Genomic DNA, 144,179 nt, shown 5'->3' on the forward strand with positions numbered 1-144,179 from the left:
GGCTCCCAGATGAAAAACACCATATGGGGCACTCCACGAGCGGAAGTAGCACCCCAAATGCTCCGAGCTATCAAAGGTCTATCCGAGCGGATTACCTGAGAGGCCACCACTGCCAGCTTCCGCACCCTCTCTACTGCCACCCCGGGTGGGGGACTCCTCTCGTCAAAGATCCATGCATTCCTCGCTAAACAGATCTGATAGGCAGTATAGGTCGCCCGCATTGCCTCAGGTCTGGACTGCAAGGACGCATCCAAGAATTGGAGTACCTGGAGAAAGGACGCTGCATGACTCCACAAGTTCATGGAGAAGCCTACCTGCTGCCAGATCCTCATGGCCCGATGGCACTGGAAGATAGCATGGTCCAGCGACTCATCCGTCTGACACTCTGGGCACTGAGGGTGGATACCCATCTCCCTCCCGCTCAGCAGCAATCTCGTCGGTAACCTACCCCAGGCGACCTTTCAGAGGAATAAAGCCACTCTGGGGTGCAGCCCAAACCGCCAGATCCAGCCGAGCTCCATCCCCAACTGCCCTCCGCCTTGGACAACACAGTAGATGTCAGCCACCCTGACTCTAGCCATGCAGGATGAGCTCCACACCCTGACATCGGGGCAAAAGTGCCCCAAAATTGGGAGCGACCGAATCCGCTCCGTAAGTGGCTCCCCAAATAGCTGATCGATCTGGTCGGTATCCCACCCAACCACCTAGGAGAAGAAGGTCGCACATCCGGAGTCCCTCCTCGACCTCAACACTGACTAGGGTCGGCCATCGCCGCAATGGGAGCTCCTCCACCTAAGCGTCCCCTACCACATCCACACTCTGACCATCACCGATTAGCCACCTACACCACGATAGGACCAACGGCAAGTACCTGCATACACTGAAAATACAAGGAGATCCAATTGAAAGTTTAATCGGGCAAAGACAAAATATTAGCAACTTTGTTAAATTAAAGGAGGCTTGCATCAAATGTGGGAATTTAAATTTTAATAAAGTAATTTTATGAGTAGGGCTGCAAATGGGTTGGTTTCCGACCTAACCCAACTTTGTATTTTGGTTATGATTTTGGAACTGGAGCAAAACCATTAGCTAATTGGTCGGTTGGGTAGGATCCATGAAGAGGATTTTAGATCCAATGATTCATTCAGGTTGGATCAGGGTTAAATATTACTAGACCCAATTCAAAATTTTCATATTAGAGTCAAAATCGAGGTAGGTTGGATTTGCATTTTAACCAAACATCTAGCTATTCACTTATAATATTTTATAACTAAAATATAATGATTGATAATTAAATATAAAATCACAAAAAAATAAATAAAATTAAAAAGAGCCAACTTAAAAACTTGAATTTTTATCCAAACTCTTAATCTGATCCATGTAATTGATCATTCTGAAGTTTACAAGTTATGATTTTTATAAAAACTATTTATTGATATACTTGATAGCATTATATTTAAGAATCTACCAAAATAAATAATGAAATATGAATGTTAAAAATAAGGATGAATTAGTTTAAATGAGAATTCGTCCAATGAATTTAGAGAGATATTTAGAATGAAGGAGAAAAAGATTTATATGATTTGAGTTTTTCGACCAAGCTGAGTTAGGTTGACTTGGGTTGGGTCTATTTTTTGTTGATCTAAATTAGATCCGAATGATATGTGCACTCAGTCGGGTCGAATCAAATTGAAAATTATAAAATCCAAACTTGACCAAAAATTTCGATCATGTCCAATTTTTGAATCAAACCCCACTATGATTTTTAAATTGTCAGACCTAATTGAGCCAGAACCGAATTAGGTCATGGATCGACCTAGTCTATTTGCATCCCTCTTTACACGGTTCTCATTGCACTTAATGCTTTCTTGGTAATGTGACAAAAAGAGGTCGATAATTTGTAGTAAAAAATGAGAGGTCGATTAATTATAATATTACCAAATTAGTAATCATGGGCTTAATTAACTTTTTCATAATAAGTAGTTAGAATATTTTTAATGGGGACATTAGAGCTCCTCATTTAGATGATGGAGTCAATTAGTTGCTTTTATTATTGATCGAGTCAATTTGGTTAGTTGTTTTTGTTATTGATCAAGTTAGTTTGGTCAGTTATTTTTGTTTTAGTCAAATCAATTGGGTTAGCTGTTAAGTCGTGTAATTAGATCGAGTGATTGGATCGATTTTGGTATGTAATCAATCGGTTGACTTAATCAATTGATTGAGGGTCCAATTTTGGTATGTCGTCAATTAATTGATTTGATATAAGACTTATATAAAAGCCACCCCTCTCATGAATTAGGAAACAAAATGATTGAATAAAAAAATTCTAGCCTTCTTTCTGCTTCTTCTTCCTCCTTTTCTTTACTTCCTGTATCCCTATAACCTCTTCTTTCTCCTTCTTTTATTGTTCTTTCTTTTTCTCTCTTCCTTCTGCAGTGGTCTGCCTCAGCTTGGTATCAGAGGCACAGCTTTGCCTCGGTCGCTAAAGCACCTCGATCTTGCAGCCCTACGGTTCGCACTGTTATGCTAGTCACCGGATCTTCACCACCCCCTGGGCTGTGCCCACGCATCCATCCCCGTCCCCGCCAACTTCCACCCTCTGTTCCCTCTCTCTCTCTCAGGGGAAAAGCCCCTCCTCTGTTGCCAAAGGAGAAGGTCGCTGCTCGTTCCCTCCCTCCTGTGCCAGCACCCCACCGCCACTGAGGCCTTCCCTCTCACCTCATTCCTCCCTCCTTCCGGTTTTCACCACAAAAAAAAGAGAGAGAGAGAGAGAAGAAAAATACCTCTTCGTCTTCCTCCGTCGCCGCCGCCCCCTGCGCTGTGCCTGCCTCCTCGCCGCGTCGTCGCCGTTGCCGAACTTCGCCGTCGAGCACCCCGCCCGAGCGCCGCCTCCTCTGCTTCTTCATCCGCAGAGCGCCACCGCAAGCCGCCGCTCCTCTCTTCCTTCTGCCCCACCGGCCGACGCCACCGCCCCGCCGTGTTCCGCCCCTCCAAGTTCCTTCCCGACGGCCGACCACAGCGTCGCCGGATCTCCGCCGCGAGCCGCCCCACAACCGCCACCTCACGCCGCGGAACCTCCCTCCTTCCTTATGGCCACCCGACGACGAGGACGAGCACCCACGCCGCCCGCCACCGATGCCCACCGGCCGAGCCCCATTGCCTCCGCCCGTGCCTCTTCCCTTTCTCGGCCTCCATCTCCAGCGTAGGACGGCGGACACAACCACCCGAGCTCCGCTCGTGTCGGCGCTGATTTTACCCGAGCCGGTTCCACACGTGCAGCACCCTTCCTCACCGCCAGCCGCCCTCCCCAACCCCCTTTCACACCACCCATCTTCCCTCTTTCACACGACACTCCCAAGACCCCAAACCCATTTCACCACTTCTAGCCCAAGCCGATGCGCCCACTCCTAGCCCAAGCCCACACGCCCACTCCCAACCCAAGGCCCACCTCCACTCCAGCCCATCAGGCCCCTTTCCCACAGCGTTCCTTTCCCTCTCTAAGACCATGTGTCTGCAGAAATTTTTCTAGCCAGATCTGCACTCGATGGGGTTAAATTTTTTCCCACCTAGGAGGAGTTGATGGGGACATCAGAGCCTCTCATTTAGATAATGGAGTCAATTAGTTGTTTTTATTATTGATCGAGTCAATTTGGTTAGTTGCTTTTATTATTGGTTGAGTCAGTTTGGTCAATTGCTTTTATTTTAGTCAATTGGGTTAGCTATTAAGTCATATAATTGGGTCGAGTGATTGGATCGATTTTGGTATGCAATCAATCGGTTGACTTAGTCAATTGATTGAGGATCTAATTAGGGAACTAAATGATTGAATAAAAACTCCTAGCCTCCTTTCTACTTCTTCTTCCTCCTCCTCTTTCTGCGTCTCTATAACTTCTTCTTCCTCCTCCTTTCCTTCTTCTTCCTCTTTCTCTCTTCCTCCTACAGTGGTCTGCCATCAATTTTCTTGATAGTAGACTTGATTCATACTAGCCAAAATCATAAATAACAAGACATGCCAACATGATTATCACTTTTAGCATATTTTAAAATTGAATTTGAATTTCGAACATCAGCTCGCAAAATTAACATTTCTATTATATTTTAAATTTAATTTTAAATTTAAATTAATTAAATCATAATTTTTATATGTTTTCTTATGTAAGTATGTATCTATAAATACAATACAATACAACAGTAGCGCCGATGATTAAAATTTTTATTCTCATTTTTTTTAATTTTTATCCAAAATTTTCCTTTCTTTATTTTCTGTCTTAAAATATTATTAATCAAACAAACGGTGAACAAAGAAATCATGGAAAAGACTAGTGTAACCGTGGCAGTGGCCGTTATCTAGCTTGATAAATTAGCAGCTCACGGCGCGGCGGGCCGGCCGGCCGCCACCGTGACGTTTCTCATTTCAATCCATTCCATTGCCTTCGTTCGTGATACGCGGTCCGCGAGATCGGCGGGAGGAGATTGCGGTAGGGCCGGATAACTGGATAAGGCATCCCTTCGCGGCGAAAACGCGATCCCCTTATCCTGTATCTTCTTTTCATTAAAATTGGCAATATCGAGTCCGAAAAGATCGGACCAAAAATCCGATAAATCCATTAAAATAATTTACTTTTTCAAGGGAAAAAGATTTGGATGTAACTGAGATCGCCGCCACTTCTCAGCTCTTGTCGTACTTTCTTTCTTTCTTCTTTGCTTAAGATTGTCGTACTCTCTTTCTCTGGCCTTGTTTCCTTCCCATCGGCCTCTTCGCCTAGGGATTGACATCCTTGGAGATTATAGGATTCTGGTTGGGAAGTCGAAAGACTCTCTAACGAGGAGGGAAGAGACGCATAGATATAGAAAGGCTTCGGGTAAGTTTTAGAGACCATTTTTTCCCCTTTTCCTCTCTTTTTGGTTTTTTTGATTATTTTAAAGAGATCGGAATGTGAGATTTGGGTTCGCCTTCGTTTTATAGTGTTTCTTGGAATAGAACGAGAAGATGCGACATGCTTATTCATTTTTTTATTCAATTTTTTAATAATCGTTGCATGTGAGAACGTATGGGTTGGATTATTCTACTCTTTTTACATTATTTTTTTGGTTGAAAAAGGAATTTTTGGTTTGTAAGACATGACTTTTCCCCCATATTCCGCTTTCTTCCTTTAGATTTTTTTTCCTGAGGCGCGGAACAAGGCTAGATTCATGTAATATTCCATGTTTTGCTCCAAAAAAAATGATTCGGGCAGTTGTTAATGTTAATCATTTGCGCCATTCTCATTTATGCTTTGATTTGTTTCCCATTTTATTGGGGAAGGCAGAAAAGGGACAATAATCTAGGCTGTAAGGGACATTGAAAAGGACATTTTGTGCTTAAAGTTTGGATCTTGATGTTATCTGGAATATGTGTGCCCTTGACGAAAAGGAAAAGCTGAACATTTCTCTCATCTGTCTCTGTCTTTGTCTTTGTTTGGTGGGCCTCTTCGATGTTCGTTTTTAACTATGAGAAAGCATCTTTCTTTCTTTTTTAACTTTGAGAACACATCAACTTTTCTTAAAATTCATTTTTTAGTGATCCTGAATTTACTGCTCAGGGCTTAAATACTTTGTTATTTGTGGTGCCATCTTCAGGGAACAAGTCGTTATTTATTATTCGATCCCTTTCTTTTCTAGAACTCTTGGGTTTCTTGCATGTTTGGTACAATAATTTATTTAGAGGAGTCAAGGAAATCAAACCATTTCATTTGAGAGGTTCCAAAAGTGCTTTTGCTTGTGCGGCAGTCATAACAATGACCACAAGCAACAAGCTTTATTCCGTGTACCTGGATTGGTGTCTACGAATCTTTTTTCACCATCACTGGTTGGTACTTAGCAAGATAAATGTTCTGTTTGTCCTTGCCTTTTCTCAACATGCTTGTTTACTGGCATTTTCATATCATGGTAATTTATTTTTTTCCCCCTTATTATAGCCACGAAGAAATATATTTTTTACTGTCTTCTCTTGGTGTGCTCTTAATTCTTGCCAATGTTTTGTTGAAATAGCTTTCTTAGTTATAGACCTATCTCATTAATTTCTCTTGTTTGATATGGTCTTTTATCATCAAGAATTGCAGTTTCAGCTAGTTGGCATTTCATATTCTTATGACTGCATTGCATGTTTTACTGCTATATGTCTTTTAACTGGCTACTTGATGTGTTTCATGTATTGCATTGTCATTTTTACGACGAAAGCATGATTATGACCAACAGCCATAATCATTCTAACTGGTCTCACTTGAGGATTAACCTTGATTCACATTCCATGGTCATGTTGCTTGCGAATAATCTTTTGCTCATGCAGAATGTATCAATGCTTCTTTTTCATGCCAGTGTAGGACAGGATTTTAGCAAGCTAGCGTTTAAGTATTCGGAGTTAGGGATCTTCTGGGCTATTTTCTTCTATAGTTAATGCAATGGAAGGAGGTGTTCATAAAGCGGACAAAACGGAATTTAAGGAATGTTTTAGTTTGACATGGAAGCACCCGTACATTCTTCGCCTTGCATTCTCTGCCGGCATTGGTGGTCTTCTATTTGGCTACGATACAGGTACACAATTCAACTTTAGTTGTCTGTTCAGTGTCATATTGAAAGCATAGCACTTCTTTGTTTTCTCGGTGAGGTTTGTTATAAGCTACACATTGCAAAGTTTAATTGTTCATATAATATGATCTGATATGCATATTATGGTTGAGAGATGGTGAAGGCACTTTAGGACATAGTGGTCCAAAACATTGATCTTTCTTTAAACAATTTCTTCAAGGGGATAACGGATCGGGCTTTTCCCATTGGTCATACCACTTTGTAGCAACTGGATGGTCTGGGTTCAAATCTTGGACAGTGCATCCCCTAGTATTGGGACCTAGGTAATTACACTGTGGATGAGCCTTCCTTTCTCAATTTTCTTTAAAAAAAAGAGGTCCGGTTGTCAATGACCTCTTCTTTTTCCCTAAGTTCCAATGTATGGATAATTTTTTGGTAATGCTATCCCCAAGGATTTGCAAATAGATTATACTTCTGCTTTGATGTCTAGGTTGAAAGAGCCCATTAAGGCACAAATAAAAAATTTCATTGTGTGCACAGGATCTACTGCCCCATTTACTCAGGTGGAGCCTTCTTCTCTGCTTATACATGTTGTTGTGCTTAAGGAAAGGTAATGCTCAGTCATTGACACCACTATGGACTGACAGGTTGGGTTTAAGAAGTGAAGGTTATAACAAAGCTGCTGGCCACAAAGGAAATTTTATGCACACTTCTGGAAGTTATGAGTTCTACACTTTTTTTGGATATTTTATTAGGAAAACTGTATGACTTGCTTTATCCAAGAAAAGTCCTAATTCTTACTTAAATTCTTTCTGGAAGCTGCCAATTCTTGCTGTTAGGACTATTTGCATATGAATGTAAGAAAAAAATGAAAGAAAAGAAGAGACTATAAAAGATAGCAAGTGGATCTTCAACATGTTTATGATTTCTCAAAAATGAGTGAATTCGCTTTATGGAATTAAACGCTTTATTCTAATAAACACCAGATAGGAGAATGTTAAGTATCAGACTTTTTTTCAATTTAAAGTGGGACATGGCCCAGAGCTGAAGAGGTGGCCATTGTGGTGCCTTAGAATAGAATCTACACCATAATGGAGCAGTCCTTTCTTTAAATATCTAGACATCTTTCATTGCTAAATGACTACCATGATGTTTTGGCAGATAAAAGTTTATCATTATCTCTTCATCTCTTTGTATGCTTTTTAAAGCAGCATGATATGTTTTCACTCTGGAATTGTACAATTTTTTTGAATTTTATGTTCGGATGCCAGACTATCCTCTGGCCAAAGACATATAACAGTTTGAGTAAAAAATGTATGTACTTTTACCCTTTTAGCTGTAAATTTGTTTTCAGGCTTTTTGCGTGATTTCTCTTCCAAATGTGCATGATAATATGCATATTATAACGGTAAATCAGTTTTGATAACTGTCATGAAATAAAACCTATCTTCTGAATTTAGGCATATAAATCTCTATACGGGCTCCCAAAACTGCCATCTATGCTGTCCTTTAGAAGAAATCCTGTCCTACCAAACAAGATGTCATGCCCATGTCACCAAATATTGGTGGATAGAATGTGGTTCAGAGGTGATGAGAATGCTAGATCTGGTGCCTTAGTAGAAACTTCTTTATGCATGTCTGAAAGATAGCCTTTTCATATTGTTGGTCTAAAACATTCTGCAAATGTTTTTTGGAGTAGAGGAGGTAGTTGTCCATTTAAAAAAAAATGTTCACATCAAAGTTATCAGGTGATTCTAATATTTCACTGCATTAGGGATGTCCTTAACTTTTCTTGTGTTGGTGGGCTCTCTGTTATTTAAGCATTCTGCCGCCAGATGAACCTAGTTTGATACTGCACGCTCATATTCAATCTGGTATCTTTTTGTTGATCTTTCTAATGTACAAACTTATTTCATGGGCCTCTAAATTTGTACAGGCCTAATGACTGCATTATATTGTACACAATGTACACATTTATTGTTGGACTATTTAATGCATGTCAGAGAACATGTAGTGTTCACTTTTTTTGCTGTATTTCTGCGATGCAATCTGGTATCATTCCTGTGTGTCCAAATAACTCATGGATTATTGGTGCATGGATTCAAAATTTTCGCTGATTATTGTTTTAGGTGTCATATCTGGAGCACTTCTATACATTCGTGATGACTTCCAACAAGTCGATAGGAGTACTGTACTGCAGGTTTGCTCCCTTATGTTCATGATAATTAATAATATGATTTTACAGAATTTGTTATAGTAGATCTTTCCCAACCTATGCCTCCTCCCAGCTTACGTGTTTGACCCATTACTTTGTCAATAGGAAACCATTGTGAGCATGGCTGTAGCTGGAGCTATAGTGGGTGCTGCTTTTGGTGGATGGATGAATGACAGATTTGGAAGGAGACCTTCAATATTGCTTGCTGATGCGCTCTTCTTTGTTGGTGCTATTGTAATGGCTGTGGCACCAATTCCTGCAATTATAATCCTAGGGAGAATCTTTGTTGGCTTAGGAGTCGGGATGGCTTCTATGACTTCTCCTCTTTACATTTCTGAAGCTTCTCCTGCCAAAATTAGAGGTGCCCTTGTTAGCACTAATGGGCTACTTATTACAGGAGGGCAATTTCTGTCCTACCTCATAAATCTGGCTTTCACGCGGGTAATTAGACAAATTTCTCCCTTTCTGTTGAAGTGTTGTTCCCAGATGGTAATAATAGTACTGACATTTCAACTCCTTTTTTCCATTTTTTGGTGCAGACAGCAGGAACTTGGCGCTGGATGCTCGGTGTGGCTGGACTTCCTGCTTTAGTTCAGTTTATATTGATGCTGATGCTTCCCGAGTCACCTAGGTGGCTGTATAGAAAGGTAATAATATATTTCCTCTCATATCCGGATGTGGTTTTTACTGACATTTTTACATACATTTTTGTACAGCTTTCTACTTTCTGCTGTTTTAATCTAATCCTTATAGAACTTTTCATTTGTTCTGTCCAGTATTTTGCTGCATGATAGTGATCATGGATTTTCTCTTTATTTTTATTTTTTATTAAACAGGAGAGAAAAGAAGAAGCTGCAGAAATCTTGAGGAAGATATACCCTTCTCATGAGCTTGATAAAGAAATGGAAGCTTTACGGTTATCGGTTGAAGCTGAAATAGCTGAGGAAGGTTCTGTTGATGGACATGGCATGTTCAATAAATTAAAGAAGGGAATGGGTAGTACTGTTGTTCGCAGAGGGCTTGTGGCAGGCATTCTCGTCCAGGTAGCTCAGCAGTTTGTGGGTATCAACACAGTTATGTATTATAGTCCCACGATAGTTCAATTGGCTGGTTATGCTTCCAACAGTACTGCATTGGCACTTTCTCTGATAACCTCTGGTCTCAATGCCTTGGGCTCTATTGTCAGTATCTTCTTTGTTGACAGAGCAGGAAGGAGAAAGCTGCTACTTCTCAGTTTGATTGGAATCATTACATGCTTGGCCTTGCTAGGTGGTGTGTTCTTTGGAGTTGCTTCACATTCCCCAGCAGTTGAGTTGACGAATCAGGTCAGTGGAAACTTAACTTGCCCTGATTTCAAGCCAGCTTCAGGCACAACATGGACATGTATGAATTGCGTGAAAGCCGCTGCTGGGTGTGGATTTTGTGCTCATGATGGGAATAAAGTAAGTACCTCAGCTATTTAAATTGTTAAGAACCTTCGTTGAATGATCATCAATAAGCTTTAGTATGTGATTTGTTCAATTGGATGTTTTTAATAAGAAAGCGTTACTATCATCAGTTAAATAACGCAAACGTGGAATGCTTTTTCTCCAACCGGACTCTGGTCCAGTTGTTGGCATTCCTCATAGCGCATGGGCCAGGGAGAAGCCCCATGTGAAATCCCAGATGGTGTCAATGCCTTGGGGTGAATTTTCATTGCCTTTAACACACACATCTTGACATTGGATAAATTTAACTACTGCAACTAAATTTGATCATAAAAAAGATGTAATGGCACCACCAGTATCTCTGTAGAATATAACAGGCATATGCTCTTAGAGAGTGATGCTCAAAATGTTGCACTCCAGTCTTCTTTTTACTAAATTGGCTTTATCTATGTTGCATGAATGTCCATGTCGATAGAAGAAGGAAGTATTATTTAACTTCATTTTAGATGCGCATATATCTAGAGTTGTTAGCATCAAAGTTTCAAATTATCTTATCCTGATCATGCCTTATTTGTTGAACAGCTTCTTCCTGGCACCTGCTTGACATCTGAATCTGCTGGAAAACAATTCTGCGAAGCAGCAAGCCGTGAGTGGTACACTCGAGGGTGCCCTAGCAACTTTGGCTGGTTGGCTCTCATCAGCCTTGGAGCGTATATCATCTCCTACTCTCCGGGCATGGGCACTGTTCCTTGGATTGTCAACTCTGAGATCTACCCACTGAGATACCGAGGAGTCTGTGGTGGGGTGGCTGCGGTGGCGAATTGGATCTCTAACCTGATTGTCACACAGACATTCTTGAGCTTGACTGAGGCTTTAGGCACTGCACCAACATTCCTCTTGTTCTGCTGTATTTCTGTGGTTGCATTTGTTCTCATTTTCTTGTTTGTGCCTGAGACCAAAGGGTTGCCATTCGAAGAGGTGGAGAGGATGCTGGAGAGTAAAAGCTACAAGGCTTGGAAGAAGAGCTCTGTCCGAGCTCAATCTTAGATATCCATGTTATTATTGAAAGTCTGTTCTATGTTGATAGTATAATAATGACCGCTTTATGACCTTATGATTTTCCTCCCTGAAATGAATATTTCAAACGCTGATGACTTGTTCGGGAAATATGGAGTTCAGAGGAATTTGGTACTGATAAGTTGTTTCTGCTGGATGGCATTCCATTGAATAATATACCTGATACAATATCATGGTCTCAATATTATTAGAGAAGTTTAAAGGAGGAGAAACAACAGAGCTAAATACAGTGTTTCAGGGCTGCTTTACCATGTATCTATACTAAGATATGCCAGATCGGTAACGAAGATCATACCGGCTAACGTCTAGTTCGGCATGACTCAGAACGAGTTCTAAATATAACAACAATTGCTCCCTCTCACAGGCCGCAGCCAGGTAGTCTCTTTCTCCCCCTCAACGATAAACAAATTTGATAAAACAGCTAACTATTTAAGGACAGAAGAGAGTGTATTTTTAGATAATAAGGATTGGCAGGGGGAGAGAGTTTCTTCTAGAATAAGAAAAAAATAAGATAATAAGGAAGTCCTTAGACTATATAAACAAATTTATTTTTAGAAAAAATACCTGTGTATTCTTCTAGGTTGTGCTTGGATACCAAATAGCTAACTACCCTCTAAATGGATTTAATCATATGTATCCACTCTCTAACTAACTAATCAACAAAAATGTTATTCCTTACTTATTTGGTCCTCCCATATTTAGTAGAATAAAGTTGTAGAGAAAGTGAGAAGAGGGGGAGAGAGAGAGAGAGAGCACTGGATGATTAACTATATTTTACCATCTTTCCTGAAATATAGTTGTCTAGGTTAGGTATCTTTCTGAACATTTGACCTAATAAATCTATCCACCAATTTTTGAATGGTGCTAAGTTAGTCTTCAAGTGTTCTTAATTATATATACATACTAAAACTATCATGTTACAAAGTTAAGTAAAATGGTGTCTATTACTCATTAATTTTTAAATTTTGAGTCAGATAATATTTCTTTTTTTTTTTCTTACATACAAAAGTGCAATTGGACGCGAATATGGATATTGGTACCAAATTTTTTTTTATTTTTTTTAAAATCTCTATCATCCATCTTCATTTACTTCGCCCCACTAACCAGATTATATTAGCCCCGATGCTACATTACAGGGACGGATTTTTTTCACTCCTTTATCGAATTAAACAATTATTTATAGTAGCATTTTTGTAATTTAAGAAAGATATAAGCTTTCATGGTAATGGCAAGTTTAAAATTTGAAGAACAAGCATATAGTTTATTTTGAAGGGAAAAGAGAGAAGGGGTTAATGATTAATAATCCATCCCCTCTCTTTCCTGTCCCTGTCTCGCTTGCCTCCTCCCTCGGCCCTCCCGACCGCTGTTCGCAGCGATATCACCAAGTTTTAGCTTAATGCCTGGGGAAACATAGACCCTAGGGACAGCCACATCTCTTGCTTTCGGGCCTTCTCCCTTGGAATCACCAAACCGGGCTTTCGCTACCTCCGCCGTTACTTCCATCTCTCTCCGCATACTAAAAAGGCCATTGCTCATTAACCTCCCTCTCTCGAGTTAAAACATCTTGAACCTGGGAATCCGCATGGAGTAAAGCATTTATTGATCAGAAGTATTTTTTTTTTAAAAAAAAAAATTCTATGTTCTGGTGAGTCCAACGAACCCTTAATATAAAGTTGGTAAAAACTAAATTAAACGTGCAAAGATTCAACTTCGTGCAGCAAAAGAAGAGGAATGTCCCACCATCACAGGCTTTCACATGTACCTACCGTGCAAGAGTAATAGCCTCTCCTTAAGGATAGAAATTTATGATCAATCTGACATGCAAATGCACCGCTGTTAGCGGTTCTTGGTTTGGCATAAATAAATTTAGGCAATAAACTTGTTAACCCTTCTAGTATTGTCTATTTAACAAATCAAATTCATGCTTAAATCTTTGATTTATTTAACCCGTTTTGACTTATTTAATAATTGAATTGGGTCATGACCTAGCTTATTTAACCTATTTAAGGGTTGTTTAACCCATTTAAAACCTACTGAACCTGTTGCTATCCTATTTAAACTGGCCAACCTAACCTGTTTAACACATGATGATATGTACTCAGTGATTGTACATACATGATGACATGTGCTCGATGATTGGACACTTTTTGGCAAAAATTTTTATTATAGCACGTGCTATGTGCCACATCATCACCCATATAATACTACGTCATATATATTCCACATCATCATCTATATACCATATCATTAAAATAAAAATTTCTATTTGTTATGCCACATCATTACCCATATGCTGATAATGATGCCAGCAAGGAAAAGAATGCCACACCATCACCAACCAGCCATGCAGTCACCGATCTAAGTGATTTATGCCACGTAATTGGCCATGTGATCATCGGTTAATGCCAACAGGGATTTCAGTAAGAAAAAGAGTCTAGAATCGGAGGGAAGAACGACATTAAAATAGTGGCAAAATAATAGGGACCAAATTTGAGCTTTTGGAGTTTAGAAACTTATTGAAAATCCAACCTAAATTTGGAGGACTAAAAGCATAATTTACCCTATTATTTTTCTACTTTGATAAAACATTGGCTATTGTTAGGAGAGAACATAGGGTAAAAAGCATGAGAAAAACTCAATTTCTAAAGAAGGCTTTTAGAAAGCTCATCATGTTTCTTCCAAAAATTGTTGGCTTCAAACATTCAAAGCCAATGAATATATGCCTTTGAAGCCCACTTAGTCATAACTGAGGACCTCATTCAAAAAAACTAGTCTGAAGGTATTATTTAGATTATTTGACTCTGTATAATACCAAGATCTACCCAATACATAGCTGATATGGGACTAAACACATGTTTGCACATATCCTCAAATACTCATCCAGTTTAAGCCCTAGCATTCTCACCAAACTAGGGATTCAACTTCATCCAAATCTCATCACATGTATCACAAACATCATAAGTAGCTCATGGTCAATTCAAATAAGCCCATGCTGCAGTGTTTGCTAGTTGGCATGAATCATGAACCAGGTCTGCTCTGATACCATTTATAACAATCCAAGACCTCATCTAAGAAGGCTAGCCAAAAATTGTTATTTGGATTCCTTAGTCCTGTATAAATACCTAGGATCTACTTAGTGCATAGCCAATATAGAACTAAACACACCTCTTGAGTCCTCACATGCTTTCCAAGTTTAAGCCTCAGCATCCTCACTAGGCTTAGAATCCAAATCCATTCAAATCTATTAACTAGTACCGCAAATCCAATCATTAATATTCGAAACAGCTCATGGTCAATCTTAATTGAATTATGCTAGAGGATCCTCAAGTACATATAGGACATAGCTCGGATATGCTTTGATATCATTTTTTACATTCTAGGACCTCTAAAAAAACTAGTAAAATGTGTTTTTTGAAGTCCCAACACTGCATAAATACCCAATATCCATTTAGTACACAGCTAATCTGGGACTAAATACATGTAAGAACTATGTCTTGTGACATATTTTCATTGTGCGCCTTGCAACATGCCCCGAAACTAGAGACTCTTAACCACAATAACCGTCAAAACCGATCACATCTTTCCGTAACCTTCTTCCTACCCACCGTGAAGCAAGAAAGAATAGTTATATAAAGGTAGAGTATCTATTTTACAATCAGTTGGCCTCGGTCTGAGTCCCCTCATAGAGACCTCTAAATCAGCCAACAGGTTCGAGGGTGGAAGCTGGTCGACCTATTCTCCGTTAGGGACCGATGCTAGCCTAGTCAGACCTTGCACAGCCTTGCAAAGCCAGTTCAACCGACGGGCAATGTGAATGAAACAAAGGCCTCTCAGTTCCTCAAGCGAACAAGGCTCACATCATCATTGAAAGTAAAAGAGTTTTAATATGCTCAGAGGAAAGACCACTGCACTGCACTCTCCCATGTGTTGTTAACATTTGTTACTGCTTGATCTCAATCTTATGCACTGATTTTGATCAGAAGACCAATAACTTCGAGGAGATATGATTGCAGGGTCTTGCAAGTCAATAGGTGATGTCGGAAAACAAAGGCAAGGACTGATTCACTTGGCAAAGAGGAACGAGGAAAGACATGGATTCCTAGCTTCACGATAAGATGGCATTCTTAATTTGTAGATTTAAAGAGAATAAATGTTTTATAAGGTTTATTATGTTCGTAGCTAGGCCTGACCCAGTAACCGATATGCAGAAGCAGTAAAAACCGGTACAGGCCGATTCTGTGAGCACGAAGAAGCAAGAGAGAAAAAAACCTATAGCCGCCATCGAAGTGCCGGGAGGGGCAGCAGAGGCCGGAAGAATGGTAGAGCCTGCAGGAGGGCGGGGGAACCTGCGGGGGTGCGACAAAAGCCAAAACTGCAACTTTTTAATTTGGAGATTGTAAGTGAAGTCCGCAAATTCGTTCACTTAAAAATTTCTAAATTTTTTAATTCAAAATTTTTTTAATTAGTTCTCTTCTTCTTCCCCGACTCCGACGGAGAAGAGCTGGCCAGTTCGTTTTGGCCAATTTCAATATAAAGCGGAACCGTACCGATAGACAACCGGTATGCCTATTAGATCCAGTACGGCAAGCCTTGATTTGTAGGATTTTAGATTATTATTATTATTATTATTATTATTATTATTATTATTATTATTATTATTGAGAGAGAGAGAGAGAGCTAACTCCACAAGTGAAGCAGCTTATGCTCTATACAGAAAGAGTACTGCTACCGTGTATTTACCAAAAAAAAAAAAATCACCTCTCACATCACTGGGAATGAAGCAGTTGGAGATTCGCACCAAACACCGGAAAGTCGATGGCGTCGGTCAGGCCCCCACCTGCACCCAGCCTTGAACTGAGCAATGATCTTTTGTGAAGGTCATATGAAACTTTTTGAGGAGAGACTTCATTTTGAAGCTGCGAAACCTTCTTGTTCGCGTTGATCATTTGTATCTCTTGCCAGAGATCATGCAGGGTCATGACAGCCTAATAGCAGTTTATGACCTTCATGGTCATAAGCCTGGACCCCTAGTTATTACCAAAGCAGTTTTACGCGACACAACTTTTGTAGTCGTCCATCAAACAAAGCATGCTGCTTCCATCAATGCTCGTTGCATTTACATTCACAAAAAATCTAACGTCAACAAAGCCAAAACAATCAGAAAGAGGGTGGACGGGCACTAATGGACTCTTGAGTGCTACTCCGACGCTAATCAACGTGCAATCTGCACATTTTAGATATGTCCCTAATTCCACTAGTTAATCCAGAACTGCCAGAAGAAAATAAATGGAAATACAGGTAAGTCAAAACTAGAAATATCATAAAGTTGTAGACGACTTTTGTTTGGGATCCATAGCACATACAATATCCGGATACAGAAAACAGGTTGTTCTTCAGTAGGATTCAAACCCCTCTCTCGAAAGAGTAAGTACCTGCATAACTCCCAAAAAATGGGAGTTGATAAGTCATCTGCAGCAATCACACACTGTACCGACCACCTCTGCTTGATTTTTCTCTTCTTGAGTCGTCCTGTAAAAAGCCAAGAACCGAGAATGTAACATACGATCTGAAACATACTAACCAGAATCAAACAATGACAATGGTTATAGAAACTTAATCATATTTTCAGCTCATTTTGAGATATTTTATGAATAAAATGATGAAAAGAAAAGAAATACATTGACTAGCTGGCATCGATGAATCGAACATGAACAATATTCTCCAATATTAGGAATGATGCATAAATTTCTAGGTTCTGAGACATACGTGGAAGCTGTACACAATCTTATCATTGCAGTCAATGACTTCCTTCCATTTCTTCCCAATGCTCATCTGCATGGTATCAAGAGAGAGTAAATTTACAGAAAAACTAGATGGTACAATTTCAAAGAGAGCTATATGCTTCAGTAAGAATAGTAATACCAAAAGTTTTTAAACAAGAGAATCAATAAAACACATTCATTTACATGTTTGAAAAACAATCACAAAATCTCATTGTGAAAAAAAAAATCTCATCCTTTTTCCCTGTATTTTTCTTGCTTACCTAAAGCAAGAAACCACAAGGACAACTAACAACAGAATACGACGACGTAAATCCACTTGCATCAATTTGCGTGAGCAAACATGGAATAAGAACTCATGAGAATTCACACTTTGGCAATGATGATTATGCAAATTATCGCTTCCCAATTGGTAAACCAGTTTAACGTGTTTCATTCTCTGAAAACTAAAAATATCCTCAAGATTTTTTATTATTTTTCAAACTTGGAGAACACAATCTATGAAGAATATGAAAGGTTGTATTAGTTAAGCACTGAATCAAATGTTGAAACTTCAGAAAAATTGCATTAAAAGAATGCTTCACATAGCTGTCAGCATAAGGAACATGCACCAAAAGAACTAGCAATGCTTGATAATTTGATCAACAGCATCCTCACCAGTAATCGTAATAGTAATGTAGTGGTAGAAATAATAACAATTCTACCAGAACAACGACAACCTCAACAGCAGCTGGCGGTAATTGTTACATATAGGTGAGGAATCCACCACAGGATCATGATTTTGTAATACATAGTTTTTGCACTTGAAAAACAAGATGGCTTTAAGCCCCCTAAACCTTGGTGATTGTTGATGTATAGTCAAATCTCAGGATTTTGATGAAGAATCACAAGATCATGATTTTTGTAATACATTTACTGCAAGAAAAGATCTTGAAAAATGAACTAGAATTTTGTTAATAAAGTCTTAGCAGGTTGACATTTTAATCCTCCAATCCTTAGTAATGGTTGACCTATAGGTAAATCCAATGGATTTTGATGAATCCCAAAGGTCATGATTTTGTAAGATATTTACTGTAAGAACAAGTCGCTATAACTAATCAATTGCTTGATAGGAACTAAGGAGCAAAACTTTGCTTTATACACAATTTGGTAACATAAAAACATAGAAGAAGAAAGTGTTGCTATGATTGCAGCATTATAATAATGATGACAGTAAATATTTCCAAGAATGACCAAAGCCATTGATGCAAGGTCCGCTGAACTGATACCGAGGCTCATAGCCGTCGGCCACTGGTACGGTACGGTATGGATCCGTACCATTCCGTACTGGGACATACCGAAACAGGGAGAGGGAGGGAGAGAAAGCACCTTCCATCCAAGTTCCAAGCACCTCCGGAGCGAGGAGTTCGAGATGTGTGACGGGACTTGGGAGCCTTTAAAATTCTGAACATGGTCTTGAGAATGTTTAAAAGACCGAACAAGGGCCTTGGGGACTTTTAAAAGACTGAACAAGGCTGAACCAACTCCACCACCTAAGCCATTCCAATTCTTGATTGGTTCAGCCTGAACCGTCCGATTAGGGTCGTTACAGCCTGAACCGCCCGTTTCGAGTTGGCACAGCCTTCTCTTGCATTGATGTGATTATAATAAAGAGATATACAAGAGATGATTATTACATGCTCTCTGACTCCTAATGGACTCTTGTACCAAAGTTGATCGAACCATCCCATGCCTAGCAGGCATACCAACCCAAATCAGCAGCAGGTTACCGAGATGGTTCGCTGATTCAGCTTAAAAAGAGGCCCGAACTGGTCTGAACTGAGCAAAATCAACTAGTTTCACTCAGTTCAGAGTAGTTCAAACCCCTTACCCTTTTTCCCTTTCCCTTTTTCCTTCTTTCTTTCCCTTTTTCCTTCTTTCCTTTCTTTCATTTTCTTCTTCTTTCTTTCCTTTCTTCCTTTCTTTTTCTTCTCCCTTCCTTTCTTTCTTTCCTTTTTCTTCTTCTTCCTTTTTTTCTATTAACATACCTATTCGAGTGGCTGCAACTCGACCTAAAGCCATTTTGACCATGAGTCAAACTATCTCAAGACAACCTCAAGTTACAACCCAATAAACAACTCAACCTATTGTACAATTTAAGTTGCAGGCATCCGAAGAAATGGGCTGGCACACACCTATAACTTGAGTTGCATATCGCATCACTTACAAAACTTTAAATAGCCCCCAAGTTCAGATAAAACAAGTCAATTTTTGAATGGAACATCCGGACAAATGGGCTGGCACACACCCATAACATGAGCTGCATGACACGCCACTTACAACTCTAAATAACCCCCAAGTTCGGATAAAACAAGTCCACCACTTACAATCAATCTCAACTAAAACCACCAATATTTTCAAACAAATCTATGTAAACAGTTAACAACAAGGGCTCCATTCCCCAAACTTGTAGATGGAATTTCAGTCTAATGCCTATCAGGGCCTCTGCATAGGCCTCCGTCCTTGGGGACTTCGACACCCTGATGGCACTAGGATATCTTCCCCTTCCATTTACCTAAGTACCTCCATATGATAAAAACGGATATGATACTTGGAAATGGCTCCACAAGAAAGCAATTTTGAGATTTTGAAAGGATCCAACACACTGGATACATCGAACCCCAATGTAACATGGGATGGGCTGAAGCTTTTAGAGAAGTCCCATTACATTAATTTATAAAAGCTAATGTGAACAAACAAACTACAAGACACCATCATTCACAACAAATAACAACTTGTTTTTTCATAAAATAGATTAATTTTTCCTTAATACTTGCATTATTCAATAGTCATCTAACCTCAAACTATGAGTAGGAAAAGCATAAATTCAACATGCTCATTGGTTGTACTGACAAATGATGAAGAAAAGACAGAATTTTTGAATAGTTGAAACTCAATAAGTAATGTATATGTCTGTTCTATAATATATCAATATACTATGGCCTACCTATATAAACAGGTTTCAGCTAAGAACTAACAAAACTACACAAAGAACCTATATCACACAAACTCTCTACAATGCCCTGTAATAACTTTTCTTGGCTTCTTTATTTTGCTTCCATTTTTTCTCTTTTGTGGATTTTTCCTAATTCTTTTTAGCAGACCTTGAAAATTTGAGCAAACTGTAGAAACCGAACTCAGACCAGTTTTAGACCCTTGCTAGTGACCGTGCTCTCTATATAATGGAAAGCCTTACAAATCAAAGAGAAAAGTTAGGCCACAGCTAACTAAGCTAGAGAATCCAACAATAGTTGTCAAATAACCTAGGAGACTCTAAGTGATTGACCCTCCATAGCCTTGGTGATTAGACGACCGCCCAGATAGCAGATATTTTAAAACATTGAATAAATGATTTATACATTCACATATATTTCAGTTATTGATTAAAACTTGCATCTTTCTCAATAAATTATTTATATCAAATGATTGAAAGATACTTCAAAAACAATTAATGCATGACTTCTACTTAAAATATAATACTTCAATATAAACTTAGTTTACATTATTCTTGTTTTATATAAACTTAAAGAGCACAAGTATACGAGCACTAAAGATTATTGTTAACAAGATGATGTTGCTAGTATGGCAACAGTAGTAACACTAGTATGTTGGTACTATCGAAGATAAGATGAATAAAAGTAAAGCAAACTTTCTTCTTTCTGCAGCATATTACAGCAACAAAAATCAAGAATAAATATCAAAGGATTTCAAATCCAATTTTTTTTAAAAAAATCGAATTTTTTTCTAAAAAACACAAAGATCCAAACTTCCCACAGAGGTGTCACAGTTTTTGTCAGCACATTAGCAGAACTAATTACCAAAGTATGTGCCAATTATCTCCAGGGCCATGACTGTTGCATCACTCACCTCCAATCATCCTGAACTATGCATCTGACTGTAATCACCACTGTTTTTGCACTGGAACTTTCAAGTGCCAAGAACTTTGCATTGACAACATCTAATTGCTCCACTCTACACATCAACCAACTTCACGTTTCAAAATCTATGCATTAGTCACCTCTAATCACCCTAAATTACAAAGTGTGCATCATTCACTGAAAGTGGATTGGACAGCTTTGTTACAAGACCTTCAACCAATCACCTCAACCTTCCCTAGCTGCCTATAGGGGATGGTAGCAATTGATTCCGCTACCACTTAGACCTTCCCTTCTTGCCTTGCACCCTCCATCTTTCACAGCCATCAAAAAATATTTGGCAATAGCACAGACCTAAATTGTGCTGCCCATTTGCTACAACTATCCTCACCTCCTGCTATCTGCCTTCATTTCCCAACTCATCTTCATTATAAAGAAGCGCAAATGTTGTCTTCTTAGTTCTCATGCATAAGATAAGTAATTGCCATCTCAAAAATTACCATGAACTGAACTGAAGAGATGGTAGGTGAGCCATATTTTTGATGAAACCTGGTAACTACATATGTGCGACAAAGTGCTATTAGAGGATAAAATTCTGTAAGCTTATCAGCAGGACATCCAGTGTCAGAGGCCTGAAATTATTCCAGGAATCCCTTTATAGAGTTGAAAAGGTTGAGCCACATTAATACATGCATTTCAATCTAAAATTACAGACGGTTAGCCAGGTAGTCCATTGTGGAGGCTAGAGCAAGAGCTAGTAAAATTATCAGAGTCTCCTCAAGAAGATTCTTCCAATACTCAGATGAACTATGCCTCATTATATGACATGCAATTTTATAACAACCACGACCAGTGTGATCTCAAAATAAGGTTTGGAAGACTAACTTTTGAAGTAGAAGTTTACAAGGGTAACATTCTAACATAAACCTTGCTACTAATATGTTCATAATTAATCCAGAAAGTTGATCTTTTATGTTAATTTGGTTATCAATAGCAAGAATTGAAGTTTACAAGCTAGTTTATAGTTGACTCAGTAACAGTTAATAGTTTTCAATGGACCCTAACACACATCACACCCTTGGCATCAAATTTTCATGGACATCAAAATTGAGCTTCAAAACTTTTTCACACCTTTTATATGTTAGATCATGTTCAAGAATTACCATAAAAGAATCTATATTTTTTTCAAACAAAAATAAACTTAAACGTTTTTCTCACTTATCGCCTTTTCCATATTTTTCTGACATTTTAAAAACCTTTATGCAATTGTGCAAACCATTTCATGTCACCTTGGACTGAGCTTAGTTTCAAACCTTGGTAACAGCCCTGTCATCCCTCCCAATTTTAAGCTCCCTCGTACAGCTTTTTTTATTTCTTGAGCGCTCCATCTTTCTTATAAACTCTCTCAATTACACAGGTGGAAATATTCTCTTCTTTTCTTTTAAACTCTGAACATATTAAACACTTTTCAGCTTAATACTGCAACTGCATAAGCCTAAGATTTCAACACAATGCAAACAAGGCTATATCACATTTCTTTGTTTTCCATAGGTAAAGTTTGCTATGAACATTTACGACAAGAGTTAATCAGACCATTGAAATATACTAAAACCTTGCTAAAAAGATCAATTTATGGCTTGTCCAGTCAATCCATCTTTGTTAAAAATTTCATTCTAGCTAAAAATACCAAAGAAAACCCCGATCAACACTCAAATACCTTTCTTAGGTCAACCCTACAAAAAATAAAAATAGGCAACACTCCACCAGATGGGGATTATCGCATTCATCGACTGCTAGAATTAAAAGTGGAGCTTAAATAAATAAAAACACATTGACTAGATGCAAGCAAACTTCTAAAATTCACCTTCTCCTTTAAAGAAGTCCAATGATAATATTGAGCAAGCCAGCAAACCAAGTGAGTCTCATTACTCTCTCTCATTTACTCAAGTTCAAATAAAAAGGAGTCATTTGAACGAACATCTTTTCCATGAGGCTAAAAGGGGATATCAAACTCCATGCTCTTAATGTTCATTTATAAGTATAGACATCTTTTTTATCAATATTTCAGGGGCAAATACAACTTCTTTCTCTGTGAAGGTGCGAGCAAAGTAATCCACTGATCGTTAGCAAACTTCTACCATTCTTCTTTGTCCTACATCAGTCACATTAATTTGATTACCATTACCATTACCATCAGCCATATTTTTTAACTTTAAGTCTTTTCCCTTTCTATTGCATATTACTCAACCGTTGTTTTCTTGCCGGATGTTACTTAGTCAATTCCCCTCTATAATCAACATCTTAATACCAAACTCCAATAAAATTTTTAAAGATCAACTAGGTTGTTTACATAAGAAAGCTAAATCTTCTGCACTTCAACATCCCCTAAGAGAAAAAATCAAGCCTTCTATGATTCGTTGTCATTCCACATGTTGCTCTACCCAATCTAAATAGCAATCATCGATACTCTAAACCATCTCAATCTACGAGGTCTGATATAGACACTTTTATATACTCTAATTTGTCATGCATGTTGATCTCAAAATCATCACAAAAGACCACTAAGACCACATAGATGCATTAATGACTCATCCCATTCTTCTTTGCCAATAACCATAACCATCCAGCATTGTCCCATCTATTTGGTCTTGGTTTTATGAATCCTCATTCCACGCTCCCTTGCCCAACATCAGCACAATACTTCTCTCTTTTAAAAAAAGAGACCTTAAAACTAAACATGTAAAAAGCATCAATATGAAGTGCTGAAGTTCAAATAAAAGAAGAGCAAAAATAAAAAAAACTATAAACAACCTTATACATTACATCTTCAATACTTGGGCTTATAATAACAGTCATAATTCATAATTTACAGAATATAACACAAAATGTTATGTTCAACAGAACAATATCCAAAAGCTAGAGCACAGATTAGGTGTTTCACATTTTTCAGAAAAGATGCAATGTAATGATAGAATATTATTAATTGAAGCCCATTAAACTTCCTAAGCCGATTAAATAAAGAAAATAAGAACCTGAACAGCTTCATTGGTTGCTGTCTTAGTCCATAGTGCAAGCTTGTCCTGCCTCTGGCGCACACTAGCTACAACACCACAGATTTCCTCACTCTCATCAAACTGCTCTCCAATTAAAGCCATCAACTGCATGAATACATTATTCGTGCACCATGAATCAGTTGGAAAAAAAGGAGTGTGTGAAAACCATAAAGATTAAAAGCCAGTAAATTACAAAAGGGTATAGCCATTAATTGCAAGGTCAGTGAACATAGTTTGATACCTCGATAGCGCCCATATGAAACAGAAGAAAACCATTATAAAGAAGGGGAATAAAAAACAAGGCCTTACCGTGTCTAACCACATGTTGTCAAGAGTGCCCTTTCTCCCACATGTTACAGACCACTTGCCCCCATTTGCACATTCAGGATCTTCCCACTTGGGTTCTATCCCGGTTTTGAAACAATGGAAATCAGCATTTGCTGGCAACTTGCTGGGACGAAATATCTGATCATACAAGCTAAGAAAGAAAAAAGACAAACACACATCAACTAGATTATCAATATACAAAGAATGGAGCCACCGGATTATATGGAGTATAAGCAGGTTTTCAAGCAAATTCAAGAAGGGGAGACTGATACACACCAACAAGATATAATATAAGTTCCACTACACGATAAATGAATTTAACAAAGCTAGGTGTTATTTGTTGGATAAATGGCACTCTTTCAGCAACTTTTCAGGTGTAATTTTCTGGTGGCTGGATGTTACCCAGACAAGTATATAATTTTTAATTCTTTCCAGAGGCTGGTACCTTGTCTTTGGACTAGTAAATAGCAATTTTTAAAGAGTTGCTGACTAAATCCAACCATACCACCACAGTTTACAGAATCCAAAAATGTTTCCAATAAACATTTATATCAAACAAAAAGCTAAACGTGATACTGAGTTCATTTCTCCATTGCCAGTGTAAAATAAAAAACAAGTGATAGCACTAAACAATTATGGTAGTTTAGTCGTCAATGCAAGTTTTCCAAATCCTCTCACAACCTGCACGACATGTTTAACTTTCATCCATCTGTAGAACCTTCAATCACCTCTGGGCTAAGATGCTAGCATGACTAGGTAAGAAAGTAAATGCTGGCCATGCCAACACATGAAATCAGTAATGATCTACATAGTTGAATAATAAAATATTCTCAGTTTAAAAAGCCTACTTGATCTATCCACTCTCCAGTGATGCATATTAGTATGAAGGCCCAATTTAGATACTATGTTGCTTTGAAGATAGACAGGCAGATGAAACTTGCAAATGCATTGGGATGTCAAACTAAATTTGACAATTGTGATTATGATAAATAACAAGAATGTCAGCAACCTACAAGACTGTAAGGTAAGTGCCCTTAAACAGTTAAAGCATTTCAAGACTACCATGTCATGATCAATTATATAAGAAGACTAGTCTGCTAAGATATAGTCATCAATCAAAACATCCAAATCAATAATGCCACACTCATTGAAATTTTCTCTACAAGCCAAACTAGTGGTACTTCAAAACCAATGCTTTGGGCACACTGAAAAAAAACAAATCACCAAAACAGAAACCATATCTCAAATATGGATGAAGAAAAACACAAGCTGGAGGGTGACAACATAAACCTCAGTTGTGAGAGGGTGTCACATCCAAGTCGGTCTCTTAAGGTGTTTTTGTTATTTTAAAATCAATTATGTTTGACCATTTTGAGCAAAAGCTTGCTAGCTTATACACAATGTTAGTTATTTGTTCATAATATTGTACCGTGATTAATTTTACCTAGACAAATACTGTACAATTCATAGAATCTGCATCAAACATGTATTGGTGAATCGAATAGCATCCAATACTTCGATGCTTATCAAGTTCTTCGATTACAATTTTTAGACATTGATAAGAAATTGGAGACTTTCAACAATGAGTTCCATCAACTAATAATAATATCAAAATTGGGCTTTACTTCTCTAAGATAGGTCACGGAAATAGGCATTAGACCTTGCAAAATGTCATGTTCTTTATATCTTTGAACTACTTTTGGAGTTTTGGATGAGAAATTTGTATATTGAAAGCCCTTCACTATATATAGTGTGTGCATACATAAACATAACTACTTTTTCCACGTCCCTGTAACACCTCTTTCTTCCTCTTGTAGAGTCCAATGTTGTGTTTTGAATCCAATTCTTGCTTCATGTACTCCATGCAACATTGACAACAGTATGTTGCATTCTACATATTATACATTATTATGGTATCATTGTTGATTATAGAATTTTATGTTTGCAAGAAGCAACAACAACATGTCCTTAGTGAGTAGAAAGTATGTGATCAAAAGAGACATGAAACTTCTACTCCTTAAAACATGATTTAAGTGATTGTATCACATTAAATCCACGATGAGTGCCATGCTAGCATGTTATCAGCTCAGTAACATTGTATACATATGAATTATTGATGCCAACTTGTATTGATGCATATCATATCAATTTAATAGGCACCAGTACAATGTTTTTTCTTTACTTCTTTTTTTTTGTTTTAAACTAGTAGCTGACCATCCTAAACAACCTTATTTCTATTCTAGGTTGTCTGAAACTATTCTCTCCATCTCTGTCTATGTTTGTAGCGACCAGACAAGATTATAACAGAAAATTATCATTCTAAATCAGACCAAAGGGTCAGAACCAGAAATTGTGGCGGACTTTATAAGCTTCCCACAAATGTTGTTATATGAGCTTCTTGTCTTACCAGCTAGGTGAGTAAGATATTTCAACATGTTGTCGATATGTTGCATGTCACCTATATTTTTTATCATGATTTTAGATTTTTTATGCTTTTATTATGTAAAAATAATCATGTAACATTATTTTCTACAGCAAAGTACTCAAAACTATGCAATGCATCACTAGATTGATAATTAGCACGACTACGAATTATGGAGTTAGATTTCTGCATACTTGTTATTAACCAAATTTATACAATTGAACCATGTGTAAACATTAATATGAAGCTTCTGACAAACAGCCTACGTTATCAAAAAAAATTAAAAAATGAAAAAAAAATGCCAATTGCAAGTCATTTTACGGTATCACATATTTTCTATGGTAGTGCTTGCTAAATGTCAGAACAGTATGATGACTGTGCCAGCCCTTAATTGGCACAACAAAATACAAGATAATTTAATCTCCTACCAAAGTCAAGGCCCCATCATAATTAGATGTTAAATGATGAACTCTAATTCAGATGTTGTCAAAGACATTGTTAAGTATACCGGTATGAAGAAATTGCAGTACAAGAATAGGATGAGAAATCAATAAAACAAATGAACATGAACCTCATTAATATGGAAATAGGAATCTTTTTTCAAAAAGCCAATGGCACAAGGGAAGGTGTTTAGGATTGAAATAGGCAAGTCAAAAACCTCAAATCATAAGGTGCAGGCCTTATTGATATTTCTAGAATGTTTAGACTTCAAGAAAAGCAATATGGGAATAGATAAGGTCGAATACAAGGATGATATGAGTGAACTTGCAGTCAATTTTAGTACATAATGTATCCCATATGCCAAACATACATAAAGAATAATGCCTAGCATTATTGTCTTATCTTAGCGTGCCAATATTTCCAACATGTCTCCACACAACAGCGCAATTAAAAAGTGTAACTAAGAAGATGTGCACCATACATGGACCTCTTAGCTTGATAACATTGTTCTTGTAAAGGATCACCTACGAGCCTCGGCGATTTTTCAAAGGGACACACCTTAAGGCTCGATGTGAGATAATCCTCAATTAAGTCTTTTGAAACAAAAGTAGGAACACCGATCAAGGTAATTTGATGACACAATGTTTGAGCTATCTTCAGAGGAATGACATAGCATTATACATAAAATTAGCTCTATTACAAGAATAGACTTGGATCTACTCAAACTGCTGTTCCACTGAAATGGTTCAAATAGTTTCTCATACAAAAGGCAAAACCACCAAATAAGCTAAAAGAATATGTTGCATTGTAATCAAATGATGCCAATCATAGAGGACTCTCAAGCCAGACTTACGAGGTCTTTGGTTGTTAAAAGCAGAATGTTCAAATATGTAAAAAGATAAGGAGAATGTAAGATGCTAAGGGAAGAAAACTCAATAACTGTGATGTTTAAAGGGATTATATGAATCTCACTATGCAGACACACACCCAGTGTAGAACATCATTGCATGTGATTCGAAAAACAATGTAAAATTACAAATATCTCAATTCGTAGCACATCCAGATGCAACTAATACCCTACCAAGATAACACTTTATTCCTTCTTAAAAATAGAAAACAAAAACCAAGATTGTAACTTTCCACCCAAATATATATATATATATATATATATATATATATATATATATATATATATATATATATATATATATATATATATATATATATATATATATATATATATATATATATATATATATATATATCAGACACCAATACGTTGAATACAGGAATCACTGCATTGTAAGCAATCAATACAAAGTAACAAAAATCAATATCGGAATTCATAGATTTGTAATTAGGTCAAAAAAATTAAATAAAACAAAATTAGCACAAATTATATGAATTTACATAAAGAAAAATCTCGCAGATAATATCAAGTCAAACAAGAAGCATCGCACTATAGCATGACCAATCGAATGTACCAAGAAAAGAAAGAATAAGATCATAACAAATCCTACGAAAATCACACGCTGTTCCTCTGAAAATTCAAAAATTTAAAGAAAACCTAAAATCAAGAAGCATCATCTAGTGAAGCAACCAAGATAACTCTTTACTTCTTCTTCTTCTTCTAATATCAAAAAAAAAGAAAAAAAGAAAAGATCGAGAAAATATCACATGGATTTCCCACCAAGAAATCTGGGACACGGATCGCATAGGACTCCCAAGAAGCATCGCATCGAGACCAATCAAGATCGAAGAACAAAAAAAGGAAACAAAGGATTCTTGGCATCAAAATTTGAAATTGAGAAGAGATCTAAAACTAGAGAAAGAGAGAGAAAGACGGATGGATTCGAACGAGAGATAGAGAGACCGACCACCAGAATTCCTCGACGGTGTCGAAGGTGTAGACCTTTCGGAGGGAGGTTCCCCAGGCGGCGCCCTGCTTGGGTTTGGACTGGTTGTCGAACCAGAACGTCCACTTCCGCTCCAGCCGATGCGGCACCTTCTGCCCTCCCTCGCCCTCCCCACCGCTCGCTGCCACCACTTCCTCCGCCGCCTCCACTTCCGCCGCCATCCCTCTTCGATTCCTCCGCCTCCTCCTCCTCTTCTCTTGAGAGAGCACAAAGAGAAGAAATCGGGTCGGTCGGCTAGAGAAAGAGGAGGCGCCGCAGCTAAATAAAATAGGTTTTATAGAAGGAACGAACGAGATATCGGCCTCGATTCTTTTATCGGTAACGGGCCGTCGCCCACCGATGTATCAGCCGGTATAAACTGATGTAGATGTATCCGAGAATATCCACCGTGCAATGCTTAAAACTATCTGCCGAGATATTTCTCCTTTCTAGGCTCCTGTAACTCGTATTACTCTACGTCACCTGACCAGATAAATATATGACATAAAATTTGAACAACCTTAATTCGAATTTAATTATACAATAATATTTACGTGCATTTGATGGGGGTAATTCGGCCCAGCCAACTTCATACTGCCATATACCTCCAGGACTTGGTTGTGTTGTGGTTCAAATATGGCACGAGGGTGACCACGCTGGAGGAGTCGGAGGAGACGCCGGAATGTGGAGAAAGAGGATGAGAGCCACCTCCAGCAATCGGCGGTATACCTGCACAAAGCCTCACCGGTGTTTCCGGTAAGGGCCCTCCGACGATCAAGTTAGTATGGAACTCAATTGGTCCAGCCAAAAATCTCTTAGGCGTTACCTGTTGGGGTCCTTTATAGTCCCGATAGGAGCATTTAGGTGGCGGAGGCATGGCCCATTCTCATCATGAGTAGGAGTGGCGCGCAGTTAAAGCTTGATTATGGCGCACGGTAGAGTCCGTTCTTGGGAACGGTAAAGCATTAACACCCGTGGCAAGGTATGGCCCGTCCCCATTATGAGTGAGAGTAGCGTGCAGCTAGGGCTTGATTGTGGCGCGGAGTAGAGTTCGTTCTTGGAAACGGTAAGACGTTGACAACCGCGGTAGGGTATGGTCGAAGTAGCATGTTGTGGTGATGTCGCAAGGTACAGCCACGTAGGAGGGCGAAGGCATGCACATGGGTGCGACCGTAAGCGAGGCCAAGCTCGTCGAAAGGTCGTATTAAGTATTTGGCGAGGTTGGCTAGTCAGGTGCTGAGGCTAGCCTAGCATCCCGGGTTCCGATGTATGCTCAGTGGAGCGCCCCGAGCTCAAGGATCGGGGTGTATTACTGGAGAGGGCACCCCAACTCGATCGGGGCGAGTTGACGAATACAGGAGGCGCCCCAAACTTAATCGGGCGAGTCGGTGAATACAGGAGGCGCCCCGAACTTAATCGGACGAGTCGATGATTATCTAAGGTTGAAGGAGCTTTCAGTGGAGCCTGAGGTCGGGCTGATTCTGGGCCGGACCGAGGACACGTCTGGTCGGTGTTAGTGCCTATTGGGCAGAAATTGGGTGCCCTTTTTATTGTTGGCTGGACGATCCATTTTGCCCCCCATCAGGTTGTATTTTACTTTAAAATATATGCCATATTTTACTAGCTATGGCAATATTTTACTTGCCGATTCTAGTAGGAGGAATTATATTTTAATGCACCACATCGCCATGCATGCTGCTAATCACAATCACTTGTTTTTGTACCAATATATTGAAATAAGCACAACATCATTAGGATCCTAAAAAAAAAGGGCAACATGATGTATGCTATATAGATGTAATTTCTTGACGATTAGGGCACCACCGAGCCAGCATCGATCAGTACAGAAAAAAAAAATCCCATGCCCGCATCAGTATTCTTGTGTTCGTTTTAATCTACTAATTGTTCAATTATCTAGGAAATTATTTAGCTAACCAAATTTTACTTCCCCTAATTGGCCCATGTCCAACCCCCCAAAACCGAAGGATCTATCATCATAACTGAACTCGTCTCCATCCAGCACAAACCCGACATGCTACTAGAGTTAATGAATATAGTGTAACACTCATTTCCATAAGATGACCCAATCACCCAACCATCCTGGGCAGCCATCCTGTCGGCATACTTCCACATACTGACTTGAAAACATTTTTTTTCTAAATAGTACTGCATATACAATATAGAATAATCTCGACAATTAGACTGCGATCATAGAAAGTTTATATGATCATTAGCACCTGTCTCGCATGAACAAAGTTTGAACAATACGTTGTCCAAGGAAAAGATCTTCCACCCTCAATAAAATTACCAGATCCTTGCAAACTATTAAACTTTTTTCCCCTGACAGCAGCAAGTTCGTTCGCATCTTGATGCTTTTCAAGCTTAGCACCATAGCATCATACGTGCTTTCTAGATTGCATCAAACCATTGTTCTACCTTGGCCAATTCTGAACTCTTTCAGCATTGACAGACCGCGTATCAACCAGTTAACAAGAATCTTTAGTTAACCCCGTCATCCCAGCATACAATAAAGTATACAAACAGTCGCATGTCTAACCATTTCGGCATGCGGAAAAATGCTGCTCATTCAACACTATCTTTGGTGATACAGATCATAATCAACAGTCTTTTATGTACAGAGGCCTATCAACTCAACCATTTGAAAATTGGATCCCAGTTACAAGAAGAGCTCTGTGAGACCCAGAAGGAACCAAGAAAGTTCTTCATGGATGGCAGATTTTTCACCAAGCTCCCCTAATAAAGAAAATAATTCTATAGCTTGTAAACAAACAATTAATTTAACTTCTCTCAAAACCTGCTTCTCATTACAGCAATGTACAAATACGGGTTCAATTCTTTTGATGGCACCCATGCTAGGTACAAACTGGAGAACCTCCCACTATTTGTCCAGCGAAGGAACAATATTTTTTTCCCTGGATTTCAGGTGCGTATCTGACCAGATCTTCCCTGCAGCTCTGGAAAGCTTCAGTTAATTAAACTATAAATCATGGAAGAGTCTCCTAATATGCTCGACTGTTGCAGGCATTAATGTGACAGGGCACCGTTTGTACTGTCATTTCAAAAGCCAAGCTTAGACCATCAGGATGCATGGTAAAAGGTATTCCATCTCATGACACAATTGTTAAGAAGTCTGAGGACTTGCCTGTGACACATACTTAAATATGCAAGCATAGCAGAAAACAAAGCCAGAAACGGCAATAACCGACGGATTAACCCGTTTCTGGGAGCAAAGCGCGCACAAAGTTCTGTCCGGTGGCAATGGAATTCCATCTTCAGCAACCTGTGGTTAAGCAATAGCAAACAAAAATCATGAATGAGAAAGCAGCTCCATATTCCAGCCTTCTATCTGGAGATCATTTCAGCTCAAGAAAAAAGATCTGGAAATCATTGTCAAATCTATAAAAAATGTACCAGAGTTTGGGAGATTATGGTTACCTAATTACATCATTAGGATATTACATCATCAGAATATTACTTAATAGGGCTATGGTAATGAAGAATCTAGGTTTGAGAATTCCTTCGCACTGTTTAGTTTGCCAATGTGAATAAATAATCTGGTGGCAAAAAAACTTCCAAGCCAATCTACTCAGATACTCTATTCCAATTTCCTTGCCAATTTAATAATCAGAATAATGACGATCACCATTTAAACCAGAACAGAGAAGCTTTAAACAAGATTTTAGGTGCATCTACTTGAAGGTTTTTGATAAACAACAGCACGTGATATAGTCTGACACAGACACTACTTTTACATTAGGGATGCACATGGTTCAGGCGGTCAAGGTTACAGGTTCTGGGAAAAGAAGCAATCCCAATTGGTTTCCGATTACTGGAACCAAACTGAACTGGTCAAATTTTGGAACAAAACTGAACCAACCCAACCAAAATCCACAGGTTCCCATGGTGCCAAAAAAAAGAAGCAATCCCAATTGGTTTCCGATTACTGGAACCAAACTGAACTGGTCAAATTTTGGAACAAAACTGAACCAACCCAACCAAAATCCACAGGTTCCCATGGTGCCAAAAAAATTATTAGAAAATCAGCAAAATGAAGCATTGATTTTATCAAAGGAAATCCATTGAGAAGTAAGTGAGCAACATAAACCAACAAAAATTTATTTCACAACACCATATAACAACTAACCCTAAAAACATAAAAGACTTGAAAATAACATGGCACCAAAAAAAAAAAAATTTATCAAAGGAAATGAGAAAATGAGCAAAAACTGTAAGTCTATAATACAATAAACAATGAGATAACATATCTTACATTATAAAAAAAAACTATGACAAACATTATACATGTAACATTATAAATATAGATTGGTTCAGTTTGGGTTAGATCAAGTTAACTGACCCCTTTACTTAGAACTGAAATGATCCAGTAGGGTGTTTAACAATGAGAACCAAGACCAGAGCAAGGTAGGTACAGACTTATATCTATATATGCATGTCTCCATAGTCAACAAATATCATGCATATATCCTAATATCACTATATGGATCAAGGCCCGCCGTACCGGTACCGGTCGGTGTACCGGTGGCGGCCCGGACCGGTACAAAACCGGTCCATACCGGTGGCGTACCGGTTCCATACCGGTCCGAACCGGTCCCGTATCGGTCCCGTACCGGTTCTTCAACAATAAACTACCGGTACCGGATTCCACGCTGATCCGGTACCGGTCCCAGTCCGGACCGGTACGGCATACCATTATGGATCCATATCGGACATGTTGGATGATACAAGGATATGCATGTCATGGATATATTAATTACGTAGCAAAGATACCCAGAACAGCAAGCAAAGAAGTCAAGAGAGTGAGGATAACATTATACAATAGTCAACAAAAATGCTTTACCATTTTGGGAGAAAAGTTCAAGATTGCCATGTAGGATGAAAGACCAGCTCACCTTTGGGGGAGGTGGAGGAGGAGGTGGGGGATACACAGTTGATGCTGACATTCTTTCTTCAGCAGATTGGTACCACCACTCCATCATCTGCATGAGATAACCACCAAAGGGGAATTTTGTATGTAGAAGAATAAAAAAGTATGGTACAGGAAGAAGAAGAAAATTAGAGAACGTACAGCCATAATTTCCAGGTAGATACTTATTTGAGAACAGGTATAAACATCCTGCAGCCTTTCTATTACTTTTTAACATTAAGTAGATGGAGCTAGAATAAAGTTCACCCATTAATCAATACCTAAATCCACGTAAATCTTCAGGAAGACATGCATCCCAAACAGAAAGTAGGGGAAGTGGGAAGAGAAATGACAATTAAAAAGGTGCATTTATTAACCTTTATTAAACCATGTTGGGACCAAAGTTTCATATATCATAAGTTAACGAACTGGATGTGTCTTCAATATTATGAACATGCAAAGGTGAGCAGATCAATCATACACTGTACATGAAACAACTGCATCGAAGGAAAAGACACAAAAGTAGCAGTTGCAACTTGAAGGCAAAAAGAAAAAGAACAAAGCATCACATTTCAGACATGAAAAGGCATCTCATACAGAGGGTGTCCGATGAACTCCACTACATGGCTAAGTCAAATGAGCTTCAAAACAATTATTTTTGTTTCAGAATGCATCTTTCTGCATGCAAGGCTGACATCAAATAGTAACAAAGAATACTGCATGGATATGAATAAATTAACCGCAGGAAAGGATCCATTTTGTCTAAATATTGAAGCTGATAAAAGTGGACAGTATACAAGATCATTTATGATAATGTAAATGGCAAATACTTCATCAGTATTCAGTGCAATGCTTATCTGAATAAGCAAACAAACTCCAGAAATTAATGGCGATAAAAAATGCTGAGAATGATATAAATATTTGAAAACCCACAGAAAGTAGCTTGCTTCCATTACAAAAATTTTGCTTTCAGATGCTGCCAGCCAGCCACCATAATATTTTGGGTATTTTGCATAAAAGGCCACTCAATTTTTTCAGATTTGAAGATTGCATCATAGGCCATTTTAGATTTTTCTGCCCAAAATTGCCCCTAGCCCCACACTATATGATGCATAGAAAACAAGACTTGTGCAAATATTATGCAGCGCACGCATTTAGACAAACTAGTGCACACAGTTAGACTGAGTATGTTTAACAAGTTGTTCACATCTAAAAGGACTAGTTGCACATATTTAAATTATCCGGTGCACATTGAAAAACAGGTATATAATCCATGGTACACACACTTTAGACAACCTGGTGCATTATATACGTGATAAATACATTTGGACTAACCGGTGCTCACTTTCATTCAAGATTCGTCGTCTCGGTACCAGACCCCGTATCGGTGCCACACTAGCACAATGTCAGTATAGCACGATACAGAATTTTTTTGTGCACGAGTGTCGGTACGCCACCCGTACCAGGTACCGATACCAAACCAATACGGTACGGTCCGTACCACTCGGTTCAGGCCAGTATGGCATACCTTGCTTTCATTCATAAACACCAAAAGTGGATCAATACATACATCTTAAGGGTGCACGCTTTACTAACTGATGCACGTATTTGAGAGTGCAAAATTTGATAATAGGATGAACATTGTTTACGCAAATCGGAACAGAGGCAATTAGGTCAAAGAAATGGAAAAACAGCAAATCCTGAAAAAAATGAAATTGGTCATCTTTTCAAATATGAAAATGTGAATGGCTATTAATGCAGAATGCCCAACTATTTTTTCAAAAATCAAAAGAACAAAAGAAATTTGAATAGCGCATAAAATACTCGAATATAATATTTAATCAAAGGATGCTCGAAATTCTGGAACAAAATCATTGCATGATAAGAGATAAAGCACCTACAGGCCGATTATAGAAAAATTTCCAAAATTGCTAGAACAAGAAAAGGATGTGCGTAAATTTTGGGTGAAGTAAAATGCATTCATGCAAACTGCATCTAGAATTTCAAAAGCTGGTAAAGTCTACTAACCTTGAAAAAGAAAACTGCAGCAATTAGACCAGTTTGTGCATAATCCAGTGTTGTGTATATACAGCTAAGCAGAACTCTCTGAACTGCCTGCACAGATCAGAAATGCCACATAACAAGTCTTATATCTATAGGGGAAAAGATCACAACAGTATATTGATCTCAAACACCACTATTAAATATAACTGACTACATCCATATATTTTCGAAACAGATAGTATATTGATCTCATGCAATATTGTTCCAAAGAACTGATTGTATTCATATAATTTTGAATATAGGTATGACATACCTTCAACCACGGAGGGCCCCTCAGCTTTCAAGTTCATGACTTCTGATCCTTGAAATTCTGGAAGAGGAATCCATCTACCTTGACATTCATTTTTTAAGAAAAACAAAAAAAAGCTTGAGATAACTAGATAAGGCAAAATGCTCCAATCTTAAAAGACATTGATCTTCATGCTCCGCAAGATCTAGTAACATTTTATTCTTATGAGATTAGTATATATTGAAATTATGAACAAGATGCAAGAACCAACATCTTCCGCCTAAGGGGAAAAAAAAGACGGGCCGAAGAGATTATATGATGCGGGAAGCGTGGGTTAACAATTTCCTCTGTTCCGTGGCTGATTTCAAGCAACCAATCAAAGGGAAACAGGGGAGTTCTTTGGCTCAAAAACAGAGCTTTGCAATCCTTTTCATTCACAGGAAAAAAAAAACAATGAAGGAAGGAGGACGGCGGCTCCTTTCCCCTCTTTTATATGACTCACGACACACCCTAAATCCCTAATCAAATCCTAATCAAAATAGACTCAAAGAAAGCTAAACCCAAACCAACAAGACTCCTAATCCCAACTTTAATCCAAACCCAAAACAAACTTAATTAAGCAATACACAAAGACTCAACACTTGATTCAACCAAATCATAATTCTAAAACAAAAAGAACTCCTAATCATGGCTCCACGGCTAGGTTTTAATGATGCTCATCCCCCTGGATCAACGTCTTCTCCTCTAACGCTTCCGTCTTCAACGCTACTGATTTTCTGTCCTGCATCAGTCCCCTCCACTTGAAAACAACTCGTCCTCGAGTTAACGTTTGGATATAGCTGCTTCTCGATCAGTTCATCTTTCTCCTCTGACACAATGAGAAAAGACTTCCCCTCCACTTTAGAAGCTTTAGCAGTAGTGCTTTCATTTCCGGGCACTAGTAAGATTTTCTTACCCTGCCAATGAAATAAATAACTATTATCTCGACCTCTGTATGTAACATCCGTATCATGCTGCCATGGACGCCCAAGTAGAATATGGCATGCGTCCATGTCCACTACATCACAAAAAACGTCGTCCTTGTAGTATCGCCTGATTAATAGTGGCACTCTGCAAATCTTGTCCACTCTCGTTTCCGCACCTTTTTTAATCCAACCAATCTTGTAGAGAGTTGGATGCCTCTCTGTTTTCAATCCGATCGCACGAACAAATGCGGAAGAGACAATATTCTCGCTGCTGGCGCTGTCAATAATCACATTACACACAGTTTTGTTAACGGTACAACGGGTCTTGAAGATGTTGTGGCGTAGCGACTCTTCTTCACTCTTCGGGACAAACAGGATACGCTGAACCACAAAAGAAGCTAGAGGCTCCTGATCTGGCATCGTCACCACGATGTTGTCGACGTCAGTCGGCGCTTCCTCTTGTTCTTCCTCCTCAAAAAGGCACCCCTTCTTCCGCAGCTTCGACCACGTTGACTGGTCGCCTCTTCGGACATTCGTTAGACCGATGCTCAACCTCCTGACACCTGTAACATTTTATAGGCATTGGCTTTTCATAGGGATTCCTGTTACCTTTCGGGGTTGCCGACTGCTTGCTGAAATTTTCATTTCCTCTGGTCATGGATGTTGGTGGTGATTGTCCTGAAGTAGCGGCGACATCAACGGCCTTCTGCTTTGCCATGGGGAGTCTGAGGAAACTATCCGACTCATGGGCTAGGTCACCCTCCGTGTTGCCTGTGCCTCGAGCTTTAAGGCCAAACTTGTGGCTTCCGATAAACTCCACACCAGATGTAAATCCACCTGATCTCGAATTGCCGGCTTCAATCCACCGATGTACCTTGCTACTTGCTGATTTTCTGTTTCCGACAGGTTGTTGCGGGCATTGAGATGGTTGAATTCATCAATGTATTCAGTCACCGTCCGGGGGCCCTGTCGGCAATTCTTGTACTGATGGTAGAGCGCCTGCTCATAGTCAGGCGGAAGGAAACGACCCCGCAGGTGCTGCCTCATCTTGCACCAGGTGGAAATCTGCATCTTTTGCTGTCGCAGGCGATTGTGCTGTAGTTGTTCCCACCATGCAGAGGCTCCACCCTTCAACTTGTATGCAACCAACTTCACCTTTTTCTGATCTGGGATCTCCATATAATCGAAAAATTTCTCTACTTCGGCCAACCAATCCAAAAATCCCTCAATGTGAAGATTACCGTTGAATGCAGGGAGGTCTACTTTCAATCTGAAATCGGGGTATGAAACATTGACCTGTCTTACTGAAATCTTCTTAATCAAATTCGGTCACAGAAATCTATTTTTCAATCTGATTCGAAGCAGTAAAGATAATGATAATTATGAGGTCGATAAAGAAAACAAAATTAATCTAGATAACATCATTTTCCTCTAATTTTGCCTCTCCAAGAGAGTAATTTATATCGTATCAGTCCCTTTCATAAGAGAAATATTTGAGCGAGAACTATATAGCAACGACCCAGAACCATAATATTATTTGCAATAACAGAATTCTTGAAGGGAAAAAGTTCCTCCTTTCAGTGATTTCCAGTTGAAACACCGCCAGACACAGTCGGCAATCAAGAGGAGACCGAAGTCTAAATTGATCGACAGAGAAGGATGATATTTACAAAACCCTAGCGTCAATTGGAACAAAAAGGAGAGAACCGGAATCGAAGAAAAGGGAAAGAAGGGGGGTGGGGATTACCCCGAGGGAGTAGGTGAGGGCGGCCCTGAGGCTGGCAGGGAGCTGTTGCGCGGCAGCCATCTCGAAGAAGGTCGGCCGCGTCCCCTGCCCTCCCACCTGGAACAGCATCTCCTCCTCCTCCTCCGCGACCAAAGATTAGGGTAAGGGTTTCGCTTCTTTCTTCGAATCCAGATAGAGAGAGAGAGGCGGGGAGGAGGACGATTTCTAATTTGTGGCGTTCTTCTTCCATATTGCCCGGACCGTTGTTTCTTTTCTTTTCCCCTCGTTTCTTTTTTTTCTTTTCTTTTCTTTTCTTTTCCTTTCCTTTCCTTTTGACCCACTTTTTGGAGATGGGAACCGTTTATGCCACGTGTCGGCAGTTAATGGAAGACATGATTTCGGGCCCCACCCTATTATCGTAATGGGCTTTAGCCGTTAGGGCCTGGTCCAGCGTTCCAACTCGTGCAATACCGATCAAGAGGAACTTCAAATTATGTCCCTCTTAATCTTACATAAACCAAGGGTTTACAAATGACATAGAATTTATTGTGTAGTGCACCAAATTAATATGTGTTTTTTTTTTTTTTGTCAAAAGAAATTGACTGGTTAAATCTTTTTTTATAAGTAGTTGAATGCCGTCTTGTTGCGGCTCTTTCTTTTTTTCTTTTTTCTTTTCTACCCCCCGCGGGGGGGGGGGGGGGGGGGGGTTGATGGTGGGGTTGTTAAGGAGGTTAATTTAAATTAACCTCCTTAGCCTCTGTTTTAAATTATAAGGAGGTTAATTTTTTTCATTTACTTGAAATAGACAAGACTTGCGCTGAATGATGATCCTCCCACCAATTTGTTTTCAAAAAGAAATTATAAACAAAAATAACAGTTACAACAATCTAGATCAATCGTAATTATGTTCTACAAAGTGCAATGCTAGAAATATTTTTGCTTATACATAACCTGCTTTATTTTTTTTCCCTGCCAACCATTTACTATTACCACCACCGCTGCCATCAATAATCATATTTAAGGGCATAAATAAGCAAAACACTACTTTGGCTTGTTTAAGAATCGAGCCAACCTCAAGACAGCTCAGTTAAATCCCAAACTGAGTTTAAGTTACTCGTGAATGGCTAATTTAAAAGATATAATTTAGGGCTCAAGATCTTTCAAGATTTTTATTTATATAATATGGATGACTATTTCTATCATATCTTAATTATACAATTAAAACCTCCATTCCTCATAATAATTATAAATACATTTATTTACTTATCTATAATTGAGTTAAATTGAGTCAAATTTGAGCAAGCAAAGCATGGCATTAGCTCAACTCATTAGCTGAATGAACCGAATTTGAGCCAAATTTCAAGCCGAACACAAACTAGCACATAAACAGCTTTCTCATTTGTCAGCCCTGATCGTATTTACTTGCTTCCTCTTCTTGCCTTTTTTTCTTTATTCCTGTTCTTCAGAAAATATAAAAACGAAATAAAAGAAGCACCATGAATTCAATCACTTGGCTGACAGCAAGTGCCTCTATCATGCCCAATGCTATGTTAAACACTGCTACAAGCAAATGAATAAACCAACACAATCTACAGGAACCACATTTCTATGCACAATACAAAGACATTTGGAACAAAGGGTATTACTGGAGGAAGGATCCATGACATCCATCTCATGGCACTTAGTTACAGGTGCAACTTACAGCATATAACTAGCAGACATGGATTTGATACATGAAATTTAGTACTTTTTCTTTTTTTTTGGTGATCTACAGTCAACAAACTGCAATGTATCTTTTCCCCATTGGATAACTGATGTTATCAAAACACTGTTACAGCTGACGTTTCTGAATATTTAAGCAAAAGGGTTCTCAAGAATATGTATTCTTTTTCTTTCGAGCACAGCACTTCTTTCGTGACCGTCTCCCAAAACACTTCCAACTTCATGAAAGGCGCGTTACCACATCTCTACACCCTACAACTTCATTATTGACTGAAATAAATAGAAAATGTGTTATCACCCTCCAATAGTCCAAGCGACCATGTCTGCTGCCTCCTTGAAGAGTCAGTGGCTCCTAACCTTAAAAAGCTTCCCACTTGATAATTGAGACTCATTACAAACAATGGTGCCCATTTCACCAGTCATAGTACAAGACTGAAATCTGTTAATCTAATGCAGATGTGGGAGTTGAGGACTCCCCATCAGGGCCTCGTGCGCGCTTGCAGGGTGGGGAATGAGACCCACTAACGGTATTAGATTCCCTCTCATTGCAGGATTCAGCTTCGGGCATTTTCTGCTTGTCGCCAACCTGCCTTGAGCCTTCTGCTATTTCTGTATCGGCAGGGTCATTTCCAGATTCACCTCGAACCTTCCCTGAAAGTTCTTTGTCAGCAGAATATGTTTGGTCAGAAGATACAGTCGATGGCTCTTCCTTGGTGGAAGGAGCCTGAAGCTTGTCGATGCCCGACTTGCATTGCTTCTCAAACATCATCTGAAGGTACCTCCCCTGTTCTTCAATTCGCAACTGCAGATTTCTCTGTACCTGACGAAAGAAGAGAGGACATGGAGTCAAAAACAATTATCTGCAGTTGGTTTAAACAGGTGCTCTTGATACAAACTGCCGGCAGAAACAAATTTTTAGACATGTCAGTCCAAGGTGATCAAAAGCGAGTGAATGAGAATGATATATTGCTGCATATCAAAAAGGGTTTGGTAAACTCCATAGTCCGTTTTGGTATTTATAATACCTTACTATTCATAAAAATAACCATGTTTACAGGTGATGACGCCCCAACTCCAACATATGAGCTAGAATGGATGTTGACACTTTTTAACTTATGCATCTGAGTGTGGCTCTCCATCCAGATCTATCACTGCCTGCATAGTTTCAGGATGAACCAAGTGTTCAGCAAAATCAACCAGCTTATCGACTGGTTGGCAAACAACAGGGCAAACCACATCGAGAAGCGGCTTTGGACGGAAGACTTTCCTGGCATTCTTCAAAGCGATGATCCACATACTATACATGAACAGCGGGAGTCCCCTACAACCATGACACAGGCATGACATTGGCTACATGCCAGTGGTTTCCATGCAGCATGCCAATGTGTCACTCAGTGTGCCATGCCAAGCCAGCATGACACACACACACACACACACACGATACATTGACCCACATTCACCAATCCCATGTTTTGGCCTTTTCAAAACTTGATAGGTTGCTTATACAACCATATGACACAAAGATCTGGTTTACTAGAAAAGGAGGGTTCCACTCTGAGGGTTCTCTAAAATACTTGCATGCAGATGTGGGGGCTCTTCAAGCTTAACATTACTAATAATAGTACGCCTGATGCTACTGCTAAAAATGTCGAGGTCTTCTTCAAACCTTGGTGGTGGCACCTTACCACCATATTGCTCGAAGAAAAAAGAAAAGAAATGAAAAAAGTATGCCTGAGCCTATGTTTCAATCATTTGTTTCAGAACCAACATGAAGATAGCAATGATCAGAGATGCTTGGTTTAATTTAAGTCAACCATGCAGATGTAACATCCAAGGGATGACAATTCAAGTAAAAGGTAGATGAAATTAAGAAGTTGCTTAAAAAAAAAGCAAATAAGTTGCATTGCTAAAAACAACCTAAGAACACACTAAATATATAATCGACTTATATCTCAAGTTCATGCTGATCCACCCATGACACACCAGTAACCTGTGCAACTATACGGAAAAAATAATACATCTTAGTTAAACAGCACAAACAATGCATGTGATACTGCAAAATTTGGTCATACATAATCTAAAAACTTGCCTGAGGATGCTACAGTTTGAGAAAGTCAAAGCTCTTGAGAAACCATGCACCAACAAATTGAAAATTATTCAAAGATGTTTCAGTAAAATTCAATTGACAACTTATTCTTTATAGTTAAAGTATTGCCAACATGAAGGAGATGACAACCAACAACATGTCCAGCATTCAGATGAGTAATTTCTTAGATAATTCAATGCTAGACCTGGGCACCGGCTATCAGGACTAACCATTACAACCCAAGACTAAATTAATCAAAATACTGGAAACCCCTGACTAGCCCCACATGACCTGATCGCTCATCATCCATGGCCTAAGATCATTTAACAATCCCTGACTAGACATATTTTGAAAGGGATATGGGGGGGTCTTGGGAGTGTGGGGTGCGGCAATGCTGGAGAACATGTGGTGAATGAGGTGATGATGAAGAATGACGAGGAGGTGGCGGGCACAGGGACAGCACTGGTCTAGCAACAGAGACATGCACGAGAAAGTACGGGAGATGGGAGGAGGCAGGCATGCTTCTCAGGGATGGTTTTGGTCCAGCATATAGTGGCAGCATTTTAAGAGAGAAAAAGAGGACAGATGGGAATAGCATACTTGAGTCCAGTTAGATGCCGAGAGGGGGTTAGTAGGAAAGGGGGTTCCGCTGTACTAGGGGAAGGCCAACCAAGTTAGGGCTTGGTATTGGGATTGATCAAAACTTTAATACCTGCATATTAATGTTTTAAATACATATGGCCCGACTTAGGACAGTCCTACCAAATTTGACTAAACTCAGGCCCAGCCCAATTTCTGATCAGGCTTATAAAAGTGGACCTGGGCTCACCCACTGGACCCAAATTAACTTCCTAGGCCCACCGAAAACTGCATCAGTAGGTCGAGCTAAAAGAAAAAAAAAGCATATATGCCTATTCAGTGCAGATATATAGACAGATCTTAATGAAAAAATGCCAAACACCAAGAACAGATCTTAAGAAAATATTGCCAAATACCAAGAACAAATAATAAACTATGGTCTTAGTAAAAAAGAAAGGGTTGAAACTTGTAAATTGAAACATGCAGAATATGGAAATTTTATTGCTCTGTCTTAACCAAGTCTTCCTACAATTCGTATACATAAGTTCTACGTAAAAATACTCCAGTACTCCAAGCACATATCTGATATAATCAAAATGAGGTTATAATTGGGGAAAGACACACAAACTTTATGGACATGCTAATATGTAAAAGAATCTGAAAATGCCAACACATTTCAATGCTTCAGCGAAAAGATAATATGTGAAAAAAAATACAATACTAGTATAACACAAATTAGTTGAGCCTTCACCTATAGCTATTAACCTCTATTCGTGCACAAGCAATGTAAGATGTTCATCTAGGCTTCTATATTACTCCATCATTTAATAAAAGTGCACTCCAATCATTTAATCTCTTACTTAAGGGAGATTGCAACCAACTATGCTTTCTCTCATGCAACCACAATCATCCAACACGTGCATCACAAGTGCTCGGCACTAGGATTGGATAGGTCAAGCTAATAATAGACCTTTAGTTTTGAAATGTTTTCTTCATTTCAATGAATATTAGCTTTTGGAGTCTGACATTCAAAAATTAATTTCTTATATGCATCAAAAAGAGAAATAATTTAATGTCAAAATGCAAGCAGAAAGTATACCTCAAGTTGTTCATGAAGCTGTTTCTGGACCTCCATCTGGAGCTGCAATGCTTCGGTGAGATTGATACTCCTGTCGTTGAAATGAAAAGTAAGATCACTAACTTAGAGAAGAGTAAATAAAACTTTTAAGGACCTTATACGATTGCCTGGAATGAAATATGGGGTGCTAAACTTTTGTTGCCGCTAACAACAGATATTAGCTGTTACAGAAATATAACAGGACCAAAACAGAGTAAAAAAAAAAAGAAAGAAAAAAAGGGCCAGACGGTCAAATAACAAATCTGAAAAGGGAAGAGCACCCACCTCATTGGGCTTCACACAGTGGTAGGAGGTTTATGATTCAAAGTGACCTAAACTCCATGACCAACAAACAAGAGCAAAAGCATTTGAGCTGATTATTTAATTAAAATATTCTTGAGTGCATGTTGGTGTGAGGCAGTTAGATCTCTAGATATTCATAAGAGAAACCAAAGGAGGATTCAAGCTGAATGGTGGGTGTCACTGATACTTTTCAATATTCTCAGGAAACCAGTCATAAAAGTATATCCATTAAAAAATAGTTTGCTTATTGCTTCATAAAAGATATTCTGCACTATCCCAACAGAACAACCCAAGCTGTATTCAACTTTTTCAGGTTTGCCGCTGATACAATTTAAGCATCCGGTCACAAACTCTCCAACTTCTTGGCATAAGAAACTGGTTCTCTCTAACTTTTTAGTGTTGTCATCCATAGTTTTCAAAACCCAGAAGGCCATAAGGCTCCGTTCTATTAATACACTCAATTTCAATATATGCACACCTCTTAATTCCCTTTTCCTAAATGACGTCTTAGCTAGATATTAATTTTAAAGAGAATAAATGAAAGAAAGAATTAACCGAACACGGTGGTCCATCTATAATTCATTAATCAAAAAAGATATTTACAAACAGCAGTTCACCCACAGTCAAACCACAAACCCCTTAACCTGGCACACCATTATGGGTCAGTGTCCAGCCCAAGTTTGATAAATACTAGAATACAGCAGTGCAAAATCTTCCAGAACACTGCATAGGACAAAATACATAGAGCCAGTAAAAGAAGCATAGAACTATAGAGTAACAAACAAAATATATACATATACTGCATCTCAAAATACACAGACACATGCTCGCATACTCACGAAAAACACAAATGCAAGCATGCATGCATGGAGGCATGCATACATCAAGACACATATTTGCAAGTTTATGTGCGCATCCAGGTACTGGAGTAAATAACCAAAAAAAATAGGATTATTTGACTAAATCAAACAAAATCTAACCAGCACCAGACCCTCGATAGAAATGGCTCCTTCTTGACAATAAAGAATAAACTAATAAATTTTACTTCTTTTCATAATCCAGCATTCTAACAAAGTTAAGCCATTTCTGCACATCATGAGACTGCTCTCAACTCATTAACTTTGTGACTCTGGATGGAAGTGTTTTAATATACTGATTTTTGCATCATTACAAACGACTAAACAAATAATCCTTCTGGTTCTTGAAGGCCAAAAGGTTCAGAAAGAAGAATCTCTATCGCTACGATCGTAAGAACAAAAGCATATAAATGTTTTCATATGTATTAGATGTATCAAACCCTATATCATCTATTGTTCTTAAAAGAGTTGTGCTGTTGCAGTTTGATTCCTTTTCTTTCCAATAAGGCAGTGTACATTATCTATTAATTCCTATAAGCAATATATAGTTACATGTACTCTTAATAATGGCTCACTCACGTCTTCAGGTCAAGAGATGACACTTCCTGCTGTGGAGTGACCATTTTCTCTGATGCCCCTGCATTCATCAAAGTAACCAACAGTCTCAGAAAAAGTCACACTACCGTCATTCCACATGGTGTTACCTTAGCATACAGATAAAGTTGATGCATTTTAGTAGGGCATGAATTCTATAAGATAAAGAAAGATGTGAAAATTCCAAACCGCATACATAGAGAGACAGAGGGGACAATGCGGGGTCTCTGCAAAAAATGTAGTTGTATTTCCCAAAAATGGAAGAAATGGTTTGAAAAGGAAGGCATGGAGGAGTAGCAGCAATACAAATCCACAAAATAAATTGAAGGTCAAGTAAATGCCTGACTGACCTTCTGATGAGTCTGGCCTGTAACGAGCTGTCCTGTATTTCTGTAAATAAAAAAAAAATCTTATTAAGAAAAATACAAAAGAAATGGCATGCTAGTGTTACATATAAGAAGGAAATGAAAGTAGAGACCTGCAGATGGCTTTTCACATGGTATATAGTCAAACCTTCCACTTTCATGAGTTTCAAAACACCTTTAGGGGTAGCCTCTGAAGGCATAAAAACAGTTTCAAGTCAAGAGATATGCCAAGCAAAAAAGGAATCTAAAAATAGAGCTAACCTACTTTCACTGCCGCCAAGCTGGTTCACAGCATCTACAAAACATTCATGCAGCTCTGGAGTCCAACGCATGCGCGGCTTGGTTGTGGTAGCATTAGCAGCAGAGGAGGAATTAGAGACTGTGCAAATCTCTCCAGACTGAGATGGAACAACTTGATGGATTTGCGGCTGGTGAGCTGATATACTTGGAGATGCTTGGGCTGCTGATTGCATAGCCTATATGAGAACAAAGGAACACAAAGATGATAGGCAAAGCACATGACAAAACAACTGAATTGCTACAGAATTTAAGGATGTATATTATCTCAAAGAACGTCTAACAATCTCTTCATTTGACTGCCACCAAAAATGCCATTTGAGTAACAACTTAATTTATTTAATCAGAAGATATTGGAGCACCTTATGGACGTTTAACAGCTTTGAGAATTACAGAAATTAATTATCCTTAATCATCAGAAAACAACAAATTATCATTTTCATTTAAGCATTCATATCAAAGCAAGCAAGGAGTCACATGAGTATCAATAGTCAACTAATAGCTAGTCGATAGTCAATTAACAAAGTCCGCACTCTGTGAGACTTCTAACAAATAATAAGCAACAAAGTGATAACCAGCTTGTAGCAGAACAAAAACATGAGGATGAAAATAGGTTATTAATATAACTCTTGGTCAATATATGGAAATTAGTTGCTTAAAACTTCCACCTTATTGAACATAATCCACATACCTTTGGCTGAGACACAGTGGCACTTGTTTCATTGAGAATATCCTTCCAATCTTCATTCATTAAATCTGTCCACCACTCATTTTGCTTAGCAAAGTCATCAGAGACCACATCACAACTGTTCTGGATCTCATTGTTGCCATCAGTGATATTATCTGAATAATCAATCATGCTCTGAATTGGTTCTGGACACCAGGTGACTTTAGTGGATTCTCTGGGGTGATTAACTGTTGAAGATTGGAATGCCCCTGAATGTGAAGGAGTTGAAGGAAAGGATATTCCAACATTCGATGACCGGGAAACAAAGGAAGAACCATTAGGATGCCTCACATTAGGTGAAACAGAAGAGAAATGAAGATCTGAAGAGAACCCTGAAGCTGATGAATATAAAGGTCCAACAACCCCACTGTTGGAGACGAAGGGAGTATGATGGGGGATAATTGGACTGCTTCTTAGCTCCCTCTCCACTGAAAGCTGTTGGGAATCTGGCAGTTTCGGAAACTTCTTTTCGAAGGGAGCAGGTAGCACAGGTAGAGATGATGACATAACTTCAGAATTTCCAGTACTACGAAAATGTTTCACATTAAAATTCTTCACTCGCTGTGTTTCCATTCCTTTCCATATGTAGATTATCTGCTGATCTTTCCTCTCTTAAGAAAATATACCCACTTTCCCTTTATATTTTTATTGTAACTGAGCAGCTTTTGATCCTTGAAACCGACGCCGAGAAAAAAGAAATTAAGACAAATTAGGTCTCCACTGAAAAGATGAAGTTCATAAAAAAATGATAGTGGCGATATAGATAAAATGATTGTGTTTGATTGGCACCAATATTACAAGAATAAGAAAGTAAGCATATAGATAAAATGCATAACAAGCAGATAAAGATCCAAAGTTCCACACAAACATGACCAATACTTTCAAAATCAATATTCACCACATCAGTGCATACCATCCTGTACCGGGAGTACTATACCATACCGATACTCGGTATAGGTGGCCTATGGAGTTTAGGTATGCCAAGCTGAAACCCCATACCGGATGTTACTGATAATGTATCAGCATGGTATCACTACAGGGTCCTCGTTCAAAACACTTTGTCAATTTACACAAGGACTGAATATAATGGTATTCCACCAAAAAGAAAGGTTAAGGATGTACCAAACGGTGTTCCTAGTTGCATAACTTGACAAGTTGGACTGACAAAGCAGTCTGACTACTAGCAAACTAAACAATTTGCCCCATTCAAAACATGGCACTTTACAGACCATGATAAATTAACATGATCAATCTGCCATAGTTAACTCCATGGAGTTTGCTTCATGTATCAAGGCATGATCCACTGAAGTATGAGAATGTAATCTGACAGGCCATTGACCTGACATGGACCCACTAAATTGATGTCTGATGCCTGTCCAGAAGCAACTTGGGGCAGGAAAGCAACTTGCCTGTCATGAAACCTAGAAAGATTCACTATTGGTTCTGCAGTTTAAGCTTATGCAACCAGAGAACATCAATTAAAAATAACATAAAATACAACAAAATAAAGAGGAAGATCACGAAACCAACAGTGTACGGCACTGTACTCCTAAATTTCAACACAAACGAACCAAAAGATTCCAAGAATAATTCCTTACTTCTGCTTACAAACAGACATTAAGAAGCAACTGAAACGGAGATTCTGCAACTAATACCCCCCACCCAAAAAACAAAAAAAAAACGGTACATATAACCCAAAAAACATGAAGAAGGTTACACTCCAAACCGTATCAAGTACCACTAAGCCACAGAAAAGTTATCATGCACAAAATAGATCTCCAAATCAACCAACCGATTCCAACTATCAGAGACCAAGGGAAAGAACGAGATCAAAATGCGATTTTTTACATTCTTGCCAGAAGTAAAAACTAGAGGTTTCTTCGACTACTACCGAATTCAAGCGAAAAAAAAAGAAGAGAGAGAGAGAGCCAGAGCCAGAATTGAGCTAGGTTTTACGCGGATTCTTATCCAAAAAGCTAATAGCTCCAAAAGGCCGCTCCGACCACGATCAAATCCATCCAAAGGGGAAGAAAGAATAGTCGAAAAGGCGAATCGAGAGCACAAATCGGGGAGGGATTTCGGAATTCTTACCTCGCGAGGGGAAGACGGAAGCGATTCTAATCGGCGGAGGCCGGAGGCGAAGGCGAAAAAAGAGCAGGGGAAGATCAGTAGAGGCGGCTTTTGGTGGGCCACCGCGTAGGTGAGTAGGCCGCAGCCGCCCGATGCGGGGAAATCTTTGGTTAAATTTACGAACTCCTCATTAGATACGGACCCAGGCTCTCCTATTTATATTCTGATCCAAATTATTGGCTTTAGGCGCTCTAATACAATAATCCAAAGCCCCACCCAAACCATCCAAAAGATATTATTTAAATTTTTTATCCCTATATAAATAATTAAAATCTATTTAATACATAGTCAATATAGAACTAAATATATTTTCATATGGTATCTTCCATATGATCTCTGATGACAAAAGCCTCAAAAAGTATTACACAACTGAATAGAATCCAGAAAACACAAGCCATTGGCTCAGCCGCAACAAATGTGGTAGCCATCTTAGGAAGCTTGATGACAGCCGTTTTACGAGAGAGCCTAAGAATCTAAACATTAGAGAGATCTTGCCTTGCTTAGGTCATTTTCTTTATTTAATACGTGAGTCACGATGCCTCCCTCAAAGTTGCCCAGGGTAATATTATTTTTTCATGTAAACAGGGGAGAAGTCAATGAAGTACCTCCATGATTGTCACTATTTCTTTTCCATGCATCTAGGTACAGTATATGACATGATTATTATGATTTACATTTAGAGTATAATCACTTTCAGACACAACAATGAAAAGTTATACTAGCGCTGCACGTAAAACATGAATCTGAAACTCTGTTTTTTTTTTTTTTTTGGTATAACAGCTGCCCACACAACTCTAGTGTGAGCAAAGCCAGAAGAGTTTAGAGAGGGGATGTTGCGCAAAGTAGAGGGGGAGCAATATAACATGTTCATAGGACCTTTCTCGAGTATTGAGCAGCAAAGAAGGTGACCCAGTCCGCAGCCATGTTCGCCTTCCGAGTTCATCTCCTCGAGTATGAGTAAATCTTGTTTTTGTTGTATATAGCTTCTAAAAATTTCTATCACACATAGTCTTAATGATATGCATCCGAAATAAAGCAATAAGTTATTCTACTGATATCATTGTTATTTGTTCATCCAAAATGTAGTTGTTTTTTTTATTCACCGGCACCAACATAATTTCATGGGGATTTGCTAGAAATCCAATCATAAAGAAAGCATAGCATTGTATTATAATTTGTTGGTGCTGGGCAAGTGTTTCTTTTTTTTTTCTTTTTTTTTTTTTGGGGGGGGGGGGGGGGGGGGGGGCCTTCTATTTCTCTGAGAAGACTTGAGGGATTATTATTATTTAGCTCAATTTAGAGGGTTAGTTCCAATTCCACCTTGCCCATTATTCCTTTTACTTTTCTATAAAAAAAAAAAAATTGTTGCTAGCTTCCTTGGGTTATTAGTTCGACTACATAAGAATTACTGTTGGCTCAAAGAATAACACCTTGCTCCTCTTTTTAAAAGGTCATTAGTTTGAGATGTATTATACCTGATGTGTGGCCGAACCGCTCGCAGAATCAAATTCTGTTCCACAAGATCCTCTATCAGCTATACATTCTCCTCGTATTTATGCCGGAGACGTCGCCAGTGCTATGGGCTTTGGCTTATGTAGATCAAAAATAATGAATAGGATTGTGGCACTCCACTCGCCGCCAATGCGGAAGGATGCCGCCGAAAAGAATGAAAGGCCGCCTCGCTCTGCTGGATACATCGGATCCCATATAAGAAGCTCGCTTTTTACCCGATCATTCAAATATTTTGTGGGCGGCGCACCTGCTCATATCTGCAGGCATTTAACATATCTCAGGGTAGCCAAGCATGTCTAGGTGTAATTTTTTTTATTCTACAATATCTTGGCATGATTGAGTGTTACTATGATCCATATACAGGAGATAAATTAGTAGGGGACAAGTTACCTTTCATTATGTATCCCACTGGCACATGTACATGCTAATCTTATATCTTTTCAAAAATAAAAAATAAAAATAAAATCATGATTAATAATCTTTGATCAATTCTCATATATGTTGAAAATCCTTAACCAATTCATATGTGATCATGTTGTATATGATTTTGACCCCAGGTCCGGCTAATTAGATGCAAGCTGCTCGTCCTCCTAAAATCAAAGATTCATTCCTTTGGACTCCAACTGCAATAGAATCCAATCCAAACTCAAATCATGATTTAACATATAAAGTTAAACTAAATCAAATAAATTATTAATATGAGAAATAATCTGTTTAGAGGTACAGTGCCTCTATGAAGCCCGAAATCACCTACCAAGACACTGGCAGAAAAAATAGCAGTGAAGTGCATAAGATTATCCCATCATTGTTTCAATACTCCGATTAGCACTTTCCATCCTAAGTGTTGGAATAGGACGGGATGGCGGTAGATCCCATTCTATAGATAAACTAGGACGGTCCTGATGCATGGGATCTAAAATATCGATTAAAATTAAGTGTCACTGAGCCATGAAGAGAGCGAATCAGGCTCGGCTCGGCTAAGTTTTTTTTTTTTTCTGATAAAACAACTATGCTATTGCCTTACCATAGACTGACTATTACAAGGTATCACCAGTACATAAAAGATTTAATGAAATCTAAGAGGCTAAGCAATAGTACATCAAAACAAGAGAAGAAGCTATATTAGCTGACTATTAGGCCTAAAGGTGGTCCAATATTGCAGCCACAAGACCTTAAAAGACCATTGGAACGAAGCACAAAGTAGAAGAAACCAGGAAACTGACCAGTGAGTATGTAGCTATGAAATTCCAGAATTTGAGCAATTGAAATATCTATAATTGATTTTCTGAATAGAAGCATCTGCATGCAGCTGCAGAGATAGCAATATAAAGGAGAAAGATGAAGCAAAAAAAAAAAAAAAAATCTTAAAAACATAAATATGACATGAGAATCCTGATGAATGATGAAACTAACGCTTTGCGCATCACTTTAGTGGGTTCTTCTGAGGGAACCAAGCAGATGTTTTTTATTTTCTGCGCTTGCTTTTTTTTTTTTTGATTTTGTTGGCTGCTCTCACATTTGTGTGGTGCAGGGGGCACGGTGTACCCAAAAAAAAAAAAAAAATCTAACTCTTTTACTCCTGCCACCGCCCACCTGGCCCTTGGCACCCCGAAAGAGCCCGTGAGCCGTGGGGTATATCCTTGGGATATTTTTTTTTTGATGACGGCACGCCCGCTTTCTATCAGTCGCACTCGTTTGTATATCTCCTTGTTTCTTCTCCGGGAAAATAGAGACTCGTTGAGCAGGTGAATATAACAAGGGGAGGGAAATAAAAAGACCTGGAAACCCACTTTATACTTTGATTCATTGCTTTATTTTTTTTATACTTTAATTTCTTTTGTGGTATCCTTGTTTCCATTTAGTGTTGGGCAACGGGCCGGCCGCCGGCCCGGCCCAGGCCCACCGGGCCAAAGGACTAAACGGGCCGTGCCTGGCCCAGCCCGCTTATGAAGCGGGCCGTGCCATAAGCGGGCCGGGCCAGGCACGGCCCGTCCAGCACGGAACGCCAGCCCGGCCCGGCCCCAGGCCCGTCTATTGGCGGGCCGGGCCGGGCACGGCACGCCACGGGCCGTGCCAGGCACGGCCCGTAACGGGCGCAAACGGGCCGTGCCCGGCACGGCCCGCAACGGCTTCAAACGGCTCCAGACGGGCCGTGCCTGGCACGGCCCGTCTGGAGAGGGGGAGGAAAATAGCCGTTTCCAACGGCTATTTTCGGGAAAAGTCCATTTTACCCCTCCCAACAGTCCAATAACGGCTGAATTGAGGGGTATTTTGGGGAAAAAAATTTTGGGCTTCTATAAATAGCCCATTCCTCCCTCATTCTCACCACACCAAACCTCTCATTCTCTCCTTCTCTACTGCTATTATTTCTCTCTTCTAAAGTGCTCTTCTAGTAATTTAATTTTTAGTTTGTTCAAGTGCTACACAAAAGGAGGTTCCTGTTGAGAAGAGAAGGTCGCTTCTGTTGAGAGCACAAGAGGAAGCTCGGAATCTCGGCTCTGCCTCTGCCCTCCGACCCTCTACTCAATTCCTCCTTGCGGTTAGTTTTTATTTTTTGAATTAATCATAGATATGTCATCTTTTGAGGAAAGTCAGTTTGGCATTCCTGTTTCTGAGGGAGAAGAAACTAATCCCCAACCCCATGTTCCTAGTTCCTCTAGAACTGGTGAACCGAGTGAAGATCAAACCTCTTCTCGTAAGAGGACTAGTGCTGTATGGAATAAATTTGATAGAGTTATGGTTGATGGAGTCTGGAAAGCTAGATGTAAAAAATGTGCCAAACTTTATAGTTGTAGTAGTAGTGGGGGAACAGGGCATTTAAAAAGACATCAAGAGAGTCATAGGATGCATGATTCTCATGCTCAAACTCAAAGTACCCTTAATATACAAGGGGGATTACTTGTAGGTAATTTTGCATATAATCATGAAAATCAAAGAAAAGCACTTGTAAAATGGATAGTTAAGGATGAATTACCTTTTAGTTTATGTGAATCTTTTAATTTTGAAGAATATGTTCAATTAAACCTACAACCTGCTTACAAAAGAACTAGTAGGCGTACATTTAGAAGAGTAGCTATGACCAACTTTTTAGCAATGAAACAAAATTTAATTGAAACACTTTCTACTTTAAATATAAAAAATTTTATTAACTTCTGATATTTGGTCAGCATCTGTAGGTAGTAATTGTTTTATTGCCATTACTGCTCATTATATTGATAATGATTGGCAATTAAATAAACGTATTCTTGCTTTTCGTGCTTTTGATTTTCCACATTCTGGCCAACAAATTTCAAATATTATTTATCAAACTGCATGTTCATATAATATTAATGATAAAATTATGTCTATTACTTTTGATAATGCATCTAATAATAATTCTGCTGTTGCATTATTAAAAGACTCATTGCATCCCATATTAGATGGAAATTTACTGCATATTAGATGTGCATGTCATATCTTAAATCTTTCTGTTCAAGCTGGCATGGGCATGATTCAAGATGTGATTTCAAAAATTAGAAATGCAGTTTCTTTTATTCATGCTTCAAGATCAAGACTTCAAGAATTTAAGGAATTATGCATAAATCATGGTAAACATTTTAAAAAATTTAAACTTGATGTAATTACTCGTTGGAACTCCACATATAGCATGATACATGATGCATACCCATATAAAAACTTATTAAGTGCATATATTAATGATCGTGGATTAGGCTTTACATTGTCTGAAACTGATTGGAATAAAGGAAAAATTTTGGAAGATTTTTTGCTTAGTTTTTATAATGCTACCAATGTTCTTTCTGGTATTTATTACCCTACTTCATGTTCATTTTTACAACAAGCATATATAATTAGTCAAAAATTTGCAGAACATAGATATGATGATGTTTTAATGCCTATTATTGACCTAATGGAATCTAAATGGAATGAGTATTGGGACAAGATATGTCCTATGCATAACTTAGCTGCTGTATTTGATCCTAGAGTTAAATTAAATGGCGTGCTAATTTTACTTGATGCATATTCTGAAAATATGAATCAAGATTCTGAATCTGCTAAAGATGAGGTAAAACAACTTCTTTATGATATTTATGCTATATATGATGAAAAAATTCGTGGATCTAGAACACAAATACAAACCTCTATTTCTTCTTCTAGTAGTTCTCGTTCGTCATCTATTTTTTCATTCATTGCACAGAGAAGACACACACATGCTTCAAGTTCCTCTTCATCTTCTTCATCTTTAAGTAGTGAACTAGAATTTTATTTACGAAATGATCTTCAGTCTGCATATGATGAAAATCAAATAGAGAATCTAGATGTATTATCTTGGTGGAAGAGTGTTAGAAATCAATATCCTGTTATGTCTGCAATTGCACGCGATATTTTAGCTGTGCCGATGTCCACGGTAGCATCGAAATCCGCTTTTAGTGCAGGTCGGCGTGTTCTTGACGAAAAGAGAAGTAGGATGACGGGCGAAACGGTGGAGATGCTTCTCTGCTTCAAGGATTTGTTGGATGCTGAGGCAAGACTTCAAGATAAAGGTGGACATAATACAACATCCTCTGATGATGATGATACAAACACTACTGAAGACTGAAGACTGAAGACTGAAGAGTGAATACTGATTCACTGAATCACTGATGATTAGTAAGATTTCTTAATTTTTTATAATTGTACATTTTTATTGTATTCTGGAGGTCAGACCAAGGTCCAAACCTCGGCCCTTTCTTAGTTTCTTATTGTATTCTAGAGGTCAGACCAAGGTCCAAACCTCCCTTCATGTACCATTTTGATTTAAATTAATAAACTGGTAGGGGTCTATGCCAAACCCCCCACCATTAAGGTGGCTTTATATTCATAAATCCTTAGTTTTCAATATTTATTAATTTTTTTAGAAAATTTATGAAGCATTAATTTTTATCGGGCCGGGCCGGGCCCAGGCCCGGACCGTGCCAGGCCCGCGGGCCAGCCCGGCCCAGGCCCTTATGGGCCGTGCCGGGCTGGCCCGCGGGCCTAGAGCGGGCCGTGCCGGGCTCGGCCCGCGGGCCAGTACCCTGTGACCCAGCACGGCCCTCTCAAATGGGCCGTGCCAGGCACGGCCCGGCACTGTAGCAAGCGGGCCGTGCCAGGCACGGCCCGTTTCGTGCCGGGCCGTGCCGGGCTGTGGGCGGCCCGGCCCAGTGCCCAACTCTATTTCCAGTCAAATGCTTGGGAATCGACTCACCCAAAAAATAAAAAATAAAACAAAAATAAAAATAAATATTTTAACTAAAAAAATAAAAAAAATGCTTGGGAATTGACTTCCAGGCGTTGCAGGTATGAGGTATCGCCAGCGGCAATTCTAGTGGATACTCAAAATAGAGTGGCCACCACCCGTGCTCATTCCGACTTACTGCACCATATAGAATAGAACATGAGTCATATGCCACTACGAGTATAAGTGTAGCTTCAATGGATTGGCTCGGGTTTGAGAGGTTCCAATGTCAAGTTTGGCCCAGAAAACGTTTGACCCGAAAGTAATTGGGGTTGAAGCGGGCTGGGTCAAATCCGATCCAACCACTTCAAAGCAAGGTTTAACCTGGTTTGTTTTGGAACTACATTGTGGAAAAAAAAACGTATTGATAAAGTTTGCATATGGTCAAGTTGGAGCCTCTTTAAAGAATATAGCTTGGAATGGGTCAGGTTTCCAGCAATAGGTCATACTGCTCTCACTCCGAATCTAAACTTAGCGATAAGGGTGGTAACCCGTTTGGTCGGATCAAAAATTTATCAACATGAATCCAAACTATTTATTAAACAGTTAAATCCAACCTACCCCACATAACTTGTTTAATAAACAGGTCAAATTAGGTTAAATGGGTTAATTGTATTAAGTGGGTTTTTAATGAATTAAACTTTTCAAATAAGCTAAACAGACTAGGTTAAATAGGACATAAACGGGTTAAGTAGATTTTAAACAATTAAATGGATCTTAAATATATTCAATGGATCACGACCCGACCCACTTATTAAATATGACAATCGGGTTAAACGGATCAAAAATTTAAACTTGAATGATATGTAGGTCAGGCTGACGGATCGGCTCATAAATTGCCGCCATTGCTTAGCTAGAAGTGCATGTACATAGTTTTGAGAGAAGTTTGAGCACCATTTTCTAGATAATTTTATATTTACGTTAAGAATGACTAGAAGTGATTTCAAGATATCGAGAAAATATAATTGATTGAAAAGATTTTCCATGAAGGTAATACGGAAGACAAGCGACAAATCATTGTCTTTCTGCCCGACTTGGGCCGGTCGGGCCCGGCCCAAAGGCATGACCCAGCGTCGGAGCAACCCAATGCCCCGCTTGGGATACAAGCTCTTAGAAATCAGTCTTCTGGAAACTCGCAACATGAGCACCATGATTGTGGTACATAGGAGAAAAGATAGATAAATAGATTAGTTATAAAGTAAAATAGATAGATAAGTTAACAGATTTATATCATGCATAAAATAGTAATTTTAAATGTCAATAAGCTCTTCTTTGGATCTCATCCATTTGTTTAAATAAAAAACCTTGATTCAAGGAGCAAATCCAACCCACAAACTAAGTTTACACCAAGGTCAACGACCCAGTTGTCATATATTCCTAAGCAGCCAACTTATTGTGGACGAAAATCCTACTAGATATTTTTTATTTTCCCTGATCCTTAGAGGATAAGTTTGTTTTATCTCACCAAGAAAAGTAAAAGCAAGTAAATCTTTTCATCCAAGCAAGATATTTTCGGTTCCAAAATCTGGATGTAACCATGTTTTTTCCTCTCTTTTTTGTCTTCAAGAAGAAATCATGCATTTATTTTGTGCTGTCTTTTTTTTTTTTTTTTTCAGAGTCTTGATATCAAAATTCACCGTCTCGTTACTAGCACAGTATCGATACGGTACAATGCGTAAATTTTTTGGCATACTGAAGGTCATCCATATCGGATACTAATACCGTATCATATCGGATACGGTATGATATATCCCATATCATCCGGTTCGGACTGGTATGGCATACCATGCATAGTATAAAATATCTATTTATATACACAAAAATCTGTATGCCATGGAAACAAGGAAATTAGTGCAACTCGCAAAAATTGAATTTTCAAGAAATATCTGAATGCTTAGTTGCTGAACATGTACTATGGGGATTTAAAGTTAATAAATTTTTATTATGTGCATTAACAGACAGCTAAAAGTATTTGGCTTCATGCCTCCACAAGCTATCTTTTCAAAGAATGATTATATTACATGGCTCCAGTTTTTTTGCCCCTTTGCTCCCCTGGTTTCTCGGTCCATGGTTCCACTGCTTATTGGATTGATAACAAACTTCATGGGAGAAGGCTCCCCCTCGATCTTACGCAAGGGTTTGAACATGAGAATCTAAGCAAGATGGGGATGATTGCATTATCCAGCTAGAAAAGCAATCGAATACATGAAACAAACTTTCTCATCCATATAGAATCTCTTTTCAAAAATTGATTTAAGAAGAAACAAAAGTTGATGAAGAAAAGTTTGCATTTTTACTGAACATATATATTTCTTACTTTCATCTGATATTTTCTTTCTTTTTTTCCCCCTAAAGTTTATGTTTATTAAGCATCTGATTCTGTATTTTTAATTGTGCTTCCCATCTTATTTTATTTAGTTTATATCATTTTGTTTCTATCTTTTATAAAATGTAAGCTGTGTCTATTTTTTTTTTTTAATGTAAGCTGCAGTTGATTCAGGAATAACTAAGGCAGCAAATGGATTGGGTTGACCCATGACCCAAACAAACTCGACCCACTTAGACCTGACCCGACTTGTTTTGGAGGACCCGTGGAGCCGAGTTTATCGAATTCAGACTCGATTCGACTCAATAAAAATTTAGATAATTTTGGATTTTCAATCCTACGATCCAATCTTATCCGAATTTATAAAATTTGGGTACAAACAACTTCTGAAGCTATGGATGGGTTGATTCGAACCGGACCCAAATTTTTTGGCTTGGTTCGGATTATACATGGATCCAATTCAACCCGAATGACCTGTTGGATCAAAAATTATAGCGGTAGACCAGATCCAACCCAATTTTTATTAGGTTGTATCCGGGTCCAAAATTAGGATCTGACCCGATCCATTTGCATCCCTACGAATAATCTGAAAATGAGAATAATAAATCTTAAGCCTATAGGAATACTTATACCACTAGTTAGTCTAAGTTTTGTTTGACTATAATTTCTTAAATAATTTTTGGCAACAAGTAAATGCCATGTAAATCATAATTGCTATCTCCACTTTTCTATCACTACAACATCATTCGAATGTTATTAAGAAATATGCATGTGCTTATTTGCATTAATCCAATCAATTTCATACTCATAAAAAAAAAAACACGCTCAATTAGAGAGGCCATGATTTATGGTGGGATGGTGCTTAAGGCAAAGCATGTATTTAAAAAGGTTAATGGAGCCACGGATTATGTGGTTTTTTTTATTGCCAACCACTATGGAGATCACTTCTGGATGGAAGAGGCAGAGTCACCTGGTGCTCTCCAAAATATTTTATTTTTTTTTGACTTTTTTGATTATATTTGTATAATACTTTTTGAGAAGAAAAAAGAGAGAGATCTATGCACGAGATCTATCCTATGAAAAACCCACCCATAGCCGTTTTGGTGACAATCCGAACACCAGGTGTCCGCACAGGGTGGCGTCTCTCTGGGAGCGTGACAGCCGTTGATACCGCATGCCCCCACGTCCCCCTCGTGTTCCGCTACGCGTTTCCTCTTTCTTGAACGGTTCTCTCTGCCTTCCTCTGGCTCTGTAGAAATAGTGTCCCTCTGCAGGCCTTGGTTTCCTCATAGTGGAGAGAGACCAGAGACCCGGAGAGAGTAAAAGAGATATAGAGAGAGATGACGGACGGCAAGGATGCTATGCAGATAGCGGCGGCGCAGGCGCCGGTGACGGCGGAGAGGAGGGTCAGGGAAGACCTGGAGGAGTCCCTCCCTAAGCCCTGTGAGTGCCTCATGGTTGTCTCTGCCTTTATTTTATTATTTGTTCTCTCTTGTTTTTTTTTGTTTTCTTTTTTCTTTTTTCGCTGAGCTGAAAGGGGCGATATCCGTAGAAAAATTCTATTGGATTTGTGGATTAGGGTGGTGCAACCAGCAAAATCATAAAATTATAAATTGAAATAATTTTGGAGTGGCTGGTACGAGTCCCATAATTTTTTTTTATTTATCTATAAGATTTGGGCTGGATGCGCCGATCCAAGGCACAAATCTAATAGAATTTCCAGTCTAATCATCCGAACGGATCCAACAAAGATAGATTTGTATAAGTAAAGTCCACCATTTTAGTCTCATTTGCTATTTTATATTCAAAAGTGATAGTAAATAGGTAATTCTGAAAAATTAGCCCCTCTGATATACATTCTAGTTGATATATGAAAAAAAATTCATCCTAACCGGCATAAGTTGAGTAAATTGGTAATTGTGCATCTCAATCCACCATATAGGCAGAAGCACCTAGGGGTGCAAATGGGTTGGGTCAAGTTGGATCATGAGTGACCCCGATCCTATCTGATTTCTTGTTCGGATTCTAATTTTGGACTCAGGTCGGACCCGATAAAAGATCGGGTCGAGTTCACCCCTACAATTTTTGACCCAATAGATCATGTATAACCTAGACCCAACTCAAAAAATTCAGATCCGGTTTGGGTCCTAATCGGATCCGGTTATCCTAATCAAGTCCGGTTTGGATGAACCCATCCACGGCTTCAGAACTTGTGTTTGCACCCTCGCAGGCTGCAGCTTACGACCCCAAATAATTTTATAGATTCGGGTCGGGTCGGGTTGTAGGATTGAAAACCCAAAATTATCGAAATTTTAAATGGATCGGATTGAGTCTGAATTCAGTAATCCTAGACCCGATTCGAAAAATAGAACGGATCCAATTTTAGGACCCGAACCCAATCCCATAGGTCCTCCAAAATGGGTTGGGTCTAAGCGGATCAGGTCGGGTTCGGTCACGGGTCAACCCAGCCCATTTGCAGCCTTAGAAGCAGTGAAGCACCAAGTAACAACATGAAGGAGTTATGCTGATAATTATTCTCTTTAATTTTTAGAGAGATTACTCAAAAGGTTATTGTGGCCAATATACCAAGAAATGGTGGAAAATTCATCTTTTTGTTACCAACTTATTAATATAAGCAAAATATTAGCTATCTTTTCCTGTTACGATTGCAATCTACAGACATGGCTAGAGCACTAGCAGCACCCGATGCGAATCATCCTGAAGGCACCAAGGATCATATGCATCACAATATGAGTGTACTTCAGCAACATGTTGCCTTCTTTGATCTCGATGATAATGGCATTGTGTACCCTTGGGAAACTTACTCAGGTAACGTTGATGTACTACAGCTTAAATTCCAAGTTTGTGTTAAACTCTCTCTCAATAGTTAGTATAGCCTGAAAAAAAAAAAAAAAAAAAAAAAAAACTCCTGTTGACCCGACCGAAAATTAAGGTTAGCAAAGTTTTTGAATTGGAAATGTCAGTTTCAGTCAACAGGGACTCTCTGTTGTACCAGAGTTATTAGGAGGGTGGAGAATTAATTTCTGCTAGAATATATTGCTGAAATTGATTTTTCATTAACTTTTCAAAATTCATAATCTGCTTTTTAATGACTGACATGGTATATCAGCATCAAGAGCGATTGGGTTCAATGTGATAATATCTTTACTCATGGCCATTGTTATAAATGGAGCTATGAGTTATCCAACTCTCCCAGTAAGTTTAATCTATAATCCTATAATCCAACTATTAGTTTGATGTTAAATTAATATTCTTTGATTTCGCGTTTTCTCTTCTTTGTTTGGTTACTTGCAACCACAGGGATGGATACCTTCTCCCTTCTTTCCCATTTACGTTCATAACATCCACAAGGCCAAGCATGGCAGCGACACTGGGACTTATGACCCTGAGGGCAGGTATTGAGCTAGGATTGGCCTCTTGCTCTCGTAGCAAAAATTCCATCCGAATCCAATTGCCAATCTCTTGCGAGTTTCGGATTGTTCTGATTCTTCTGTTGCTCATGTACGTTTGATCTTGAATTCAGGTTCCTTCCAGCTAATTTCGAGAACGTCTTCAGCAAATACGCGTGCACGGTCCCTGAGAAGCTCACCTTCGCAGAGATGTGGAAGATGACGGAAGGCAACCGAGTGGCTTTTGACTTCTTCGGATGGTGAGCTTTTGTGTGTGTGCTCTCTTTACAGTTTATGCCTTTACGACCGTTTGTGGTTCAACCATTAGATATCCAAGTGAAAGTAATCTATCAGTCAATTCCATGATTAAGATGATGAATGTTTCAACAAAGGGGTCTTAAGTTTTCTCTGAAATGGTTTGCAGGGCTGCAGCGAAACTGGAGTGGATAATCCTGTACATACTTGCCAGAGACGAGGATGGTTTCCTGTCCAAGGAGGCTATCAGGCGTTGCTTTGATGGGAGCTTGTTCGAGTATTGCGCCAAGCAGCGGGAATCGAATGATAAGAGATCCTAAACTTTTGACTGCTGGAATCCTTGGCTATGTGTTTTGTTGCATTTAGACAGTCAGACTTGTCAGTTCTCGTGCTATAAAGTCTGCCGTCTCTGGTGCGGTCTTGGCAGTGGAACAATGGTTGGTTTTCTTTGGCTGCAACAGAGGCCAGATATTGTGGAGTTTTTCTTCTGTTCTGTGTGTGTGTGTGTGTGTGTGTGTGTTTTGCTGGAGACCGACCATCTCTGTACTCATTGTGAATCCCATTTCATTGAAGACTGTAGTTCTGTTCTCTTCGTGGACTTCTCTGTGGTGCAGGAGACCCATCTTACTCTATGGTAATTAAGATTATCATCTGGGATTTGAATGGCGAAGGGTCAAAAAAGAGAACTTTTGAGAAAAGAAAGTAGGACAAAGAAGGGTAGTGACGGGCTGTTGCGTTTCCTCGAGGAAATCCCTGGAAAAGGTGTGAAAGATCCATGGAAATTTTTAGGTAGGAAATGATGGAAACGGTTGCTGCATTAAAAGATTATGAAACTACGTAAATATTTATGCGACATCATGATGTGTGAATCTCTTACCACTTCTCGCATCCAATTACTTGGACAGGTGGAGATTTAATTTTTTTTAAGCTTTAAGTGGAATATTTTTGAAGTCCATGTTTGTGTCTCTTACCATTTTACTCTTTTCTTAACCATTTCTCTTCTCTTGCATTAGCTTCAGTCAAAAGGCTTTGAAAATTCAAAAACTTTAAATTACTAATGCATAAAACTATAATTTTGAAATCAGAAACCTCTATACAGCTATGTGTTTCTCAAACCCAAAATCGAATCGACTACTTTTTATTCTTAATATTTCAAAAAGTAAGAAGGAAATCTTGGTGAAAAGAAGGAAAACATAACTGGCCTTCTCATTCTCAAAAATACCACCCCTGCAAATCCATTGAAGTAAATAACAGAATGTTTCCTTCAGATATTTCCCAGTTATAGCCACTAGGCAGCAACATATTCTGCCCTTCTAGGGGCAGCAAATCATAGGTAGGATGCAGAGACAGTTGGAAAAATTCGGATTAATCTACATATTATTTTATACTTTTATTAAGAACACTAATGGCCAAAAAATGGCCACTTTGATAATTCAGACAATCCTAGAGAAACTCACAGGCTACTTAAAATTTGGTGGTGCAAACTGCTGAATAAGTAAATGCCATTTGTTTCAGGAATCTAATTGTCCACTACTTTTCAGAATATAAAAAGAAAACAAATGGAAGATGGAAGAATACCAGAATATGAGCTTATACACAATAGCTAATAGCATAAAGTAGTCTTTGCCACCAAATCGTGAACGAATTGGCCAACACTTAGCTGCAAAAAGACTGGTTGGCAGGAACTAAGCTGGACATGCAACAAGATTGATCACTGAGGAAGCAAGCCATCATCAAAGTTCTGAGAGTAGCTCTCGGGGTCATATCCAAACCTCACCGAACTCCTCGACTTCAACGCCAGCCTCCACCGCAACTTCACCTTCCACAACATTTGTCTCACGGGCATAGACCGCCGCGCCTTCCCCGGAGCAACTCCACTCTCTTCTTTGGCAACTCTCTTCGTCCAGTTCATCGCATGGATTCTTGTCTTGCACCCGAGGCTTGGGAGGATCATTTTTAGGCTCTCCTTGCCTCAACCTTGATCAAATACCCATGCCTAGATGTTTGTTTAATTATAGGGAGCTCCAATGTGATGAAGACCATGAAAAATGTCTCAGAAGGCATCATCATCATATGTCCCACCACATCATAAATAATGTGCTTCAAGTCAATATTTTTTAACAGAGAGGAGAAGGCCACTGTCCATGGACCACAGGTGGCCGGCCCCCTCTTGCCTCCACTCAACATCATGCAAGTTGGTGGGAGCATAGGAGAGGATTTACTACTCTAATGCAGTTGCGTCAGTGATGGGGAGACGCATCTTTGAATTAAAAAAGATCATCACTTTTGTCCGAGCAAAACAATCTTGCAAGTGGCTCGAGTATCCCAGATATGGCTCGAGTCCAAAACAATTCAGTCCTCTTGTTGGATTTTGAGTTGAAAGACTAGCTGCCACTGCATCCTATCTAAATTAGTTCAGAAGCTTGGATCTAGCTCACACCATTCAGATTTCTGATCTGAAGGTGCTCGAGTGAACGAAGGTCCAACTTGGAGGCTGGAAACCATTTGAATTCAGGTTGCCAAACCCCTAACCAAGTTGTGATGACGCCTTGCTGAGAGCATCTAAATAGGCCAATTTAGATTGATGAGGCCTGACTCTTTTGACATTACCTTTCCAGATGCCCCTTTAATGGCTTATGAGGGGACGCTCTTGACACCAATATGCTCCATAGTTTGGAGCATAACTTTTCACTTCATAGATCTGTGTCATTTTGATTTAGGAAAGCAAAGGGGATAGATTGGAATCCACTTTTATGTGGGCAAGGAGTCATGAAGAACATAGGCCTGACAAAAAGGTTGTTAGGTCTATGATTTCCTCTGATAGCAGTTTCAGCAGTTGCCAATATATTATCTTGGAAGAGTGTTGGGTATCAGTGGTAGAGGCCAGATCAAATTGCTTTTGTAATTCATCCTTTGGCTTTTAGTAATGACTGGTGAGGCAACAACATGAACAAAGAATAGAATCACAGTCTTTAAATAGTTAAATCAAAAGGCAATCATAGGGTATTTATTAGATATAAAGCTGGTAAAGATAGTTAAATGCAGCACTTGGTGAAGACTGATTAAAAGATTAATTTCTGATTAAAACATTAATTTAGTTGTTTAAATAATTACAAATGGTAGACAAAAGGGGACCATTTTTCCACCGTCCAGTATTTTCGTTCCATTTTTTTTTTTGTAGATGTTCCATTCTTTTCAACATATCACCATCCTAATTCATTCTACAAACTTACAGATCACCAGATCCTTCATTCTCTATACCCAAATCCAATCTAAATATAATCCAATCAATTTGATATGATATAAAATTATTTCATTTCATCGACAAAATTCTCAACACATTGACATAGCAAATCCTTTCAAGAATTCATCTATCGGTAAATTGAATATATAGCAGTCACACTCAACCTAATAGATTGAGGCTGCAGATCATAGGCTCATAGCCAAACACCTGCATGAGGATTTAGGTGAAAGCTTTACCGCATGATAGATTACAAATCAGGAGCAAGCAAAAACAGGATGGCAGCATATAACCATTTAATATATCAAAAAAAAAAAACTCATCCTAATAGAATTTGGAATCACACAGTGGCATCATAGCACCATTCTACATTATAGATTAAAACTTAGCGCCTATTTGAATCCAATCAATATGCAACTTATGAGCCTGACAACAGCATTAAAAAAATAAAAAAATGCAATTTAAATGTCCACGATCGACAATATAATATATATATATATATATATATCTTATCAATTTCTTGCAGCTATTTTCACTTCAGAAATACTAGTATGCTACCTAACATACCTGAGCAGAGCAAGAATTTATAAAAGCTCTTATAAATTATAAATGTCCAAATTATGCAACTTTCAGCAAAGGCAAGATAAAAGCTCTTATACCGACCTCCCAGAATGGAGGATCAGATTTAAGGTTGGCAAGAGCAACAGAACCCTGTAGTTTGAACATGTTACTGCCACTAGGATTCTGAAATGGCTGAATCACCTCCTTGGGACCATTAAATTATTGAAGCCTCTCCAACCACCATTAATTTTACATCTTTAACCTTCTGAAAGTAATACATAGATGCATTCAGTTAGACATAGTCCAATGATTGAGAAATTAAGTTGTTATTGTGTCATGGGACAAAATCTCTGAACAGGACTTCAGGTTACCAGCCCCCTGAAAGGTTGGTCTGAAACAGTTGGAAATTTCCTAGACTCACAGTCTGCCAAACTATATATATTTATTTCTATTCGATAGATAATATGGCAGCTGGAAAACCTAGAGGATGCATTTAAAAGGTGAAATAATACAAGTGATTTGGGGACCTGCTAGGTTTGCAGGAAAACAAATGCTCCCCTGCTCTTGATGTGATAGTTCATGAAAGGATAATACTAGTTAGATGGTTAGTATCATCCCATTCAACATTCAAATCGTTTAGATCTCAAATCATGCTGTTTATGTGGTTTATATGTAAGCACTTGCACCCTTATTGGCGAATCACAGATATAGCTAAAAGCCTAAAACAATCATTTGAACATGGGTTTCATAAAGAAGAACTAACATCAGTGATCAAATTCAACTTTTATTACATAACAGAAATTTTTAAATATGACTAACTAATCAGATGAGCAAGTAGAGAAAAGAAGACATGGTGCAACCATATAGGATTCAAAGTTTAGTAACACTTGGAGGGTTTGAATTTCCATGGACAGGTTAAGCAAAACAGAAAAAATAAGGCATGAAGCACAACAGATAATTTTTTTTCCAATTATTTAAGAAAAATAAAAGTGCTGGTAAATAAATTGAGTTCTGCGAGCAAATTGTTGGATGATGTGCAAAATCATCACCCATGTCGGATCACATCATCATGCATATGTCAGTAGTTTGATGGTACAAAAATTTCCCATGTACCATAACTGAACTGAACTGATAAGCAAATAATCACACAATTTACAGCATGGTAGGCCATGTCCAGTGCCGAGACGCTGCATGTCGAAACCCTTTGTTACACCTAGCAATTTTAGAATGCTGCTATCAACATGACTATAAGAGACATAGTATCCATCAATGCCACTACCACAAACTTCATATGGAACAGCTTCTTCATGCATCTGTTTAGGCCTCACCTCATCTTGTGGCCCATATTCATCCATAGGTGTTCCAGTATCATGTGAGTCAATAAGTCATTTCACACCTTTTGCTAGAAATAATAACAATAATCATGAACATTAATAACTAATACATAAATTTATATATTTTTATTAAAAATGGCATCTATAACTGAACAAAATTCTGAACAGATTCCACTTCTAGCATGTTTGGATTATCAAAATGAAGCAAACAAGCAAAACACTAATTATAATTGGAATATAAGATGTTTAATGACCTTTCCTGAATGATTAAGGGTTATCATTTTGAGTCATCGTTCGATGTTATGTAGTCACAGATTGCCAGAAATTTCCTATGGATCACGTTGCTCATGATCCGAAACCACAAACAAATAGTTGGGTGATGCATGCCATTGAGCATGATGCACGGAGTTGGTATGTGTAAATAACATCACCATTGAGTGGACAAGAGATACCTCTGTCACAACCCAGAACCTCACCCAAAATGGCTAGCCAGAAGGTATTATTTGGGCTCCTTGATCCTGTATAAGTACCCAAGATCTACCCAGTGAATAACCAATGTGGGACTAAACACACGTCCAACCTCCAACCAAATAGTCATACAGTGCACTAAATGACCCAAATAGTGATTATAAGAATTAGTGAATGCCAAGTTCAAATCCCACTCTGTGTATTGCACAAGAGTGCAGATAGCCATGTTGTATCCCGACCCAAGCCTGGTAGAGCATGAGTGAGAGAGGATACGAGTAATATGATGCTAGTTGGATGCAATGGTTGGACATCTGGCCACATTTCAGAGCTGAATATTGCATGATATATGAAATACTGATGGTGAAAAGCACCTATAAGCAAATGTTTATGTTACACTTTTTCTCAAAACACAGCGAGACGCAGAGCATAGGAATCTCTTTTGTAGTGGGCATTCCATGATCGTGAGTTTACAACTATGTGTTTACCCCTAAGTTGTGTCAGAAACTGTGATCTCCTTGCATCCTTAGTTCCTGTGCATCATAGCAAAAAGATGGCGTCTGTTATAAATGTGGGTTATGACATCTAAAACCTAGAAAGGTCAAGCAAAATAGTAATATACAATGAATTAAAGCTCACGGAAGGTCAACTCTATCTTTATTCCCAATAAAACTATCAAAAGTTTGCTCACATTTTCAACCAAGATTCTCTACCTGACTCATGAATTGAATGGATAAGCTCTATGATCAATAAATAATGCACAATTCCAATAGAAAGGAAACATAAATAGAATAAATTGATCAAAAAAAGAATTTTAATATTTGTTAAATAAGATTTGATGTAAGATATATTCTCTCTAGGTCTAGGCTAACTTACTTTGCTTATCTTATTTTATTGAAAGAACTCTTTTATTTGTTTTCTATTGGTCATGTAAGAACTCCCGGACCTCACCCAAAAAAAACTAGCTAGGAGGTATTATTTAGGTTTTTTGACATTGTATAAGTATCCAAAACCTACATGGTAAATAGTCAACATGAAACTAAACTTATGCCCATATGGTTCCTCACATATTCCTCCAATTTTGGCTCTAGCATCGATCTTGGATAGCTATACAAGGCCAAAGAATCAAAATAATATTTCTAGCTAGCCTTTTCAAGTAAAGTCCTGGGTTGTCTCAAATAGTATCAAAGTAGATTCCGCCTATGAGATATATGGACTAAGGGACACCGTAGCGCAAATCTATTTGAATTTGATTATGGGCTGACATGGTGTTTGTAATTGGATTTATAGTACATATGATTAGATTTGAATGAGTTTGGATCCTTATTCTAGTGACGTGGAGTATGTGAGAAGTTATGCATGCATATGTTTAGTTTCACTTCGGCTGTGCATTGGGCAGGGTTTAGATTTCTTACCTACTCCTGAGTCCGAGGTAGAGGTTGAGAAGGAGATGGACTTCGGGAGAGCATTGAGTTCGAGAGACAAATCTCCAAATCAGCTCATTGTTTGTTTTATAATAACAAACTGTTTCTGTAAACAAAAGCGGCCTATAACAGCAGTTTTATATACTATATTAGAAGTGCTGAAAAGAAATACCTGTACTGATCTAAGATTCGAAGAAAAATTCTATCTCTATAAAAATTACAGATATAAGAATTGCCTGGCTTCAAATTTCTGAAAATATTGCGGCACTTACCATTTGAACAACATATTTTTTCACTTGTGATCTGTTGGCCATATTATTTTAAAAAAAATGTATATTAAAGTGGTCAGTTGTCACGGTCCGTATGTGATATATTAGTTGAAAATTAAAATTTTCCACATGGATATCTTATGGGCATAATCCCATGGTTGAGAACTATGTAAGCCTGGTCTTCAGAGTATAATTTGGCTTGGGTTAAAACCATCCAAAGTTTATAATTTATTGAGGTAGCAAATCATGAACAATATAATGTCGAAAATGACATTAGATAGCAATGTGAATCTACAATCCATGAGCATTTCTTCTTAACTAAATTATATAAAATTTAAAAATCAATAAATAAAATTCAAGTTATGGAACAAATGATATCGAAAGATAAAAAAGAAAAATAAAGAAAGAATCATTCAAAAATTTTTCTATAGTTTGTCGGTCATGCAGTCATCAACACTTGCATAACTCACACCATAGAGAGAAAGAATTGAAGAGATATATAAGATTGCTTGGTGAAAGCAGCAACTTAAAAAATGACTAGATAAATTATTCTTTCAATCACAGTCAAAAAAATAACTAACAACTATAATCCAATCACAGAGTTCCAGTTCACTCGCTCTTCTTCAACTCGAATAACTTTGGCTGAAGGAGAGAGAGAAAAGAAGAATAAGAGAAAAGCTCTATATGTTGAGAGGACGACCACCACCTGTCATCATAACCTTGAATTCTTGAAAGCTCACCATCCCGTCCCCATCCCGATCCACTCCTCTTATCATCTTCCGACATTGCGCGGTTGTCACCTCCTCTCCCAGCCCCTTCAACACGCCCCGCAACTCACTCGCCGAGATCTTTCCATCATGGTCCTCGTCGAACACCGCAAAGGCCTCCCTTAGATCTGCCTCCTGAACTCCCTCCCCAGCTCGATTAATATCCTTGAACTCCGCAAGGTTGATGAAGCCATCCCCGTCTGCATCAGCTTCCTTCATCATCATCTCCAGTTCATGATCGTCCGCCGGGGGACGCCCGAGTTTTGCCATCATGTCCCGCAGCTCCGCCGCCGATATCTTCCCGTCCCCGTTCGTGTCGTACAAGCGAAAGACCCGCTCGAGCTCGTCTTCGACCGGAGGCGTGGCAGCCGGGCTAGAGGGAGAAGGACCCTCCTCGTCCTCCTCCTCCACCTTCTTCTTCCTGAGATCACCAAACCGAGATTGAAGAAGACCCATGAGAGAGAGAGAGAGAGAGAGAGAGAGAGTATATCCGAAGCTCTTTGCTAGCCTTTCTTGGAGAGCTTTTGATTGATATATATAGAGCGAGGAGAAGAACTGGGGGCTCGGAGAGCGTACGTGGCCGAAATTATTCAGTACCATCTTAGTTTGACTCGAAGAAGGACACCGTTTAGCTTTTTTTGCCTTGCATGGCAAGGAGAGCGTACGTGGCCGAGTCGCAATCTATTAGCTTCTTGTCTTTTATATACTTCTGACCTTATCGTAATCTTTTTTAAGAATAAAATATTATATTTTAAGTTTAGTTCTAATAAAATAAGAGTTTTGAATAAGTGAAATTTCTAGTTAAATAAGGTAAATCTTATAGAACTTTTATTTAAGTAGAATTCTGAATATATATATATATATATATATATATATAATATTTATGTATATATGTATGGATACATATATAACTCAAAAACATAAAGCTCAAAAAGCATAAAATGCTGGACGTAATCCGAGTCAGCCAATGCATAATGAAAATTTTGGGTTGGATGCGGCCGGATCGATTCTCGGACTCGGAACCCAATCCGAGAAAAAGGAATTCCACATGCCCAAACCTCGAAAGAGTCGAGGTTTAAAGGTCTAGGATCTCGCATGCGAGATAACTGAGAATCCGAGCTATGGATTGCCTGCGATCACCGGACCCATAAGAAAGTAAAGTGCTGACCTGTGGCCAAGAATTGCCAGTGCGGCCGATGCAACTCCGTGATTCCTTTGCTTGGAACTCTGGTGCTCGCAAAATCTAGAATTTACATTTTTTGTGGCTACTCCAGTAACCGTCAGTATGCCATTTTATATTATGCTGTGATTATATACAATCCCGACATTCCAGGAGCTATATTCTCTTCGTTATCTCCTATATTTTCTTAATCATTTTAGATCTCTTCTGGATATGCTTATTCTTATGCTAGTTTTAAATGAGATTTGATCGGAACAGGCGGTTTTATTAGAGCTTCCTGATTTCCTCCCATGCCTCCGGCCAGGGCCGGCCCGAGCCCTAGGCGACCGAGGCGGTCGCCTAAGGCCCCGAGCCAATGGAAGGCCTCCGAGAGGCTGACCAAAAGGAAGCAAAAGCCCCATATAAAACGGGATCTGAAGCTGGCTACGAGTCTTCCCCCTTGATGGAAGGGAGGTGGAGAGTTTCCTGACCTGCAGAGGGGCAATTTGGAAAGTTGGGGACAGTAGTTTTGTTTTGGGTGGGGAGAGAGAGAGAGAGAGAGAGAGAGGAGGGATTTGGTTGGCTTGATAGACGCCTGAAGCCACTCTTATCTTTCATCCCTTCTCTTTTTTGGTTTTGGTCTTAGTTTTCCTTCCCTCACATTACTCCTGATCCAGCTGGGCCATCCGGAAGAAAGATAGGAGGATTGGAGATGGACTTCTTGGAGGGGGGAGATTCTTTTAGTTTTCTCCTCTCGGTTTCTTCTCCCTCTTGGGTGGTAGAGAGAGAAAAGGAGGGAGGGGGTTGAATGGCTGCTGTGCTGTGATGTTACAGTTGCCGCTTGGGTACTCACTTGAAGGGGAGATGGTGGGATGGGGTGAATTTCCCATAATGACCCTACTTTCTCTTATAGAGAGATTCCTTTATGGACAAATTCTTTTCTTTACCTTGACCATAAAATACCATGGGATGACCTTTTCATGATAAACAGTATTGCCAAGCATTATCTCAGTTATTTAATCAGTTTCATGGCCCTTTATTTAGAGTAATTACTTTTATATGCTTCCATTCAAGAATTATATTAAATTAAAAAGGCTTCTTGTCTATCTTTGTTGAAATAATGTACTTGATAGCTATCTATTTTTATATATATTTTTAAGTATTTTATATTTATTAAAAAAATATTATTAAAAAAGAGGCCTCGTTCATTGGATTCACCTTAGGCCCCAGAATGTATTGAGCCGCCCCTGCCTCCGGCAGAAGTCATATTTTGCACTGCTAGAATTTTTTAAGCATCTGCTAGAAAATTAAAACTTAAATATTAATATTTATCGGGAGCCTTAAAATTTTTGCTTCTTGTTTGTTTGTGTTTGTATGCCGTTTGATTGGTTTTTTTTCTTTTTTTATGGACCAAATTGAGCTTTTGCGTCAAGCTCTGATAGCTGAGAAACCCTGCATCTTCCTGTCCGGCAATCTTAAGATGCTCTGAAGGAGTTGAGAGCAGGTTATGCTTCCAAATGTAACTCGAGGCTTTCAGATTTCCAACCACACCTGTCTTGAGGCCAATCCAACACCATCAGCCATCACAATTATCCACAGTTTCTATCTGCCAATTCTGCATATGAAGGGGATGTACGTTCGCAATCATAAAATCGAAGCTGCTGCTCAACAATTCATTAAAGCATCGACAAAAATTAAACATTTCACGCAATCCGAGAAAGCAGAATTGACTGTTAAATCCTGAAAGGTATACCAACCACCCAAAAAAAACCAGCTTGTTTGCTCCACTTTACCTGTTCCCTTTTGACTATAAAACCTCGAGTCGGCAATCTCTACCTTGTAGGATGCTTTGATAGATCTCCATTGGTTCACCGCAAAACTAACGCACTTGATGTGGTTCCTGAAACAGAAAAAGAATAGCTTAGCATGGACTTTGAAAGGAACTCCGACAAATTCTTTTTTTTTAAGGGAGGAAATCCAATAAATTTCAAATGAGAGAAAACACACGTCATTAACTTCTAGAGTTTCCATGCATAATCATGATCACACCTATCGAGCCTCCTCCACATATTCAAGTTCAACTTTATGAATCCTGGTTCCCCCATTGTTCCTAAATCAGGCTAACTCTAAACTTACTGCCAGCTTTTCTATGACTATTCTCCCGACTTCAGCTTAGATTTTCTTCCCCTTTTCCTAATCCTTCAACAAAGGTTAAGAGTACCTCTCCCTAACAGAGGCTCCTAAAATTTTTAGTGTACATGTCCATACCATCAAGCAAGGTATGGTGTATCCTATTGATCAACTAGTAAGAAAATTTGAGGGAATTTTCAAATTTCAAAGATCAGATAAAAACTTAGATGACACTACATTTCGACCTGTAATTAGAAAATCAGAGAGAAGAAGAAAAGGGAAACTGAAAAACAAGTTAGTGGATTAATTGATACAATCTTCAGTCAACCATTAAAGTTATAAATAACTGAAAAAACGTCTAGTTGAAGGAATTTTGATCTATGTTTTAAAACACAGTCAAATGAGCATTTGAATGATTCAACCTAAACGGGAAGAGAGCTCAAGGGGGATTTGTATTGTTGAAAAAATGGGTTTCAGGCTTAAAGAGCTTGATATGGAAAGATGAATCATGTTCTTAGAAGTGGAGTTTGAAGCAAATATCAGGGCGAGCACAACCCCTGTATCTGAATTAAGAAAAAGAAAATATAGCTGCCACAAAGTAGTTAATAGTCTCACTTCTACAGCACAACTCACATGCTCCAGAGAGCACCATCATTACGGACCAGAATTGCACTCAAACATGCTCCCACATTCTTAAGTAGCAAAAATAACATGAAGTATCTTCTAGGAACACTTTCACATATTCTGGTAGCAATATTTAACTGATATTTAAAACATTTTGCTTTCATATTTTAAAATAAGTGGTGTACTTACTCGAAACATTTCTCATGTCTCGGCAAAATTTGCTTCCACAGCGACATTTAAATGCCTTGATTGGGTGAGTGTGATCATCAAAATCAATTCCATAGTCCTGCAATCAATATACTGTGTAAGAGAAAAACCTCATAATGCTAGTGATTGTACATATTACTTTGAATAGAAAGAAGACAACTGGGCAAAAACAAATTACGAGACTGGCCAGAATATGTATGTCTTTTGATAGAAATCACCCACTCGAAGCATTTACTAATATACCCAAAAAGCAAGAGTAGTAAATTATCAGCTCAAATTGTAGCCTCTGCCCGAGATTCAAAGGTTGGGCTTGCTCATCGAAGTAGTTTAAAAAAGATAGAATGATTCAAGGTTAATCTCAATTAAAATTTAAAATCAACACTCAACCCTGAAAATATTAAAGCTTCGAAGATTTTCAGAATATGGTGGTATAACAAGTAAAATGAGTGCTTCTTTCTGAACTGCTGGATAGTGCAGCAAACATTTTATTCACAAACAAAAATTTGTGACAACAGTATGTGAGAGGTGCAGCCAACTTGACAAAGTATATCGCTCCTTGCATGCTAAAATTTCGTAAGTTCCAAACCTTGCTTCTCGAGTTTCAGTACTAGTGCCAAGCAAGAAATATTTTACATGCAAGTAATAGGCAAGGCATTTCAGGAGGAGCCATGATCTTAGAAGAATGAATGTGTTGGATATACAGTTGCATTTTGCTCGAAAAAAAAAGGAGCTGCTTTATCTTCAAAGATACAATGGAAAGAAACAAGGTAAAGCAGCAATGGAGGGAGCATTGTAGTGAGAGTAAATGAAGATGAAATCACATGGAAAAGCCAAACATAATCAAGCACAAAGAAATCTGCCAGAAAAAGTTAATCTTGCGCATGGCTGGCTCGAGGGACCCGGCTGACAAGCAAAATCCACAGCAATGTTGTCCCAGGTGTCCGAGTGGCCAGCATGAACACTGGCAGTGATACAGCACAGTCTAATATAAATGATACTACTGCCACAATAAATCAGGAAGTTGCTTCCTAAAGGAATATCCTTCAAGTGAAAGGCAACGGCATTCAGATGTCCAACCTCATGGGCCATTTTCCTCATGAAAGACCCAAAAAATTCTGCTATAGTTTATCATAATAGGTCCAAATCAGCCAATGCATAAAGTCTGGCACACATCTAAAATTCAATTTCACCATCTAATACCACCAAGACCTTATCGACCACCAGGGTCCAGGAATGCAATATGTTATCATAATCAAAAGGACCTTGGTGAGGAGAATCTCTTGAGACCAGAGGAGTCTCCTTATTGCATATTGGTTCCCAAGTAGTTCCTCAGCAAAATGCCCATGCAAGTAACATAAGCCTCCATGAATAAGATACTACAATACCTAACCGTCCATCCAACAAACCAGCCAATGGAGAAGCTTTCTCCAACCTATATAGGTTCATCTTTATGAACTAAGGCACGATCCATCAACGTATAAGATCATTTTTCCAATGGTTGTCAATGGTCAGCCTGACATCAAACCTCAATTAGGCTGACAGACCAGCAGACATTCATAAGCAGCCTATATTTAGCTGGGAATGGGCCTGACTTTTTAGACGAGCTGAGCTTCAGAGTTGCTCAACTTGCTTGTGTTTGGCTTAATTAAGCTGGAATTATAGTAAATAAATAGACAGAATATATATTGTCTTAAAAATTAGACAATTTGTATTGAATACTAAAATATCTATAGTACATTATGAAAGAACAATTTTGAAACCCAAAAAATATTGCCTCTTGATCCTGGTTGACGGCTTTTCTGCTGAAAATGCCCTCTGAATTTTTTGGTTTTGGTAGTACCATTGACTCCACAAGTTAAAAGAACCAATCCCCAATCTTGCCATGTTTCTATCCCAATTTAAATATGTATTAAAACTAACCGTGGTCCAAATCCCCCACCCCCTCGGATAATTCCCTATGTCATCTCAAATTTGATAAACTTCCTTTTAAAAAATAGCTTTATAATTGGTATCCCTTCTCACATCTAAGTAAAAAGAAATAATAAAAAAGTCACATGAATGAAAAACAAGAAAGCTGATCCAAAATCGAAAAAAAACTCATTTGGATGCATGTCAGGTGTAAAAGGATATTGATATTAAGAGTGGGAAATTTATATTAAGGGCATGTTTGGTTTCGGGGTAGTTTGTGGAAAATAAGAAAACAAGGAAAATAGATTCAACCAAACTTACTATAAACTCAAAAAAAATGAGAGAAGACTGCACAATCTTCCATGAAATGTTTAAATTTTACAGGTTGAAAATTTAACAAGAATATGTAATACAGAAGCTGGAACTTATATATACAATAAGATCAATAGCTAAATTTTGGAGGGTGAGCCTTGCTGCAACAGGAAGGTTGTTTCATTGTGACCTAGGAGTCACAAGGAAGGACGGAAACATGTTCAATATTTTTATAACCATGCAGCAAAGGGTTTTTCAATCCTGTTTACTTTTATTTGGATGTTGATTTTTGAAGTGTAACCTCATTGATCAAATCACCCCTTCTTCCTTTCCCATTGCATCACTCCCTCACCTCTTCACCGCTCTTCCCTCTTCTTCCCCTACCCATCCTCCAAACAACAAAGATTTAACCCCCTGTAACTCAATTGCATTCACCTCAAGCCACAAGGAACCTGACGTGCAGTGCAATTTGAGTTGCAACAGCCATAGATGGCCATAGATTCTTTCTGAAATCACAATCCTAATAAAAGTTTAAAACTTCCCTAATGCAACCTAAACTTGAAGTAGGATCAGACATCTATCTTTTCTAAAATAAGAATTCAAAATCCACCAAAAAAGCCCAAAATTAAGAATAAAAAAATGCAAGAAATTAGAAAATACCAAACCAACTTTTGTTAATACTTAAAACAAAATGATTAAAAACAAATCAATTACCTAAGCCTAAACTACAGCATTTAATTTGAGAAGATGTGAAGGATCCTTCATTGAATATCTCAACTCTTTCAACCAAGGTCGGAAGAACTGATACCGAGCACCGTATCGGCTCTCCAGCAGAATAAGTCGGTACGGGCCGTGCCGGACCCATACCGAGAGAGAAAAACGCCGGAGCTAGCGAAGGAGAAGAGAAAGAGAGCAGAGGGAGGGAGAGAGAACGAGCGGCGGCAAACGCTGGCGGAGGGCCACAGGAGGCCGGCAAAGGATGGGGGTAGGCCGCGGACGCTGTCGTGGCTACAAAATTTGAAATTTTTTAACTGAAATCGGCAAGTGATTTGCCGGCTTCACTTAAAAATCCTAAAAATTTTTAATTTGAAAATTTTTAAGTGAAGTCGGCAAACGATTTGCCGACTTCATTTAAAAAATTCCAAATTTTTTAGCCACGCCCCCCTCCGCCGGCATCCGCCGGCGCTCGTTCTCCCTCCCTCCCCCGCTCTCTCTTTTTCTTCTCCGACTCTGGCAGCAAGCCGTTTTCAATGGCGGAACCATGCCGGTGAGCCACCGGCATGGTATGCTAAACCGGCCTGTACCGGACCAGTCCGGTACGGCGGTGGAAAATAGTTCCGGCCCTTTTAGGGCTGGAATCGAGCGGTACAGGCATATCAGTGCGAACCAAACCAATTCGCACCTGTACAAGTCCCGTACCACATTGTACCGGTGAAAATCGAATCAGCTTGCACCAATACGCATGCCCGCGCGCGGGGAACCGCACCAGTACGAACCGGTTCGGTAGGCCACCAATACGCCTACTGGTACCGATTCGGCAGACCATGACCACCGGTTCGGCGGACCATGGCGGGACCGAGCCCTCGGTTCCGCATTCCTTGCTTTCAACCATATCTATACACACCTTGCTTTCAACCACATATTTAACCATAGAAATTTTTCTTTCATTTACATTTTCCATTATATTCAAAGTGTAAGGTTGTTGTCCATGATTAGCTTCCTCAATGGAATAATGACAATTTGCCCCAATGAGCATGAACATTGCGCAAACAAGAAAGAAAGCAATTCCCTCTCTTCATCTAGAGCTCTTCCTTGAGGTTAAAAAAGGGGTGAAAGTAGACACAATAATATTCGTCCGGATCCGTTTCGTATTCGAATCTATCTAGATATAAATGAAAATTTGAGCATCTGACTAATATCCGTATCCGTATTCGTCAAAACAAAAATGGATATGGATAGACAACTATCCGATCCGTATCTAAATATCTGATTCTAGTCATAATCCTATTTAATTTTATATATCACTAACTTTTCATAGAAATATATATTCACATTAACATGCTATTAACTTGCTTTACAATACACTTAAGTAATATATTTGATTTTGTGATCATAAAGTTTAATTATCCAACTTATATCCATTTTTATATTCATACTTTCAGTATCCAATTTATATCGTATCCATTTAAATCAAATATGGATATGAATTTTTGCATCCGACTAATATCCATATTTGTATCTATATTCGTTAAATAAAGCAAATATAGATATGGATATACTGATATCCGATCCGATTTCAGCCCTAGATTAAAAGATCATGTAACATATGTGTTACTCATATGCTGCAATGTTCTTTCAATTTAATGAACACATGATTAGGAACGAGAAGGGATCATAGGTGCATGCATACAAAAGAATTGAACACCAGAACAAGCCCCCTCTTACCTTTTAAAGATCTTGAAAATACTTGGAACAGGCAACTGGCAAACAGAAGAAAGGATGTAAAAAAGAATGACTAGAGCAGGGTCATTGTGCAGCTCAAAAAAAAAAAAAATTGATATTTTAAACACATTCCAGGTTTGCATGAGCTCTAATAATACCATGTTACAGCTAGAGGCCACGTAAAATTGCATGCACTCAGAAATTGCTGTCAAGGGATCAAGCAATAGTAGAACAGAAAATAGAAGCATTAAAAACTAATTGAAAAGGGCGGAAACAACTGGATTGGGGAAATCAAGTTGAAAAAGAAGAAAGATGAGGAATGAATGTGTAGCTAGAACAATCCAAGCATCCCCTCCCTCTCTAATAAATAACAAGGGCTTTTTTCAGTTATCAAGATTGAAATCATCTCAAAAGGTGCCCAATACCAGGATAAACCCAGATATCATTTTATCCTGTCCGAGATAGGAAGTCGAGAAAAAAAAAGATAAGAGCCAAGATTTCCGAGATCTCAAATACTCAACCAATATTATAAGAACCGAGATTTTGGAGATCTTGATTTATATAGTAAAGCTCGATCCACTTCCATTTTAAAAGAATGATTTGAATATTTAATAATAATAACATTGGTTTAAGATTGTAAAAAGCATATTAGAAAATCACAGCAGATATTTTGATAAAATATAGGTTGATATATTAGGATATATCGGTTTGTTTTGACCAATATGATATGTGAGCATAACTAAACCTAATATAATCTTTCCTAGATAGCTGATTCATCCCAAATCAAATGAACCAGTTGCATGGGATTATGACATTTCAGTACTCAAAAGCATAATATGTTACAAATATGTAATGCTACTTACCCAATTTAATTCCTCAAGAACTTCTATTTTCCTGGTTGTGAAAAAAGCTAGCTGCAAAATAAAATGGACAGATGAAAATAAGTCCAACAAGCGCAAAATCAGGTGATATTGCTGAATCCATAAGGATCTTATTGTGGCAAAAGTATTTCGCTATGCATACATGGTAATAATGGTGGTCAGGAATCTCCACTTCAACTGGTATTCCAATAAGGTTTGCATCAAAACATCTACAACAAAAACAAGCTAAAAGCATCACAACAAGAACAAACAGATGAACACTAAGCATGGACCAAGCATGACTGAAAGTTGAAGACAATAGTAAAATGCTCTGGTTGGTCACTGATAAGAAGAAGTAGAGGAAGAAAATACACTCTAGTTGCACGACAAAAGTGTAAAAAGCAACAGGTAAAGTAAACGACCATGACATGAAAAGACCTCTCAACATCCAAAAAATTTCAAACTCAGCCCATGAAATAAAACTTGAACAAACGAAAAACTAACTTGGATCCCTTTGCCTTATGAAATAAGAACTAGATAGCAATGTACACTGACAAGATCATATACGAGGCATTAAACACCAGATATAATCCCAACTTGAAAAGACAGAACAGTAGAATGAAAAATGCTCTTCAAAATAATGAAAACATAATTGGCAAACAATTAGACCTGCCAAAGCCTTGCGCCTAAACTATCAAACTTTGGCTAAATGAGTGCCATCCTCAGCCTACAAATTTTCAAATCTTTAATATCTTATCTAGTACTTGATTTACATTCAACTCCAAGAATTTAAGAAAAAAAGATTTTCCATATATGAAACCCAAATTATGATAGAAACAACCCTAAAACCTTGAGACCAAGCATATAAAGGCACATTCTTGTTCAGCTAGTAACAGGCAGGCTTTAGATGGGCCAAAAATAAGGATGAAAACAAAGAGCCAGATAAAGATGCTTGACATACTCAATCAAAATCATCATCTCCTACCACACCCTATATTATGGCATAGTCAGTTTACTAGCAAACAGCGCTATCCAAATTATTTTCTCATGAACTACCCAAAATGCACCTCCAGCCAATAATTCCTATATCTCGAATCATGAAGTTAATGTGCAATCAGTACATCAAGTTTAGTCATTAACTTGGGTCATCCTGCATGAATTTCCATCAGCACAAGCATTTATGCTGTGATAAAGGAAAACAGATAGGTGGCTGACCTCAAAGGCAGTCATTTCAAATCACTGAGAATCTGCAGGTGTCCAAAACTTTAAAAGCGCAAAACATTAAGATCACATGCACTTCTGAAAAGGTATTATGCAATTAAAATTACGAAGGTGACAAGCTGATCCATATAGAAGCAAATGAAGGAACTTATTGTACTCTAAGATTCAACAGAAAACTTGCACACAATATGCTTGCAAATAGCAGCACGGGGTATTAAAAGAATTAGATCTTTGACATGAGTTACCTGTGATTAATAAATCTTGCCACGTTTCCATAAAATGTGGCATCCAAACAAAGGGCTTCTTCATCTTTTAGAACTCCTTCAGTGCCCCAATCTGCATCCATCAGCACTGGATATGTATGTTTTGCATTACCAGTGGTCTGAATGGTTCGATCATACAGCTCCATGTTTGTCAATATTTCCCCAACATATTCACATACAAACGTGCCTCTAGGCAGTTCATCAAGCGTACGGAGTCCCCACCCCTTCCTTTGACCAGTAAAAAACACCTGAAGTAGGGGAAATGTGTTAGACTATAAGTAACAATGACCTGTAAGGTACATTTTATGGGCAACTTATGTTGTTAATCAAAAAGTATATTGTCAAAGTGGGACAATATTTGTGGATGATTTAATGAAAACAGATTCAAACCTGAGGTTGATGACACTTTTACAGTGGCATCTCTGAAAATTGACAAAAATCAGCAGTATGAAACTTCAACTGAGGGTGAAGACTAACCTGAAGATTGCATGTTATGCCTCGCTGAACTACTCGATTTCCACATTCTTTCTTGCATCCGCACTTACTCCAGCATTCCTTAATAAACTTTCTAAGTAAATGTCCCTTACATGGATCAGGACCGACCTCATTCTTGGACCTTTCTAGGGGGCAATCTTTACAGTAAAAGTAATGGTGTTTCTGTGGAGCACAATGCATTGAGATACAGGCATCCAGAAAATCCTTTCTCAGTAGGCCATCCCTTGTGTAGGCAAACTCACCTCCAGTTTCTCCTGCACATGCACAAGGGATTCTTGCTGCCAAACAATCACCAAAACAATCCGAACAACAACTTTCATCCCCAATTCGAGCAAGTGAAAGATTTATATATGCATTTTGGTAAACAATATTATGTGGTATATAGAAAAAAGATGGCGGATATTGCTCGCTGTTGACTTCATTCACTATGGAGATTCTAACTCTTTCTTCACCTTTAGTTACATCATTTACATCATGGGCTGGTCTTAAATCACCAAGTGCAATCTCTGGCTGTGGAACCACAACCAAACTTCGTGAACTGATATTTGAGCACTCTCCAATTTGCTTCTTTGCCCTTGCATTTACATTATTTTCATGAATTTTCACATTCAGGCAGTGACCATTTGGGCCCTTTGAAGGACATGCAGGCATGTTCCCCAACATATGTTGGATACCAGATCTTTTTAGTGACTCAAGAGTAGGAACTATGTGTATGATATTTTCCTCTCTATCTTCTGAGGATTCAGAACCCAACTCCAGAAAACACCGGCACATTTCTTTCATGATATTCATAAGAGAGAAATTACGATCGAAAATCTTGTAGGATCTTAAACATTTATCCTCTACCATCTTGCATACAGCCTCCATGCTTGGCATATGGAAATCTGGGCGGTCAAGTGCACCAGTGTCACATGTAAATGAAAGCTTGACTTCACCCATAGCTGAGGAAGCTATCTCAACATTGGTGGAAGATTTTTCCTGAACACTTAGAAGGTCGGAGGGGCTTATGTTCTTGTCTGCAGCATCTGTGACAATTCTCTTTCCCCTCCTATCTGCATGTTGTGTTGCGAGTGTCTCAGATGCCTTTTTTTGTGAAGCACAGCCATTTTGCTTTGAAGAACCATCCAAGCCCCGATGCCCTCGATGATCTGAAGAAAACTAGGTTAATCCAATTAAAAATGCCGGCACCATAAAAGCTCAATCAATATGGCAAACAGAAGTGCTTGTAAAGCCTTACCATTTCTAATCTATAAGGTAAAAACTTATAAACAATAAACAACCAAACCAGGCTGACATATTGGGGAACACACTGACAATTGAAGCTAAATTACTCTGAAAATGCACTTCTCGGTGATGCTACAAAGCTCGACCAAGCAGCAAAAGATTTAGAATCTATACTAGTGAACCCTCCAGAATCACAGGTGGAGGGTTCCATTAAAATTTGTTTATCTCTTTCAATTAAAACCAAATAAAAAAGGTAATATAAGATCACAAGGATTAAATGTCAGGATGCTGTCAACTAATGTTGTCCAAATCAAATAGCTATCAATCTGTCATTAGGTACCACCCCGACAAAAGTCGTGGTATGTAGTTGTTTGACATGAAAGGTAATGTGCATTCTTGTTTCCAAAAAAGCCTTGGGTGGGAAGCAGCGCATCTCAAGGTTCAAAAAGGAAAATGGTTTAGCTCGCAGGATTTAACAAACTGCTGCATATCAAAAAAATACACAATGAGCGTTGAATGGGCCCCACGAACCATGCCCGCATCAACTCGTATGCCGATGGGAATCGCAAGGCATGGATGTGATTCGCATGGGGGAAACTGGATCTAATCCACCACATGATGATGGGGTTGTGCATTGTGTGGCAGTTTACAAGGACCTCCAAGCTGAACTTCATCCTACATGGCCTGACGATCCGCACACAATATCCCATCTGACGTGGCAGCATGAAATAGGAAGTCCCCAGGAAAAGCCCATAACTGCCTTGAATAACACAATATCCTCATGAATGTCAGGTAGGGGCTTGGTTGGGAACTGCATTGGGCTGCCTAGCAGTATTCTCCAAGATTTGCATATGCAAATACAGAGGGATAGTACCAGAGTCGAGACTTAATATATATTGTATAGCATCATCCAAAATTTATATTTCAACAGAAAGCAAAAGAACATGAAATGCCTAGATAGATAAATTCACCTTTATCTATAGCAGGAAATGAGACAGGAGGGCATATCATTGCAAGAGGAACCTCAGATGCCAGAGACTGACCACCAGTTGGCCCGTCCATCTGTCTAGCTGCAGCAGCATGACAGTTACCAGTTCCATGTGCTGGCAAGATCACCGTGCCAGATTTGACCTTAGGTTCTTTACAACACATCAAGTCTTCCATTCTCTTATTCACTGGGTGCTTATCTCTCCGATAGGTCAAATGTGAACTTGACTTTGCATTTCCCTGACCACGACTGTTATGTGCAAGCATCAAATCCCTTGACACTCTGGACATTTTCGGAGATGATGCTTGCCCAGGCCTTTCAGATCTCATAGAATGTGGAGGTGGCACAACCTCAGTCCTTTCTGCAGAACCAGGACTGTTATGTGCAAGCATCAAAGCCCTTGACACTCTGGACATTTTCTGAGATGACGCTTGTCCAGGCCTTTCAGATCTCATAGAATGTGGAGGTGGCACAACCTCACTCCTTTCTGCAGAAGAAGGCTCAGATGATGGGAGCTCAGTCCATTTACCTCTATGCTTTGTTCGATGTGAAGCTGGCTCCACCTGTTGCTGAACAGTATGTGACTCAGGTGAAATATCTTCTTTTTTTGGCCTCTCATAAGCATGTATTTCAGAATTTTGCATTAAAGTTGAAGGGCCTTGTTCCTCCTGCCTCGTTCTAAGCTTCTTCCTATAATTCTCAGTCTCATCACTTGAAGTAGCTACTTTTCTCCTACCACCAACATCCTGACCAATTTGGCAAATGGTTTCACACAAATTAGCATAAAATTAAAAAGACATGGGAACTAAATAGTCAAATTGGGAAGAATAAATGGGTTTCCATACAATATCATTTTGCTTCTCCGCTGGATCACTTTTCTTATCCTGAAAATAATTCGACAAGCCAAATCAAAATGTTAATTTGAAAAAGAAAAGACAAAAACCCACTTAATAACGGCCAACCCCAGGTAAGGCTGTACCTTGGACTCCTGCAGGTCAAGAATAGCATCTGCAAGAACCCTGTAGTTCTCAGCTTCGATATACTCCCAGTTGTTCTCATACACTTGCAAAAGCTTCTTCAAGACTGGTTTCGTTGTATGCACAGGAATGCCAATGTCCTTCATCGCATTCAGAGCTTTAGCTATTTGTGGTTTCAGTGCCATTCCGAGCTTGGTACTGCCCAAAGCTGTCTAAGCACACCAAGCCGGCACACCTAGTTGCATCAAAATACACAAAAAATCCAAAATTTCAACTAAAGAATGCAGAATAGTACTCTATCATCAAGAGAGAGAATCATCTATCAGACACCTCTATTTTATTTGATCTAAGGCTTACGTCTTTCTTTCTGTGAAAGAATGGAATGGTAAGACACCACCACCATTATTACATACATTCTTTTTTTTGTAATTCCCTACACGGGCAAAGATTTTTTTTTTCAACTTTTCTTTTACTCTATAAAGAACCACCCAACCATATTGATTGAATGTTTAAGTACTCAAAGCCTCTCGTAAGTGTGGATACAAAGTATCTTCAGACCTTTCCACAACTTTAAATTGATTTTCTATCAGCCTATTCTATTTAATCTAATTCTAGATAGAATCAGTAGACACTATTTTAGTATTTAGGATAGGTAGTGTAAGATAATTGAAAGTCTTGATAGACTTTCCTATAATCTCTTCTTCAAACCTAGGAGCAAAAAAAAAAGAGTGTCCTTTAGCAAGCTTACGATACTAAGAGTTCCGACATCTTACTTAGTTCCGAATCCTAGAATTAACTCTCGCTATTTATTTGATTCAATTGATATCATAAATCAAATAAATGTCCGAATCAATCATTAATAAGTAAGGATTACTTCATCCCTATTGGTACTAGGTTGGACCGGTAAACAGAACCTAGATTTTAAGGAAAAAAAATTACAGTTCTTTATAGAATTATGGGTTCTAAAACTCAAGTACCGGCAGGCCTAGTCATTTGCCTCTACTTCTTGAGGAGCAAGAATTTGTCGAGTTAGATCGGCAGAATTAGATATTTCAAGTCTTTTGTTGATCAGGCGACACCCGGATTTGAACTGGGGATAAAGGATTTGCAGTCCCCCGCCTTACCACTTGGCCATGCCACCAAATCTGATCCAAAAAAAATGGATAATATTTTTATCCATCTACTATTGAATTTTTTATCTTGAATCCCATTGTACTTATCCCTTTTCAAAAATTAATCCCTATTTTTTATTGGATCTAGTTTAGATTATTCTCTTCGATTGATTGTATCTCAAAAGACACACTGCTTTCCAGTCATAGACCAAAAATTCAGGGCAAATTGGAATCATTAACTATTTTTACTTTACTATTAGTGAATGGTTCTTAAATCTGTACCTCAAATTGTGTTTTTTTAATGGTATAACAAAATCAAATTGATTTACGACTAATCAGTATCAATTATTTTCAATAATCAATCCTTTTCAATTTCAATTATAACAAAATATATGTGTATATGTAAACCCCAGAACAGAAATTGTTACACAGATACCGAATTGGGTCTTTCTCTTATGTACATATCCCTATAGAGAATTATCGTGCTTAAATTTTTCATTGAATATTTTGAATAGAAAATGGGAATTATGATATAGTGCGACCTGACTTCTGTTGCCACAAGTAAAATTACGATAAAAGATGCGATATGCGGGTAGGTATATCGGCATGTACTTAATAAATATTACTCCTATTACTATTAGGCAATTCAATCATATTCTATATATAAATCCTACTACTAAAAAAAATCCGCGAATTCTTTTTTGAACATTAAAGTGTGCTAAAAAAAGGAAATTCTATACTGCTCCTGATTCAAGTTGAGATAGAAACCATGTTAGAGAAAAAAAAAAACAATCAACTGCATGCGCTCCAGGGAAAACTAAAACCTTCAACACATACATGATCAATCCTCATGTCTACTTGCATCAGCACATGGAAAAAAAAAAAACCCTCCAAGTGTCAGACGAGCACCATAATAGTTAAGACAAAACCAAAATAGTTAACACTAAACATTCAACTACATACATTTCTTAGATAGATAGAGAGAGAGAGAGAGAGAGAGAGAGATCTTTACCTGAAACATCATCCAGCATCAGAGCGAATTACACAGGAGAAAGTTCCTCAAGATTATTTTTTCAAGAAACTCTATAGATTCTTTTTTTGGAAAAAAAGAGGCCGTTAAGCTCTAATCGTACGAGAACCGGAGCCAGATGAGATACAAGAAAGCCAAAAGTGGCAAGACTATCATCTAAACCAAAGACCTTTGATCGAAACAAATAAACAAGCGCTAAAATGAACCAAGAAAAGATCCAAAAAAGGAAAAGAATAAAGCCCTAGAGAGGTAGAAAGCATACCTTTAGAAACCGCGTCTTAGACAAGCATCAAAACCCTAGTTTCCGCAGCTGTTCTCGACCACTCAGCAGCGACAACACGAACCAGAAGAAAGACGCCGATAACATGAAAGATCTCTCTCCAAAAACCCTAGGAAATGCTCGCCGTCGCTTCCCCTACCTCAGGGATCTATTTCGCTCGTAACCCAGGGATTAGCGTTTTGGAGAGCGAGGAAAAGAAGGAGCAATCTTTATCCCTCCATTTCTCCCTTCCCCCCTCTCTCTCTCTCTCACTCTCACTCTCTAAAAGTTTCCCGGCGAGGAATGCACGCACAGAGGCGAAGAGGAAGGGACGTGACACTGCGACAGGGAAACCGTCATTGTCTCCTGCTCCCGCGGACTATCTTTAAATATCTTACTTTTCCAACCCTTAGCATTTTAAGGTATTCGCTGGGCTATGGCCACCGTAGGGTAGTCTGTTCTGGCGGAGTACGGAAACGAATCGGTAGGAGCAGGGAGCAACGCTATTCTAAAAAACCTGCTCATAGAATTCTATGCGGGAACGGACAATAGATTTTGGGCGGATAGGATTTGCCCGAGCGGATAAAGGGGACGGCGGATGCGCCGCCCGCATGTAAGTCACAACTGGAGAGCACGGTGCGGTCAGCTTGGCGGGCAAGGGTCCCACCACATCAACGGTCATTCTGCAATCAGATCTCGACCGTACCGTCCGATCAAGAGGATCCACTGAAGGAAAGATTAGTGTCAAACAAGTCATTACCATCCAATATATATCTTTTTAATTACCATCCAATATTTTTTTGTTTCATAACAATTTTAAATATTCTTTTATTTTATTTTGGAGACTCTCGTTTTATTTTATGTAAAGTGTATCATCTTTTCCATAAAATGATTATGGATCGTCAATTCCCGAGATTTATTTAAAATTATAATCATTATTGAAAATTTATAGTCATTAATGCTGTATTTATTTGCTTTTGGACGCTGTCTTTTATTATTTTGTTCTTAACCATTAAACATTGTAAATAGAGTTCATTGAATATGATTACAAGATTTATTTAAAATTATAGTCATTATTGAAAATTTATAGTTATTAATGCTATATTTATTTGTTTTTGGAGGCTATCTTTTATTATTTTGTTCTTAACCATTAAACATTGTAAATGGAGTTCATGGAATATGATTACAAGTGATTGGCATTACCATGTAAAATAAATCATAGAATTCTCCATGCACGAGCATGACTGATACTCCTAAAAGCAAAATAAAATCTGGTTGGATCATCCAATGCTGAAAGGTCTAAGTGGCATCCACACATCTTGACTAAGAAATTTTTCCTTGCTTAATGATGAATATTTTTTCAGCAAGAATAATGAGCTAAATTTCTGCCATTATATCTTTAGTTGTAATTAAAACTACCATTATGATTGCTTTTAATTTTCATTTACGAAATTAATGACCACCTTCTTAACCTTATTAAAATCAAACTAAATTATATGTTAGGGACTAACAACCATCCATTTCCTAGGCTATATTGATATAACTTTTAAGAAGCTTTTTTCTTGGGAGAGCACACGTCACACTTTCCCTCTCTAGCCGTTGGAGAATCTAAGCAATCACTTATTGTTGATAATTTATCCTTCCCAATTAACTCCCTTCTAATTTTAACAACAATTAAATACACATTTATTTGATCCAATTAATTACCTCTCTAAATTGAACCACAACTTCTTAAATATTTCAACTGCTGCTATTTTATACATCTATTAAATGTATACTAAAAATATATATACTAAAATAGAGGCTATATTTGCAAAGAGCTTTCCACTAGTCATGGATACCCATATTAATTATGTTACTAATAAAACTTTTTGTTAACACAACTAAATTTAATATACAAATTAATGACATCATTAATAACCGTATTTGTTTAACATATGCTAATATTAATGAAAAATATTTTTCATTAGTACTGTATCCCACACAAGTCATTAGATATTAATATTAATGAAAAATATTAATAACCATATCTAAAATGGGTAATTATATTACACAACTATTTTAGTAATTTTAATTGCATTTTTATAATCATGATGATACTTAAGAGTGAAGGTAGAACCCCTGATGACTCCACTACATTGTATTAAAATATTTTCTAGATGTAATACTTTTCCATTTCTTATTACATGCAAATCGGATCATGGTCTTATTGTTTTATAATAATATATTATTTTACTATATAGATAGATAGGTGGATATACTACTAGAATTTTATATATTGATAATATATCATGATATTAATATCAGAAATTTATTTTAAATAGCATGAAACATGATTGAAGTTTGATGTACGATTATATTAATAATATTAATATTAATACTATTGGTAAAAACATTTATTAATATAAACGAAAAAATTATATTAAATTATCATAATCATGTCTATATTATGATATAGATTTTATGATATGTTCGATGAGCTTAGTGTGCAATCAATACGAGTCTATCGATAACAATCAGTTTAATATTCAATGAGGTTCAGCTTCTAGGTAATAGGCAGGGCTCTTATTTCATACGGTTATTTATTTCTCAAAATAATATATTTTTCTAACAGCCATTACAATGTTGTAATACCATCACGATGGTTTCGATGGACTTAAATAATACTTGAAATATAATTTGCTGCATTATTATAACACATTTCAATAATAATTTGAAAAAAGATTAAAACAAAGTATCATGCGAATTTCCTAGGTTATATGTGTTGGAGATAATTATGGAGATCATCTGGAGATAATCATAAAGGAGCAAAACATGAAAATACAAATAATGACAGAATATCATACAGCTGAAATTGTAGTATCTTTATATGGATTGTACGACAATAGAAGAATCACGAAGGAGCAAAACATGGAAATACAGAATATCATACATTATAGTGTCTTTATATGGATTATAAATAAAGTCTCCTACAATACAAGCAATTCACTGTGGTTTTTCACCAAATCATTCTTTCTTAATCTTGCCTTGGTATCAGAGCATAATTTTTAAATAACTACAAAGGTGGGCAGTAAAAGGAGGTAATCATGGCAAGGAGCAGCCTAAGCGCCCTCCTTGATGTCAAATATGTCGTGAGGAAGGGCATTATGCCTCCCATTGCCATGAACGCTACATCAAAACTAATGCCCGCGCCAATCTTGCCGAGTCTCTTGCACACTGCTCTATTGATGATGATACTGCAGATTGGTATACTAATACAAGAGCATCGGCACATATGACTCCGGATGTATCTCTACTTGACAAGGCACAGCCATATAATGGTAAGGACAAGGTTATTGTTGGCAATGGATCCTCCCTACCCATTACTCACACGGGTTCTTTTTCTCCCACTCCCTCTCTCAACTTACTTGATGTGCTGGTTGTTCTCAAATTAACCAAAAATCTGTTGTCTGTCAGTAAACTCACCTCTGATTTTTCTTTCTCAGTTTCCTTTACTGACACTGATTTTCTCATACAGAACCTTCAAACCAGAAAGGTGGTAGCAAGCGGTAAACGTGTTAATGGTCTTTACGTACTACAGCGTGGACACCGTGCATTTTCCTCCATTCTCCACAAACATAATTTATGTGTCTCATTTGATATTTGGCATGCACGTTTAGGGCATGTTTCCCCAAAAATAATTACCATGCTAAATAAGACAGGTCATTTATCTCTCACTTCTGTTTTGCCTACTCCTACTTTATGTGCAAGCTATCAAAAAGCAAAAAGCCATAAACTTCCCTTTCCTATCAGTGAGAATCGATCCCCTCTATATTAGGCCTCGTTCATTGCGATTTATGGGGTCCTACTCCCATAACATCCATTTCTGGCTATCGTTATTATGTCATTTTTATTGACGATCATTCTCGTTTCGCTTGGCTCTATCCCTTAAAAAATAAATCCGACTTTTATGACACTTTCATACAATTCCAAGTATTCGTTGAAAATCAATTGTCGGCTAAAATAAAGGCTTTTCGAATTAATGGAGGTGGTGAATTTACAAGTGTCCGATTTAAATCACACTTAAATAAATCCGATATACATCACCAAATTTTCTGTCCCTATACCTTCTCTCAAAATGGCCGCGCAGAAAGAAAACACCGCCATCTTATCGAAACTGGCCTCACCATGCTTTTCCATGCCCATGCCCCCCTAAACCTTTGGGTTGAAGCCTTCAACACAGCCGCTTTCACAATTAACCGCTTGCCTACACCGGTCCTACATGGGATCTCCCCATTTGAAGTTTTATATGTTAAGTCATCTACGTATGCTCTTTTTCGTCCATTTGGATGTTTGTGCTTTCCTTATTTACGAGATTACGCTCAACATAATTTGAAACACGTAGTCTACCTTGCATATTTCTTGGTTACAGTACCTCTCACAAAGGTTTCTGCTATCTTGATCCCATCTCACATAGAGTATTTGTAACTCGTCATGCCCGGTTTGATGAAAACTTTTTTCCCTTTTCATCGTCAAATTTAAAGCATAATACTCCATCGTTAGATTTTATTTCTTTTTCTGACCCTTCCCCCCATAGCATCTTCTTTGCCTATTACTCACTCTTCTGCAGATTCTCCTCCATTGTCGCAATCAACTGCGCCCAAGCCTTGTGTGCCTTGCGCCTTGGAACTGAGCCCCATCCGACGCCCTGTTATGCCTATGCTTTTCGAGACTGCTCCCACACCTGCAGCAGCTCTTGACGCATCTCCTGCCGCTACGTTCGCTTCTTTGGCTGCCCCGATCACTGCTTCTGCACCTGTACAGAATGATCATCCCATGGTCACCCGCGGCAAGGCTGGTATTTCCAAGCCCAAGACTTACACTTATGTTTGTGAAGTTCCGCATTCTCCATTTTTGTTCTCACTACTAGCAATGAAGGCACCGAAGAGTTTTAAAAGTACAGCAAAATCATCAGAATGGATTGTTGCCATGAAGGACGAAATCCGAGCTCTTATTATCAATAAAACATGGGATCTCGTACCCCGACCACCCGATAAAAATGTAGTTAGAGCCAAGTGGGTTTTCCGCATCAAATTTCACCCTGATGGTTCTATTGCTCGGTTTAAAGCCCGTCTTGTAGCAAAGGGCTATACACAACTTTATGGTCTTGATTTTCATGACACCTTCAGTCCAATTGTTAAGGCCTCTACAATTTGTATTATTCAGTCTATTGCAGTTTCTCGCGGCTGGCCTCTTCATCAACTGGATGTCAACAATGTATTCTTAAATGGTTTTTTACAGGAGGAGGTTTATATGGAACAACCACAGGGCTATATTGATCCTTCTCGTCCAAATCATGTTTGTCGACTAAACAAGGCAATCTATGGTTTTAATTAAGCACCCCGTGCGTGTTCCATCGCTTTAGCAAATTTTTGCTCAAGCTCGGCTTTGTATGCAGCAAGGCCAACTCCAGCCTCTTTGTTCACTCCACGGCTAAGGGAACAATTCTTTTGCTTCTCTATGTTGATGATATTGTTCTCACAGGTAGCCATGTGGACCTTCTTGATCACTTCATCGGCAAATTGAGATCAGAATTTTCTATAAAGGATCTCGGGCCCCTTAATTATTTTTTGGGTCTTGAAATACATAGCAATACTTTGGCTTATTTCTCAGCCAGACGAAATATGCTCGGAATATCCTTATCCGGGATAATTTGCTTGATTGCAAACCAGTTGCTACCCCGATGATCGTCTCACAGTATTTAAGTACAAATGGTCCTGCCTTTGATTCTCCTACAAAGTATCGTTCTTTAGTTGGAGCTTTGTAGTATCTCACAATCACAAGGCCCGACATTGCCCATGCCGTTAATTCTGTCAACCAATTTATGCATGCTCCCACTAAGCATCATTTTCAAGCTGTGAAAAGGATCCTCCGATATGTTAAAGGAATGATGCACTTTGATCTTTTTATATGTCCAAGTAACCGATTTGATATCCTTGCCTATTCCGATGCCGATTGGGCTGGTTGCCCGGACACAAGACGATCCACTTTTGGCATTGCTATTTTTCTTGGTGAAAATTTGGTTTCCTAGAGTGCTAAAAAGCAACCTACTGTCTCTCGATCTAGTACAGAATCTGAGTACCGTGCTCTAGCACTCACTGCCACTGAAGTCAAATGGCTCTTGCACCTCCTTCATGATTTGCACATACCGCTCTCTAAGCCGCCTGCTTTGTTATGCGACAATAAAAGTGCTATATTCATGACACGAAATCCCATTACACAAAGGAGGTCTAAGCATATTGACCCTGACTACCATTTTGTTCGTGAATTAGTATGCAGTGGTGTTTTGCGGATTACGCATGTTCCCTCTAATCTCCAGATTGCGGATATCTTCGCCCAAAAGTCCCTCTTGACCATTGTTTACACTATTCCGTTCCAAGCTTCGCGTGCGAGCTCCCACGCTCGACTTGCGGTGGGGTATTGGAGATAATTATGGAGATCATCATGGAGATAATCATAAAGGAGCAAAACATAGAAATACAAATAATGACAGAATATCATACAACTGAAATTGTGGTGTCTTTATATGGATCGTACAACAATAGAAGAATCACGAAGGAGCAAAATATAGAAATACATCATGGCAGAATATCATACATTATGGTGTCTTTATATGGATTGTACAGCAATAGCTATTTAATGGCATTCAATTTATACATTGACCTTTTGTAAACCCTTCCCTATAAATAAAGTCTCCTATAATACAAGTAATTTGCTGTGGTTTTTCACCAAATCATTCTTTCTTAATCTTGTCTATATGCTGCTATTTTTAGAATTTCTAATCATTTCACTTGCAGAGGCACTGCAGGGACCAGCACTCTAAAACTTAACAAACTAGATGGTCTTAGCCTGTTAATCCCAGCGACAGAAGGGGTAAGCCCAACTTTAAGTGCTCGTGATAGCAAAAGAATGGATGCGGATTGCTAAGGAGCTGGTCAAGAAGGGGAAAATAAGAATCAAGTTTGATATGAAGTTCCTCTCTAGGCTGATAGCAATACAAAGGGCAGGCATCTAACACATTTTGGGCTGTTAATAGCAACTAGAAATCAAATATTTAGTATCTCATCCCATCTAGGACAAATTCTTTGTCTGAGCTCTTTTGAAATTGTATTTGTTTTGTTCTCAATTCAATATTTTTCCATTTTTAAAGAGGTAGTGATTAACCATCTAATATACCTATTGAATATTGGTTTTCTATATTCTAATTTGTTGTATGAAGATAACATTGCAGTGGAAAATGTTGTTCTAAACTTATACATGATATCCATAAGTTTAGGCCAGCCTAAAGTAGTGCAATATTTGAGATGGTAAGCTGTGAAACGATGTGTAAAGCAGTTTGACATTCTCACAAACAGTGAGCATTTAGTTCTCTTGGTATATCACATAAGAGAGAGAAATGGAAGAGCCAAAGTCCTGGAAAGAGAAGAATATGGTGAAAAATTGAACAATTTAAGACTCGTCTTGTTTGCAAAAAGAATTTTTCTTACTAAAATATTTTGAGTATATAGTATCTGAAAAAGTAATTTTGCATGTTTAATTAACCATAAAAAAGGGCACATTTTTAGAGTAGCTTATATTTATGTTTGGTTGAGTTTCTACTTTTTAAAAAAATATACAAAATAAATATTATATTTTTTATTAAAAAAAAGGTCTTATCCTATTAAGGATATTTTTGAAAAAATATTGTTCCAATTCTCAGCGGGTAAAAATTGGATGTTCCTATATCCTATATAGATTTTCCTTTCCCACGAAACCTTATTTTCATAAGAAAACTATTTTTCTAGCCCCTCATTTTTTTCATTGACCCACTTTCTCCTCCGCTGTGCCCACGAAGCAAACGTGTCCTTAGAATAGAACAGGGATATTTTGTCTCGCCCACTAATCTATGAGTAACTCCAACCATTGATGGTTTTTTTCCCCAAAAAAATGGCATCATCTAGGTCGATCTGTAAATAAGGATAAGGCAATGTTTTATATATAATTTTGATAAAATGATGCACGTGATTTGCAGCAGAAACAAAAATCAAAAAAGGAGTGTTTGTGGAACATTGGATTAGAGCAACGAGATAAGATCTCTCTAATCTCAAAAGTATTTCTGTCTCTGTTTACAAGAGCTTGCTCCATTAATAGCAGGAACCTATCCATTATGTCCCAGTCTTTGATGCTGAGCCGCAGAGGAGAAACAAAATTCTTGCTCAGGATCAAAAACTACTGAAAAAAGTTTACCAGATGATCCAAGCATCAGTCTATTCTGCAAAAGATTTATTGGAGTCCAAATACTCTTGTTGTTTGAACTAAACTGATGCTTAAAAAAAGCAAATGACAATAGATGAATCCTTTTATACATGAATTTATACAGCATTAGTGGAAAATTACAGAGGGATAAAAAATACTAGACATCTATTTCACCGTATAGTTATTCTATAATTTCTCGCTCTTTAAAAGAACGATTGCAAAACCGATGGTTACAGTTGCAGAAAACTCATCTTGGTTCTACAGGTTTGGATAGAGGTCTGGTGTTTGAGTATGGATGATCGCCACCGCTGCGGAGAACGATTGCAGAGCCGAGAGAGTTGACTGAAAGTAAATAATGTAGAGGCCTTCACTCGAATTCACCAGCTTGAGCGTCGGTTCACCATGCTTTGCACCCTGAGAGTTACAAGCATATTAAAAGCTGCATCAATGCTCGTTTAGAGACATGCAGAACATGAACAGCAGTAAAGCCACATCTCCCCACCCCGCAAATAAAAAAAGAGAAAAAATAATTAATACAGTTCCATATTTCTTCGATGATATAAAATTCCAAACATCAATAATACACTAGAAGAAATTGAATGATGAAGTATATGTTTATTACGTATGTATATATGTACATATATTAACAATATCAGATATTAAAAAATTTTAAAATCTTCATCTTGGGATTTTAGTTAATCCAAGATGGAGCTGTGAATACAAACACCAATTCAGGATTTCCAGGGTCATCTTGTCGTTCATAAAAGAGAATGAGAATGTTTATATTAAAGAGAAAAAGTTGAAATAATTTTCTGCACTCGACTCGATTTAACAATAAATAATAAACTATGGATGATAATTCAAAAGACATAACAGTCTCTGCTTTGCCTCTTCACAGTTACCTTTTCTGGGTGCAGCTGCAACAGATGTTAATTGTCGGGCAAAAGTAACAAAAAACAAAAACAACAGCAGCTCTTTCAAGTTTTGCTCAAGGGTCTTGGCTTTTGCTATCCAAAGTTTTACTCAGATGTTGGTGTCGCCTGGAGCAACCAACATCTCAGCAACCAGCAATTATAAGTTGAAAAATGTTGTATCGATACAACAAAGATCTTCCTATAATGTGATGCACAAGAAGAGCGCACTAAAAGTGTGATCCATTAAAGAACATGAAGAGGTTAAAAGTCTAAAACAACATGAACTACATGGCATGATTAGATGAGGATTTAAGATTTTTTTCCTTTCTCCTTTCTTTTCTATCAGTTTCCACTTCTCAGATATGATACGAACCATGCCTTTCGGAGGTCATAATTTGAGAGATCCAAGCATTCATTCAGACTTACAATATACATCTTTAAGTTGTCTCATTAGGATATAACTCTCGATTTTACTCAAAGCAACAAATAAGTTTGTTTAGACCAGGACATCATGTCATGGTAATACTATGGCAGGATTAGAGGCATGAATAAACCAAATAAAATGCAAATGTGAATAAGAAGGAACCCAACCTATTAGTGGGTCAGTTTGCTCAGACTGAAGGATAAAAGAGCTGAGAGAAGGGTGTCTTGTGCAACAAAAACGACATACGAGTCAAGATAAGTGTCCGCTCCAAGAGTCAGAACTGTGGTGATGTTTTGAGAAATGAGTATGAAATGAAGTAGAAAATATTGGCGCAACTCAAAAAATTGAGACCTAGCATGCAATTATACTTTAACGTAGTACATCCATGTAAAATGAGTTGATCACCCATAAACAAGACACGATACATGCAACCACCAGCAGATGCAATAAGGTTGGATACCAGATGTCAAATTCAAAGGCTCAAAATAGGAGGCAGAAAAAGAGTCACCGAGGAGTAATGGTGAGTATCAGAAAAAATTTCTTGAGAACTTGTAGAACATTCAACAAGATTAACTATGAAAGGTGTAATCAACAACACAAATACAGTCATGATCAACTGGTTAAGTTCTAGCTGAAGATTGGGATGACGACGATGAACAAAAATTGCAAGCATCATTGGGTAACCAACCAAAACAATAGTTTTCATAACAAGGGAATATCCAGAATTGGCGATCAACAGAAACCACACTTCTGAGTTACCCCAGAGACATACTCACAAAATCACAAGCACGGTGCCAAAGAAAAATTGGAAAATTTAAAAATTTCTTAGGCATCTCACCATTTCCTACAAGCAGATGAATCCAGAGCATGAAATTTTCAACAAAAAGCACAATGAATACATAAGATATTAAGGACAGGGGCCAAAAGGAACCTACAAAAATAGGAAAAAGAAACAATTTCTTACACACCTCCATAAACAAGTCAACTGAGCTGAGATCTTCTCGTGATTCCTCCGGCGGCGAAGTTTTTGAATGGATACAGCAGTTGTCGAGTACTGTCAGAGGACACCCAACATCCCACCCACCACAGTCACAATGTCCACCAGACCTCCACCTCTCAACAAGACTAGATGGGCCACCAGTTCTGGTAATTGGACCGCCATGGAAACCAGCTGGAACTAAAACATTCATTCTCCTGGCAGATTTCCTTGAATTTCTCATGAGAATTTCTTCTCTGTTTTTTGAAGCAGATGAAGGCTCTGGACAGTTATCAGCATGACTAGCTCTGTTGAGAAAGCTAAGGCCCCAACCTCCACTTGCTGCCAGTTTATTGCTATCATGCTGATAGTCTTCCACAACTATTGCAGCCAACTCGAAATTGGGTGGGAAATCATCTGCAAGGTGATTCAAAGCAAATGATTCATCAATATTGCTCACCTCACCTATAAACACTTCCTCCAGACCCTCAGATTGAGAGCTTGCTTCACCAACTTTGTGAGTAGATGTATGCTTGGATGAAGGACTTGGTCTAAATATTCCTGCCACCTTCTTAGATAATCCCTTGCTTTTCATAATAGGAGAGGAGGAACTTGGCATTTCTTTGAAATGGTCTCCATTAGCACCAAACAAGACAAACTTGGTTTCTATGAATTTAGATCTATTCGAGTTCAGAACTAGAGTACTCGATACCTTCATCTTACCGACAACATTCGAGGCACCATTGATGGGGTTTCTTGAATCCTTCCGGCTATCAGTTTTCGAATGAAACAAGTACATGTAATCCATGGCCCTGTCAACCGAGGACTTGATCTTCAGAGGATTTGCCAAATACAATTCCCTCGGATCATCATTCAGAGAGAACACAAAATGAGGAGTCCCACCCTTCCACACACAGCGAAGAAGCCCTGTTGAAGTAAAGTGGTGTGCAGATGAAGAGGACTGATATGAACATGGAAAGTCTGTAGCTGAGCAAAACAGAAGCATCTCTTTGGAGAAGTTAGACATGGTTTTCTGCTTCCTAAAAGGAATTACCGCCATCATGGGCTTTTGTGATGAGGTATCAAAATGCCCAGAAGGAGCACTTGTCAACTCTGAGAATTCTATTCGTCTGGTACCGGTCGATCTTGATCTAATGTGTCCCACAGTATCATCTGAATTGCCTAGCTTGAAGAATAGTGAGCTTTTTATAAAGGTCCTTGCCTTGACAATTGCCTCTATAGAATCAAAAATCCATCGCCCTGAAGGACTCACAATTACATTCACGGAACGAGTTGCTGGAGAACATTCAACAATGAAATCGCCCAGATCATTAATACTCCTTGTTCTTCTTCGCATTTTTAAGCTTTTGAACATATATCTCACATTCACGGGGATGTTTAACAGGGATTCTGTTCTACAAAAGATATGAATAGAATCAGAACTAAGTTCTTCCGATCCAATGAAATGCTGTGCGAACTTCCTATTGGGACTGATAAAATTGATATAATTTGGAAAGATGAGTTCATTGCTGCATGGACATGATTTCTGGTTACATATTGAACTATTTTTTGATCGTCCAACATCCAAGATCAAAGGTAGATTCCTGCTGACCTTCTCAAAAAGCTCTAATTTAAGTTCCGGTATGACAAAATACAAGCAATTGTCTTCTTCCAACCCTCCGGTACTGTCCGAACTACAAGGTATGGCATTTTCATCTTGGAATACTTTTGTCTCAGCCAAATATATACAATTCATCTTCATGATTGACAGGGCATGTCTAGCTACTGACCATGTAAAATGAACTCCGGCTCATCTGCATGTCGCAACAAAAAATCAAGGTAACTCATTAACTAGATGCTGCTACATAGTTTTAAAAATGCATTCAAGAAGCTCAAAGAAGTTTTTCTTTTCCAATTGCAACTATTACCAAAACACTTCAGTAGGACATCAGTCAAATAAAAACTCTTAAAATTTTGCATGCACAAGTATTCGAGGATTCAGATTACATTTAACTTCAAATAATGCAGCAGACACTAAAACATGTACTCATCAACAAGCATACCAAAACAAAGAAACATCAGGTGCATTCCCTGCTAAGTTTGTACCCAGTTGGTTGTCCAGAGAATGCAGCATAAGTTCCCCATTTGGCATGCATATATTTCTACAGAAGAAACCTTCATGAATACACAAGACAGATGTCGCGCCCTTGCCCTTAATCCTCATCTCTATTTTTCACCTTGAAGACCACATGGCAGATTGGTGGACCACAGATGGAAAATTCCCTTTTCCCAAACAATTATTAGAAACAACATTTTGTTCCATGATTCCTCCATGCAATAGCCAAAATGGACTGGTCCCCCACAAATACGAGAACAAATCTATTCTATAGATCTACTACTTGGCAGGTTTAACAGACCTGCTCGCCATCCTTTGTCATGGAATCTATTCTGATGATCAAAACATGCACAAACAAGCAAGAAAATTTGTTTTATCTCTTTGGATTTTATTCTAATGACTCAAAAACAGAAAGTGGTGGTCAAACATGCATTATTGCTGTGAAACAAATCGATGGGCTATCTTTTGGATTGAAAATGGAGGCAATCCAAATTAATTTGGGAAGTCCAATTGCAAAATTCTATACACTTGCTGAATTACAAATGTTTTATGTATACATGTATGTTTATATGGACATTAGCTCATTTAGTGAATAAGAATATAATTTTTTAAAAAAAACAATGCCCTTCTTTCTTCTAAAGAAATAGAACTAGAGTATAAAGGCACAAATTACTCTACCATCAAAACTACAAGAATTCGCAAATGCTACGCCTGTTCTACCAAGCTGGGATTTAAAAGTGAGTCCCTAGATTTAGTTTTAAAGGACAACTCTGAATAACAGCAAATACAATTACATTTCCTTAGCCTTCAAGTGACACTTTGCACTGTCCAAATAAAATAGAAAGGTGTATTCCTTCCTACTCTTCTAGAGAAAATAGTAGAGCACAAGATTATACATACATAAATACATACTAAAAATATAGTTTCTTTTCTGGTGAAGAGAGAGAGAGAGAGAGAGAGAGAGAGAGAGAGAGAGAGAGTAACAACCTACCCTGTAATAAAAATCAGAAGAAATAATCAAGAAATAGAAGACGATACACAAAGAAAAGGTGGAATAGTACGTTCTTTTGGAGAAATTATGGCTAATCTCAAAAGTTCGATGTTTACTTTTAGTTTTCAAAAGAGAAAGAGAATTTTGGGAAAGTTTCCAGGTAATATCAAGCAGAGGACTGAAGCACCCACACCCTTTACTAAATGCTAAAAGGGAATAAAGAGGATGCTGAAGTAAAGAGAAGAACAAGAACAGATTCCTCACCTGAGGTATGATAGAATCCAAAGCTCGCCGAAGCTCCCCGGAAGCTGCGACACCCGCGCTTCTTTTATTCAGAGAATGGAGAAATGAGGTCTAGATGTTTCTAGAAAGGAACTTCCTTTCGCCCTTGTAAGCTCCAAATCTTATCAATCAGAAGAACGGAGACAAAAAAAAATAATTACGAGGTAAAATAAAAACACTGTGGGGGGGGGGGGGGGGGGATGGGTTTCCTGAATAAGACAAGACAACGAGAAAAGATTAGAGAACGAAATTTTCTAAGCGAATGCGGAAAAAGATGAGACTAGCAGATGGAAGGCGAGTTGTTGCACTGTTTGTATGCTAAAGAGAGAAGAGAACACGAGGAAGGCGAAAAAGGAGTCTTTTTTTGACGCAAAACAGAGGATTTTCTCCTGCTACAGACAGGAAGAAGAAAACAGCGAAACTGGTATATATCATCAACCAAAATATAAGAAAACTGGTAGAGGAAGGCCTACTCTTCATGCAGAAAAGAAGTTCAAAAAAACTAAGCCAGGAAAAACATTTTTTTTCTGATAAAAAACACAGAGAATCTTCCTTAGAGGTAAACAGGAGAAGGGAAGAAGACAACAGAAAATAGGATATGTAATAAAGGAACGAGGCGCCCCTTTCCCCAGTTTCTCAACTATAATATAGAGAGGAGAACACAAAGAAGAAGGCCAAAAAGGACTTCTTTTACAATGGGAAAATGAAGGGGTTTTCCTCTGAACAACAGGGTGCAATCGGCTTCTATCCACAGCTTTCTCAACTTTTCCTTTCTGTCTTCCTTCTCTGCGTAACGCGTGCCGCCACGATCAAACAATCCTATTCAACTGCAATCCACTAAGCCACCATCACTGCTACCATTCCATTAATAACAGTAGCCAAGTAAAGAACAAGAGAGAAAGGAAGCGACCGTTTAAAAAAAAAAAAAAAAAAAAAAACGTCGCTTTAGCGTGGAAGCGCCATCTAATCCCGACCCATGTGATGGAGCGGGGACTGATGCATCCCAATCCCATAAAAAAAATATATAAAAAAATAAGAAATATTTTTTTAATATATTAAGCGATTAAACAAGTCTTATATAACCACTGCCATCTAAATTAGAGAACAAAATAATATATAAAAATAAAAAAAATAAATACAAAATAAATTTATAAAATATCTTCAAAACGATGAAAGATTATCCAACCAGCATTATTGTTCATCTTTTGAAACACATGCATAGCTTAGGAGGCATTACACTTCCTCAATAGCCGTAGAATGTCTGGCCGCAGGTGGGCGTTGTACATCTGGGATTACAGTTGTTGGAGCGGAGCTGCGGGCTGCCTGGGAGGGTTTATCCTATGCCAGGCAGGTCCTTGGCGCCGAGCGAGTGTTCCTTGAGGGAGACTCTGCGGTGGGGACCGATTGGATTCGGAGGTGGACAGGTACGGTGACGGTCACCCCCTTATTCGGGAGACTCGGAGGATGGCTCAGATGATGGTCGGATTCCAGATTGGTCATGTGTTTAGAGAGGCGAACATGGCCGCAGACTGGGTCGCCTCTTTTGTGGCCCGGCATTCTAGGGATGTTTTGTGGACGTCTGCTATAGACGCTCCTTCTCTTTTGTTGTCTTTTATTTCTATGGACATGATGGGTTGTACTCATGTTAGATCTATATGAATGAGTAGCCGGTTTTTATAAAAAAAAAAAAAAAAAATAGCCGTAGAAAGTCTCCTAAAACTTCAAGCTAATAAAATTATCAAAATAATTTTTTTGTCGGCGCGTAAGTAAAAAACAGGCGGAAAGTAAGTAAATAAAAATAATAAAGAAAAATTAAGGGGAAAAAAGAGGAAAAATAAGAAAAAGAAAAAAAACTACCGGAGAGCAGATGAGATGACAGGAAATTCCAGGCTGGCTTCGGAATCGGAAGTGAAGCTGCCGACGCGCACCTGTGTCGCTTTCTCTTCCCACTTATCCCGCTCTTATATATTCCTTCTGCGCCGCCCATGTTCGTTCCCCGAGAAATTACAACCCGGGGAATGGTGGCCAAGATGGACCGGGATTACAACCTCTCGGGGAGCATATGGGTGTCCAAGAAGTACTCTGATTCTATTTTGTTTTGGTTCGTCGTTGCTGACGACTGGGGTGTGTCGGAAGATTCAAACACGTCGACCGAGAGATGCATGAATATGGACGCTAGCATTAAAGTTAGAATATTACCTGAGCAAAGATTAATTTTGCTAATTGCATTGATTAAAGTCAAATGCAACCTATCCGTGAATATATATACAAGATATTGAAAATATAAATATAAATTATACAATAGAAAATAAATATTTTTTAAAAAATAAAATAAAATATTAATTATAAGTGGAATGTCTTTAATAATTAATAACTATTCAAACTGGCATTTCAATCTTTCCAACCACTTTGATTGCCGTGATACTGGCTGAGAGGTAAATTTTTTAGAATTCTTTCGCATGTTAGATTGAAATAGGGCTCATCAAAAAATAATTAAAAAGAGTTTCTGTATTATTTAAAATAATTAATAAACTTTTTTGAGTTTTCTAATTGATTAAGAAGTTTTTGCCTAACTGGCATATTTTTTTTTTAGAATTTTTTTGCATGTTAATAAGGCTCGGTAAAAAATGGTTAAGAAGATTTTCAGCGTTTCCTAAAATAATTAATAAGGATTTCATATTTCTTAAAATAATTAAGAAATTTCTAAATGAAAGAAAATATTTTCTGAAATAATTAAGAAGCAAGCTTTTTGAAATAATTTTTTTCTCTAAGAAATTTCTAACAGACAGGTTTAAATATTCTTTCCAAGTATTTTTTTAAAATAATTAAGAAGAGTCCAGGTGATTTTTTTAACAGCTTCTAAAATGTGAAACTCTAAATGGATGGGTATAAATATTTTCTAAAATTTTTACATCTTTAAAATAATTTATGCATTTCTTAAATAGGGCTGGTCAAATATTTGATAAAATGAGTTTCTGCATTTTTTAAAATAATTAATAACAGATTCTATGTTGGACAATTAGTACTAGATCCATTTGAAATTCTTTTTAGGGTGGGCATTGTTCAGTAGATCAGGTCAGGGTTGCATGATGTTTGGATTTAAACTCTATCCTACGTAAAGCCACCATTCCCCTTGGCGTTCAACTTCTCAGTTGCCAAGCTATGAGAGCCTCTTAAATGGCTTCTTTTTCCATTTATTTTATTTATTTATTTTTTACAACGGCTGTATACACTATTTTAGCTTGAGTATAGCTAACAAAATTCAAAGACAAGAAATGCCAAAGTAATGAAAATCCCCTAATGTATCCAAAGAATCTCGCCGAAATGCTGCGCAGCAAAGAAGGCGACTCAATCTGTCGCCCTGTTCACCTTACGGTATGCATGTACTGTCTAAAATGCCCTGCAGTCGCCCGTCATCTCCCAGATGTCACGCAACGAGGGTTGTCCCCCCTTCTCGACTCTCCCAAACCAATCCAGTCGATCATTGTGGCTGAGTTCCTTTTTAGCAAGATGCACTATGCCCCTAACACTTGTCTCGCATAGGTAATGCCTTCTTATATTACCCTGAGCTCTGCTCCAATGGCCGTCAATTCGGCCACATATCGCCTTCCACCGCAATCAGTCGTGAATTATGACTTCTAATCACAAATCCCACATATGCACTGTCCATATCGCCGGACACACTTCCGTCGAAATTCATCTTCAGATAGCTATGTGGTGGGGGCTCCTACAGGACAAGAACAATCCTGTCTTACATGGCTTTATGGGTAATCTGGATAGGGTAACTAATCAAAGTACATCATATTTCGCCAACCAAGTCACCCTTTTACTTGGTGTCGAGACTTTGTGTGTACTACGAAGGGTGTGCATTTGTCAATACCTCAACATAAATAAGAAATTTTGAAGGTATTTTAAGTAACTCAAGTTACGGTACTCTTATTTCATGGCATGAATCTTTAATCAAAATTTACTATTATTTGAGTTGTACCAGAAAGACATGAAGTTGGTATTATTGAACTACAAACGTACAAAACTACCCGTGAGTACTGTAACTTAGTTACGGTACTCTTATTTCAAATGCAAACATACAAAACTACCCGTGAATAAAAGGACAACGCTATTTTGGAAATTTTATTGAAATTTCAATGCTAGTAATTTACCACTCATATTGCTCACTGTGCCTTTATCTATCCACTTGTGATGCATTATTATTACGACTATTATATTTATCTTTCCTCCGGCAGGACCACGCATGCAGTGATCAGGAAGTTGGATAAGGGTAAGATCAAAAAAAAAACACTGATATTTGCATAGTAGTCTCTCTGCCAAGGCTAGAAGATATTGAAACCACTGCATATATAGTCCATGCTCCATGGAGAAACTGGAAAAACAGTCAGGGAGATCGGAAATATCTCCATAACTGAAATGAAATGAACAAGGAATTGAAAAAACTTGGAGATTAAGCGAAGGCACCGGAAGGTGGCAGAGGAAAGAGGATTTGAACTTTGAAAAATAGCAGATGTTGTTGTGACAAGCAGAAAAAATAACAAAATAAGAAGAAAAATAAAAGTACATAATATTTATATGGCTTGATTTATTCATCTATGTCCATGAGCAAAGACGATGCAAAAGCTTTATTACAAAAATTGAAGATCACATGATACAATTTTTTTTTGCAAACTTTAGCCCCTAATAGATCCGACCTCTAGAGCACTTAATTGCTTCATTCTTTTATGATTACGAGATGTATATATAAGATTACAGAGTGTGAGGACTTATACGGGCATGTATTCAGTTCCACATCGGTTATTCACTGGATAAATTTTGGGTACTTATACAGGATCAAGAAATCCAAATAATACTTTTCGGCTAGCCATTTTGGATGAGGTTCTGAGTTGTTACAAATGGTATCAGAGCGGACTCAGCTCATAACCTATGTTACGCTGCGGCACGGATTTATTGGAGTGACCACAGGCCGATCATGATGTTTGTGATTAGATTTGAATGGATTTGAACTCTTAACCTGATGAAGACGTCATAGCTTTAACGGAAGAAGTATGTGAGGACTCATGCGGGCGTATATTTAGTCTCACATTGATTTTTTACTGGATAGATCTTGAGTACTTATACAGAATCAATAAACTCAAATAATATATTCTTGCTAGCCATTTTGGATAAGGTTTTGGATTATTACACGAAGTATAAAATTTTCTCATAAACTATCGGTCTGCGAGCTCTAAAAAAAAAAAGTTTTATTTGCTCTTTAGGGTTTGTAAACTCAGGATATACTCAAACTGTAGGCTTGCAACATACTTGCTGGGGTCTCGCATAATCTAGTTCTCGTTCTCCTTCTCAATATTCTATTTTTGAGTCCCTAAATTGGCTCAACTATTGGACCAACCCAACCCGAGAAACAGAAATATTAGCCGTACTAAATTATTGATCGACGATCACTTTTAAACTCTCCATTGGTCAAAGTTAGACCAATAAAATTCGGCAACGGGAGGGCGATGAACCGGGCAAGACAACGTTCCGGTTCACTCGGCACCAGACATCCACCTTGGAAAAGGTAATATATTAGTGCACTGCTTTGTCAGTACTCCACCACGGCTATCTTTTTAGGAACGATGATTGCTTGTGATTGAATCAAAGTAAGTGGACTTCTCTGACTTTAGCAACCACATCCACATGGTGTTATTTGTGTATATATATTTTTTAAGGTTCACTACGGCCAAAGTATTGTTTATGCTCGAATTTTGACGCAAAAGGAGGGCTCGGGGAGAAATTCGAGAAGGATTTGACCTTTTTGAGTTGTGATGTGATTTGTACTTCCAAATATATTAATGGAAGAAAACCCAATAACCGATGGGCTCGGGTTGTAGCTTTGGCGCAAAAAATTGATTCAATTTCTTCAGCTACGCTCACCTTCCGATTGCCTCGTGCGCAAATCTTAAATTATACTGCATTCCCGGCCTGTGATGACCGCGCGGACATATATTTATTCAAATATTAGTTATTCGCTGAATAGGTTTTAGGTACTTATATAGGATTAAAGAGCCCAAATAATATCTTCCGACTAGCCATTTTGAATGAGGTTCTAGATTGTGGCAATTGACATCAGAGCGGATCTGGTCCATAACATGTGTGGACTAGGAGATACTGCAACACGGATCTATTGAGGCTGGCCACGGCCCGATCGTAGTGTTTGCGTTTAGATTTGAATGGATTTAAACTCTTAATCTGACGAATATGTCAAGACTTAAACGGAAGGAGTATATGAGGACCGTACGAACATGTATTTAGTCCCATATTGGTTATTCGCTGGATAGATCTTGGGTACTTATACATGATCAAGAAATCTAAATAATATCTTTCGGCTAGCCACTTTGAATGAGATCCTGAGTTATGACACTGCTTGCACATGATCCATACATGGATTTGTGTTCGGGCCATGGTTTTATATGGGAAATCTATAATCAAATGATGTTTGTCATGCAATTTATAGACTTTTTTTTTTAATGCTTTTGTGGTGTGGGATGCATGTGAATCTGTAGGTCTTTTCCTCTGCAAGTCGCCTGGCCATTTGGGTGAGTTGGTGAGGCAAGACTAGTGCATGTTCCCGGTGACATGGTGGGCCTAATGCCTTCCAATTTTGAAGTGGAACACCGTTTTGACTTCACATTGGCAAACTTTGAGGCAGCCACATCTCTTCAAGGAGTAGGTGCCAACCACTTGAGCTACGGCCCATTTAGCTAAGAAAAATCGATTCTATAAATTAATTGTTTTTAATAGGCCACCAATATATTATAATCATATGTTGTCCTGGTCTCTATACCTCATTATCTTGGTGTATGAGAAAAACAATTGATTTTTGTGGTCCCTCTGCAATGATTTTTCTTTTATGTGTATAAATATCTAAAATAAAAAATTAAGCAACTAGCAAACACGTTTTATTTTTATCTTGAGTACTTATATAGGATCAAAAAATCCAAATATACCTTTCGTCTAGTACTTTTATAGGATCAAAAAATCCAAATAATATCTTTCGGTTAACTATTTTGGATGAGGTCTTGGATTGTTGCAAATAGTATCAAAACAAACTCGGTTCATAACTTATATGGACTAAAGGACGCTGCAGCACAGATTCATTAAGAATGACCATAGGCCGATCATAGTGCTTAGGATTAGATTTGAATAAATTTAAACTTTTAGTCAAATAATATCTTTCGGCTAGATATTTTGGGTGAGATCCTCGATTGTCTATGCCAACTCATGCAATGGCTTGCTTTGTTTAAGGATCCTAGTGACATACATAGATATGAAGTTTTTCGAATTTCCTAGGTTGGTTGGCACTTTGGGGCTGTGGTGCAGGGTGGAAAGAAGTCAAAGGTTATAGAGATCCCCTATTGGGGAGGCCACCATATGTTGATGGAGGGATATTCTAGGAAACTCATCCAAAATATCATATAATCGGACCAAGGATCATATCAGTTGATGTGGAGAGGAAGACATGCAGGATGCTGAGAATTCCGAATCTACTTGAGTTGGGTCATGCTAAGAGCTATGACTTACAGCCAAGTCTTCTGAAAGGCGATCCATTCCTTTCCAACGTGTACTCGTTGGTGCTCGAGGATTGCAACCAGAGTTGCTGGGAACTGTGATACACTTGTTTCATGCCCCTGATGGTGGACACACGAGAGAGGAGTTCCGGAGTTTCTGTAGATCTATATTTAGGGATGGCAAATACTTAATCGTTTAATTTATTTAATTTGATTCATTTAGTTATAGATTAGTTTAGATTATATATTAATAAAATAAATAGATTTAGATCTTAAATAAGTTGGATTCGGATTGACAATTTTTTGATCCATTTTATATCCAATCCAATCCATATCTTGTCCGTTCCAATTGCCACCTCTACTTACATTCAAGAATCCGATCAGGATAGAAGCTGTCTGGGGGCTACACAGGAGCGGCTCAATACATTTGGAGGCCTAAGGCGAAATCAAAGGTTCCAACATAAATACATTTAGAGGCCTCAATGCATAAATAAGAAAATATAATAAAATTCTCGTTCCAACATAAATGCATTTGGAGGCCTCAATTAGAGTTGATCAAAATCCAGACCGGGCTCTACAGCAGAAATTAGGCTTGATGGCTATGCCCAGGCCCGGCCCGGCTCGACTGTCGGGCTTAAATTTTTGTCCAGGCCCAATCCGACTTTATAAATCTGGTTCTATGCCCGTCTAGCCCGGCCCGACCTGATAGGCCCGATCCGACATGCCCGTTTTTTCTTTGTTTGGAATCTGAAAATGGGCCAGAATGGCCCGACCCGATTTTTTTAGTCGGGCCGTTTTTCTTGCCCAGGCCCGACCCATGGGCCTTTTTTTAATGCCCAAGCCCGAAAAATTTCGGGCCGGACTGGGCGGGCTAGGCGAGCCAAAAAGTCCGTGATCAGCTCTAGCCTCAATGTATTTATAGCTATAAAGATACGTAGCATTTGAGGCCCCCAATGCATTTGGACGCTCATCTTGAAACTTGCTATAATAAATGCTTTGGCAACTATCCCAGTCATTCTAAGGGTTAAGCCAGCTCTAGGGCTTTTATTTTTTTTAGCTAAAGCGGGCGAGTCGTACTACATGGGAGTCTAGCATTTGCTGCAGCAGAAGCGAAACCTTTTGGCCGCAGCATTATTCGTCCTCGAATGGGCACAGTAGAGGTATTGGAGGCTACGTAAAGATAACTAGGCAGCCACATCCTCTATTTTCTTATCTTTTCTTTTTTTCTTTGTTGATATGCTCCCCCACTATCGATCTGGGGCCACCTGAAAGGAAGCTATGTGTAAGGTGGTATTTTAGTTGAATATTTATTTGCAGCATGGAACTTCTTCTTGACATTGGGAGATCCTATTATTGTGGTTCAAATTTGGCCCGAGAGTGACCACGCCGGAGGAATTGGAGTGGAAGAAGGAGAGCCACCTTCCGCGCGATGGTGTACCTGCACAAAGCTTTACTGGTGGTTCCGGTGAGGGTTCTTCGACGCTCGAGTTAGGGTGGATCTTAGTCGGTCCCCCCGGTTCCTGTAGTGTTAAATGATGGGGCTATATATAGCCCTCTGAGAGATGTCCAGATGGCGGAGGTATGGCCCATTCTTAGCATGGAAGGAAATAGGGTTCAGACAGATGGCGCACAGCTAGAACTTGTTCGAGGCATACGGCGAAGACCGTTCTTGTGAACGATAAGGCATCGATAGGTATGACGAGGTATAGCTGAAGCAGCATGGCGTTGTTCTTGACTGTCGTTGGCCAGCAAGCAAAGCATGGCACGGTGAGCAGGATGACCCATGTTGCCCCCCATCACCTATATTACATGGAAAGTTGACACGATTGTCCCCCAGCAATCTTCTATAACTTCTATTAATTGTAATTTTCTTAGCAGATTTCAATTATTATGCAAGGGCTAATGCTTTGCTTTCCTCTCAAAACAAAAACATGAATATATGGGATAGCATATCAACTATTTTTCTTATATTTTTCTTTCCTAGATTGTTCATTTTGTTTATCTTTCTTCAAGGATTCATTAAAACTATTCCAGAACAATTATAATTTAGATTTATTTTTATGTTAAAATTATTGAATTAAAATATTTCATGCAAACAAGATAATTTTTTCTTGTTTGTTAACTTATTTTTCATAATTAAAATTCTTGTTCAAAGATATCATTTGTCATAGTATATCTTCTACATTTATGTTCTTTCTTAAGCAGCAAGTATATATATTTTATTTCTAATGGTATTTGTGATCTATATAACTCAATACAACTAAACCATGATCCCAAACTAGTTGGTCAGTTATATAAACCGTTTTTTCTTTATTCTACACAGTTTAGAGCTATGCTTTTTAGGAGATATTGGGATAATGAGTCTTTTCTTATTATTTTATTTTATATGATTTTTACTTTACATCTACCCTTCTTTCTTTCTATATGTATTAAATCACTTTTTAGTATTAGTACATACCTCGTCCTACATAATACATATCTAAATTATTTAACTGTCCTTCTCTAAATTTGTCCTCTATTGATATTAAACCTATTTTTTTTAACAAATAACTTTATTTTTTATTATATATTTTCTTGCAGCATCATGCTTCTATATCTATATTCTCATTTTGGCCGGGCCATATACTCATTTTACTATATAGTTGTTTTATAATTTTTTTTAACTTAATAGGTATCTTATGAATATATAATATGCTGGTTGTACTTTTTTTTATTTCATCCGACTTATCTTCATTTTATGGACAACATTATTTTCTATCTTTTTTAATAAATAATCAAAATTTAAATATCAAAATGGTCTCTATTAAAAATTTTCATGATGCTCAATATTTATTTTATATTTATATTTATTTTTAATTTTACTAAAACTATGTATAGCAATTTTTTATGTGAATTGAAATTTTTCCATGTTTCAAGTTATTTAAGCCAAAAAAAAAACTTTCAAGCCTCCCTCGCTAAACATTAAAATGATTGTTACCCTTTTTGCAGCTCATCACTCCGGTGAGATTCTCTGGACAAGCCATGTATATGTTCTTCCACCTTTGGGGGACGTTTGGCATGGGGTGATCATCTTAAGATCAAGGGTGATGTAGGTGGAAGTGATGAGATCACCGCATTTGGTTGCACCACGGTGATCCTACGTGGCAGTGATTTTAAATCACCTCCACTTCTCAAATCATCCCCCAACTCGGTGATGGGATACCCGTCCTTGAGGTCGGGAATCCAAGATCACTTTAGGACAGTGATCCTGGGTTGAAAGTTAAAGACAAAAATACCCCTTAAGTTAGTAGGAAAATTGATATATCAATATACCATCAATATTATTTTTATATATATATATATATTATGGTGATATTATATATTATATTAATGATATATATTATATTATATTATATTACTAATCATATTATTAATGATAATTTTAAATTCTAGTAGAAATATATTATTATTTTTTATATTTATATAATGAAAATATTTAATATATTACTATATTACTTCTATTTACCTTATTTTTTAAATCAAAATAATTATTAGTATTAAAAAAATATGTTATAAGTATAAATAAAAATATTAATTCTATAATAGAAAATAACATAATTTTATAAGATTAATAATTTATAATAGTAATAAATATATTTTTATAGAATATATTAATAATTAATATATTGATAAATATATTAATATTTTATTATAAATATATTTTATATGATTAATAAATATATGATAAGGGCTACTAAAAGTAGAATATGTAACAAAATTATGGAGTTATTATAGGAATTAGTATATATTGACTTACATTTTTAATTCATGAGAATTAGTAGAATATGTGACAAAATTATGGAGTTATTATAGGAATTAGTATATTGACTTACAATTTTTAATTCATGAGAATTAAAAATACATAAAAAAAATCATATAAGATATATCAAAGATATTTGTGGTATTATGTGGTCAGTGATATTGGATCCCCATACCATACCAAACAAATTACTCATGGATATTCAAAAATTTTTAATCACTGAACCATGGCCTATCAAACACATTCATCTTAGATCACCGGGGATCAAATCATCCCAGCATTCGGATCACCGGGATCTTAGATCACTGTGGTGATCCTGTTGGAGTTACCAAACGCCCCCTTGGGGTATATTTTCTGTCTTGACTCTTGTGGCAGTGCTTGTCTGAGATTAGTATAAGCCACTAATATATAAAATAATAATAATAATAATAAATCAAAATAAGTTAAAAATAAAAAAAAAAGCCACGTCTCCAAGGTTGGGATTTGGAGTTGGATTTGGGTTTGGGTGAGGTTTTCTCCTCTTCATGCGATCCCGATTAATCAAGCCCCTCTCCACCGCCATCAAGGGCACCAAGGACCTCCAGGATCTCCACTCGCCTTCCCCTAAAGCGATCGTTTCGCCTCCAAGGCCTTGATCAAGGGCTGCAAGGCTTCGAAGCGCTTCATTCCGGTGGGAGTTAACCCCGGAATCCCTTCCCCTGCTGCCAAGACGATCAGAGCCTATTTAGGCGCCGTGAATTTGATCGGCGACGCGACCGCATCGCTTTCTCCGATGGATTTCTAGGGCTGGCGCTTCTGAAGGGTGGCTACAAAAGTTTTCCAAGAATTTCTTGAACGTTCTCGAAGGGTTTGTCGGCTTGCAACTGAATTCGGCTCTCAAAAAGGGCATCTATGCCTTGGATTTGCTCGTCAGGAATGTGTTTGTTGTGAGAGAGCTCAACCAATGGATTGTGATCGGATGGCCAGGAAGGAGGCGGCACGAGTATGGCGTTGCGAGGAGCATCGATATGAGGTGAGGGAATAGTTTGTGCTATAAAAGAACAAAATTTGCTAGTGAATGTAGATATGTGAGAGCTTTCTTGGAGAGAGTTTTGCTAAATTAGAGGGAGCTGTGATTTTTGGAATGCCTTCAGAGTTGTCCTTTTGAATTGCTACGCTTGTCTATTCCTATACATGAGGTGATTCCAATGAATTTACTGAATTACTGTAAAAATTCCTAGTTGTTTGCAAGCATCGAAGCACAGAACTTATAGGTATCTGTTATCTGTTTAGTTTCTCAATTGATTGGTGTACGTAATAAGGAAATTGACACTGTCAACGTTCTTGTTTGGATGCTTTGGTTATCCATTACCTATCATGAGTCACGCAACATCTTTAACTATGTTATTGGGCTCAATAGAGAATGAAATTCATTTGTATTGCAGAATTTATCTTCATCATATCCACTAAAAAGTATCCCTGTCTTACAGGGAACCCTAACCAAATGCTTAGAAATTGACATGCAATCTTCTTCTCAAGATCTGATATGTTTCGTATCCAAAATTTCTTTAATAGTGACAAGCTTTGTCTATGCTATTTGCTAAATGATATCCAACCTTCTTGCTTTGGCACAATGTCATATATGTAATCAAGGATAATGATACAAACTGAAGTTTGTGGACATACTGGTGTTTCATAATTCTGCCTTAATTGTCACAAGGTCAAATATTCTTCCCATAACCACAGTAGTGCATTTAACTTTTATTTCCCAACCTTGTTTTTTCATAAACAACAGATTGGTTGTGAAACACTTGCTGAATTTGCCAGCATATATATTGCTGAAATTTCAGAATCTTCCATCACTCATGATTACGTGATACATAATAAAGGATTTGGTTCTCTAGCTTTCTTGTCCTGTTGATGGTACTACTCGCACTGTCAGTCATGTCCATGAGCATACAGGCAATAAGACGATGCTTTGGTAGCACCCAAGCTGACCCTTGATCTGAGGTGTATAACAGGACATTTGTTTAGAAGAAGGGGAGTAACTTGAGCAGAACAACTGCGTGAGTTTATGAAACATTCCAAAAAGCAAAACTTATTTGTATTTTATGAAAAATAGTGCAAATCATAGGTGTCATTGCTTTCTGCATAAGAGCAACCAAAGAGGTCAACTTTATTGCTTACAATAAATTCATTTGTGAAGGTAACTTTCAAGACTTGTTGTCTCCATGAATCGTCCAAATATCTTTCACAAAATGGGGGAGCAGTCATGGCTGGTATTAAGCAGATGATGCAAGTGCAACCAGTATCTGCTGGTATTTTCATTGATGAAATATATTACTATGCTATTCCCTTTCATAAATGTTGTGCTATCAAAACAAATCTGAGTCTAGAACTGGTTCTTCACCAAATCAATTTTCTTTTCAATGTTTCAAGTAGCACTCTTTCTATAATTTAATTGAATTAGGGACCCTTGGCTTGCATGATCATGGTGATTCATGCTTTACTACGTACAGTTTTTTTCCTTGACCATTTTTTTTGTCCAAAAGTGCATTTAGAAGACCGAACAAACTGTCTGCAAGTGGCTTTAACGACACTTTCTGGAACTTAGTAGCAACTTAAATTTTATTAAAACAAATGCAGATTGGATGTGCCTTGTCATTTTCACGGTATTTGAACTGCTCGCTTGTACTCGATATTATCGGCCTCTTAGACCTCATGTATTATCACATACAGAAATCATCGCATGTATATGATAGTTTAATATCAATGCTAACATTTCATAAACAGGACCTCTCTCTCTATGATTTTGGCCATTCGTTTTGACTGTTGTTTAGGACTCAAAGATTCCTGCTTTATTTAGTGTGAAGTATGTATTATGGGTCTTTCACGTTGAAACGAGATAACAATAAAATGGCAAGAAAATCTCTTGCTATTTCTGCAATCATGGAAATTGTGATGTACAACACTACTGAAGACAACGATTGCCTCCATGCCTTTCTGTTTATTTGAAAGGGATAATGATTACGCCCACTGGTGAATGGCCAGACGTAGCAATAATACCAACTCCGGCATCTGTTTGGTCATATGACTCATATCCAGGACTCCAGAGTGTAGTTGTATTTAAAGGAATTCACGCCACTGATGTGAGCAAGTATATCCGAGGAGTCAAGTATATCTTCTTCCTTCACCTTTACCTGCAAATTGCGGTAGCAATAATGTTATTAAAAACAGGATATGCTTAATTCGAGGTAAAATAAAGCTGTCTTCTTTCTTATTGAAGTTAACCAAGATACTGAGACCTGTTGCACTAAAGCTTGTAGCTTTTGTTGAGATCTGACTGGTAGCTCACTTGTGTTTGGTAGTAAGACTATTAAATTGAGTTGATCAAAAGAAGTAGGAAAGTCTATTACTTCTACTAGTTTATTGTCGAGCTTAAAACTTAAATCTTGGAAATTTGGCCTATAGAAGCTTTTACAGAATTGTTTTTTAATATTTTTGGGCTCAATGGATTTATATTCTAGGGGCCTTCGAACTTCATGTTAATGTTAGTTTCATTTTAGATATATTGAATTGCTATCAATCAAATGAGGGAGGGCAGACCATTTCTTGCAACCGTATTCTAATACTGGTAAGGACTGAATGCAAGACAGAGTTCAGAAAATGGATCAGTTTCATCTTGGAAATCTGGCCTACAGATGCTTTCACAGAATGTTTTTTTTTTAATATTTTTATGCTCCGGAGAGTTATGTTTTAGAGGCCTCCGAAGTTTCATACTAAAATTAGTTGTCATTTTTTAAATAGTTTGAACTGTTAACAATCAAATGAGCAAGGGCAGACCATTTCTGGCAACCATGTTCTCGTACTGATGAGGATTGATCGCAAGACAGGATTCTTCAGAAAATAGATCAGTTCATCTTCATACATATCATATGAAGCAATTTTTGAATAATCCAAGGCTATGATAGTTAATGTTGTTCATAATCATAATTTCTTTTTTATGCTTGCTAGATTTTTTTTTTTTTCAATTTAAATGTTGCCCTTTAGGGTTAGTTTCTACACTGCAAAGAACCTGAGTATTTCTGGATAATCAGCATGATGCATTGCAGAAATGAGATTATTATAAAGCTTACTTCCTCCTCTTCATCGAACTCATGGTGATTGGAGGTGTGTCTTGCTGCCTCTCTGAACTCATCATTCTTTGCAAATCGCCCTCGGATACGAGGTCGGCTATCTGCTAGAGTTTTCCTACAAGCATACTGCATTTTCCCCCCCATTAATTTGGACTGCTAGTAAGGAGTACTGTGCAAGAATAAAAATATCAAAATTAAAAGATCATTTTCTTAGAGGGTCCATGGGGTGTAAGTCTTTAACTACCTTGATCTTTTTGCTGAAGTTTCTTTCATTCCTCTTCTTCAGGTATCTGTGGATCTTCTCCTTCCTCTCTTCCATGGAGAGGCGACCGACTTTGAAGGTGGACTCTTCTAATGCTGAGATGTCTGATGCTGGCAACTTTGTCGGGCTTCCGCTGCACCCATCCATGAGATGCTGGTTTCCTCCAATCACCTTACGAGAGGAACAAAATGGATGGTAAGAGTCACTGCACCATGACATAGATTTCAACTGCTGGTTGTGGAATGGTTGATAAAGCCTGCCAACCATTCCAAAGAGATCCTGGCCTCTTGAGAGGTTTATTTCTTCATGCTGATGATGTTTTTATGCTTGCGAGGTTTATTGATCATATTTAGACAACAATGGGACTGCAGACTTCTCCTTTCTTAAATTGGATTTAGTGATTTTTTATGCATCAAGAGTCATATTTATGCTTGCTTCTACAGCCTATATATATACATATATCATGCACCATCAATATGGAAGGATGCTGTATTGTTAGTTCACATGAGTCAAAAGATTGTTCACCATATATATTTTTACAATCGAAATTAATAAGAAGTATGTTGCTCAACTATATTGTAAAGATCAATTAGAGAAACTCGGCAGTTTGTGACTGATGGGTGAACAATTCCAAATGTCTACTAGCACTTCCTCACCGAAGGAACTCTTGTGTTTTACGTAGTGGTGGCGTTAAGGAGGGTCGAAATTATTCCCTCTAGTCCAAGACATGGGACAATATGGGTGAGCTGTTGATTAGTAGGTGGATCTAGTATTGAACCAGATGCTTCCTGGCTGGCTTCTTAGTGGGCTCGGTCAACCCAAAATCAGAACATAAGACTTTGGTCTGATTTGCTCCTGATAAGATTGGATCTTAATGGGACCACATTCCTTGCTAATTAGCCTAAAAGTTGTTCCAAAATATTGCAATATAACTTCTAGAATTCGGGCAAGACCTGACTAAGCAGACCTGATAAGTTGATTGGAGTGAATGGGTCCCATATATGGGTCCATATCTTGGACCAGTATGGAGCTAACCCTTCTGTACGCTAGTAAATACAGTCATCATGTAAAAAAATTGTGAACAGGGAGACTTGGCATGTCAAAATCTATGCATTAAGTACTTAACCAAATACTTGTTCTTATTTCTGCACAGAACGCATAGCTGGTGCAAAACTTTAGGCTTCCTTTGTCATCTGTATGTGACTCCAACTATCAATAACGCTATCAAATGAGATGACCTGAGCAGATCTAGTTGACCCTTTTATTTAGATCAGGCATGGCATATTTGAACAAAATGACCATGCATAACTGTTGGTCAAGCTAAACTCAAGTATAAATGTTCGAACTTGGCTCATGGGCCACCATGATTCAGCTAATTCTTAAGCTGAAGCTATTTAGCTCAGTGGCCTAGTTGACAAGGTCACCATGATTCAAGTTTGTCCCATCTGCCACTCGAGCCTTCAAAAAGGGTTCAAGGTTAACCCTATTTTAACATAACAAACACGAACGAGCTAAGGCCAAGTTGTTTGTAAATAACTTAGTTAATCTTTTCCTTTATAAAAAGTATCATAGGCAATGATTTACATGAAATCTTTCTCAGATACTCCTAACTTACTAACCTTACTGAATTATGGTGGAAGGCAGGATTTCATCTCATTTCACTTGATCCAAATTGTATAAGGTGGCAGCTTGAATAGCTTGGTTAATTGACAAATTCGCTACTTATTATTCGTAAGTAATAGTAAGTTAAGAAAAGAAAGAAAATGGCAGTATTCTTTCTGAATCAGTACCTGCTGCATGTCGCCGGAGCTGTAGACCCGCTGCATGGAATTCGGCCCGTAGATCCCGACATTTCCGGGGCCCTCCGCCATCGGCTGGTACCCCACCACCTCCGGCGCCGACCCCACCATCATCATTCCCGCGCTAAAGAACCCCGGCTGCCTTTCTCCTCCCATCCCCGTATGGTGGTACAACGCCCCGATCCCGCCCCCTTCCAGAAACGCGCAAGACGGCGACTGCACCGCCGACTCCAACCCCACGAACGTCGCCGCCTGCTGCTGCTGTATCTGGATCGGCACCATGGACTCCGGCGAGTAGGCTGGGTATCCGCCACCCGGGATCGGATCCGTTAACCCGATCGGGTCGAAGGGGTCCACCACCTGCTGGTGGTCCCCGCCGGCGTACTGCGGCGGGGCTGGGAACATCGAGGAGAGGTCGGACGAGGACGGATAATTGACGGCGTGGAGGACGTCGGGATCGGGGTCGGGAGGCTGCGGGTCGTCGAGGAAGGCGGAAAGCTCGGCAGCGTCGATGGAGGGGAAAGGGGAGAAGGCGGTGGGGCCGGCGGAGGAGGAGGAGGAGGCAGGGACGTCGTCGGAGGAGTAGAGGAGGGGTTGGCTGTCGGGAGGGAAGAGGTCGTCGTCGTCGCAGAACTCCAGGATCCGGTCCTCGATAGGACTCGAGATGCCCTCCTGCACGCACTCACAATTTTTCAAAACCAAAACGCACCCAATTTTATACACACATATACACGCAAAGAGGAGAATAGGACTTGCAATTATAAAGTGCGCACACTATTCAAAACAGGCAGCAAGCTTATAAAAATCTAAACCCGAAAGTGACGAGTCTTTCATATGAGGTGGCGAGGAGTTCGGTGTTAGAGTCTGATTTTGAGTGCAATTGTAGAACACTGCTTTTTTCTTAAAAAAAAAATATGGCACATGTGACCGGTCTGTAGGGTTGGCGCGTGGTGTCCAACGTCGTCTGGATAAGACCGACGGATGGACGGAAGGAGGTGACAGCGACGCTGCTGTCTTCGCTTAGTTGACATTCGACCCAAAAGTCAATGCTTAATTGGGCTGACCTCGTTGGCCACCAGAGAGGAGAGTCAAAAGTGTTTCATAAAGTTGTATTGTATTTCATATCTTCTCCATGATTTCCAAAGTGCATTGCATTTTATAGTTGACCTATGAGGACCCGTACGGGCGTGTGTTTAGTCCCACATCGGTTATTCGCTGGGTAGTTCTTGGGTATTTATATAGGATCAAGGAACCCAAACAATATCTTCCGGCTAGCCATTTTGGGTGAGGTCCTGGATTGTTACAAATGATATCAGAGCGGACCCGGCTCATAACCTATGTGGACTAGGGGACACTACAGCACGGATCCATTGGGGCTGACTATGGGCCAATCATGATATTGTAATTAGATTTGAATAGATTTGAACCCTTAGCCTGACGAGGACGTCGGGACTTGAACGGAGGGAGTATGTGAGGATCCGTGCGGGCGTGTGTTTAGTCTCACATCGGTTATTTGCTGGGTAGATTGTGGGTATTTATACAGGATCAAGGAACCCAAACAATACCTTCCGGCTAGCCATTTTGGATGAGGTCCTGGGTTGTTACAACACCGAGCTATGTATCTCTATGCCATCAAACGTATCAAACATATGTATATATATGCATAGGCAGACACACAAATACATATCTTTATGTATGTAAACATCAATGTTTTAATGTAATGCTTGCACGTATTTATATGCATAAAAAGGAATTGGATGTGCATTGTTTATTACTTGGAATCCTACTATTGAACGTCTTCAAGTTATTCTCTTGTTCGATTGATTGTTTGTGGACCTTCACTAACTGACCTTACAATGTTCTTCAAAGATGCCTCTGTTACATCAATAAGTATAAGCTAGGTGCTATGCAGGCGAGACTCAATATTCCTAGTCATGGCAACTAAAAGTGAAATATGTGCATCCATCATCTCGTTGTGCATGCTACCATCAACATAAGTGGCAAACTCTTGTCAATAAACTATTCTGAGCTGACTCAACAATCCACACATAGGAAACGAATTTAGGCTAAATCGAGTTTGGGTTTGGGTTCGGATTCCCAAATTGCTGTCCCGAAATAAGCATAAATTCAAAATCAATCATAAATTTTCAGCATAAGCTAAATTAACCCAGCCTGTTGATTGACCTACCTCATAAATTAAAGAGATGTAATATAAGTAAATTGGAATGAAAGATAAGGGGGAGAAAAAGGTAGGAATCTCTGAAAATAGGTAAAAGAAAAGCTCAAAGCATCGCAGTCAATAAGTAAATTGGTCTTGGATGGGAGAGGAAATCCAAACAGAGCACCTATACTTTGGCACTTGAACCAAAGCCAAAGTGCATCGATTCTCCACACCAGTGTGCTGTTTTAGTCTTGTCCGAATGATATGGCTTTGGATCGCTTTACCGTACGGGGAGGAGCTTCGATTGCTCATCATGTGAAGAGGGAGGTTCGGAAGAATGCTAGCTTAAGCTTATACTATTATTAAGTATTGAAGTTTTTGACTACCACACTGTCATGTGACACCTACTGGTGTGACAAGTACGTTCACATAGAACCGTGAAACATTGTAGAAAAAGCGAAACGCACGAAGAGATATAGAAGAGAGAAGAAATATTGGCAGGCCATTTGTGGAATAATAAGAAGTAAGAAGGTGGTAATTGTACGTGTTGTTTGAGATACAAACATGCAGGAAATGGAGATTGGAAGTTCTAGAGATAGTGTTGAAATAGAATTTGCAAACTTGACTTCAGATAGAAACATGTAATTCTATATTTGTTCGGACAAAAGAAACGCCAAGAGCTGAACATACAAAATGATCTTAAACTTGGGGAAAATCTGTAGTTCTTTTCTGAAACTCCAAAAAATGCTTCCATATTTCCATCAAACTAGCTTTTTAATCTTTAATTTTTTTTTAAAAAAAAATGTAGCTTCTTTGTTTGCTTAACTTTAACGAATGGATTGAACTTTTCCTCCAAATCACTACTATTTTGAAAGATAGAACCAGCAGTTTCAACCAAAATTCCGAGGAAAATAATGAAGATACTATTGAACAATATGCAGCAAAAAGAAAGAAAAAAAGGAATCTGAATTAGAACAGTCCACCTTTTGTATTAATTAGTAGTATATAATAATATAATCGTTTAATAAGGATACGATTATCTGCAAATCATAATATGCAAACCTTTAAAGAACTTCCATTAAACCAAAAAAAAGAAAGATAAATGAGGAGCAGTGGGGATGAGAGAATTACAATGGAGAACTGCACCGGCTGGCTATGGATCAGGTCCTGCGACATCTCTCCTTGACGAAGCTCTCCTAATCTTCCAAAAAAACAAGCAATGGTAGAAACAGAAGCCCTCACTCACTGCAAAAGCTCTTATTCTCGTCTCCTTCCCTTTCCTTCTCCTATTCCTAACCTAAAACATCGACGTTCCAAACAAAAGAAGAAGAAGAAGAAGAAGAAGAAAAAGTGGAACAGGATTTCCTAAGCCAACCCAGAGACCCCCTTCCAATATATAGGATGAGGTGTGGAGAGAGAGAGAGCTGGAAGAGCCCGAGGATAGAGAAGTGGGACGCGGGTGGGGTTACTATATATGGCGAGGAAGACTGTCCATAGGAGGACGGGGAGAACAAGTAACGGCCGTTTTTTCGTACGGCTAGTCGCCGTCAGCGGTTGGGGCCCGAGGTTGACGGGGGGCCGCGAGGGCCCAGCCCGCGGGTCCAACGGCGGCCGGGAAGCGTTTGCCACGTAGGACGGAGCAAACGTGGCAGTGATGAGCTGGCACTACAAATGCGGGCGGGATCTGGGTTATTTCCGGTTGCTCCGGTTTACTATACGCGACTAGGGTTTGTAACGGTATCATGCTGCTGCCGGACCCCATAACTCGCATTCAATTAACTTAACTATATATCCATGGACGGATTAATCTCATCTCCCATGTCGCTGACAAGTGTCTAATGGTGTCCGGGAGATTTGTTCTTACTTTTTCTCTCCTAGATATAAAAGGGTATTTGGGCCATTGACAGTGCTAACTGTATAAAATTTGATGACTAAGACATATGATAGATTTTTATTGGCTATGCAGTTTGCCAAAGTGTACTATATGCACTTAGTAATTTATAGAAGATCTACTAAAGCTACAGGGATAATTAGTTGCAGATCATGAATGAATTGTGTTATGAGGTTATTGCCTTGGTCATCTCTAGTTTGCTGCCACCTGGGTGGTTGAAGCATATGTAGGGTTGGGCTACCGGATTTAGGGACATGAGGCTTTAGGTTTTTGTTGAACATGGGAAGTTAATTTGAAGCTTCGGTAACTTATTTGTTGATGGAAGTATTTTGCATATCATTTGCATGGTTGACACTTTGAATAATAGGTAGCTTAGTTGTATCTAACCTAAAGAGAATAATTCAGGAGAATTTCTAGGCTTGAAGTGGACCATCTTGATCACTACAAGTTGCGTTGGATAGAGTTCAGGAGCGAAATCAGCCATATTGGAAAGCCGAGTTACAGACTTAATTTTCATAGATCATAACTTGGACATACGATATCCGATTGAGATAATTTTTTTTTTTTTTAACCGAGTAGTTTTTCGAGATCAAGCTCAAATCTCATCGTTTCGAGCCTGAAACGGATCAATCAAACCGAAAGTTATCTTTTTAGATAAGATTAGAATTAGAAAGAAGAATTTGATCTAAATTATATAAGAAAAGGTATGCAAAATTACTATTGACAAAATTACCTTCTAGGTATAATAGTTGTCTGTTTGATTTCGTGATTGATGGACCATCTTTGGTTTAACTGTACCAAAATCAAGTCCAGATGGCATGTTCAGAATTTTTATTCATAAAAAGTATAATTATTTAGTATATATCCAGTTTTGTAGCTTGGTTTGGTTTTGTTTGGTTTCCTGTTTGGTGGTTATACTAGACTACTAACATCATACCCATCTTAGTTATCTTTAGAATAGACTTTCCGGTAAGGCATATTTCCTTATATAGCAATAAATCTAACTGGCTTTGAGCCAGGATTAACACAGCCAACCAAAAAGGATTACTTTTAACACACCATTGTGATTTGTGAATCGGAAAAGATTAGGTTCTGATCGTCTAAAATAGTGCATTGCCGTCACAATTTGTACCCTCTACAACCTCATTTTAGGAAATTATTCGATCTGCAGGGCTGTCATTGATGGAGCTCTACTGAGTAACTTCTAGCTGTCATTAGTCTTAGCCAGATGTATGTAGCTCGAGAAAAATATACAATGAGTATAACCACCAAAGAAAAATATATTTTGGCTCCGTCTTGTCACTGAGAAATTATATCTTACACCGCATATACTACATGACTGTGCACCGCGCCAATTATCTTGTCTTCTTCTTATGGGCCCCATTCATCATTTGCTTGTTTCGGTGACTGGCCTAAAGAAAGGAAACGAGTTGATTGGCATAGTGTACAGTGACTTGGTGTAGCCGTGCAGGGTATTCGTTTGCAGACCGAAAAAAAACTAATAAAGCGGCAAAAGTAAGAAGAATCTCATGAAAGCATCTTTAGAAAGCAAGCTTGAAATGTTTCACCGTAATGTGCTATCTAGCGTAAATATTCTGGGGACAGTGAGGCCCTTGGTCGTGTGAGTTCATGTGTATACTTTTGTTGTCGAGTGGCATGTTGATGTCGGCAAACGGATGACTAGTTACCAAGGCAACCAAGTCATAGGGAGGACGACAGACCATGAGATCGAAGTGGGCAAACCTCTGCTCTGCCGCGATAATGCAACAAAAATAAATTTTAATTTATAATATATAATAAATATTATATTCTGAAAATTATATATTAATTTTTCTGAAGATGTATATTAGGCTGCTGTCAGTTATGTACTAAAAGAGAAAAGGATTTAGAAGAGGGAAAAGAGACTCGGAGAGGAAAAGGAAGGCCTGATGCATGGACCAACAGGGAAGAATAGTTTTAAGAGAAAGAAGAGATACGAATGAGCAGTGTCACATACGGATGCTTTACTGTTCGATTTTTACTTTAAGATAGATGCGAAAGAATAACGGCTCCAGCCGATCTTCTTTGGTAGGATTTTTTGTTCATTCCGAGCACCCAAATTGGTGCGTTGATTCAATGCATGAATTGAATCGAAGAGGTAACACAAATGCGGCCGCTTCTCATTCCACGCAACGTGGCAATAACCCTTTTTAGTGTCTATATTGGTTCCGACCAAGTCATCCGAGCTGTTCTTATCCACTTCCAATGTCAGCTTTAGGTAGAATCTTCAAGGAACCATAGTAAAAGATTGACGAATACTTTCAAATAGGATGACAAACTAGTGAATTTCTTTTGCGACACAAGTAATTCATTGCTGCTGTCAATTCTGACTGAAGGCAGTAACTGAACCGAGTCTATGGTAACATCAACTTCAATTGGTAATTAAGGAGCTCCAAGACTTGGATAAGTAAAGAGAACAATGGAAACTAAACAAAAGCTGAACACCTGATCTTTAAAAGATACGTTCTAGACCATGGCTTTTCTGTCCTTCAATGGCTACCCCTAAAGTACAGGAAGACTTGGAGAAGTCCACATCTGAACCCTGAGGCCACCCCCACCAAAATGGAACCAATGCCCATCAATCCCTTTAAAGGGCTGCCATTGTCTCCAAGCTTTAGCCGTGAGAATCTTTAGTTCATCAAGACCAATCCCTTTGGGCTGGGACGACAGGCGACCCTCCAAAGCCAGCAAGGGAAGGAAGGAAAAGAGATGAGAGAAGATCACATATATTTCCCAAGTGGCCGTTGCCACCCCTTTAGACCTACATTGGAATCCCATGCCCTTCCTCTTAGGACACAATGTCCATGAACATGAGTTCAATGCCCCCTCCACTTGCATGATTTGAATTGCTGTCTTGGCTAAAACTGCCATAATTCCCTCAACCACAGCCCAGCACCTTCACATATTTGGGAAAGCTCGCCCACATGAGCCATGCATGTTGTTGGAACTCTTTGGGACACCAAATCAACCTGCTTTGAACCTTGGATCATGTTTCAATCCAGGATATATTCCGATCATTTGACGAGACCTAAGATCCCCAAGATATTGCTTGGCTTCACTGGCCAATTGTCGATCCATGATTGGGTAACTTTGTCATGCTAAGATTCCAAGGGTTTTTTTGAAGTTCCTTGATGGATGAACTTGCATCATGCACCCGTGAGCTAGTATAAGTGGATGAAACTTGGTCATGGAGATTAATAGCATTGACATATATAATATAAAAGATTTATAGTTGGAATTACTTCTTTTATGTACTCAAAAAAGTTAAAAAAAAATTATTGTCAATTTAACTTTATTTGACTATTACGAGACGGTTTAACCTAATATCGTCAGCCTTATGGTTGAGCATTGTGTTTAGGCAAGCACCCACAAGATTGACAATGCTTATCCATGGAAGTGTCAAAATCACTCGTAGTTTGCATTATTGGAGCTACATTGCTCTGCATGATAAGGGAGGATGAAAGAAATTGGATAGAAAATGAAGTGAATATAACAGCCGAAATATGCATGGGTGTGGCCGAAATCAGTGAAAGCTTGCAATTATGAGGCTGACGTATAAAATTTTCGTATAATTTTAACATCTTCGTGTATATATTATTGATCCTAGAAACGCATCGTAACAACTGGCCTATTAGCTCAGCTGGTTAGAGCGTCGTGCTAATAACGCGAAGGTCGCAGGTTCGAGACCTGCATGGGCCATTATTAACTTTGTTTATTTTTTAACTCATCAATCAACAAAATAACCTAATTTTTATTTTTATCTTTCTCAATTCATCATCAATCAACAAAATAACCTAATTTTTATTGATATCTTTCTCAATTCATCATAAACTACATCCCCATGCTATATATCATCAAAATTGATCAGGTCCATCATACTGACCTGAGTCATACCTAGTTTTCAGGCTGCTCGTTACCTTCTCTAGTTTCATAGCGTCAGGGCCATTTCACAAGTGCAATGCTTGACAAACACGAGAGGAGATTTTCTAATACCTTTACGATCCCATTTAATAATGGAATGCTTGTATTCCTATGCTTGTTCTCTTTGATTTTTCTTTTTTGTTCAAATTATTTAGCATGCGATACATGCAATTTATTCAAGATGAAAGAGAGTCTAATGCATACGCTCATGACCCCTTCATGTAGGATGTATGACTCTTGTATTTAATAGATTGTTTGTCTCGGAAAGTATTTAATGTCTAGGTATTTAATAGATTGTTTCTCTGCTTCTTCTTTCTTCATTCCTTTTACTTTTCTTACCTAATGTTACCTTTCTACCTCTAACTGGTCTCACTCCCTGAATGCAATCTGGGTGGGCTCTTCTTCCTTCCCTTTTTCCATTACATTTTATTCGATCCAAATTTGATATTATTTGATGGATAATTATAATCCTCAACAACATCATGTTCCAGTTCACTAGAAGGTCTTAAAAAAGTTATGACACAGATGTAAATGCCTTATTCAATTTGCATTGTATAAAATGTAGCCTTATTAACTAGTGTAATCTGTTTTTAAATCTAGCTTAAATCTTATATCTGTTTTCATTGACTCAATCCAATGATTAATTTTTGATCAACTCTCCTTGTGACCACATAAATATAATAACCAAACATGTAGATTTTGTATAAAATCATAAGAAAGCAGACATAGACCAATAAGCAGAATGGTTCAAGATAAAAGTCCAAGACAAAATGGCCAACATAACATAAACTACTAAGTTGATTTAACTGGCAAATCACTAATCAACACCGATATCCCAAAGCATTCAGTAGCCACTGTAGCAGCATATCCTATCAAGCAAATGATAAAAAGATCAATATCAGAAAAGTTACAATTATAGCTGATTTGAATGGTCTCACCGGTCATCATTTAAATCTGATTTGCATTCCAATTAAAATACCAACATCACAACATTTCATGTTCTTAGGGTTCATACCTCACTCAAAAGAAATGCATATTCATATATTTACAATTAAACTTGTAGGCCCCTGATACGATAAGCATAGCATAATTTGATTTAAGCTATCACACCATCTCAGTTTTCCTTCTGGGATCAGACTCGCCAGCAACCATCCATAGGTCAACAAGCTCTCTGACCTCTAGATGCTCAAACAGATAGGTCAGATGACATTCTTAACCAAGGACATTCGAATCTTATGGGGATTTAGGAAGGAGTTGACTTATACAAAGATGGGCAAGGAGGTCGATGAGAAAAGACTAACGACGTGGACAGGATCAATGCAATCATGCAAGTAAAACCTTGAATGAATAATGATATTACTTCAATCTAGTGCTTCAGTCATCATCTAGGTTAAGGTAGAGCTGAAAATCACTGATGTAGTCAGTTAACTTCAACTGAAGTTGGATATTTTACTGATAGCCCTCTCCTCATGCATTCCCTGTGTATGTGATGAAAGAGAAAAGGGCATAAGTAATGATCAATATGAAGATACCCACATAAAAAACAATTAAAATTAAAAGACAATCAGTATGAAGATGATAACCTAATTAATCCAGTTAGAATGCAAGGAACCTGCATCTCTGAATTTATGTTAGTAAATGCTCAACCTCAAGGCTCTCGCGTAATCAAAGCGAGACACATGCCTGCTGTGGGCCTGTAGAATCCTCAGCCCCAAGGCGCAAGCCCTAGCATGAACTCATTCTTCAGATCGAGGTGCATGTTCAGGACTGCAAGACCAAGTCAGTCTTCAGTTTGATCATCCTACCATATCTAGCTAACCCTAGACAGGTCACCTCATCCAAAGTATATCTAACAAGTGCTCTTCATCTAAGGTTTCATGTATCATCAATCATCTAATTAAAGACATAGGCAGCTGACGCAGGCCAGGCATAAATATACCGCCTCGCATATGTGTCAGCCATTTATTTATACATCAAGCACTGACCTGTCCAATTTTATAATTAAGAGTGGAATAAAATAGTAAGATGCTGCTCACCAAAGGCAAGCCACTTATAAAGTAGATCTATGCAGCTGCGTGTGTGTTTGGCACGTGCACGCATGCGTACATGTGTGTGTGTCTTTACATCATTAGATGCATTAAATTACTCTGATGAACTTATTTGGTTTGAGACAATCTCATCCATGGAGATGCTGTTAGACTGAAAACAATATACAAAATAAACATTTTTAGAACCCCATTTCAGAGTTTGTTATGAAAGCAAGTTACCAAAATTTTAGCTCGGATGAATCTTTTGAAAATATTGGAATAGAATAAACATTATGACAGTGATTTTTTTTAACAAAAAAACTTGAAACCTTATTTTCATATAATATTTCATCACTGGATATGATCTTCTCATTGTCCTTCCCTTTTCTACAGATACGGACAACACCAAAGTCTCTGCATATAGTCCTCAAAGTTCTGCCGGGTTGGATAACAGATCGGTTTGCCCTAGGTTGGTCACAACCACAGGCAACTCGTTCCGAAGGAGAAGAGGACCGGATGACAAAGGTAAGTAAGAAATTGACCTTATTAAGTGTGAAGATTCTAAGGCTTATCAAGTTTATACACCTGACGATTGTCGCCTTTCTAAAAGTTCTTCTCCTGCTCTTGACTCATCAAGCCCTGGTGGCTGTTCTAGCCGATCACGAGACCTACACCTAGCCTCTTTGTCCAATGAAAAGTGAGAGGATTCCCTCTCTGACGACTTCGGTGAACAATGGGCAACTCCTATTACTGAAACCAGTGGATACTGAACCTCTTCCTCTCATCTTTGGGCTGCTCTTGCTGGCTCTGAAAACAAATTTAGAGACATAGAACAATGGATCCATTGTTCATCTTTGCTTTCTTGTTCTTCAAGGAAATAAACATCCAAAACAGCAATTAAAGCAAATTCTAGAGAATCCAATTTTTGTAGTTAACAAATTATGCAAAGGTACTCAAAAGAGAGGAGCATGGTAGACTAAGTTTTCTGCAAAAAGGAGACACAGACAGTTATGCTCTTCCTGCATTATGACTTTTGCCACCACCGAACGTCTTGTACGTCTGCAGACTTTTCTTGTGCACTTCTCTATGTCCTTTAGAACTGGTAGTTCGTATCTTATCTGAAATAAGAACCATGCAACTCATAGTGTACATAATGCTACAACAACACATAATAAAATAAGAACATTATTTATAATATGTCATAGAGCAAGCGAAGGAAAAATGACAACCTTATAAGTAATTCGATGACCAGTCAATCACCTGTGTAAATCTCGACGCACAGCATTCTTAGACGATCAAAGAGATTTTCATCTCTCGTTAACCTGATCATGCATCCATGACGCAGGAATGCAAAGGAAATGAGTAGATCAGAACCACATAAAAGCACCACTTTCAGTGATTCTGCATCGAAAAGAAAAAGAATTTATTCTTCAGAGGAGTTTCTACCAACTAAAATATACATATTGTATTAATCTTGTCTTTTTGGCATGATAATATGCTATCATAATAAAAGCAACATTAGTAATACTACAGACTGTGCAGCAACAGCCTTCTCACAGTCTGTCTACTTTATCTAAAATTCCTTATATCCTCATTTTATCCTTTGTCTCATGGCTAACATCACACGGCACCAGAGCTTATGAACTTTGCTCTCTGGTCCAGCATTCCACCATTTTTCTCTTTTATCTTTATTAACACAATCCATAAATTAACCTTAGAAGCCCAAAGGTTCATCTGAAAGGGGAAGCAATTTTCATGATTTGTTTGCATGCTGCATTAAGATCTGTTAAACTGAACGAATCAAACTACCTCCAGTGTGCAACATGCATAGTGCTCCGTATTGGAGTCAAAAGGTCGCGAGTAATAATATGTTCAGGAATCCTATGCAGCCTTCTCCATGCAAGGTGTTATGCTACTCATACCACAAAAAAGATGTGGACAAACTTGGTAAAGGAAACACTGAAAAATAACAAAGGTTAAATTGCTTATGTAAAATTTGGAAGTTATAGCACGCGTATAATGAGAGGTGCCAATGAGGGTGAGCTACACAACAAATAGTTTCATGAATAGCTCATCAAGTAAGTTAGCAACATTACTAACAATCCAAAACTTGCGCATACTTAGCAGTGGGAAAATTTTAGGGACAATGAGAGTCTATGGTTACACCTATAGTATACATTGTAGGGGGAGTATCTTATTAGAGTGGCATGAATGAAGCATTTAAATATAGTCAAAGCACCTAAATGAGTGAAAGAAGCAGCAAGAAAATGAATGAAATAAATATTGATAAAAGAGGAGGAGAGGGACAAAAATTAACTAGGAAAATAATCAAACTATAAAAGTATTGTTTCCTCAGACCATTGGCAACTAATACAAGTATATTCCTATAAACTCCACCATGATGAAAGGAAGGCTTCCGGAAAATCTTCATATTTGTTCCTACCTGCAGCAGCCACAATATCATAACTCACAAGTGAAAGAGCCAATTAAGCATTTCTTGTACTTTTAACTGCAGACATTGTTCCCAGGCCAAATTTCAAAGGGAAAAGGTAATCATGTGATTCTGGAAGCCAAGCACAAGGTTAGCTCCTTAATATGTTTTCTCTTTCTTCTTCTTTGTTCAGCCATATCTTATGCACCTATGACCAGCTCACCAGAGTGAAAGTGAGTTGCTAATTTAATAACGCTAGCATGCATGATCACATGTTGCTGCTAAAATTTCTCATCAATATGGTTTGCATTTTATGAAAGTGTTTTGCAAATAGCATCCATGAATGAGCCACAATGGAAGAACAATTATTTCAGCTCATACATAAAGCAAGTCCAACAACATGCCTAATATCCAAACAAAATGGAGCTAGTCTAAACCAACACTATGCAATTCAGCAATGAGCTTGTAAATACTAATGTCGATGAAGAGTAATTTAATTTCCAGATGAGCTCAGAATTCATGATTTAAAATTTTGAAACATAGAACACATGATGAATGAGATATTTCATGCATGCCTAAGAAGACAAGTAGTCTGGATGTTGACTATAGCAAAAATATTACTTTATCGCAATTTCGGTATACCAATAAATAATGCAAGTTCAGAGAAGAAATTTACAGGGAGAATTGAACTTATTCAACATGAGTAAGTGCATACAAGTTAGAGGATTGAAACTTCCTGTTGAGACCAAAATGACATACATCATTTCTAGAACTTGCATTAAAAAGAAAACACACATAAGCAGACGACACAGTAACCTATCTTGCTTGGACTCTTGACATTATAATTTTTAAGCAACTGAATAAAATTTCTATCTGCTGTACACATGCTTGTTATCAACTCCAAAATGCACTCTACTGAAACCCAAGTGTGGGAATCATATATGAACAGCTAATGTTGCACAACCACTTTCATCATCCTGATATCTAGTGGTTCCAAAGCAAATAAACGTTTAGATGCATGGAGAGAATGAAGATAAGACTCGCCAATTAGTACATCTCTATACTTGATGTTTATCTACGGAAGTGCATCAGAAAATTCGTTATAGTATGGTTTCCATAGCCAAAAAAGTGAAAAATTTAGCAATTCTTCTTTGTTCCTCTTCATCACAGAAGATATCCTAAATAGATCTTAAGGGGAGGGAAGGGGGGGAATACTTATCCTACGACCCTGCAATGGTTGAAAAAGGAAAAAGAAAGAGGAAAAACACGAAGATGAGGAGAATTTGGATGGAGCAAAATTTTTTATGGGTAGAAGAATGATAGGAAGGATGGGTTTGAGAAGCTTGGTTGCAACCCAAACCCCTTCATTTCCTCAGCACACTCGATCAACCACCCCATGGTTATGGTTCCATTCAAACCAACTCTGCTATGGAACGTGTTTATAAATCCTATCTTTCCCTGTAAATACATTAAACAGTTCTGTAGCGTACCTATTATCGGGCCCAGCCCTCCATTTGTCAGGTGAATATCGCATTAAATAACATTATTAATATAGTTTTTTTTTATTTTAGATAATAAGTAGAGCTTGGATTTAATATGAAATTTTATTTTGAATCATATTAATATATTATTAATATAGTTCTTTATTTTGGATAGTTTATAATAGATCCGTGCATATATGTGTTTAATGCCATATTGGCTATACATTGGATAAATCTTAGGTACTTCTGCTAAAAAATCTATAGTATATTTTTTATTTTATTTTATTTTATTTTATTTTTATCAGATCTTGTCTTGTTACAAATAGTTTCATTCATGTTGATTAGGGGAGATTGTAGCAAAAGCCTACTTTAATTAACCATGAGCTAATTATGGTATCTGTAATTGGATTTGGACACTATGTATCACAAAAAAAAAAGAATTTTGTGCATGAAAACCCTCCTAAATATTGGATTTTGCATGAACACCCTTCCAACATTAATATTTGCAGGTATTTCCTCGTAAAATACTTGTTTTACTATTCTACCTTTTTTAATTTTTGTTTTTGCATATGTACCGATTTTATTTAGCAATGTCAAAAAATTAACGGTTTCAAATTAAAATGACTAAAATACCCTTAATGTGTAGACTTGCAAATAGATCACGATCCCAAAAGAAGGCAGGAACAATAGTGCAATTTTACAATTTTATTTTATTTTTAATTAATATAAATTTGATTTTTCTTAACACCGTTAGAATGATCATTATATTAGGAGCATTTGTACAATAATAGAGTTTTACGAGGGTATATATGCAAATATAAATTTTAAGAGGATATCCATATAAAATTCGATATTTAGAAGGGTATCCATGCAAAAAATATATTTAGCCCAGGATGAACATGCAAGGATATTGACGCCTGTGCGTGTGTTTTTATGGGGCTGCTTGAAAATAGAGACATTAGTTTTAGAAGGGCTTAATCTTATGTGGACTTGATATTTCAATTCAATGGCAATCTGTCCTCTTTGCAGTTCCCTTCCAAGTATCTAACATATATTATATCTTCTCTTAATCCAATAGCACCAGAACTTGGATTTGATAGATATCAAGTAGTTCAAGCTTCTTTTTTTTTTTTTAATAAGTTGGAATAATAAGCAATTGCAGGGCTATGATTTTGAGAGATATATCACTGTTTCATTTGGAAGCTAGTATTTCCTCTCCAGCTAACTTAAAAACGAAGGTTATCCATGCATTCAGGAATTTAGAAGGGGCATGAGTTCATAGGAGAGGGCCACTCCCCTATGAGGAAAATCAGAGCTCAAGTATCCATCAAAAAAAGTATAGAATATCATTTTATTAAAAACAATATAAGTTATATATGACCTAGGTAATACAACAATTAGATGTTTCTACCCTCATGCACAAGTTGCAACATGTTGGTTTGTATTCTTGAAACTTTAGAAGCTAAACAACACTTGGCTGTCATGTGAACCAACATAATCCAAGTACTCTCAAAGCTTATCTGTCCTTGCTTGGACTACTTAATTAGTAGCATATGCAACTCTTATTCATTCATTTTGCATTTCTCCATCAAACAAAATCTGAGCTCTAGCACTATATCAACTAACCAACTGATCTTAACAAGTCGAGACGATGAACAATGTATATCAAACTCAAATAGCACATGAGGCATCGAGCATATGCAAGATAGACATGCAAAGATTGTGCTTACAAAAACAATTGTCTCATATGCCATCCTAAAATATGTATGCATGTTTAAACTTTGGCAGTTCATTAATTCTGCTCTAATAATATGCTACAACCAATTCAAAAGATCATACATATATACACACGCACACACATACGCACATATGTGCATTTGTTGTTTTGGGTATTGAAAGATCTGAATCAGGTAAAAATCAGAAAAATTTCATAGCTGATCATCTAAAAGAAAGAAAGAGGTTGGTAAGAGCCGAGGAACAATGCCTCCCTAACTTAAGGGGGCCCACCAGCCAAGCAACTAGTATTTTTTCGGGTGAGAAGCGGTTTGCTTTCGTGTAATGCCCCATTGCAGGAGTCAAGATGGTAGAATAGGAGTCACAAAGATTAGATCACAACCTTCCTATGGACATCTTCGCTGTTCTTCAATTAACCTTACAAAATAGAAGAAGAAAAAGTGAAGACCAAATATATCTAATACCACCTCATATACACACACACTATATGTATGTGTGTGTGTATATATGTATGTATGTGTTGTGGTTCAAATTTGGCCTGCGGGTGACCATGCTACAGGAGTCGAGGAAGCCGCCAGAATATGGAAGAAGAGGATGAGAGCCACCTCCCCCGGTCGGCGGTGAACCTGCACAAAGCCTCACCGGTGTTTTCAGTGAGGGCCTTCCGACGATCAAGTTAGTGTGGAACTCAGTTGGTCCAGCTAAAAGTCCCTTAGGTGTTACCTGACGGGGCTATTTATAGTCCCGGTAGGGGTGCTTAGATAGTAGAGGTATGGCCCGTTCCCATCATGAGTGGGGATAGCGTGCAACCAGAGCTTGCTTGTGGCGCATGGTGTGGTTCGTCCCTATGAGGAGTAAGGCGTCGACAGTCGTAGCAGGGTATGGCTGGAGTAGTACGGTGCTATCCTCGACTGTCGTGGGCTAGCAAGCGAAGTATGACGTGGTGGCATCGCAATGTACGACTATATAGGAGGGCGTGAGCACGCACATAGGTGTGGCCGTTGGCAAAGCCGAGCTCGTCAAGAGGTCGCATCACGCATTTGGCGAGATCGGCTTGACAGGTGTGGAGACTAGCTTGGCATCTCGGGTTTCGAGGTGTGCTCGATAGGGCGCCCCGAGCTTAAGGGTTGGGGCGTATTATTGGAAAGGGCACCCTGAGCTCGATCGGGATGAGTCGGCGAATATAGGAGGTGCCTCGAGCTTAGTCGGGGCGAGTCGACGAATACAAGAGGCGCCCCGAGCTTGGTTGGCGAATACAGGAGGCGCCCCGAGCTTGGTCGGGGCGTCCCGAGGGTTACTGTGGGCCGCGACAATGGAGAAATTTGGCCGGGGTCAACTGTACCTTCGGCAGAGTCTGGGCTTGGATTGGCTCTTGGCGGGGGCCGATATTCAGGGGGTCCATTTGGCCGAAATTGAGTGGTCCCTTCGTTGTGAGCAGGACGATCCATTTTGCCCCTTATCAGTATGTACGTGGTGTATGTTTTTGTGTATGTATTTATGCTTTCCCCCCCTCCTTGGTAACTTAATTTGCCAGCAGTACTATGTTAGTAGGATTTTTTATTTGTAAGCTTGAAATCCTTGCAAAGCCACCGTCGAATCCAAATGAAACAGCGACTCCATGTGAAAATTACATTTACAGCCGGGTTTGCATCAGAATTCGGAACCCAGGCCAACGAAACCCGGAGCTCCGTTTTATAATAAATCAAACCCTACACCTCCCACTTCTTGCGCCTCTCCCTCTCCCCTCCCCGGCGCTCCCAAAACCCTACCGTCCTCCTCCTCCTCCTCCTCCTCCTAACGGGCCCCGGCGAAGCCGAAACCCTAGCTCGGCGCCGCCATGATCTGTGCGAGTACGCTCTCATCCCCCCCAGTCTCTCCGCCACCCAAAACCCTAGCGTTTATTCGTCTTGCTTCCTCCCATTTTTCTCGTGAACTGACCCTTCTTCTCTCTTCTGCAGTCTCCGGAGAAGTGCCGGAGGAACCGGTGCTATCGAAGAAATCCGGGCTTCTGTTCGAGCGCCGGCTGATCGAGCGCTACATTGCGGTAATAGTTTCGATCTTGAATCTGATGCCTTTCTTGGTTCTATATTTTTTTTCCTTTCTAGGTATTTTGGTTTGATTTTAGTCTAATTGATGCGATTTGTTTCTTTTTATCCTTTTGGAATTGTTGTTTGGTAATTTTTGTTTAGGATTATGGGAAGTGCCCTGTTACAAAGGAGGAGCTCACGATGGATGATATCTTGCCCGTGAAGACGAACAAGGTTAATCTCGTTATCGATGCTTCTTAATTTAGTCACTATCAGCGCGCTTAAAAGAAGAAAAAACAAAAAGACTAAAACCTTGGGTATTATTAGGCGTTCCCTTGGGTAAAAGGCTACATGCAAAACGGTTAATTGGCTCTGACCATCGTTCTACCTCCATTCTAACAAACACGGTTACCATCTTTTCTTTATGTGGATTTGTCTGGATAACCGGTTTTTCACCATCTTGGTGGCAGTTTTAAAAGATTGTGATTTTGAAAGACTTATTTGTAACCCAACTGTAGGTTTCCGTCAATGGAACCCCTAAATTATAGAGACATTACATTACTTTGCATGTTTTCTTGCATCACCATAACAGATGATTGGGTTCAAAACAAACTTACACTTTCCAATAGTCTATCCATTTTCTTTGTTATTGATGCTGTCATGTAATATAGTTTTTGTTTGGGTGTCAGTGAATTGAAGTTATGTATTATTTTTTTTTTTGTAGAAGTTGGCACGTGACTGTCGATCCCAGATATGTTTGAATACTCAGATCTAGATTTGCTTACTCTTGACCTTGATTCTTTTTGATTCAAGCATGCTGTCAAATTTTGGTTTGCAAGAGAAGCCCAAACTTTCTATTAGGTTTCATTAGGAAAATGAACAGGAGTTAAGAAGGGCTGAACTTTGTTGTGCACCTCTGACAGAGATTTGTTCTTAAGCACAAACTTGCATGAGTTATGGTAAAGAAATACATATTTGGATATCAACTTTGCACCTAGCTGACCTTTCCTTTAGATCAGCCTGAATTTAGATTGATACAGGTTGTCTCAGCTGACTCTATGATTGTGTTTGGCAAGTCATGCTAAAATAAAATAGTCACATAAAGTTCTAGCATAATGTACAATGATAACGTGACAGTTAATGCATAGTAAATTGAGAAGAAAAGATTTAAGTTGGAAAATAGGAGTGGATGTTGGTATGTGTTATCATATTATAGAAGGGGACCTGTGAGACCTAGAACTGAATGCAAAAGTGTTCCGTTAATTATCCAGAATATATTCTGGTACAATAACAATGATTCGGGTGCCTAATATGCACTAACAGTGATTACTAAAGTCTTCCTCTTGCACTGCTAATACTTTAGGATGATATCATAATGTATCTTTTCTTTGCAGGTGGTGAAGCCTAGACCCTTGCAGGCTGCAAGCATCCCTGGGCTGCTTGGAATGTTCCAAAATGTAGGCGTCTTAAACTCTCTGATTTTGATATGACCAGTTCTTGTCATCATGTTTTAAAAGGATAGTATTTTTTATAAAAAAATTTTATTCCTACTAAATACTAAGAAATTCTCGCTGTGATAATTTGGAGTTTGTTGATGAATTTATTTTCTGCTTCCAAAAGAAGACTTCATATCTTAGACACAAATTTTTCTTCTTGAGCTTGAGTGTGATATTTTGATGGATTTGAATTTGTATTTGGAGTTGATGCCAATATGGCAGTTCATCAGGTCATTTAGGGAGCTTGTGTGCTACTAAATCGTGATATGTATAATTTGGCATGCTTTCTAAAATTACAAATTGTGGTTGCATAATATCAAATTTTGGTGGTATTACTGCAATTTAGATAAGCCCTAAGATCGTAAATTGAAATTTTATGATAAAATGTGGTAGTGTCTTCCAAATTTTGTTCGGAGTTCATGCCATATGGCAGTTTATTGTGTCATTAGGGTAAGCTTGGGTGTGCTTCTAAATCATGATAATTATAATTTGACATGCTTTCTAAAGTTACAAATTGCAGTTACATAATGTCAAATTCTGGTAGGATACTGTAATTTAGACAAGCCCTAAGGTCGTGATGCCATATTTCTCTATTGTTACCATCTTATGCTTTTCTGTTTTGTAATCTGCTTCTTCTTCTTCTTCTTCTTTTTCAACAACCAAACTTCTCCTAGAAGGTCACAACTCTCAAAATTCAAATTCTTTAGATGGGGAAAGAGGATTAAAATCATGATTTTAAATTTAAAGGTCTCGAAAGATAGCCCTAGAAATGATTATATCCAGAAGCAGATCTTGAAGACTGCATGTTTCATCGCGAGCCATGCAGTGGAGAACATGTTTCACTTGCTCAGCAAACCTAAGTTACTTCTCAGTGATGGATGGGAGAGCATTATCAATAGTCATGCTCTTTTTGTTAGCTAAAATTGTTTTAATTCTAGCCCTAAGCATGCAAGTAAAAAAATGCCAACATTTTAGCCTACAAGGTTACATTTAGTAGAATTGCAATTTTTAACAGATGTACTAAAATCATTTGAACATTTAGATGCCTGAGTTGTTTGTGTTTTCCTTCACAGTTAAAGTAAAAAAAAGGCCCATCGATTTATACCTCAATCTTATTTATTTATTTTACTTAAACATATATAAAATGATAAAGGCATATTCACCCTAGAAGTTATTTATTCCGATGATTTGATCTGGATGTCGGGCTTTCTGTAACATACTCTAAATACATTGTTTAAGTTTATCCACATGGATGTGTCACATCACTTATTCAATGATATAGATATTGAACTATGTAATGCCCTTACAGCATATGGAACGCAAATAAGATGCAATCAATGAGGTTTTGGTCATTCCACTAGATATAGGAAGGTGTAATGGAGCAATGCATGTAAAAGTTAAATTATACTGGTTTACCCAGAAAAAGAGGTTAAATTGTGCTATAACAGATAGTATGAACCTTTTTTTTAATGTTTCTGGTGTTAATTAAGCATTACAATCATTAATTTATGCCATCTTTCTGGAAAAGCAAATAATATAACATTAAATTTGAGTAAGAGGTAAAGTTTGGAGAGGAATACTTTTCCCATCAACAATGCATGAAACACTGAAACACAACAAATTACAGTGTTGCTCTTTTGGAAGACATTGCTATCTGAATTCTAATCAATCAAGAAGCAGTATTATTTTTGCATGTTACTGAGATTTCAATTTGGAAGTAATGATTAACATAGGAGAAACCTATAATGTTCAAGGTCCAATGAGCCATCTTTTAGAGAATGACTAGGCGCGTTGTGTCATGCACAATCTACATCAATCACATCTTCATTCTGCTAATTAATTTGCAGTGAAATAGTAGGTGACTATTGAATTTATAAATTAAGCTGCATAGAGAGAGCATTTCTCCACTTCAATCCCTTTATTTGCTATTATGGTGATTATCAAAAGCTCAGTGCTTCAAGTAAATGCCTTGATTAAGTCAAACCGGTTGATGCCACTTCTTCATCTGGTTACTGCATCTTTTGTGCTTGAAGGATTGAAATAAGGAACTAGCATCCAAAGCCCATTTAGCCTCTAAATCCAGTCTTAGTAGTTGGAACATCCATTTATTTTCTTGGCCATGCAAGCAGGGTCAAGAGCTGTGTTCCTTCCCTACAAAGTTATTATTTAACATGGCTCCACACCTCCCCACCATTTGCTTCACACCAGAATTCTCTTGCCAAAGGCACCTAAGATAATGATGCCACCATCTACCAATCTGCAATATCATATAATTCTGCCTACCTGTAGTAAACCTTAACACATGCTCAAAACAGGCTCCAAAAATAGTAAAGGTTTCAAACTTTCTATACCCATCCAAAAATTCATACCGAGATAATACCAATTTATAGTAGCGACTCTTCTAAAATCTTACCTCATCATCATCTATTCTTCTAATTATTTACCTAGCAAAAGTCTTGTTCTTATTCTTTGAATTCCAAACACCATTCCAAGTACCAATCCCTCTTTCTTTCTATTGTGACTTTATTCCGTTAATCCATGGAAATTACTATATATCCGCTCTAGCTTGAAATTAATGGTTTTCATGGTTATGAACAGAAAGAAAGTACAATTTTGGAGAATCAAGAAAATGGTTACTCTTATCTTACTTTTAGAAGAGGGCAGTGGACTCTTACACCCTGCTAGTTTTTTCTTTTATCAAAATGCTCCAAGATGGGATCCCGATGCACCTGTGGCTTCTGTAACATCAACAAGAAAACCAAATAATTAGAAGGTGATGTACTATTCACATCTGCAAATTTACTCCAATAGCCATATGACTCTTGCCTGCACTAAGCCCAAGCCAGGTGCTTTTGTTAAGGTTGATTCTAAGATTAGGTCACAGATTCAAAATAAAATAGGTTGCGGTTATATCTTAGTGGATTGGTAAAGATGACATCTCAAAAAATAAGTTAAGAGTTGGCGTAGAGTACTGTCTGACCTAAAAAACTTTACTCAAGGTTGAGTAAAACAGAAGTAGGATCCTTTTGCTTCATACTCTCCGAGTTCTTAAGGATGCCTTTCTAGAAAACTACATAAAACTAATTCTGAGATATTTATCAGTTATATTTTGATCTTTTTTGGGAGGTTTTACATTTTGGTGGCCATTGAAGATCTCCCTTTGTACTGGCCTCTAAGATGCTTCATTTTTTCCCTTATTCCCTTTAATCCTTTTCATATGAAGTCAACTTTAGGAAATAATTGGGGATTATGGAATCAATAGCAATTACATAAAGTGGATGTAGCTGGCATTAGGAAATTTAGAAGCTGAGAAATTAACAATTATTATTTTTTGAAAGTTTGGTTGCATGGGCTAGTTGGGACCTGGGTGTGGTTAATGTCAGGAGCAAGATTTGAAGTCCTCCTCCTCGTCTGCCTCCTTTGTTAAAGTATGTTTTGGCTTCTCCTGGAATTACACTATTTGTCTTGTAACTAGGCATTGAATAAAACTTATCAAAGTTGGCAGAAAACAATTCAAGCTAACTCTGGAAAACAAAGGCTCGTTTCACTCGAATTTAAAGGCTGAATTATCATCCCAAAAAAATGTGTGATCTCTATCAGCATACGAATGTTAGCCATTTTCATGTGCAGCGGTTGCCTTGCAAGCATTGTGCATATATGCGTTCACAATGAAACCATTCTAAACATATGAAGCTCATCTTGCCTCATGTAGATCAATGCTTACGTGAGTGCAGGCTGCTATTGTGGTTATACAGCATTTGTAGGTAGGATGTGCTTGTCTTATTTTGACATTTCCATATATTTTTCTTTTTTTTTTTTGAATTTACAAATAGAAAGTAAAGAGTTATTTCTGCTATAACCATGACATGGGGTGCTAATGCTTTTAGGCTGTATTTTGTGTAACAAGTCAATCTAGAGGAAAAAGGTTATTCCTCCTAACCCTCTTTACTTCAGAATTAACTATTCCAAGCTGTAGCGTGGAATAATTTACTCCAAGTTAAGTGGAAAAGTAGCTGTCAAGTTTTTAAATTATCTATTTTGTCCTCAATAAATTGGTAGCTGTTCTAGCGTTTTGTGGGTTAAAGTGGAATAGAAGGGTTAAAGAAGCCTTTCCACCTTTTGTTCCATTTAACCTCTCTTTAGGCAACAACAAAATGCAGACTTAAGGAATACATCTTTGGTTAATGAATGTTTTGCCACATAATAGCTCATATAGCTTTTTGCAACCTCCCTATGCAGCATGGTTTTATGTGATAAGTTCAATGGCTCATTGAGGATGAGAGACTGAAGCAGATTTTATTTTATTTTATTTTATTTTATTTTTTACAACCTTAAACAAGATGAGCATATTGCATCTCCATGTGAGTAATGCTAAATGGTGGAATAAGCCAACAATGTTCTCAACTGACTTTTGGCCTTAAACCATAGCTAGTCTTATCACAAAATGAGAACAACATCCTGTGCTATTCATATTTATATATAATTAAAACCGGGTCTATGATCAATAGATTCAATACCAACCGAGAAACTGCAAGTTAGTGTTCTTTAGACCAAGAAGGTTTGGAATTCATGATTTTGTTTGGATGCATAGACTTTGGAAGATATTATTAAGGAGTGTGACCCTACTGAAAGGAATCGGAACATTACAAGCAACAGCAAGGCTCCAATATGGAGACATTGAATCTTATTTTTGGTCTCATAGTAACTTGATATGGAATTTATTATGCCATTATCTTTCCACCTTATAATGTGGAAGACTGGACACCTACTCAAAAGAGCATTGTGATTAACATACAGAGGTATGTGTAAACCATGATATGGTGGGATATTTGATATTTGCATGAGAGATCACTTAAATTTTGACAATTTCTGGCTGGATGTAAATAGTATGCCACACTATATGATTTGGAATATTGGCCTTTTGGGTTGAGGGATTTAAAAGGCAACCTTCTTATGTAGTTGAGCACATAGTTTCTCATAATGCGGTTCTACTTTTTTATTTCTTCCTTCTTTCTAATTTCTGCTTTTTCTTCCACAAGGACAATGTATTTACCACTTTTGATGTGATAACATATTATTAATTGAAAAATGGCTTTCCAAGAAGAATGAAGAGGATATGATCTTCAACCTAGCTTGAGTTTAGAATGTATTTTTTCTGTATGCTCCAATGGCAATTGAAACATGGAAGATCACTAATGAATTTTTTTCCTGATATTCTGGAACCTGAAAGATCAAGGACAATTCTGCCTTTTAATTTTTCTGAAAGCTTGCTTTAGATATTGAAACTACTGATCAGGTAATCATGTTCGGTAAGTGTTATGGCTGTGATAATCCATATTGTTTGTTCACCATAATATCTGTATCTTTGGATCTTCATTTTGCTTATGTAAGGTTATATGCTTTTAAACAATTTTAACTTTTGGTCTGCTGATGCTAATTTAGCTACCAGTTGTCTAGATTTAACTCTATAATTTTCTCAACCCTTATTTCCATCTATGGATGGCAGGAGTGGGATGCTTTGATGCTCTCCAATTTTGCTCTGGAACAGCAGTTGCATACAGCAAGGCAAGAGCTAAGTCATGCCCTATACCAGGTATTAATTAATTG

The 144,179-nt window shown here is 38.2% G+C and overlaps 10 protein-coding genes, 2 non-coding genes and 1 pseudogene across 16 annotated transcripts in view; 4 read left to right on the top strand and 9 right to left on the bottom strand.

Moving 5' to 3' along the window:
- Positions 1-4,279: 4,279 nt before the first annotated feature.
- On the top strand, positions 4,280-11,401 carry LOC103715415 (probable inositol transporter 2). Of its 2 annotated transcripts, none has more exons than XM_026807815.2 (7): positions 4,280-4,862; positions 6,358-6,573; positions 8,697-8,767; positions 8,888-9,223; positions 9,322-9,429; positions 9,619-10,224; positions 10,792-11,401. In XM_026807815.2, exons 2-7 carry the CDS (start codon positions 6,441-6,443, stop codon positions 11,254-11,256), a joined length of 1,719 nt encoding a protein of 572 aa, XP_026663616.1. In that variant the 5' UTR covers positions 4,280-4,862; positions 6,358-6,440; the 3' UTR covers positions 11,257-11,401. The 2 variants fall into 2 exon arrangements, with proteins under 2 accessions (XP_026663616.1, XP_008801247.1); XM_008803025.4 differs by having other exon boundaries at positions 6,363-6,573.
- Positions 11,402-16,569: 5,168 nt separating this feature from the next.
- Positions 16,570-29,480, bottom strand: LOC103715416 (eukaryotic translation initiation factor-like). Its single transcript, XM_008803026.4, has 5 exons — positions 29,101-29,480; positions 24,343-24,511; positions 24,013-24,138; positions 17,053-17,118; positions 16,570-16,815 (listed from the first exon to the last, which is right to left on the bottom strand). Exons 1-5 carry the CDS (start codon positions 29,298-29,300, stop codon positions 16,765-16,767), a joined length of 612 nt encoding a protein of 203 aa, XP_008801248.2. The 5' UTR covers positions 29,301-29,480; the 3' UTR covers positions 16,570-16,764.
- Positions 29,481-31,667: 2,187 nt separating this feature from the next.
- On the bottom strand, positions 31,668-39,327 carry LOC103715417 (annotated as a pseudogene).
- Positions 39,328-40,673: 1,346 nt separating this feature from the next.
- LOC103715419 (protein PHOSPHATE STARVATION RESPONSE 2-like) lies at positions 40,674-49,956 on the bottom strand. The gene is made up of 8 exons (XM_008803027.4): positions 49,786-49,956; positions 47,659-48,365; positions 46,936-47,146; positions 46,784-46,860; positions 46,656-46,695; positions 46,291-46,348; positions 44,534-44,603; positions 40,674-41,589 (listed from the first exon to the last, which is right to left on the bottom strand). The coding sequence occupies exons 2-8, from the start codon at positions 48,265-48,267 to the stop codon at positions 41,212-41,214; spliced, it is 1,443 nt and encodes a 480-aa protein (XP_008801249.2). The 5' UTR covers positions 48,268-48,365; positions 49,786-49,956; the 3' UTR covers positions 40,674-41,211.
- Positions 49,957-60,224: 10,268 nt separating this feature from the next.
- LOC103715420 (peroxygenase-like) lies at positions 60,225-64,141 on the top strand. The gene is made up of 6 exons (XM_008803028.4): positions 60,225-60,359; positions 61,596-61,745; positions 62,047-62,132; positions 62,238-62,332; positions 62,461-62,586; positions 62,751-64,141. The coding sequence occupies exons 1-6, from the start codon at positions 60,257-60,259 to the stop codon at positions 62,899-62,901; spliced, it is 711 nt and encodes a 236-aa protein (XP_008801250.1). The 5' UTR covers positions 60,225-60,256; the 3' UTR covers positions 62,902-64,141.
- A 6,249-nt stretch (positions 64,142-70,390) lies between these two features.
- Positions 70,391-71,245, bottom strand: LOC103715450 (probable calcium-binding protein CML10). The gene has a single exon (XM_008803068.4). The coding sequence runs from the start codon at positions 71,240-71,242 to the stop codon at positions 70,556-70,558; it is 687 nt and encodes a 228-aa protein (XP_008801290.2). The 5' UTR covers positions 71,243-71,245; the 3' UTR covers positions 70,391-70,555.
- Positions 71,246-73,423: 2,178 nt separating this feature from the next.
- LOC120105035 (probable inactive histone-lysine N-methyltransferase SUVR2) lies at positions 73,424-88,269 on the bottom strand. Of its 2 annotated transcripts, XM_039117086.1 has the most exons (10): positions 87,857-88,267; positions 85,455-85,687; positions 85,321-85,359; positions 84,459-85,221; positions 82,246-83,411; positions 81,751-82,016; positions 80,448-80,514; positions 80,288-80,338; positions 74,745-74,841; positions 73,424-73,701 (listed from the first exon to the last, which is right to left on the bottom strand). In XM_039117086.1, exons 2-10 carry the CDS (start codon positions 85,635-85,637, stop codon positions 73,670-73,672), a joined length of 2,664 nt encoding a protein of 887 aa, XP_038973014.1. In that variant the 5' UTR covers positions 85,638-85,687; positions 87,857-88,267; the 3' UTR covers positions 73,424-73,669. The 2 variants fall into 2 exon arrangements, with proteins under 2 accessions (XP_038973014.1, XP_038973015.1); XM_039117087.1 differs by lacking the exons at positions 80,288-80,338; positions 80,448-80,514 and having other exon boundaries at positions 87,857-88,269.
- On the bottom strand, positions 86,523-86,593 carry TRNAC-GCA. Its single transcript has one exon. It is a non-coding gene; the product is annotated as a tRNA-Cys (tRNA).
- Positions 88,270-96,139: 7,870 nt separating the features above from the next.
- LOC103697417 lies at positions 96,140-102,740 on the bottom strand. Of its 2 annotated transcripts, none has more exons than XM_039117090.1 (3): positions 101,813-102,740; positions 98,434-100,255; positions 96,140-96,541 (listed from the first exon to the last, which is right to left on the bottom strand). In XM_039117090.1, the coding sequence occupies exons 2-3, from the start codon at positions 100,201-100,203 to the stop codon at positions 96,386-96,388; spliced, it is 1,926 nt and encodes a 641-aa protein (XP_038973018.1). In that variant the 5' UTR covers positions 100,204-100,255; positions 101,813-102,740; the 3' UTR covers positions 96,140-96,385. The 2 variants fall into 2 exon arrangements, with proteins under 2 accessions (XP_038973018.1, XP_038973021.1); XM_039117093.1 differs by lacking the exon at positions 101,813-102,740 and adding an exon at positions 100,505-100,699.
- Positions 102,741-115,976: 13,236 nt separating this feature from the next.
- On the bottom strand, positions 115,977-117,868 carry LOC103697416 (two-component response regulator-like PRR1). The gene is made up of 3 exons (XM_026801237.2): positions 117,548-117,868; positions 117,304-117,429; positions 115,977-116,367 (listed from the first exon to the last, which is right to left on the bottom strand). Exons 1-3 carry the CDS (start codon positions 117,830-117,832, stop codon positions 116,263-116,265), a joined length of 516 nt encoding a protein of 171 aa, XP_026657038.2. The 5' UTR covers positions 117,833-117,868; the 3' UTR covers positions 115,977-116,262.
- Positions 117,869-119,268: 1,400 nt separating this feature from the next.
- On the bottom strand, positions 119,269-122,896 carry LOC120105053. Its single transcript, XM_039117103.1, has 2 exons — positions 122,657-122,896; positions 119,269-120,036 (listed from the first exon to the last, which is right to left on the bottom strand). The coding sequence occupies exons 1-2, from the start codon at positions 122,699-122,701 to the stop codon at positions 119,284-119,286; spliced, it is 798 nt and encodes a 265-aa protein (XP_038973031.1). The 5' UTR covers positions 122,702-122,896; the 3' UTR covers positions 119,269-119,283.
- Positions 122,897-127,080: 4,184 nt separating this feature from the next.
- TRNAI-AAU lies at positions 127,081-127,154 on the top strand. The gene has a single exon. It is a non-coding gene; the product is annotated as a tRNA-Ile (tRNA).
- A 9,591-nt stretch (positions 127,155-136,745) lies between these two features.
- The window catches only part of LOC103715421 (pre-mRNA-processing factor 19-like), a 17,824-nt gene continuing 10,390 nt past the window's right edge, over positions 136,746-144,179 (top strand). For both annotated transcript variants that reach the window (XM_008803029.4, XM_039117112.1), the window contains exons 1-5: positions 136,746-136,899; positions 137,008-137,093; positions 137,239-137,310; positions 138,471-138,533; positions 144,079-144,165. In XM_008803029.4, coding sequence (XP_008801251.1) covers positions 136,887-136,899; positions 137,008-137,093; positions 137,239-137,310; positions 138,471-138,533; positions 144,079-144,165 — 321 coding nt within the window. In that variant the 5' untranslated portion in view covers positions 136,746-136,886. The remainder of the gene's footprint in view (positions 136,900-137,007; positions 137,094-137,238; positions 137,311-138,470; positions 138,534-144,078; positions 144,166-144,179) is intronic.

This window comes from Phoenix dactylifera, chromosome 2 (genome assembly GCF_009389715.1).
Source record: "Phoenix dactylifera cultivar Barhee BC4 chromosome 2, palm_55x_up_171113_PBpolish2nd_filt_p, whole genome shotgun sequence".
Classification (NCBI taxonomy): domain Eukaryota; kingdom Viridiplantae; phylum Streptophyta; class Magnoliopsida; order Arecales; family Arecaceae; genus Phoenix; species Phoenix dactylifera.

Coding starts and splice junctions, on each gene's coding strand:
- LOC120105053 (XM_039117103.1), bottom strand. CDS start 122,701: ATGTCGCAGGACCTGATCCATAGCCAGCCGGTGCAGTTCTCCATT. Junction 120,037..122,656: donor AGCCGGTGCAGTTCTCCATT/GTAATTCTCTCA, acceptor GAGTGCGTGCAG/GAGGGCATCTCGAGTCCTAT.
- LOC103697417 (XM_039117090.1), bottom strand. CDS start 100,203: ATGAAGATGAATTGTATATATTTGGCTGAGACAAAAGTATTCCAAGAT. Junction 96,542..98,433: donor CAGTTGACTTGTTTATGGAG/GTGTGTAAGAAA, acceptor TGTAACTCTCAG/GGTGCAAAGCATGGTGAACC.
- LOC103715450 (XM_008803068.4), bottom strand. CDS start 71,242: ATGGTACTGAATAATTTCGGCCACGTACGCTCTCCGAGCCCCCAGTTC.
- LOC103697416 (XM_026801237.2), bottom strand. CDS start 117,832: ATGGTTGGCAGGCTTTATCAACCATTCCACAACCAGCAGTTGAAATCT. Junction 117,430..117,547: donor ACTTCAGCAAAAAGATCAAG/GTAGTTAAAGAC, acceptor GGGAAAATGCAG/TATGCTTGTAGGAAAACTCT. Junction 116,368..117,303: donor AGTTCGATGAAGAGGAGGAA/GTAAGCTTTATA, acceptor CGCAATTTGCAG/GTAAAGGTGAAGGAAGAAGA.
- LOC103715419 (XM_008803027.4), bottom strand. CDS start 48,267: ATGGAAACACAGCGAGTGAAGAATTTTAATGTGAAACATTTTCGTAGT. Junction 46,861..46,935: donor CCAGCTTGGCGGCAGTGAAA/GTAGGTTAGCTC, acceptor TTATGCCTTCAG/AGGCTACCCCTAAAGGTGTT. Junction 41,590..44,533: donor AGCTTCATGAACAACTTGAG/GTATACTTTCTG, acceptor TTCTTTCGTCAG/GTACAGAGAAATCTGCAGTT.
- LOC103715420 (XM_008803028.4), top strand. CDS start 60,257: ATGACGGACGGCAAGGATGCTATGCAGATAGCGGCGGCGCAGGCGCCG. Junction 60,360..61,595: donor GGAGTCCCTCCCTAAGCCCT/GTGAGTGCCTCA, acceptor TGCAATCTACAG/ACATGGCTAGAGCACTAGCA. Junction 62,333..62,460: donor ACTTATGACCCTGAGGGCAG/GTATTGAGCTAG, acceptor TCTTGAATTCAG/GTTCCTTCCAGCTAATTTCG.
- LOC103715415 (XM_026807815.2), top strand. CDS start 6,441: ATGGAAGGAGGTGTTCATAAAGCGGACAAAACGGAATTTAAGGAATGT. Junction 6,574..8,696: donor TCTATTTGGCTACGATACAG/GTACACAATTCA, acceptor TTATTGTTTTAG/GTGTCATATCTGGAGCACTT. Junction 10,225..10,791: donor GTGCTCATGATGGGAATAAA/GTAAGTACCTCA, acceptor TTTGTTGAACAG/CTTCTTCCTGGCACCTGCTT.
- LOC120105035 (XM_039117086.1), bottom strand. CDS start 85,637: ATGGCACTGAAACCACAAATAGCTAAAGCTCTGAATGCGATGAAGGAC. Junction 80,515..81,750: donor GCAAGATTTATTAATCACAG/GTAACTCATGTC, acceptor TTTTTGTTGTAG/ATGTTTTGATGCAAACCTTA. Junction 80,339..80,447: donor CTGACCACCATTATTACCAT/GTATGCATAGCG, acceptor TTTATTTTGCAG/CTAGCTTTTTTCACAACCAG.
- LOC103715416 (XM_008803026.4), bottom strand. CDS start 29,300: ATGGCGGCGGAAGTGGAGGCGGCGGAGGAAGTGGTGGCAGCGAGCGGT. Junction 24,139..24,342: donor ACAACATGTGGTTAGACACG/GTAAGGCCTTGT, acceptor GTATTCATGCAG/TTGATGGCTTTAATTGGAGA. Junction 16,816..17,052: donor AGATTGTGTACAGCTTCCAC/GTATGTCTCAGA, acceptor GGCTTTTTACAG/GACGACTCAAGAAGAGAAAA.